A 144,179-nucleotide genomic window follows, 5' to 3' on the forward strand; every position below is an offset into this window, starting at 1 on the left:
CCAGTGTTAAAATAAAGAAAACATATTTTGCGTTTATATTTTCTCCTCTTTTTTTTCTGTCACAGTCAGTTCTGTCTTTTACAACTACAGCTATTTTCCTTTTGAGTTTATGTGACCCAGCTGCAACACATTTGAGCACTCAGCAAAAACAAAATACACTTTTGGAACAAATAATAAACATTATTTATTTGTTCAATTTTCAAAAACTTGAACAAATAAAGATTCAATTTTCAAAAACTTACAACAAATCTTTTCATTCTATTTATTTTTTTATTATTATTCTACATCTGTCCCTTCATCATCAAAACCACAGTAAGTCTAAAAAACAAGTCTTGCGGCCTTTCCTATGCTCCACAGGAGTTCATAACCTTTAAGCTCATGAGATTTGATCTCTGCTGAGAACCAACCTCCACCACCCTGCTGCTGAAATGCAAGCAAACTTATTCAGAAGGCTACATGTTGCTGCCATGGCAGTGGACATGGTGCCATTTTATTGTATAATCAAGTAACTATGTTAGCTTCAGTTGTTATCAAAATGCTATATATCAAATCCGACTAAAATAAATTGTACTTCCTCATTTAACGCCTTGAAATCTCTTTAAAAACTTCTGCTCGTCCTGAAACTCCGCCTTCAGGAAGTCGACACAACATCGCTCCTCTTTTAACCATTTCACAACATTTTTACCAACGTTGGCTAAGACGTAGCTTATATATGAAGAGCTAAGCAGGTGCGCAGTTCCACCAGGTGTTTGCTAATTGCTGCTGGCTAGTCTGCAGGAACTGAGTGGAGGAGTCATGAAGGAGAGCTGCTCTGTGAGACGGACGCTTGGAAACCGCAGCTCAGAGGAGGCACTGCATGTAGTTGGCAGCGCTAGGTCCACTTAGGTGTCTTACGCAGCTGAATGGTTGCCATGGAAATTTAAGGATTTCTCAAACATGGATGAAAGAATCAAGGCAACACTCCAGGTATGTTTTTGATGAGGGAACAGCATAATAACATGATGTAAAGCTAAAAAAGAGCCCATTTTACATGATACTGCCATTGTTTACCTACCAGGCTGTATAGTTTAAAAGGCAGACTAGATATTATGCTTAGATATAAAACCTCTAAGAAAAACCATTGACTTGCTACATATCAAGATCTGCCATCCTGATCTAACTAAAATATATTATGGATTGATTAAAAAGTACATTTAGGTCCTAATTTAGATGTCTATCCTTCCTCACCATGTTGGGAAACTAATACATACATTATCTACTGAATCTAGTACATGCAAGTTTTGGTAGTAGGATTTTCTCATGTAATTTTCACTGTAAAGTGTAACAGTAACAAATGTGTAAAACTTTAAAATTGGTTTGATTTTCTTTATATACATAATAGTTAAAAATGTAATATCACTGGCAAAAAGAAGCGAAAGACTGGCCTTTGTGGTTTTTTTTGTTTTTGTTTTTTATTCTGACACTCCTCAGACATTAACTGTGCTGGCAGAGAGTTTTCTTCAACTGGTGGCATTACTTGCTCTTGTATGTTGGGGGTGGAGAGTTTTCCACATCTGGCTAACATGCGAGAAAAAAAAAAACGAAGCAAAAGTGTTCTTAAAAATGAATAGTTCTCATCCAATCACATCATAATTTTAGCTACGTGACCTTTGTCCTTATTTATACAAATCTATTGTCATTACGGCAAATCATCGCTGGTTTCCGATGAAATCATCAAATAACCAAATCATGAAAGGAACTCAGCTCATCTCTTCACAGAAATAATTCAATACCTGAGCTAAAATTAAACAGCCGTAAGTGAAATAAGCAACAGTGTTGGGAACAGATAAGTACAGTTGACATGCAAGTGACCTCTGTCCTCAGTACCAACAACACCTCCCATGCTTCTCATTGCTTTGACCTTTCAGCTGCCAGGGTTGATCTACCCACAAGTTTTAACATGTTTTTTTTTCCTTTGAGCTGATAAACTGCACACAGTGCAAGGCTAATTCGTTTCATGCTTTGTGCTTTAGCAGTCTGATGTGGTCAGTAGACTTGGTTGGTTTCTCAGTGTCTTCTTGTTTTATGAAAATCTGTTAATATCTAGTTTAAAGGCATAATATCAAGTAACTTGGAGAAACCAACAGTACAGTGTAGCATCTTGTAAAGCTGCATGTTTGTGTTGCAAATTAGAGCCTTTATCTCCATAATTAGATATGTTCAAAAATGAAGAGCTTGGATTTATTCGACGCTGAGAGATTTAAGTCTCTGAGAGACGCCTCTAATGTTTCCTCGACTGCAGCTCGCTGTGTTTCTGTTGCATGTAGCGCTCGGTGTCATCAATCTGGAATGTTTCCCCACACACTTTGCGCTGTCTCAATTGTCACTGACTGCACCTGGCGATGGTAATCTTCATCTCTACAAGCAGCAGCGCGAGGAGTGGCCAATAAGGAGCAGTTATCTGAAGTCTGCAGGCCAAGGCAGCTCCCTGCTCTCTCCTGGGAGGAAAAGACTGTGCTCAGCTCCTCCGCCTCCTGGGGAGACGAGATCCTGATCCGAGCAGAAACACAAAGCTGACAAAAAAAAAAAAGGTAGATTTAGGACCTTATCTTTTATGCTAAAAGGTAAGTTAAAATGTGAAGCCTAATAAAAGTTGATGTGAGGTGTGTATGGGTCTGCTTGTGGGATGTTGTGATATCGAGCCAGTTCAAAACTCCCAAAGTAAACATCTATTGGAAATTATACTTTTCTTATAGCCTCCAGGCCAGAAGAGGGCGCCCAAGAGTATCTGACTTTATAGTATAACTTATGTTTATGTAAAGTCTTTTTGAAGAAAAAATTCAAAGCCTCAAAATGTTTATTTAGCTGATTAATTGTATTTATCCAGAGGAAAATATTAATAATTTGACAATTATGTTAGCATAGCTAAAATCAATAGTCCATTTGTTAGTCATTTCTGATTTTGTCTGCGCTGTAGTCACGCTCACAGTAACTTCACGTAAATGATTAATGACTGTGCTTAAGGTTATTTATTGCCATCATTTTTGAAAAAATGCATGAAACTGAACAAAAAAGCCAGTGATCGAGCGCTTTCTTCATTTAGGCCCATCAGAGCCGGCCAAAGGCTAAACAGACTAAGCTACTGCTCAGAGCTTCCAGTGTTCATCAACATGCAAGACAACAAAATTATTGAAAGAATATTAAGCACACAAAGTTTAAAATATATAAACATTTTTAAAATATGCAAGTTTATAAATAAATATTCTAAACAACAAAATAGAACTAATATCTGTTTTTAAAAAATAGCAAATACTTTTGTCAATGTAGGCTAATGAAATAATCACTCAGATTTGAGAATCTCTATCTGGGAGAAAACAGAATGTGAGCTGTTTTCAATAAATCCAACTTCTTTCTTATCTGGTCTGCATGGAGGTGGGTCAGATGTTTGGGGAGATGTTCCCACAATTTTACTTGCAAAGTTATTTAATCTGATGTCATATTTTGGATTGTAATGATCAAGCCAAGCAGCAGGTATCTGGACTGGCCAGATAAATGAGAACATCGTCTTAATAATTAAACTTTTTTAAGATTTCAGTAAGTGCTCAGCTGCTACACTTCACAATGACTCCTCGGTGTTGACACTTGTCTTCGTAGGTCAAAAATGACATACTATATTCATATGTTGCACACAAATAAATTCACGCATACATTTAGACACTGGTTTCTCTGCTGTCGAGTTTTTCTAACAGGCTCATTTCCACTCATCAAATGAGTGGAAATGAGTGGAAATGCGCATTTTAATTACATTTGTAATTAAAACACATTTAGTGAAGGCATCATTTCCCAGCTCTGACTCCACACAAACAGATTTCTCTTCAGGAGCTGCAGTCAATGCTCCACTAAAGGCCGTTTCTGTTAGCATGGCTTTCTTTTAATCACTTTCCTTCATCTCGTTTCGGCTCCCATTGCTGATGAACTTTAAAATGCATCCATAGACGGCGGCGGCCATCTTTACTGCCGTAAACAGAGCGCTGCTGCATGACGCCTACATTCTTCTTCTGCGCATGCGAGTCGCTTTGAGGTTGGAAACCGTTCACACAGAATCAGATGTATGAGTGAACGGAATCAGACATTCAAAAGTCTGAACGAAATCAGAAGTCTGATTCCGTTCAGACTTCAGAAGGGAATGATTGCGGAATTTCGCAATCATTTTGATTTTGTAAAATGATTTCTCAATCATTTTGTAAAATTATTTCACAATCATTTTCCGGGTTGCGAAAGCGTTGGACTTCAGCAGGACATGATAAACATTCAAACTTGAAAGAAAATGGTAAAAAGAAATAGGAAATAAATCACATTCTTTTGCATTTTGACAGGATGTTGGTGTAGGATGTATTGATCACACACTAACCCGACATGGGCACCAAACTGATACTTAAGGAAACCTGTGGTCTCTTCTGGTCTAACAAGCGTTTGTCAGGGTAATCAAAGCACTTTGGATCATTTTATGTGCACATTTAGGAATTTCTAGAAATGGGGCCACGTTAATAATAAGTAAGATTTAAGAATGTACAAATGCAAACATTGCTTTGGGAATTTTTTTCCAAGCAGGTTCAAAGACCTCAAAGCTGATCTGTGACTGAATGTCTGACATGATTAAGTGTCGACCATTAAACAGGATCCATAGTTAGTCTGATCTGTAAAACAAACATTCATCATCTAAAAAGAGTTCATGGCGATTAGGGACTTTTGTAATAGACGGTATGTAAAAAAAAATATATATACAGTATACTTTACTCATACTTGTAATTTCTCCTTGAAAAATGAGAAGTGCATGGGGCGTGTTCTTCAATTTGCGTTCATTTACAAAAGGTGTTAAACAGAGTTGTTGGCACAGTGTAGTCAACATGGCATTTCCGCTCATTATCACTTCAACTGATAATTCTCAGCATCTGTGGACACAAACAGAGCAGAAGCAAGAGGAAGCAGCACACTCACAACAGAAGAGCCGATGTTTCCCACCTATATTTTTGAAGCTTTGTCAACATAGCTAGGTAACTATTTCAACACAAACAGTCACTTCTGAGTCACCTCTCTGACTGGATGATTCTCAGTTTCTCTAAAGCGCAGAGTTCACTGAACTGAACCATTACGTGAAGTGAAAAAAAGTTGGAGATTCTTTGAGGAAAAAGTGAACCGTGGTCCTTTCAGGGACACGAACGCAACACGGCGGAGTTTGGAACTTCCTCAGTTTGAGATGATTTCTCACTGCCAGGGTTAGCTTTTGCTGGAGTTCAAAACAAGAGGAGCACATCGCACTTTATAGGGACCAAAATACCGCTCCGTTGCTCACACCCTGACTCACTGCAGCCTCTTTCACACACCCTCCTTCCTGTTCAGTTTCTTCCCTCTCTTTCAGGCTCCCATGCTCTGCTGTAACAGCGACGCGCTGGCAGGCTGCGTGCCTCCTTCGCTTTGTGTTAACTGCACAAACAAAGAGCTGAGCTGCTCGTGTTTTTCCCGTCCTCCTGCAATGCGCTGCTCAGGCTGATTGCCATCTTGCATGAGAAATGATTCCTTCTAGAGAAAAGCAGATTGCAACAACAACAGCAATGAGTTTTCTCTCTCTTCTGGTTTTTTTTTCTCTCTTTTTTACATCTGGGAAAAGTAGACGGCCCGCACTGAATGGTAATAACACACATGAAGCTTATAAGTTAAAGGAAACCATTTATTTTATTTTGATTAAATATTGGTGGAAAATGATTGCAAAAGGCATTAAATACAAAAATAAAGTGCAAAGTCTGACATGAGCATACAGACGGACTGACAAAAGGAACACTTACATGTTGGGTCGTGTAAACGCTGAACTGCACAGGTCCTCTTATTGGGTCTCGGAGTTGTGCAGCTTTACATTCAAACGTCAGGACATAAATAAGCTAGTTTTCAATAGAGTTACTAGAAAGGTTAGTCTAAAAGGGCCAAACACATGTTATGATTTGAGTGACATGAAGTCATCTGAAGGCCACAAGAGATATTTACATTTCCTAGCTTGTTAGCTAAAAGCTGACTTGGACAGATTTGTCTCCTATAACAAAGAAAGCTACTTTTATTTGATGTCGAGATCATTTATTTTAAAAGTACAGTCAGATTTAGTCACCCGTCTACAAACTATTTGTTTTTGGTCACAAACTATTGGTCAAACTTAGCAGACCAGACCTGTTTTTATTGCTATTGAGGTCGAAAATGAAGCATCTGCCGTCCTCTTTATCAAGCTTTTGCAGTGAATGTCACCTCTGGTGAAAATAAATGAAAGCCTATAAAAACTAAACTCTGCTTTTGAAGCAAAATTACACTGAGAAAATTCAAAAAATGTAACTTTTATTTTGATTACATATAAAGGCAAAATCCCCCACATAGAAAATTGTCCAATGTTTTTAGTACTTTCAACAATCTCCAATAAATACATGTCACTGAAGCTTTTCTTTTTTTAAATTGTATTTTAAACTTTTGATCAGAATTTCAATGAGCTTTTAATTAGGGAACCATGACAGCCTGCTTGTTTGGGTTATAAATGTCTCATTGCCCTCAGTCACTTTATTTTATCCCATGTACAATAGAAGGCAATCTCTACATCAGACGGTTTTGATCTGCAGCCAGGAGTAACTTATTGGGTTCACCAAGGTGCTCTCATGCCAGCTGGTTGTTTTGGATCCTTGCCAGAAAATAAAAGCCTTTTTATATCCTACCGTCACAAAGGTAAACATGCAGAGTTTGTGAAACTTTAGAAAGACTCACTGCAATTATGTGTTCAGGTGAGACAAAGACAGACTTTTTGGCCACCAACAGGTCGTTCTGGTGTCAAACAAGGGATGAACATGTGAAAAAAAAAGAAGAAAAAAAGCACCTCTTAAATAGGGCATAGATGGTGTGAAGCTGTTTCTCAGCTAAAGGGGCAGGAAAATTTGTTGTAGTATATTGCATCACAATGTAAAAACACAAAATTTTACCAAGTAGTTTTTGTTCAGTTCCTAGTGCAAATATCACAGTAAATATAAGAGAAAACTAACTTACAAGTAATTTTTCAGCAATAAATGTGAACTTGTTTTAAGTAAATAATTCCTCAATATTGATGAAACAGTACTAGTTCCATTGGCAGATTATTTCACTTGTAACATGGATCTAGTGATTATTTTTTTAAATCAATAAATCACTGACTTAAAACAAGCTAGTACATCATGCTGAAAAGTTGCTGTATGTCAGTTATGCATTATTTCTAGTGTACTAAGGTGTTTGTACTAGAAGCTAGACCAAAATTACTTGGCAAGATTTTGTGTTTTTGCAGTGCACGACGTCTCTGATATACCAGATTTGAAATAAAAATCAGTTGGAAACCGATTAGTGTCATAATTTTTTTTTTTTAATTTGCCTACAAAACACAGAGACAAAAACAAAAATCAACCTTCCCAAAACTAAAACTTATACAAAATGTGTCAGTGGCTTTAAAAGAAGAGGGCAAAGCCGAGAACAGCACACTGAACAATCTAGAGAAGTAGAACAGAGTCAAAAATCTATTTTTTATTTTTTTTTAAATCCTGCAACGTTGTGAAGTAGTGCAGGAGAAGACTAATCGCTGTCTTTTAACAGCAAAGGGGTCAATAGATGCGTCAAAGCAATTATTTTGTATTGCCGGATCCACACTACACCCTCTTGCTCCAGTGAAAGGTATGCAAATAACAGAAATGGGCGGTAGATGTTTGTTTTGTCTTTGTCGGTGACGGACCGAGTTCAACGAGTGGACAACCTCCTGGATGCGTTTTGCTAGTCGTGTTTCTACACCAGATGGGACTTTAACGGAGTCAGCATGACTTGGTGTAAAGATTGTTGTAAAAGACAAAAAAAAAGCAACCCAAAAACAAAAACAAAAACAAAAACAAAAAAAAACAGCCGCAGAGCTCAAAAACCCGTTAACAAGCCAAACAAGCTCAGGCTCCGGGAGAAGTTAACAGAATTAATTACCAGCTGGTGTTTTTATGGTCATCTGATGCAATGCATCGATTAAAGTCTTGCCTACTGCCGCTCAAACCTCTCCGCTTTGTTCTTCCTTTGAACACTTCATCCGATTATTCCCAGAGGCAATTCCGCAGCACAGTTTAGGTCACTGAGGACCGGCAGCTGCTAACCACGACACCCAGCGCCACAGCCTGCGGTCGCCAGCCTCCTCATCTTATGACCATGTTCTCACCGACTCAGCAGCTGGAAGACAACCAGATAAAACACTGTTAGTGGGGGGGAGAAAAAAAAAGGGTACCAAAAGACTCTAAACTGAACAAAGGATTAAAAACTGCATAAGAATATATATATATAAAAATACCATACTTTGGCTCTGCTTACATTTCTTGCTAACATGTGCCCTGCGTAATTGGTTCAGCTGATAGTGCCGAGTATGAGTGTTAACATCTGCTGTTACATGTTTCCAAAAGCGACCATAAAATGAAAGTGCTGCGATGTCGCAGAGGTTAACGTCTGTACACTTCTGCAGATTAAAGTCAAAAACTGAAGATTTTCAAACCTCACAGTGTTCTTTACGGCCCAGCCGTCGGGCCAAAGCCTTAAAAATCTGTGCGGCTCAAACGCCGACGTTAACACCAGCAAAACACCCGTGGGTTGTGTGCGCCGCCACATAATAACAGCAACATACGACCTGCTCGCTCAGACACCGTTTAGTGCTTATTTGCTACATTAAAGCCAGTCAAAAAAGATCCTGTTTTTAGTCTTTGCAGAAGGAAAATTCACTTGTCACAGCGGGGTGGTGCACTAAGTACACAAAATAAGAAAATGCACCTGGTGTGTAATTAAGTGAGCATTTAAATGCCAGAAGGAAATCTGCCCAGCAAGTTAAAGCATGAGTTACTGCCCACAGATAATTATATAAAGCACAGCATATGTGCACCTGGCAAAAAAGAGGAAAAAAAAAAAAACCCATACAGTAATTGGACAGTAATTGCATGTGGTGATTACGCAGAAAATTGGATTTATATGACATATTAAAAGCTAAAATGGAGGGTTATTGGATAATAAACAGTAGTTGCAGAAAAAACGGGCAAGAAAAACAGTGTGGATACATCAGTGTGTTAAAAGAAAAATCTAAAATAGGGAGTTATGCAGATTGAAAGACTGAAAACCATTTGAGTTTTAGGCAGAGACATTAATAAGCAAATTTCCCCCCGTTCAAAATCAAGTCTCAGGTTTTTGAAGCTCAATTCACGTTACTTCCCATCCACTCATCCAACTTAAGCTTCATTTCTAAAGTCATTGACTGGAAAATCTAAAGTCTTTGATGGGGGAAATCTCAGAAAAGTCTACGTTTATTTTTTCCCCCCTAAATCCAAGTGAAATTTCAAGTTATTTGCCATAACACCAGACGGAGTCTCAAGTCTTGGAAGGGAAAGTTCAAGTCAGTTCAAGGCAAGTCTCAAATTATTTGCATCAAATCCAAGTCTATAAACAAAGGTTTATTTTAATCTCATGTAATTGAAAAATTTGTCAAATAAACATCACGCCTTTCAGTCAGCCAATAAACGCTGCAGTGCTTTAGGTTATTCTTTTTCAAATTCTATATTTACCTCATTAGAAACAGGAATTTGATGTTGTTACAGAGTCTAAGTCAGTCATTGTTTGTGTGACTGAAGTGTGGCTCCAGTCTAAATCTGATAAAAACTCCTGTCCCATATTTGATCTCAGGACCTGCTGGTCTTAAGACATCAGAAAGGTTTTCCTATAGATGGGTTGCTGTACCTTACTGCTCAAAGAGCGATGAGCTCCCTTCAACGGGGTCATGCAGAGTTCGGTTACATCCCCAATTTATCGCACTTGCTCAGAGAAAACTAGCTAGTGTGAACTCACTAAACTGACCATCAGCCTCAGACTTTCTACTTCCCCTACGCAAAACCCAACATGAATCAACATGAATCGTAAAGGGTCTGTAAAATCGTTCTCTATGGATAGATGGGACTTTCACCCTTTTTAGTGCATCACATCTGTTGCGACTGATGAAAGCAACCATGTGTGTAAATACAACACCGCGTGTTCATTTGTACATGAATTGTAATTTGAATTATGGATGAAACAGTGAAGGATGTTAAAATGTCTTGTGGTTCGTGTTGCTGTTATAAGGTGAAATTATAATTAGAGCTGAACTCGAATGAACAGAAACTGTATTGATACATCATGAGATGCAACTTCTTCTTAACCTTCACAATAAGAGCATAAGGCACAAAGACGCTTATTAAACGGTTTGTAAATAAGATGCCCTACAGTAAGTGTTTTTATACTTATACAGTAGATATTAAGACTTTCAACAATAAAAACTCCTGCTTAGCTTTTGCTATACAGAGCTGTGGCAAATTAACTTGAGTGTCTTAAAGTGATCTAATCTAAGTCCATCATGAGTTGCACTTGAAGCTTACTCTTCAATAAATGTGGTTTCAAATAAAAGATTCCTTTTAAAAATAAGCAACAATTAGGGTCACTTTGTTTTGAACAAGCCCTTTTTAGTCATGATGGGTCCCATCTGTCCAGAGAAAACAGATCAGGCATCGAATAACTTTTGAGACTTTGTTTCGCCGCTAGGAGAGAAGAACTGCCTTAAAGTTTTGGCAACACAACAGACAATAAGACCTCCTCCCTGGAGGAGAGCTTTGTGCATCTGTGGAAAAAAAAAAAAGGCAGACATTTACAGTTAAAGCTTATAGCAGGCGATGTTTTGGAAATCTTATGATCCAGCGTAGAGTCAACAAGGGTGAGACATTTGGGCTATAAATAGAAATTGGTTCTGTTTGTGCTTGTTTTGCGATAAATCTCAACGGATCTTAAATTGTCAACATTTAGGATTATTTGACCAATTATTAACAATCTTAAAATAGATGAGATTTTAGCAATGCTACCGGGGAATTTTCTAGCCCTGGCAATGACCGTCAATAATGTCCCTGGATGTTTTCCGTAAGAAGAGGAGGAAGAGTGTTATATGAGGATACAAATTCACATATTTTGGGCACTGAAGAGTCCCTGTAGAAAGATACTGATTTGCTCTCTAGCTGCCATTTCAGACTGAAATGAAAGCCTTCGCTTTATACCATGTGCTGCCTTCATTATCAAGACAAAGGGCTCCGCTTGTGGAATAACTGATAGGCTTTCCTGCACAGGATAAATGTGTTTAGTCGTTTTACGAGTCGTTACACTTTGCCTGAAAAGCTAAAAACAAGTGCAGAAAGATAAATTACAGTCTTCAATTATTAACCCTGCCTTGCTCCTTTCTGTATCCTCTGCGCTGATCGCGGGCCAGGCAGAATGATATTCCTGGTCTCAGACATGGTGTTAATCATTCTGCTGAGAGCTGGGGAGATGAATTAGCTTGTTGCCCTTTTGGTAAGAAGCGTTTCACAGTCTTTCACTCTTATTTAATTTCAATGTGTAAAATGTTTTTTGGGGGGTTTTTTTTATTCTCCTCCCAGCTTTTGTGTTAACATCAAAGAACAGCAGCTCACTTTTACGTTCGGCCGTTTGTGACATAAATCATCGGCGCATATTGCTGAAAAGGCCCCGAAGTGCAAAATGCTTCAACTCGCGGCAACAAAAGCACAATCATTTTCTCCTCAAGAGTAAACAGCGACGTTAAGAAAGGAGAAAAAACAGGGACGTCAATTCAATCCACTGACTTTTTTTTTTTTCCCCCTCAGGACAAGTAGGTGTAACAATGATTATTCTACTGAGCAGACAGGACCAGATTAACCAGTCTGACAGATGACTCTGTGCTCTGTCATCCCGGTTTGATAAAGTGGATCTGCATTTAGCCCCCTGACAGCTGCTTTAAACACTCCACAGTTCATTTATTAGAAAGGAAGCCAACAAGATGCCTTAAAAGCTTGTGACTGATTAAACGTAGGCACCCAACAGAGACAGTGATTCACATTTGTTTTGCTTTACTTATTTTCTTTTTTCCATGCATTTCCTTCCTTGTTGGAGTATTTATTTATTATTATTATTATTATTATTATTATTATGAAAAGAGAAAAGTTTAAAAGCCTTCACCTTTTCACTTCACACTTCATAAAAACATCGTTGCCAACACATTTAGCCTAAAGGCCTTCTTGGCTAAGAGTTTTAATAGCTTAGCAATGAGTGGACAGGGAGAGCGCGGCTGTTCTCAGCTTAAACTCTGGTTGAGTCATTAAATACGTTTTTTTTTTTTTTTTCCCCCACATGTGTTTCCTTAAGGTTGGGTTAGAAAACATTTAGAAAAGAAAGCATTTGCAACGGTCTGGATCCCTGGACACGATTCAAAAGTATTTCATTCAGGAGTACTCAAGTTTTGTTATGTGCAAATTATTCCATATTATGAGTGATTTTACTTGCACAAAAACAATTATGTTGGGACTATGTTGCCGTCAAAGCTACTAGATGCTAGCCTATATCGTCTGAAAGTCAAGTTGGAAAGTTTTTCTTTCAGGAAATCCAGCTAAGTAATATCTGGCTAGAGAGAACTGGCTTTTGCTGGACCCCAGAAAGGCTGTAATGGACTCTCACTTCACAGGCGGGGTGGAACCCAAACACTTGATGCAGCGTCATACTGCTTTTACAAGAAAAACAGACAAAATAGCGTACCGAAATATAACCCACGCTATACCGCTCAGTTGAACCGGGACATTATTGCGCCATCATGCTATTTTTTAAAATATTTGTATTGTCCTTGTACTTCATCTGAACATCTAAGATGCTGTGCTTCAAGCAAATAATGCTTTAAAATTAGCTTTCAAAGCATAATTTGTTCCAACCAAGCTCCTACACATCGTTTGGAGATGTGAAAATCAATTCCGTTGTAACTTAAAGATATTGAATATACTCCACATACGCACCAATGTTACAGAAAATATGCAAGCATTAATCAGATTCAACTAAAATGGTGTGAAAATAACATTAAATAATCTCATTTTGTGCTACGCAGACGCTCTGTCTACGCCGATGAAGATTCACCCACCGCAAACAGCTGCAGTGTTGATACGGAGAGGGATTTCTAGTTTTCCCGTCTGAACATGGTTTCTTCCAAAATTAGATAAGCAGAAGACGATGTGCTTCTGCTTATCTGAAGCACATAGTCTTCAGATAGAAGACTATCTGAAGATTTTCTGAAGACTATAGTCTTGTTTTTTGTTTCTTTTTTTGAAAGAAACAAAAAACAGGACAAAGGTCTTGCTTTACAACTAAACTTCCCCAAAAACAACAAACTTAATTTTAAGAAATCAATCAGACTAGAAAAAGCAAAACTCTTAAGTATATTGTATAGAAACACATGCCAAAAGAGAAATGCTGGTTGAAGTGATTTCAGATGGTGGTGGAAATAAGATAATGAGATCAATTTTGATAACCACTGGAGACGAGCATAAAGCAATGTATGATGCCCTGATATTGAGAGCTTCAATTCAAATAATAAGACAAGCAACACGCTTCATATCTTTTGAAACATACAAGTATTTTTCAAAATGGACGACCACAGCTCTAAAACAAAATTAGACACAAGCTCTCCAATTATCTGCACCATATATGTGTATAAGAACTTCATGCGTTTGTGTGAAACAGCCTTCATGATGAACCTTTACAGGCTTTGCTACTTTAACAATTGACAAAAGTTGAGTGTGTGCATACAAATTACATACTGGTCAAAGAGCAGAGACTGTGAGACTAATTCGGTCTTTGCCATTATTAGTGAAATGAATGAAATCTAATTGATGGATAAGTAGATACTTTATCTTGTTGTCACTTTGGATAAGGCAAAAAAAACCTTCATCAGCATTAAGTAGGTTTCGGTGTACTTAGCACAACTTGTATAAATTGAGTGAGGATCAAAGGTGATGACAAAGAAAAAGTGCAGCAGATACATCACCGTCCCGACAAGCCATTTTCCACACGACGACATTTTTCCACGTATGTTTTCAAAAAATCTTACTTGTGTTTCGAAGCTTCGAGTTATTTGGCCAAATATGTAAATGAGTGCTTTCATTAATCATTTTAATCAATGCTTTATTAACGGGATGTAAAGTTATGCTGGATTAGAAACTAGTATGATTTGAATTTGTTTCAAAAGGCAGCTTGCAAAAGTGTGCTATTGCGCTACTTGAGATTTGTATTAAAGCGCAGATGTTCTCTGGAAGGGAGCAGAAATCACAAATCACTTAAAACCGACTTACTGATCTTCTGTGATCAAATAAAGAAAAATAATCAATACCAGCCGTCCCTCATGTTTTATATTCCGCTTGATAGGAACCAGACTGTCAGATCTTTTTTTTAATATATATATATATATATATATATATATATATATATATATATATATATATATACATACTGTATATATAATTCTACTGAAAAGCTGTGAAATTGTTACATTGACCTATTTTACATTTAGGTTTTCAGCTCGGCCCAGTTGTTGCCGCTTTAAGAGACACAAGGGGATTTAAAGGGATGGATATGTTTATTAGTGTGACACAGATGAACTGTGATTCAAAGATACAGAGTTTTCAAACATACACACGGTATTGACTTTTATTAAACTGGCTGGAATATGAGATTATTATTCTGCATTGGCAAGTTTCTAATCTTAAATGACCCAAACCAGTTGAATCATAATTAGCGACAATAAAAAAGAAAAAACCCGACTGATACGTTCGAAACACACTTCCAACGTAGGAAATCCTTGTTTCAAGATATAAGTCGTCTCTGCCTCTGGCAAGTATTAGGCAGTTTCTTAAATTTACCTCAAAAGCATCAGAGCCATACTTTTTTAAAAATCATTTATGTAGAACCAACCAACCAACGGTGCAAGGTAATTTCTCTCTACCTGTTTGACCACTGATGACCATTTGTCAGACTGAGTTGATTTATTTTCCACTTGATGGAAACATCTGATCCGATCTTTCTTATTTGACAAAAAGAGAAATAGAGGTGGAGATAGCATCGCAGAGCCAAGGACCCGAGCCAGGGAGCTGGGACATTTAACACTAATTGGGATCTTTTCCTGCAAATATATACACACACCCACACACACACACACAGCTGTCAAAACATGGGAAAGAACAGAGGTAGTCCTGCACACAACACTTTAGAGGGGAAAATTAACATCTGCGGCCTTTGTGCCTGGTTTGTGTGTAACTTTTTATTGCTCATCTTGTGGGGATATGAGTATGTTTACAAAGTTAAATTGTGAGGAAACCAGCCTCCTTTGGGGACAAACTGCAAGAACCAAAAACCCCCGAGTCATTTAAATTTGAGGGTTAAAAGTTGACGTGGAGAAAGTGTTTGGTTATGCTTCCAAACGTCTTCCGAGGAGCAAATGTGAATTATTTTTGAAAGTTTTCGGAGAGGACGGAAACTAACGTGTGCGTTCGTATAAGGTTACCCAGAGCCGTCGAGCTACACGTGCTCTCACGCACAGACGCCGAAGGGGACATAATTGAGTTGCATCCTGCGGCTCTGCGTTAAATTTTGTCTAAAATACTTTGGTCTGAAATGGCAGGCCGAGCCACCGGGACTCGTGTCTGCAGTCTGTATTATTTTGGTAAAAAGGACCATCTTGAATATTCCTCGCAGGCCAGAACAGACACGTGTCTCAACAGCTGCCTCTACGTTCTATAATAACCCAGCAGTCCAAGAGCAGTAACAGCTGGACACAGATTGACACTATGCAGTGCAAAGCCCAGCAATCCTCATTTTCAGAAAAAAAAAAGACTTTCCATTTGTCTCCTGCTTTAAAATCGAAGTTCCTCTAACAACTTTCCCTCTAATTTGTTTTCAGCATTTCCCTTCCTTTGACCTATTTTGCAGCTCTGTTTCAAATTGAAGGGCTTTCTAAAACGGGTGGGGAGAGAGTAACAGCTGAAACCCAGAGCTGAAAGTCAAGGAGGATGTTGCCTAAAGATGTAATCCTGAGGACTTTGGTAGCTCAGGTGAAAACAAGGTGCTTTACTAGCGACATGTAGTCTACAAAGAAATACTTTATGAAAAACGTCTAGCTTAGTGAGATTGGGAGTGGCTGTGGTCACCAACTTTCAGGTCTTGCAACAGACTGGATTAAAGCCTGTATTAATCACTGGATTAAAGCCTGGACTTTGACTGGGACACAGAAATCTTTGATGTGAACCACTATGCTGCCGCCATGTTTCACTCTGGGGATTTTCTCCTCAGGGTTAGGTGTCGCGTTATGCCTTTGCTCTCTCTGAGTAAAATTCGAAATTTGTTTAATTTTGGTTTCATCTGACCAGAGCACCAAACACGGAGAAGCAGCATTCGCCTTCTACGAACCAAAAATCTGGAACAAAACTTCCGGAAAATTATAAAAACAGCCGAAACACTGACTTCCATTGAATCTAGACTACAACCACACCTGGTTAGAGTTGCTTTAGAAACATCATAAATAAAAGCTGACCAACATTTTGATGTGAAATGTCGACACTTTGCAAAATGCCCTGCTTCAATTGTTGACTGTGTATTCTACGATTTTGTATTTTTGTGTCTTGAACTGCCTTGCTGCTTTTTGTACAGATTGATTGATTCCATTCAGAGCAACGGGCTTACATGCACACCGACTGACGAAGGGGCAGAGCTTCAAACACTTTTATCAAAGATGGAAGTAGAAATGTCACGCTGGAAATTAATTTGCTGGTTTCTGTGTAGTCAGCAGATTCTCCGGAGTTACCACGGGCCTCTCGGCTGCCTCTCTGACTAATCCTCCCCTCATATGGCCTGCTTAGGTGACTTTGTCACTGCTTCATCTTGCAGTTGTTCCCTTTTCCTCATACAGACGACGGATTTAACAAAGCTGTGTGAGACGTTCAGAGCTTGAGATACATTTTGCAACCTGACTGGTTTTTATTTATCCACAGCTTTCTCCCCGACCTGTCTGCCGTGCTCACTTATCACCGTTTGTTCACCGCTGTTGCGTTCCTCTGGATTTAAGATGAATAAATTACTTAAGCAAATGTCGCAAATCTGATTTAAATATAAATTTTTACTAAAGCTTAGCAGATATTAGTATCCGTGTGGGTCAGGTGTGATGCTGCTGAATGCTCTAAATCAAATATTTACCTTGCTCATAAAACATTCTGAACTACTTGTTCCGTTTTTGTTTTTTTCTCGCTGTAATGAGTTTACATTTGACCTTAGGCACACAGACTTCTTAACTTACCAGCTTCTACAGGTTAGAGGATAAAATGTGCCATATTTTAAATCCTGTCTGACATTCCTTGAAGCATTAAGGAAAAAACAAGTTGCTCTTATCACAAGTTATCAACTACATAATTGCGGTGAATCGATATTAATTAAGCCATAAGCCGGTTGTAACTTCTGGGTTGGCTTGCACGGGTCCAGACAGGTTTATGAGGGTCATGTGAGCTGTAACTCAGACCTTTGCTCCTCTGCGAGACTGGACTGTACATCTTGTTTTATTAGCAGCCTGTCACTGGGTTTCTTGGTTTTGACTCTGTCGCCACTGTGTGAGGACTTCCTTAAATACCAACACCGAGGCAGTAAAGTAAAAGCTCCAGTGGCGACGCAAGCTGTTTTATTTTCTCTGACGCAATGACATATATTGGCATTTTGGACTTTGATGTATGGATGAACTCCACTTCAGCTGATTACTCTCGGTTGCTACGGCACCCATCGCTGCCCGTCAAGGAAACCAGCTGACGTAAACAACAACTACCAGAGGAGAGTGATGGAAGTTTAAAGGTCTGAACGGCTGGAGTTATGGCTTCTTCTAAAGTTTTCAAGGGATTTTGACTTTTAACTAGCTTGATTACTAAATCAGAAATTGATAATGTGTGATCAGTGTCACAGAATAATAACTGTTAAGTAGCATAAAATTAAGAATAAATTCAATCGTATAAATTCAATGTGTTGGAGCAAGGACACATAAACAAGCAGGACATCAGTCGCGGGGAATTGAAGTACGACACAACTGGGATTAAATATCATCAGATTTTTCAAACCAAGATGTTTTACAATTTCTAACAAAATAAGACAAATGTATAACATTTAAAATGTGTTTCTGACTCTAAAAGAGCTTTTAGAGTCAATAATGTCTAAATAACAATGTCTTTTAGTGTCCAATAATGTCTAAAACAGAAATGCAGGATCATATATGGATCATGATGTGTTGTCTAAGACGGTCCGATGGCGTAAAAAGAGAAAAAAGTGGATTTTCTGTACAAAAATCCCCCTTGTAATTGTAAAATATTGAATATATATATTTGGCTATTTGTTGGAAACTCAGGAAAAGGGTGGAGTGTGAACTCTCCTTTCTCAAAGATCTGTCCATGCAGCTGTTTGAGCACAAACGCATCAAGAGGAAAGATTTTTTTGAAACAACAAAAACAGATCTGTGGGAAATTGTTACAATTTTGGCATGAGGGCACAAAAACAACTCATGCTCTAGCTATAATAAATATTGTCAACACCCAGACCACTGATGAGACTTTCTTTCTTTTTTGTTTTTTATTGAGCAAAACACTTCTCAGGTTCTAATGGGGATGTAAATCTTTCTCATAATCATTTCGCCCTGGTTCAGGACACTTTTCTGCAACAACTTTATTGGTGGCCACTGTGTTATGCACCGCTGGCCAAGTTTAGCATGTCACATGTAAAGCAAACCGTCTTCTGTAACTTTCTAAAGTTTTCTCAACTGCTGTGGGCTCAGATTTTTCCTCAGCATTTTACAGAATCAGAAAAGTGAATTTATTCCTGGAGGCACCATCGTGTTTACTGATCCAGACATGAAATAAAACCCAATGACTCAGGAGAAAAATATACAGAACACCCCACCCCCCCCCACACACACACACACACAGGCTTATCATCAGTGAGATTTGTTGACCCTTACTGTAAAGGGTCATCAAAGATCATTCAGTATCCTGATGACTGAAGGGATAAAAGTATTGAAAACTAATTAGTTTGACGTTAGCAGGCATACAGAGAAATTGCTCCTTCAGGTCATGTTTCCATCTATTAATGACACCTTTAGCTTTTTGAACTGCATGTCCCTTCCAGAGAAAGGTCAGATCATTCAAATGGACATCTATGATCTTTGAGCAGATTTTTTACAATCCACGAGAAGACAGTTTTCATCTTTAATTGACAGCCAGACTAAAAAAGTAAAAGGTAAGACACTCTCAATAAAGGAAAGATTAAAAAATATATAGTAATATCAAATGTATATATATATTTTTTAAAAATAAAATTTTAGTCTTGACAGTAGGTAGATTATTTTTGTCCACTTTTGTCCACAGAATTACACGGACGTTCAGTGGACAGTAACCAAAGACCGTGTGACCTCTTGACTGGGGCTGAACTGAAACCGAAAAAAAGCCACAGCAGCCCACCATGATTATTTACATACGATACACAAAGGTACACGAAATACCCCAGGATATATGTGCATGTGTTGCGTTTCAAAAGTTAAAATAAAATGAAGCATAACAGCAAAGAAGAGAGTAGATACATATTAAAAGGAAAATCTGATACACTCTTTCACTACTCAGAGATTTTCATCTTAGGGGAGACAATAATTATCATCATGAAGTAAAAGTGGATGTCAAAGAAACTCTGCTGCAGATTTCTTTCCGGTGTTTGATGAAATATATTGCATACACAAATAAACAGTGACGCCCATAATAAAACCACATAGAATAAGACCATGCAAAATAAACAAGTGGCTCCTAAAAACATAAAAAATGGAGAGAATTTCACTTGTGTTTTTTAATCTGGTTATCATCCATTTCAGCAAAGCAGTGATTCTCTGGTATTACATGACAACTGTAAGCAGCGACATCTGTAAACTGGAACTTTGTGGCAAGCTAAAACAACACGACGTTAGGCACCAACCCACTCAGAGCACTATTTGAAAACAAATAATGCTCTCTCACACACACCGACACACAGCTTGTGCACAAAACTACCCATTAATGCACAGCTTTGTGCACTAAACAGCTCTGGAGGCATGTTTTAAGTGTCTCTGTGAACTTTTTAATCGCTTTTAAGTTGTATTAATGCTAACTGTTTACAACAACTGAATTTTTCATGGCCATGAAATATGTAATGAGCCACTTGAAATGTGAAGGAAGCTACACTATTCATTGTACTGGAAACTGAGTGTGCTGCATGTGGAAAGTAAGGCTCCGTCATTTTTCATATTCGTCTTGCTCCAACTTTTAATTGCACATTATTTGGAAACGTGGCCAACATGAACTGAAGGGCTTCGTTCACCTTCCTCCGCTGCCAAATTACAACCATGGCAGTCTACAATACAGAAACAGTGCAAACCCCCCGCCCCAAAAAACAGCGTCATCCTTCACAACTGCTGCTTCTGTTTGGCCTGGATGAAATGCATCCTGGGAAACTGAGCTGAAGGGAGATGAGAATCCAGCAGAGACGCGCAGGAAGGCAAATGCCAGGCTAGTACGACGTATTACTGTCTAAAAAGTGAACCTGAATGAAATGGCATCAAGAGTATCATGTCATGAAATTTGTTCGAGAAAAAAAAAGCACACAGGTCAACAAACTCAAAAAAAATATTTGTTTTGGAAATATGCCAAGCTTATCACCAAACAAAGTATCAAGACACTGACCGGTCTGGTAGTACAGTAATTCAGAGATATAAACTCCTACCAGATAAGCTCAGACGAGGTGGTTTCCATGGTGCTCGTCATGATGGGCGAAGGCAGTGGAAACATGCCTTGAAGAGCTGCGGTGAAACTGCCTCCTCATCGTGTCTCTGCCCTGCAAAGGAGATGACAAAAGAAAAAATAAAAATCCCCCCTTAGACAATAATCTGAACAAAAACGGGAAACCTGGAAACATCCATTGTTCAAATTAACTTCCTGCTGTAATCTGGAGGCAAATTGATTCCAGAAATATTAAAAACCACTCTCAGACAAGTGAAATAGTCTGGTTTTAGTTTTGTTAATTGAATCAAAATCACTTCTAAACAGTGTCATAACATTTATAGTCAGTTCATTTTAGACTTTTATGAAATTAGATGTGCTGTGTTTAACTTTGCTCTGTTTTTGTTTTTCCCCTTTTATAAATACAGTCTAAATGTGATTGTTGAAATTGAAAGTTGAGAAATCTCAAGATATTTTTCCATCAAAGCATTTCTGAAAAAAATGATTAAATCTCAGCCAAAACATTTCTTACATGTAATCACACTCCTTTCAGCTGACTCACGAACTTATTAATAGCGCAAAGCGTATGAGGAAGAATGCACACAGCAGCACTTTTGAGAAATCCCCATTTCTATTCAGAATGAACTGTAGCTGCTCTCCTTACAATATCTAATAAATGTCTGAGAACGTTGCTCAGGAGTCGCTCGTTGGCGTAAATAATGTAGCATTGGTGTCTCTTTCTTTCTTTTTTTTTCTCAACAAATACCAACATGCCCTCATCTCAGGGATGTAACATGTCTCACATGTTAACCACCGAAAGACTCTGGATGACTGCACCGTGTTTCGTAATGCTTGAAAAGTGATTATTCTAAAGGAACAATAATTTACGCAGTATGTGTCGTGTTTGGACGAAAAAGAAAAAAAAAAACATTTTTTTTCTGCTCTTCAAAAAAAAAGAGGGTGAAATGAAGACAAGCCTGAAGGTCTGAAACAAAAAAAACAAAACAAAACAAACAAATAAAAATCAAAGTCACTTTTAGGATTATATATCAAATTAATGAGAAAATTAGGTTGGAGAAGACATTAGCAAAAAAGTGAAAGTGTTTTATTAACAATGCAAAAACTCACAGAATTTTCACTCACCATTTAGAAAAGCAACACCACACACATGCACACACACGTTTTTTCCTCTTTACCTAACTTTTTTTTTTTCTGTTGTTTGTTTGTTTTCAGGTCTCAGATTATCACTCATGATTTACACGTGTCTGAGTTTTGTTTAACAGATAAGTCAGTGCCTGAAAAGTCGACCCACGCACTTAACGGACGGATGCCTTATTTTGTGGGCTGAGCTCTGACTAGAAACTAAGCCCGTTTCTGTGTGACATAAAAAAAAAGGTAGAGAAAAAAAGGCTTGCACTGGGTGTTCAACCTGACTTCAATTCACACATTTTAATCAACACATCCCAGGCTACTTTTAGAGTGGATTTTAAGCCAAGTTGATTTGTCCACCTTTATTTTTAATCAACATTAATAAGATGATAAATAGAATACAATAGAATACAATACGTAACATTCTTGTACATTTCTAAATACTGAAAAATCACAATGAAGTTTATCTGTTTAAGATATCTCATTTTTCTTTTTCAAAATTAATAACCACGACTCCGTGCATATTTCTTTTCCCCAAAACAGTTCCCAAAAATATGCAATTGCTCAAAAGTATAATTTCTACAACTCTCTTCTGGTTGGTACTTCCTCTCCTCATCTCACATTGACTTGAAAGTCGTCAAACATTAGTTTTGTCTTGAGATTTTTACACATCTAAAGGAGCATCTCACACTTTAACGATCTACACCGTAACAGTGCAAAACCCAAAGTGCTTGTACTGTATCTGCACCAGAAACTTTACAACTTAGACAAGTTTACTGTATTCTCTGGCAGTGGAGGGAAACATTCAATGCTTGTCTTTTTAATCTAAATCTCTAAATGATTGTGAAATGCAAAATAAAAAATGAAACTAATGCTCAGATGACTAATCTGTCAGGAGTTGACACAGACAATGTACCATAAATTCAAACAGATATTAAATGTGGAGCACATTGCATTTTTCCTACAACCAATATTAAGAAATTACAACCTTTAATGACAAAGTTGTAAGTATTTCCTTAACTCCAAATTAAAAATCCACCCCTTTCGATTTCAAATGGACGCTACAAAGTAATGTCGCAGCAGTCTATCGCATGTCCAGAGTGATAAAATAATATAGTTGTATTTACTTTTATTGGGAACCTGTTCTCATTAACAAGTGTGAATTAAGTGTTAATACTGAACATTTTCTGTCCACCTTGGACCGTCTGCCTTACAGGACTCCTAATAAATAATTTATTAAATTGTCTTGAAAACGTTGGGGCTTATAGAAAGCACAACATTTTTTTAACGAATCCAAAACAGAGATTATTATATTCTGACCTAAAAGTACCTGAAGTGACTTGCTTATTAATTTTGCTTTCCTCGTGTCATTCATCAAACATCACGTATCAAATTTGGGTAGTAATGATTGACACGGATTATAAGTTTTTATCAAACAGATCAGATCTGTTTAGCAAAAAAAAAAAAAAAACATTTTTTTTCACTTACGGCAAATACAAAAACTTCAGTCAGTTTTGTTGAGGCATGACTTGGAGAGAACAATACACGCCTTCATCTCAGCCCGTCTCGACTATTGCTATGAACTTCAGCCGGTGTCAGTCATGCATCCCTTTCCTGTCGTCAGCTGGTTCAAATCGCTGCTGTTGTCTCTTAACTGATGCACACAGATGCTTGTAGCTGTCGCAAAAAACCAGGCCGAAACATTTCCTACTGTGGCTCCCGAGCATTTGATTACCGTTTCTAAGTCTCTTTAAAAAAAAAAGAAAAAAAAAAAAAGAAGCATATTTTTTCAATAATATTTGACTCGTGTGAGTTGACATGAGTCTGTTCTGCTGCACGAGTGTTTTGATGTCTGCTTTATTTCCTGCTTTTATCTCTTATTTATCCTATTTTTGTATGACGCTTTGGGAAAATTAGCTGGTTTTTAATTTTGCTTTTCATATAGACCGATTGCCGACCTGTCAGAACTGTTCCGTCGACTCCTCACATCCATGATTCATGGATTTGGACTTTTTTTTTATCAGGAGTAAACAAAAGCAGAGACCCTGTAGTGTAAGAAAAAAAGATGCAACATCTTTGTTTTAAGGATTAGATATTGTCTATCAATGTACATTAAAATGTATTGCTTTGCATTGTTATTCCTCTTATAATAACCAATTATGATCTAAAAAAAAAGCATAATGTAAGACTAATGTAGTAAAAAAAAAAGTCTTAAGCTCAGATATAATTTCTTACAGACAAGAACAGACAAACTTACATATTCTGAATTACTAAATTGTGTAGATTTGTGTGTTTTAACCTGAAAGTCCATAAAACACACATTTAATGTCAAAAGTTGCATCTGATCACCAGACCTCAATGTTGTTTTTACATAGTGTGTGATGCATCAGGCTGATGGTAATCTGCTGATCTTCAGGTTTGATCAATGATCTTTCAACAAGCAAATTATTGGAAGTCTGACAGAAGAGCTTCTGTCTCGCAAAACCTGTTTTTGTACATAATTCTCAGGTGAATCAGTAAAATCTTCCTTAAAGCCATCAGCACAGAACAGCGCGCAGCCTCGTGAGGTAGTTTCTGTTCGGTCGATAGTTTTGTCATTTCTTCTTTTCATTCCACTAAGATAAACAGAAAAACAGCTTAAATATCCAAAGCAAACAAAGGGCCCAGGAGAAAACCTTCATTCATTTACCATAAAGATGAGGTGTAGCGAAAAACATCCACCCTACTTGTGATGCATGATGCAAATTAGGCCTGCGCACAAATTTTCATCAGATGAAAACGTCACGTCCTCATACTTTTTGTTTATGTAACAAAATGTATTATACCACTGTAAAACTGTGACTTAATTTGTTCTAACCTACGACATGGTAAGATGATGCCTGACTGCAGATGGATTTACAGTCTGCCCTGGTGAAACATCTGCTTTAAACGTGGTTCATCAGTCAGGCCATGAGTGCTGTGGTCTTCATCAAAGGAAGTGGGTAGTGGATCTTAAGAAGCAATCATACAAATATCGTTAAACGTATTTTCCTGCAGCGATGCAAATATCGCTTGCATCCGCCGTTTTACTTCAGATGAAGCCACAACTCAAATGAACTTTATACAGTTTAAATCTAATATGCTGCACATTTCTTTTTAAACAGATCATTTAATAACTGTACGGTGTTATTTTTCTTTTGTTGTAAATTTGCCCTTACTGTACAGCCTCGTTTCTATTGTTCTGTGTTTATGTTAGTTTGAACCTGCATGCTTCTAGTTTTCTGCTGCTACCTCTGAATTTCTCCACTGTGGGTCAATAAATTTCTATTCTATTCTGCGCTTCCTCTATCTGTGTTTATATGATTCATAAATAAAAAGGGGGGAAAGCTTAATTTTCCCAGCTATAGCCTCAGCAAAAGACTAATTTATATAACCAGAAAAGACGCCCCCTGTTGGTGACTGAGCAGAATGCAACAATGTGGAGCTAACAGCTCAGAAAAAAAGAAGACTGGGGAACAATAAGTATGCAACACTTCCTTAAACGAAGTTCAGTCAGGTGTTTCACGTTGTAGGGAAAAGCAAATTAAAATATGACGCAAACTATTTTACTTAAGAACAGAGCATTCTGGTTTTGTTAAACACACAAGATTACCTTTTTGAAGTTAATAGCATGTCTATTTTTCCACTGAAGTAGAGGAAAAAAGCATATAGTACTTTTTTCCACCTCCTCTGACTTTTAAAACTGCTTAAATTATTTGACTCCAAAGTTTGTGATTTGCTTCCAAACGCTAAATTGCTATTGATAGTAAATCTCCTCTGGTCCTCTCTCCGAGCTGAAGTCAGGAAAAAGGTTGTGACTCTGTTAACGTCGCTCTGGGCTACTACGCCGTGTCCTTCATCCAACATTTATCTATGTAGCGCAAGTGATATAATCGGTTTTTACTTTAACGGCACATCACTGCAAAAAGCTTGCAATATTTAATGTACATGGGAAGGAAAACTCTGAGATTCGGAGATGTGCTACCTAAATCCAAGTTCAACAACAAACAAACCAAGAGCCCTGAGTATGTGGTCCAAACTGCACTCAAGTTTTATATTTTAAAGTTAATCCCTGCTGTGTTGACCTGGACCAAAATATCAACCATGCTGAAAAAAATAATAAACACCCACCTTTCAGTAACTTTAGGGTCTTTAGGAATCAGAGTAAAAACAAATAGTGAGTTAAACATTAAGTTAAAACTAGCAAAGTTGCCGCGGATCCCATATGAAACAGAGTCTGTTGGAAAAATGAAGCCGAGTTGGAGGCGTTGAGTCATTATGAATCCCATCACTTCTTACAAAAAACATATCTAACATATTATGATGAACACCTCACATCACCTGATAAGAACAGGGTGGAGGTTCAACTCAACCTTGGTATGTTGAGTTCCCATCTGTGTGATCTAGACAGATGGAAAAAAAATAATAATCTGTTTAAAAATACACCAAAATCATTAAACAATGATGTAGGAGGTCAGAAAGACGATTACGTCAATGTATTTCTACCAGTGTTGGTTATACAAACTGCAGGATCCTGTAGTGTTCTTGGTTGTTTGAACAACTCGTCCCAAGTCTTACGGAGTCTTTTTGACAAAAAACAAAAATAAAATGAAAGAAACACAGGAAAACGCATGAGCCACAGAGCTGGACAGAGACATCTGGAAACGTCATTTAAGTTTGAAGGTAATTATGATGCTGCTGGTCTCCTAGTAACCATCATTTTCCAAGATATTTTGCTCTTTCCCAGGACATGCATGTCTGCTCCCTCACCTTGTCACCTATGTCAGCAGGGCCATGACCTTGTATGATTCTCTTGGACCATCATCAGGATGAAGCTACAGCACTAGAGGATCTCAACGCTGTTCCCTTGGTAACATGCCTGTGCTGTGTTGTTTTTGTGACCTTCATACGAAGAGTTTTCTTCCTAAAAAGTCTGAAAGGGTGCCGTTAAAGGGGTTTTCCACATCCTGATTAACCTTTTTTTTTTTCTCCTTTTTTATGCGCGACATTCTACTCAATCAAAAGTAAACATAAAGAGCGGGTTATTCGGGGATATCAACTGAAACTGCAATGCTATAAAATCTGTATGAGTCACTAAGTCTGCTAGCACATCCTCCTCATAAGTCAACATGATCCCGGCGCTTTTGAGCAGCGGCCTGATATGTGCACAGCACAGTCAAACTGGAGCTTAAGAAACTATTTCCTTCAGCCTGCAATCAATCACCACATTCAAGGAGGGGGTGCAATTTGGAGGTGTGCGCCCTTCTTTACATCTGAGAGCTACGGCCACCCAGAATCGCAGATTCTTATCTGGAAACAGCCTCTTGTACGGTAGATAAGTTACTGGCATGTGGATTGGTCATCAGCAGCTGCTGACAAAAACAAAGTAAGAAAATGATGTAATGCCTTAGGCTGAAACCAGGGCAATGACCTAACTAAAGCGTTGCCAAGACAATAAAGGCATGATGAAGTCGTACTGTGTAACCAGATGAGGAGACTGAGAACTATCCTACATCAAATTTTCAAGCATGCCAAGGCGGTGGCTACATCAGCTACTTAATGGAGACGCTGGCTCAGGGCGCAGAAGTTCTTGCTGTAATCGGCAGTTTGCTGATCCAAACCCCCGCCCCGTCTGTGTCCATCGTTGTGTCTTTGGGAAAGACATCTGGTGGTCAGACTCCACCCAAAACAGCTGTGGCTACAGCGTAGCTCACCACCATGTGAGTGTGCGCGAATGGTTGCTTTCGGACGCCGTTATCACATATACATCACCACCGGCTCCGCAGTGCATCCCCATGTCTCGCCATTGACCCCCAACATGCTGCCATTGTGACAACAAACACTGTCACTGTGGACACTTTGCCTAAACTCAAACCAGTCAGGGTGCTGTTGTTATCACTCCATATTGTGCATGATAGGAAACCTACTGTGTCCTTCAGAGTCAGGATTGTGGCTGGTTTGCTAACGCTGTGGAAAAGACCTCGGAATAAGAAGATTGCTTTGTAACGTCCTGATTTGCGGGACCTTCACGCTTTATTTCTAGCACGGCTGTTCAAACTGCACGTTTTCCCGTCAGGTCATGTCGAAGCTACACTCGTGATCATCTCTGCCTGAAAATGTCCCTAAATAAGATCACTATGATACACCTGTGTGTGAGATGCGCAGCAACAGCAGCACGGGTGGAAAGGACACATCCTTTTCGACGGTAAACGAACTCTTGCTGGTGAGAAGAAGCCTCCTGTAAAAATAGCTGGTTGGCTGGTAAACAAACCGGCCTCAAAAAGGAAGTGAGAGGTTTAATATCAGTGAGAGGCTGAGGCAGCAGAGCACAGGGAAAATCCAGAATCGATATGTTTCAGTTCTCAGTGTGGCCGACTGCAGCATATTTACATTTCACTGAGGTTTGTATACAGTTCACCACATATGTCTACAACAGCAGACAATATAAGACTTACAATAACAATGAGTGAAGCTGAAAGTATGGCTAATATTCACTGCAAATAAAGCAATGAATCCAGTCAGTGCAAACAGCTTTGATATGAAGGGGATATTGTTGACATAGCCTGATTCCTTTTTTTTTGTTTGTTTGTTGTTGTTTTTTGTTTGTTTTTGTTTTCTTCTTTGGTTGATTGACTTGAACTCCATCTTTACCAGAATTGGTCATACATTTTAAAGGTTCGAAAGGAATCGAGTCAGAAGCAGAAACCATTTCTCTTACAAAAGTTCTGCTGATTCAACCCCCTTCCATCTCTCTCTCTCTCTGTGTGTGTGCATGCGTGTGTGGGTGTGTGTGTGTTGGCTTTTACAACATCATCCAACTTCTCCTTTTTTTTTTTCTTTTTCCCCCATCATATTGGCATCTGCGCTTTCGCAAGAGAAGGTAAAAAACACGCGGCTCGGAGGCAGAACGGATGTTCTTCTTGGAGTGACTGTTTCGACAGCCCACTCGTGTTGCTCGTGCAAAAATTGGATTCTGCCCTGAGTGATTGTGAGAGTTGCAGAATGTTTCATGTGCACCCTCCGGTTCTTGTGACCCGTTTCAGGGTGTATATGATTCCAGAAAAGTCGCTGTCACCACCTGGGACAAGTGCAACGATGTCACTGCTTGTGCCAGTACGAGTTTTCCATTGCACAATAATCTACAGTAAAATACTACAGATTTGCAAAATCATCGTATTTAAAGAAAAAAAAATATTTAGAAACAAACATTTATTTTACAAAAACAAGATCGATGGTTGTTACTGCAGCTTGAATAACCAAATATTATATTAGCTGCAATATTTAACTATTTAAACCAGGGGTGTCAAACTCCAGTCCTGAAGGGCCGCTGTCCTGCAGTTTTTAGATGTGCCACAGGTACAAAACACCTGAATCAAATGGCTTAATTACCTCCTCAGTTCTCCAGAGCCTTGCTAATGACCTAATTATTCTATTCAGGTGTGGTGCAGCAGAGGCACTTCTAAAAGTTGCAGGACACCGGCCCTCGAGGACTGGAGTTTGACACCCCTGATTTAAACTATTATTCTAAGTTAAGCAAAAATGTCTCCTTTTTAACAATTTTGCTAAATTGGAGGCGGTTTAAGTTTCCAAGTCATGATTGTGTCTTTCATAATTGCAGATTTCTCCAGTTACATCTCTTATGAGAACATGCAACATAATTATTTCACAATAATGTTTATGCCGCTTCAGTGTGACATGAGAAAAAGTAATAAAGGTAGGAATCAGAACTTGCTGGCGTACGTGGTTTGGAAGGTACTTCATATCAGGCAGGATATGGTAAGGCTTTAAGATGTCTTACTTAAACACCTTCACGCCCACTATAAGGGAGAAAAAAAACCCAACAACCTCAGAACGATCCGTGGCTTATTTTCTGATACACAGACTCTTGTGCTGCTGCAACAGATTTAACTGAACCCAAACAAAGTCATGAAGTGATGGTGGTGCCGTGGAGACACGACAAAAAAAATATACATATATTTCCTCCACACGGGAGAGGAGCCTAGCAGAGCAAACGTCAATATCGCAGCGAACGCAAACCCTAAAATGCATCACATGAAACTACACAACTGAGAATGTCAAAATTACAGGGAGGAGGTGAAATCTAGAGATGAAAACATGACCGATATCTGCATGCGTGAGTGTCATTTGAATTTTGGTTTCAGGAGGTTGAGCCCATCAAAAAAAACGGACCAAAAATGGTGCAGGAAGGGATTATTCACGCTGATGACAGATAGTAATGAGATCATCTAAATAATTTCCACTGATACGTTTCAAATCCAATGTGTGTCACACAGATGATGGTGTAATTAAAAACTGTGAGGGAGGAGAAAAAAAAACATGAAATAGAAAATAGTCATCAGAAAGTGTTTGATGTATCAACACAGATATGAGTGGTTGTGTTTCCTGTCAGAAATGAAGTTGTCAGGAACATGAAAAAAGGGGGGGGGGAAATTCACAAATAACAAAAATTAGGTGCACTAAGAAAATCTACTGGGAAACTAAAAAAAAGTTTTATATTTTCTTCAGTCGATGAAAGTCAAAATCAAAACGCTGTTTTTTGTCGCCAAATGGTGTGGAAGCAGTTACTGAAGAGAGAAGATTGAAGTTCAGCCTGCCTAGATTCAGTATCAGCGAGTTGTTCAAGGTGAAGCCGGTGGAAGCACAGAGAAGTAGGAAGCTGTTTCAAAGGAAATTATCATTTCTGTAACACCTCAGACCATGCCTGTGGCTCATTCAGGCTGAAAGAGAAAACCAGATTTTGAGCAGATAACAGGAAGGCTGAAGAGCGTATGACAAACTTGCATTGTTTCCTCCTTTTGAGCTTTCCGTCTCTTTTGGCTATGGAACATGTTGCATCTAGAAACGTTTCCAGACTTTAGGAAATCTCAGAGCTAAGATAAAGAAGGCACTTCTCTGGAGAATACACAGAGTGTCATTTATAAGAACTAGCCATGCTAACTGCTAATAAACGATGCTGAAGGCAGGTTGAAATGTTAACCCCATACTCAACTTTCTATTTGTGAAATATTAAGCATAGACATGTAATTTCACAAATGTAATAAATGGAGACCTTGTGTCTAATTATGTCACAGTTGGTGAAGAAATACAAACATTTTCAGGAGACAGTCGTACACAAACTGAAGATGTCAAATCGGTCACAAACATCTGATTGGTGCTCTCTACGATGACAAAAGCAGGTAAATTAAATTAGTACTTCTGCAACTCATTTATATTATTTTCACCAATCCAAAATAAGTGGGACGCTACAACTGAGGAAGTAAAATTATTTTTAAAAATAACTGAATGTCTTCAAATGCTTTCTTAGGACACTAATCTTTTTTTCCAGTTATTGGCCTTCAGCAGTTGCCTTCATCAGTCAGTAAAGGGAAATGCTATTGTTCCAGCTGAGATTATTAAGTAAGTCAAAGTCAATATGCCTTATGAGTCATGTGTTCATTTAAAACATAAAAAGGTATAAAGAAAGACAAAAAGGTTTGGGGAGAAAAAATAATAGCATCAACGCGTAATAAAGCTGAGAGGTAATTATTCGCTTTATGAGTGATATGACTGAATATGAAACGTATTTTTCTTTTTGTATTTTTTTTTTGTATCTAAACAGTTGTGTAACTCTCTTTATTTGGGGTCCCGCAGACCTCGCTCTTGTTTACATGCAAGTCTGACCTTATCAAAACCCAATTTGTGCCGAGTTGTCAACTCCTCCCTTTGCCACAAACTGCACATTGTACAAAGGTGATAATATGGAAATAAAGAGCAGACTTCTAAAAAAAACAAAAACAAAAAAAAACACTGACATTTGATAACGTGTCAAGCATCACAGAATCAAAACAGGTGTAGAAGCAGGAGAAGACTCCAAGAGCAAGACCAACTAAAGTCAATTACAAAAAAAAAATCAAGAGGAGAAAAATTTATGAGAAAAAAAAAAGGGAGAAAGAGTAAAAAAAAACAAAACATGAACGGCACAGTGATGAGGCTAAACCTTGTTATGGTTCCTGAAAAGTTGACGTCTTACAGATGAGAGGTTTCAGCTCGATTTCAAAACATCTGTGCTGAGTGAGCCTTTGCATGCATGTCTTCGCATGCAGTGACGCCGGTGATTAGCTTAAACAAAGCAAGAAATCTTGTCATGTGTCTCAAAACAGCGGATAAACAGTCTCTGATTTGAATGTGTAAATGTCAGGCGGGACAGATGATGAGCGGAGCGGAGAGGGAACAAACTCCTTCACACACCCATGTGCATGCAAATACATACTTACGCTGCTCAGCACGCGCACACACACGCGCACTTTTTGAAATTTTACTAAGTCCACAAACTAACATTGAGACTTCATCTGCTATGATGTTTACACTAAAGGCCATCTGACACATACAAAGAAAACCTCTCTGCACACACTGCTCGGAAGAGCTACTCTGAACATAATCCTCAAATGTAAAATATACATAAAAATAAAAAAACAGCAAAACCCACCCAAAACTTCAATATTTCAGGTTTGTATTTCTGCAAAGACCAAGTAACAGGTTTGTGAAGGCCCACTTCACACATAAATTGCATGAACACACTAACAAAAGCATGCATGCACAGTCGTACACTTCCAATACACCCACACAGCTACAGCTGCGCATGCTATTTGAGCCCTGCAGATAGAAATAAAAGATCCCACACATGAGCAAACATGAATTTTCACAACACGAATGTGAACAAATTCAGAGCAAAAAGGAACACATGCATAAATACCAGCCATATTTAGAAAATGCTACTTTAACAAGTCGCATTGTTCTTGTTATTTTTTTGTAGTCATTCGGTGCATTAAGCATAGGAAACAGCGACTAAACACACCTACTCTACAGAAAATGATTCACTCCTAAAGTCATACAAAAAAAAATCAAGAAAATACTGAAATGATATAGTTAAATATACAAAAACAATAGAACAAAACCGCACGTTGCGAATGCTCTTAAAGCAGACAGTAGCCCAGACCACACAGCAATTAGTAGCACATAAAAATATATATATAGAGAGAGAAATACACATGAAAGACTGTAGACAAGTGAATACTAATATTGAAATACACATATTACACATATTAGTAATTTGATCTTTGCAACACATATGTGAAACACACATACACACACACGCACACGCATACACACACACACAAAAAAACACATCCAAAAAGCTCTGCGTACTCAGCGGAGAAAAGTGTAAAAAAAAAATGCTGTGTGCGCAGGATGGAACGCACACACCTAAAATGTCAGAAATAAAAGCAAATGTTTACTAATCTCAAAAACAAGCCAGCAGTTGCATTATTAATGCAGATATTAATTACATATATGTAGACAGGCGTATACACACGCAGGCAGAAACACACACTGCTGTGGCTGGAATATTGTGAGATGCAAAAGCCACAACAAGCCGAGATGCTCAAGTACAAACAAACAAAACAGTTTTCTTTTTCGTTTATGCTCTTGTACATACATTTTAGAAGTTTGAAAAAAAAGACAGATTCTAGTTACATGTGAAAGCACTGAGCTGTGCAAAGATGCAAGGAGATGGTTTAACAGCCGCCGATAGCAGCAAGCTGATGCCACCCACGGCCCCAACGATGCCTTTCTGAAACTGAGTGAACATGTTTATATTTACTTATTGTCTTATTTTAGGTCAGGGGGACCAAATGAACAGTGCGTGACATTTAATGCCTTTTCAGAAAAACCTTTCTGAGAGCCAAAAAAAAAAAAAAAAACACAGCAAGAAATAGGAGAAGGGGCTACAGACAGCAACAGGGAGCAGCAGATGCCTCAAAGGTTTCCAAATGTCACCAAACGTCTTTCAGTTCACCACAGCTTGATACTTACTCATCTAGGGATAAAATTTGGATCAGTATGAAAGGCAGAATTTGACTCGCAGCAACGAATTAGTCGAAGGTGTGGAGATACAGAAGCAGCAGCCTGTGTTTGACACATAATTACCCAAAGACTTAAACTCCAGATGTGAACTAAATGATCCAGTCAGCAGTGAAGTTGCATTTTATTCCACACTCTTGCAGAAAGAGCAGGGCGAAAACTATCCAATGTGTTATTTTTGAAACTTTTGGTTTGTCATCAAGCTGAAAGGCATTTTCATTCAGGCATGTAAGGCTGGAGACGAGGTGCTGGGAAAAAAAGAAAAAGAAAAGAAAAAAGAAGACAAAAAGCCTGCATTCAGATAAAACGTCAAAAGAAAAGCAGTGACTCAAACTGTGTATTAGGATGACTGTGATCATTCAAAAATTTAACTCTTTGTAGCCAGCAGCAGGATTTTCAATTTGAACCACTTGAGCAGTGAAACGCCACAAGAACATGACAATATTCAAGCCACTTCAGATTTATTTTCTTTTTTACTTTTCCTCTTCTCTGTTTTCTCTCTCTGTGTCTTGTTCTTTTTTTTTTTTTAAAGCCTGCATTTGTTGTTGCTGAAAAGGTTAAACGATTTTTTTTTTTTTTTTTTTTTTCCAGTCGAAACTGAGTGGGTTGTCAGAGAACCGAACATTTCACAAGGCAAATTTCCCCTGGTGCTCTGGTAATATTATCACTCCAAAGCATCACGGTTTCAGAATGACTTATGGATTTATTTATAAGAAGAAAACAAGTCTGACACCAATTAAAACAAAAATACAGCCACATGCCACAGTTTATACATCAGTGTGACCAGCATAAATTAAATATCATGTCAGGTTTTTGGCAGTTTTGCAATTTCAAAGCAGATTCCTTTAACTGTTCTTGTTGTTTCATTGTGTTTTTTTTTTTTTATTCGCAAAGTACAATTTAAATGCCGCCTCCGAAACACTTTAACAATAGTACAAACAGGTTCATGCCTCCCTATATGAGATAAATGTCAATGCACAGCAACACCTCTATAAATGCACCTCAAAATAGAAATAATCGTTTGCAAACATTTAACATCCCTCCTACTACCGCCGAAAAACTTTATATGTCACCTTCAAAAGTTCATCGAACAAAGTAATTCTCGTTCTGATTCAGAGTTTCACTATTACTACAGAGTTTTATTTATCGAAAAACACAAACCCAACGCAAACAAACCGCACTTTTCGCACCGGGTCGGACTTCCATAATTACTTGGCATTATTTTTTTTACTCGACAATCAATTGTTTGGTTTGGTCTGTCACACTCCGGCACCCGGAGAAACCTTCAGGGGCCTCCGACTAACAGGAGCTTTATAACAGAGAGAGAGAAAGAGAAAAAAAAAAACAAACAGAAAAGCTACCGAGTACAATTTTTTAGCGTCAGCCAAAAGCAGAAAGCCAAAAGTCAAATCAGAACCAAGGTGGACAATTTTTCCCGAGACGGCAGAGACTGGGTTTGTCTCTGTGGGACGTAAGCAGCTGCCGCCGGGGAGGGGGGGACGACCGTCGAACCCGAGCCGATCTGCAGGGCGCACCTGAAAAACGTGACACCGTCCGACATGACTGTGTCACCTAAAAATACAAAGGGGGGAGACAGAGCGACTTTACTCTGCGTCTTTTTTACTATCGCAATTAGTCAGAAAGCAAGAGAGAAGACGCAGAGGCTGGGGCTTTGATGCGATCAGGCGCGGCGTGTTTCAAAAAGTGAAAAGGAAGCCGAGAGGATGAGAGGCTGGAGGGTAGAGCAGCAGAAATCTGCCTTTTCCTTTTCCTCTGCCGCGTATGTTTTGACGTTAAAAAAAAGGAGAAGGAAGGTATTAAAAAAAAAAAACCCGGCAGAACAAAAGAGTTGGATGGATTAAAAAATGTGAGCTTCAGAGGAGAGTGAAGACATAAACAAATAGTGGAAGTTTGAAATTTAATAGGATGGTTTAAATGATCAAAAACAATCTAGTCGAAGTTTAAGATGTAAGCACAAATTAGCTTTCATGTGTTTTTGTGTTGGTGATCATTTAAGATGGAAGAGAAAGGGTAAAATAATAGAGAGACTGTAAACAAAGCAAGCAGGAATTAGAAAAAAAAAAAGCGTCTGCACACCGAGCCGAATTGTGACGCTTCTGGACACACGCAGCAAGAAGAAAGAAAAAAAAAAAGTTCCGTCATAAATCAAGCTTTAGACGCAAGAGTCATAGTTTACATTTCAGTTTTAAGCACGGGTTTCTAAACGCCGGGCTCAGTCTGAATCATGTCACCTTTAATGCCTCGTCGATCAAAGCAAGCTTCTCTTTTTGATTCGGTTTCAGAGCAGGCGGAGAAAAAAAGAAAGAAAAGATGTGCTTTTCTTTCCCTCCCTGTCGTGTTCCTCTGTGTACTGTTTTTTATTTTGTCTCACTAGAATTGAGAGAAAAGTGAAAGAAAAAAGTTTTTAAAAAAAACAAACAAAAAAAAGAAGTGTGTGAAAAAAGAAAAAAGGAGAGAAGACTTAACAGAGCAAAGTGACACACAGAGAGACATGTTGGTTAGGCTGTGGTGCGTGTCGACCTGCCTCCGAGCTGACAGAGCAGGGATATGTGGGAGGCTGCACAGACGCACACTAAAAGTCCCTGGGAGAGCTGTGGCCTAAAAAAAAAAAAGTAAAAAAAAAAAAAAAAAAAGAATGGCCGACTCCATTTTGAAGTGAGATGTGAAAATGACACCACCATCTGTTCGAAGTGTTGAAGTGGTGAAGAGAGCAAGGCCTCACACACCTCTGCACAAGAAAAACTCTCTGTTTTTACCTCACATCATCTCTCCTGAGTAGTAATCCCTGATGCTCAAAAACATATTTAACAAATTGTGATTTATTTATTTATTTATTAATTTATTTTTACAGATCTGTGCCGGGTGACCCCGGGTGAGGTCTGGATCATGTGGTATTATGGATTAAATCAAGTGGTTTGAACTTTACTCATCGTGACTAATAACGCAACCTGCCCGTCTGCAGCTGGCGTAAAACAAGGCGTAGATCGAGAGTTGAGCTCGGAAAAACTATGTGGAGAAAGTGAATGAGTAACACTCTCATCCACCTCAAAAAGAAAGAGAAAAAAAACACACACACACTTTACAATCAAGGTGCTCGACACCAAGTCATGTGATCCATGCGATTTCTAACCGAAGGAGGTCCTTGGATAATAAATATCTGTAAAGGGAAACTCATCGGCCCTTCTGCATAACACCACACAGCTCTCAAAAATCAAGGGAAGCAAACTTTCTAAAATTCAAATACGGGCCGTGCTGAACCGAGCATCGGACGGCTTCAACCTTATTATGTTTCCTTATGCTACAACCACAAACCGCAACACTCTTTATTGGAATGCACCGATTTAAAAGCAGTGTATTGTTGCGAAGAAGAAATGCTTTATGATTTTTCAATTAAAAAAAGAAAAGAAAAACAGCGTAGCATTTGGTGCTCCTTGGTACTCTGATGGCACAAAATAAAAACCCAGCTCAAACAAATTGCTTTGAAAAGTCACCAAACTGGTGAGAAAAAACAAACAAACAAACAAAAAAACCAGTCAACATGTGTGCAATTTTAGAAATAAGTATAAACCCAGCTGTACTTTGAAGTCGTCAGAAGTTTGTTAGGGAACAAACGGCGTCAAGGAGAAGAAAGAAAGCAGCAGGAAGGCCAGCGACGAAGCTTAAAACAAGGCTCAACGTTTGAACATCTTAAGGAGCATCCGTCATCTGAAAATAAAGTGAGAACCAGACTCGGAGAAGCAGCCAAGAGAGCCGGGCTAACTGAGGAGGAGCTGCACAGAGCAGCTGCTCAGGTGGGAGAATCTGCTAAGCCAAGCATTTAGAGCATGTCTGCTCCGTTAGTAAAGGTCTGGAAGCAAGTGAACAAAATTGAACCCAAACAAGCATCTTTTGTCTTGTTTTAGAAGAACTAAACAAAAACAGATACAATGTGGGAATAAAATGGCCTCTCTAGGACTGACAATTCAGATAAGATGAGAAATTCATGCTGCCACTTCTTTCCAAAGTCTACTAAATTTTAAATCTTCAGCTGTGACATTCAAAGTCATGTAGAATATCCTCCTATTGCTCTGAATACGTTGGTCTTTGGGTTGATCAGCCGTGCAGATCAGCAACATGCTTCAAGTCATTTCGACTAAGGACTTATTGTGTGGAACCTGAAGAGAGTGAAAAGGGCAGGTCATAATGGAGCTGGGATGTGATGTGCTGCTTTTGTTGCTGATGAGTCAGTATCACGTGAAATTCTTAAATGTCATGTCGTAGGTATCCAGTTCAGTGTTACGTGACATTAATTAAAATGTGCACTTGCACAAGCGCGGTGGAGGAGAGGGAGAACAAGAGGAGGTCAATTCATCACATCCGATGGGCGCTTCGGTTTTCTGGGGATTTTCAAAGGACATTAAACTTCCCGGCGAGCCGCGGCGAGCGCTCGCCCCAGCTTACAGGAAACGGCCGACAACCTGTGCAGCCAACAGATCCACCTGCTGAAATCACAAGAGATTTCACACATGACTGAGCAGCAGGCCGGCCGGCGTTCCCCAGCAACAGGTAACAATGGGGAGACAACAAACAGAGGTGAGCTCGGCCATGTGACCGGCTCCATTAGTAATGGCTCCGTGTTACTTTCGGTTTGGGACACAGAGACAACAACAGGTATTCGTGACGCTCGCGCTGCTTCCTGGTTTGCTACAGCCGGAGCATTCAAGGAGTTTGCAGTCGATCATATATTTGAGACACGGAGTTCGGAGGAAGTGTTTCCCTCCTTACCAATCGACAGATTTTCATATCAGACAAAGATAAGGTAAGTAAATACAGAAAGGAGTTTTCAAATGATTATTTTTTTAAGTAAAAAAAAAAAAGAAGCTATCAACACAACCAGGCCCTGTGTGTAAAAGTAATTTGATAAATTATGAATTCCCTAATAAACTAAATGTTTTGGCCAATCATAGGTCTGACATGGTATAAAACTGACCAGTTTATTTAGTTATTTTTTATTTCATTTTTCATTTTTTATTTTGTTTACAGTTTAAAATGAACATGTCCAATGTTGATAATAATAAAAGTTAAAAAGAGTAGAAAAACCAATCATATAGTCTATACTTGATTTTTCTCTCAAGTCAATTCAGTCCAACTTTAAGCATCGATCAACCCCACTGACTTCCCCTGCACCTTTAAAAACGCAAAACAAGCAATACACAAAAAAACATACATTATCTTTATAACAATACAACACTCTATACAGTCAATATACTTCATTATACCTTGACAGCATGTTATACTTTGTTTTTTTTAAGAATAAAAATTGATCTTTGGTTTCTTCATGAACAGAAATAAAGTTCCATTATTTTAGTACTGACTTTTTAATTATTATTATTATTATTAATGATCCACAAATTATAAATGCAATCTCTTTTATCATATATATATATATATATATATTAGTTTTTGTTTTTGTTTTTTTTTTCTGGACCTGGATGACTTAACGGAACTTCTGTTCTCCAAAAGAACATTTTAAAAGTGACTGTCCGCCCATCGGTTCATGACCTTCAGCTCAGGTGAACTCGGGTAATGCAGCAGGACAGTGATTCAGCAAAACCATAAACATTGCTCTGAGTGGCCTAGTAAAAGTCTGGACTTGAATCTGCTGAAACAGGCCAGTAATGCCACCTGGTAGTTATTGGAAATGCTTGACGGCAGCTGCTATTGCCAACGGTGTTAGGGTTAAGGGTCAATTACTTTTTCAATCAGTTTCAGGTTGAACTGGCTGATTTTTTTTTTTTTTACCTTCTCAAATTGAAACATGACTTGAAATCTGCTTTTTATATTTATTTAAATAATTGTTGCCTGATATGAACATTAGCTCGATGAATTTAAGTGACAAAAGAAAAATCAGAAGGAAGCTGTACGGGGGACCAACTTTTACGTCACTCTAAATCACAGTTTGTCTTTATGAAATTATATGACACAGCCACCTCTTAATTCATTATGATTCTCAAATCTGTTATCTTATCAGAAGAACATGTCATCCTTGACGTAAGGTAGTCAAACAAAAAATTGATGTGAGCATCTGTTAATATTGAAAATACAGAGAAGAAAACGTTATGAATCATTTCAGCTCAGATCAGAATACGGTCAGGCCTCTCAGACATTAAATGACTGGAAAGGGAACCGCAACCCAAGGCCCAATGTGTGGTTTCCATCAGTGTTCATGTAGTGAACAGCTTTGTCTTCCAATGAAAGGACAGGAAGTCATTTTGAAAGACAGGAAGGCTGCGCTCACGTGTCATTCAGTGAAATCACGAAAGCAACCACAGGCCGAGAGGATATCTTGGAGAAATAATCATAAAATAACAAGCCTGCTGTAAGTGTGAGTCGTGAAAACACTGTCATCTTTGTGGAAAAGCTTTTTGTGTGTGTGTGTGTGTGTGTGTGTGTGTGTTTAATCAGAGATCTATATCGGATGTAGAGCCGGTTGCAAAAGAAGCTACCTGCGTTGTAGCGACTGAAATCTATTCCTGGGTTTGAAATGCGGCAAATTAAAATGATCCGAAAGAAAACAAAACTGCCAACTGTTTCCAAGCTCTGAGTTTACGGAGGAGCGTCCCACACAGTCCCACTCTCTTCACTGTATGCAAAGTCTAAAGGATCCCGACATGATTGAGCCTGCAGCCTAGAAAAGCCCTGTTTGCACCATGCTGTGAGGAACTCATTTACAAAAGGAGCCGATTCAAACAAATGTTGAGATAATGAAATTTTTCTTTCCATATTCATTTCAAACAAGCAGGTGTCAACTTTCTGCCAACTCCAGCAATTGTTAATTACATATACAAATACTTACTTAATCACATAAAGCACAGAATTTCCGAATCAAATTGAATTCTTGATTTTTATTTTTTTTGTCGGGGGAACAAAATATCAATATCTACGGTAAAAAAACAATAATGAAAAATCCTCAAAGTTCTTTGTGTCATAAAGGTTTCAATCTTAGCATCTTAGCTGAGTCACACTGATATCCTTAAATGATGCCAAGGCGGGTAAATTACACCACTTTACCTCACTCTCTTAAAACCTCTGCAGTAGAAAACATCATAAAGTTGTGGAAGCCGAGACATCAGGAGGAAGAAAGTCCAACCTCCCAACAAATGTCATCATGCCCATCTTAAACTCATAACATTTTATGCCAAAACCTATCTCGAAAAAATTAGGCCCTGAGTAGAAACAAATGTAAGAAGAAATATATATATTTAAAAAAAGTCAATTTAAAGAGCTGTGCTTGAACAACCTTGAGAAACTCGAAACTACAAAGTGGGAAACATTAATATTATTCATGTGTGAGCTGCTGAATCACATAAAACTGACTTGAATAATGGCGCGAACCGACAAAGTACATTCATCACATCGAGTAATCTTACAATATTCACCTGTCTTAAATTTTCCGTTGTTTAACAGCGACTTTGCGTTATGAACATTTTCCACATGACATTCGATTCCTGTCGTGTTCCTCGCAGAACGATAATTTCTTTCGAGCAAAACAAATCGCATCCGCATTAGCATGTGTGTATTAATGTTGTGTCCAAATGCTTAAATGTTTGCAGGCTAAAAAGCGGCTCAGTGTGTGGAATTGCAGTCATGGCAAAAAATAAACTCCTGCTGCAATCGACAATAATTGTCAGCTTGTTCCGTCTGGAGTTTCACGCAGTCATGCTCTGCATGCAGCAGCGTAATGAACCATTTGTATGGAGTCGCTTCTCACACCTGAGACAGACCTCGGTCACATCCATCCCTCCACTCACAGACAGCAACGACAAAGGAGGAGAAGAAGAAGAAGAAGAAGAAGAAGGAGGAGGACGAGAAGAAGAAGAAAGAGAAGAGTGGTCAGAACGTGGGTTAGCTGCAACAGATTTTGTGGTTGCAAAACTCAATAAAAACACAATAGGATGTTTTTTCTAATAGTGCAGCTTCAGCTGACGTCAGAACTGTGGCAAACGCATCAGCAAAAACACCAGCTACAAATTTCAAAGTTCCTTTGATCTGAAGTCAGGCTACTGGTTTTGCACCTTAAGCTTCAATATGAAGAATAAAAACACATTTATTAGGCTTTTTTCCCCACTCAAGGATAGAAACTTCTACTTTTTGATAGACTGGTGAGAGCTTTTATTCACAAACATGTTTTCTTTAAAAAAAAAAAAAAAAAAAAAAAGGCATTACTACCTGGTAGGAACATTTTGGAAAACATTTAAACAATTGTGTGAATGAAATATCATCGCTGGAAAACAAAACCTTATATACTTTTGGTCCAGTGGACTTGAAATAGGACAAAACTAACAATAACTTTTCAGCAAGATATAGGAGCTTGTTTTAAGTTAATAATTCCTTAATGTTGATAAAAAAAATTTAAAAAGTACTGGTTCCACTGGTGGATTATTTCACTTATAACATGGGAATAATGTGTTGTTGGAAAAAATCTACACCACTTGTCCTTAATGTTTATAATCAACATTAAGGACATATTTACCTAAAATGCTGAAAAGTCAGCTTGCACATTAGTTGTCTTATTTCAAGTGAACCAAGATCTTTGCTCTAGAAACCAGACCAAAAATACACGGTAAGACTTTGTCTTTTCTGCAGTAATGAAACTGCTGCGTTTCTTTCATTGATGTCGTTAGAAAGTCACGACTAATTGATGCACAGACAGAAATGATCCTCCATCAACATCATCACATAAACATGAAGAATTTGCACAAAAGTTGAAAAGCCTCAAAGGTCCCTCTTCGCACGGACACATCAGACGGGCTGCAGCGTCTGTCGGCATGGAGACCGCGCTATCTGGTTAGGTGGGAGGTAAGGCTTGAGCCTTGCCCTTAAGAGATTTCTGCTTTTTTTTTTTCCCCTCCCCTCCCTTTTCATAACACATGTGTGTGTGTGTGTGTGTGTGTACTTGGCCTCTGCATCGCAGCGCAGCACAGTGTGTGCACATCTGCGCGTCTGTGTGTTGGTGGCAAGCAGACGTCTAGCTGTCCTGATGTGAAACACTGCTGGCCTCCCACGGTCTAGGAGAAGAGACAACCACGAGTGGGACATGTCTCGACAACAAACACACACCACACAGTTTATGCAGTTGATAAGAAAGTGGTGGTGAGTTCTTTAATCTTTTTTTCTCTCTCTCTCTCAGTGTCCAATCACCCATGACATGTTGTCTACATGAGATAATCTCACTGCTCTCTGACAAAACAATGAGATAATTTCATCTTATTTTAAACTTAATCAAACTAGACTCGCGTTTAGCAAAGGTAAAATTGATTATTTACTGTGGATTTTTTGTTTTGTTTTTAGTTATAAGTCTACACCATAGTTTGAAACCTTTTGGTGTTTTTGTCTTGTTTTGTTTTTCCTGGCAGTGAGGTGAAAGGATGCAGATGATCTTAGTGGATCAACAGAAAAAGGAAACGAAAAACATTTTCCTGACCTGTATTTGCCTCGACAAATTTTAAATAGATTACTTTAAACACAACCTCGCTGCTACAGTATTCATCCTGTTACATATCGTTTCTTTTGCTGCTTTTCCAGATTAAGCTAATCTTATCAAAACAAATCATTTCTAGGCTTTTTAGAGTCAAGTCAACAGCAACGAGGGTCTATATCCACGCAGATAAAACCTTTTCCGAAGTGGCTGGACAACCAAAATTAATCAGTTTGCAACTGTGACTAAAGCTGTCCAGAGAAGCTGAATTAGAATAATTCTGCATTAAAAAAGAGGCAGCCGAAATTCCTCCCATGAGAATCTGTAAAAGACTAATTATCAGTATGAAGAACAAAATGTAGACCCAAAAGGCTTTTTCCAAATGGCCGTTTGGCCAAATCAACACTTTGTTCTGCAACCCATGAATAACGAGAAGTGCAAAAACACAACAACATAAGTTTGTGACGTGAGGGACTGATTAGAAATTTGCATTTGACAAATTTCACATGCTTCACACCGGGAAAGCTACAAGTGCATAAATCTAGCAGATTTTCAGCAAAAGCTCAGTTTTCCCACACGATGCACTCGGTGATTAAGCAATTTCAGGCTTAAAATAAAAAGTTTTGAAATAATAATCACTCACTGATAGCCAGGGTGGAGTTCTCAGGCATCAAAGGAGGAGATGTACACTTCAGTTTGTGATGAGCGGGACTGATTAGAAATTTCCATTTGACAAATTTCACATGCTTCACATCAGGAAGTTGCAGTTGCTACAAGAGCAACTGCATAAATTTAGCAGATTTGTAGCAAAGGTTCAGTTTTCCCACACGATGCACTCAGTGATTAGACAATTTCTGGCTTAAAATAAAAAGTTTTGAAATAATAATGACTCACTGAGAGCCAGGGTTGAGTTCTCAGCTGACAGAGAAGGAGACGTACACTTCACTAAATGTTTGCTTTCTTTTGGTTTGATGAATACATTTTATGTTGACATGATGTACAAAATTGTTTCTGTTTTGCCAATGTGTTCGTTTTTGGGTTTTTTTAATATATTGTCACTTTACAACGCCAAATTTTTGTGTATCGTCTTGACATTTTATGTAACAGATCCACGTCAATGTAGCACAAGAAACACACCAGCAATTTATATCCAATCACATTCATTTGTTAAAATGGCCCAGTCAAAGTTCAGACCTAAATCTAATTGAAAATCTACAGCTGGACTTGAAGATTGATGAATGTAGTAGAAACAAAATGTGCCATCTCCCATCCATATTTGAACGATTGCATCGTTAGCGTTGGTCTGTCAAATAATATCCTAAAATGTCACACTGGAGTTTATGAAAATGCTCAGAGAATATGAGCAAAACAAGAAATGTTCTGAGTGCCCCTGAATGAGTTTATGTCCCTAAAACATCCGTATCCAAAAGGCTTTAAAATGGTCGACTTGTGTCCTGCGCAGGAATATTTAACGGCTCTTTTCCACCAGTGTTCGAATTTGAGAGACAATTTAATCATCCAACTAGCAACGGTAGGAAAGAAATACTGTTTTTGATAAATAAACTTCAAAAAAAACAACAACAACAACAACTTAAGCAGGGTGGATGAATTCAAAGCGCCAAGCCAGCATGAAAGCTTTACTGTTAAAAAAAATATTTCAAGAGAAAATCAACAGGGAAAATGGAAGAAATAAAATGTTTTATTAATCCACTTCAACAGTAAATGGATAAAACATTATGCTTTTTTTATTCCTACCAACCACAGTGTTTTGTTTTTGGGTTGTTTTTTTACTAGAGCCACATTCACACGGCTGCACTCACAGATGCACGGTTTGATGCGTTCGGCCCGCCTCCAGCGCGTACCGTCTGGTTCTTTTAGCGGCTCAGACCAAAAAAGGTTTTCGCAGTGGATTGCCAGAGGTTTCTTCCGCCCAGTTCGCTGCATGTTTTTTCCCTTTGTCAACGCTTCAGTTAACGCTAAAACAATAAACCTATACAGTGGTGGCTTTGTGGCGACTCTTTAGACATGAAGACCAGACCAACAAACCGGGCAAACAATCCTGGAACAAGTGAGCACAGCTGGAGAAAATAAATAGACACGCAGATTCCCTATTTTATACGGCTTATGCCGAGTAGAAATGCACAAAAATGAATAATAATTTGATCTGATACTTTCTTTTTTATTATTATTTACAAGGCTCTTTTGGTCGACTACTTGCTTTTACTTTATTTGGTTTTTCATGTAGCTTAAATTGGGATTAAGTTAAAACACCTGTGATTAAGCCTGTCGCAATAAGCGATTAATCAATTAATCGTACGATAAGTTAAAATGAGCTTGATAACTTCCAGTCATTTTTAAAGTATGTTTCTCTTTGAGAAGGCGAACTTGCATTGCTCTGCCATTATCATTATATTATCTTTATATTACATGCGACAATATTACATACGGCTTATCACAACAATTTAAGGGACAATTTATCGTCCAGCAATAGTTGCTATCGTTATTGTTGTTATTGTAAATCTAAAAAATACAATTACATTGGCATAATATGTGCAGCTCAGTGATATAAACTACACTTCTTTAAGTAAGCGCCGTCATTGAGAAACTTATGGCAAAGAACAACATTTGTGTTTGTGGTGCTGTGAATGCTGTCCTAAAAAAATATATATATTTTTTTAAAACATGATTTTTATTGTTTTCACAATAAAACTCAAAGTCCATGACACCCACCTCTAGCTGCGTGTGATTCAGTAAAACCTGATTTGTGATGAGTTTAGAGTGAGTCGAGTTATCTTTCCCCCCCCCCTCCAGCCTTACTTGTGCCTGTGCTCTCGGATAGCCCTGAACATTCACCACGCCTGAAAAGTCACCGCAAAGCCACCGCTGTTTAGGTTGTCATGTTTGAATTTCACGTGAAGCAGAGATTGAGGGAATAATATGTTGCTCTTAAGGCGGGAGAAATCTCCTCTGGAAACCCAGCACTTAAGCCTGGGACTGACTCAGTCGCTGCTGCGGTCAAAAGCTGTAACTGATTCAGACGTCGTCTTTCCTCTCACATTGCACCTAAAACCCACGGAGAGTTCCCCACAAGCTCGGGTGGATGTGCAACAGCAGGAACTGCTTTATTTTTACATTTCCTTTTATTTTTTAGTAGAGTTTTGATCAGAGGTTCGCATCCAGTCACCAAGGAACATGAATATAATCAATGTTGGGTCTCTACTGATAGATTTGGACCATTCCAGCTGCAGGATGGACTAAATAGACAACAGGCATCTTAAGTTAATTTGTAAAATAAGTAGCTGGGTGCACAAGTTTGAATTTATTATGCATTTTATGATGCATACAAGTGCCAATATAAATACCTGCACTTGCAATTTGATCTCTCTCCTTGGTTGGATAAAGCGTCTGCTTTCTGGCACAGACTCAGATTTCAGGCATAGTCCGTAACTTTTCAACAGATTCGGGTTCAGTTTTTTTACGGAGGACTTTCCAGCAGCTTGTTATCCCCTGACTCAACATTTTCTAAACCAGTTTAGATGTTTTGTTTGGATTCAGATTGAATCATCTGACCCACCCTGTGGCCCGGTTAGTGTTCAACAGACGAAAAAGTGGGATTCCGTTTTTGTTGGATCATTGTCGTGTAAATGCCCCCTAAGTAAGACGTTTTCTTCACAGTGGAGGCTCTTAATTCAAAATTAAACATAATCATCTGCAAAAAGGAAAATAAGAAAAAAAGGTGCACCCGTGTAGAAATTCAGAATTGCGACTGAGATTCAGTTAACTTTATGTGACGCAAAGATGGGTGGAGGGCTGGCACTCCAAATGTCTCTTCATTAAAGCCAAACAATGAAGCCTGAGGGCTCTAAAAGTTCAGTTTTCATCTAAAGTGGCAGATGTGGTTGTTTTAGTGGTTACAGTTTGCAGAGCTGCGAGTCCGTCCGTCTGACAGTCTGTTGTCACTTAAGGGACAGAAACACATTTTTTACTCATCAGCTGACAACTTACTGAGCACGCTGCAGAAAACGCACGCTTCAGGTTAAGCCGGGAGCAGCCGAGGACGAACTGATCACGGTAAATGTCAAATGTCGTCTTTGTTTTTCTCCGGTGCGCAACGTCAAGGATTTGGTTGGCCGTCGCTCCACTAGCAGCTCAGGTTTGTTTGCACTGCGTCACGACGGCCCGCCATGATGGATGGAAATTAAGCCCCTCATGCTGCCCCACTTCCTGCCTCACCTGCTAAGCTGTTCAAAGAAATAAAAAATAAAAATTATGCTGTTCTCCATCAGGCTCTCAACGGGGAGCAGAAAAAAAAAGAGAAATACACAATATGGATTGATGCTGTTGAATTGCACACAATTTTAAACTGAGGACTGCTGCTATTGCAAACATCTCCCACGCAATTTCCTGTCTCACCTGCTCATAGCAACACAAAATGAGTTGAGATTTCAGTCTGAAAGTCTATTAAACGAGCCGCTGACAACTATTTTAAGGTTTCAAAACATCTACCGTGTGTCTAAATTCTCAATTTCTCCAGTAACTGGTGCAGTTAATGTTCCTGGATGACTAAACTTGTCAGCAAACTTTTAAAGACAAAAAAAAAAAAGAAACAGACTGGAATCACACTTTAGGCTTATCTGAGGAGAGTTTCACTGACAATCTCTGTTTTCATTCCTTTCTCTGTGAGTGGTCAGGGTGGTCCTGGCCAGGATTCCCAGTCGGCTAGAGAGATTTTGATCGGAGCCGATGAATAACGGGGCGGCGCGGTTCTCAGTTGAGTCGAGGCTCCGCTTTACTGTTGGCTCAGCTTGAGATCTGCAAAAGATCAGAGCGATGAGTGGCAAGGCAATGAGCCGGCGGCCAGTAACGGCTCGACACACAACCTCTCCCCGCCCCCAGAAATTCGCAGGTTGTTTACTTGCGCGGCGTCGTGCGACTCGCGGCCAGGAGGGGGCGCCGTCTGAAATGGGAATCCGTCACACAAGATCGGGCGTTTCTGATAAATCAGCAGGCGGGAGGGGCAGACGCTCAGAGCGTTCCGCGAACACCAACATTTTATCAGCTTTTAAGGTGAACCAACACTTTTTTTTTTCTTTTTTTTTTTTTACACTATCTTCTGAAAAACAAAACTGAAAAAAGGTTTGTGGGTTTCAGGCAAGGCTTTACTATTTAAGGAGAGGTGTTTGGCAGGAGGCAGAGATGCTACCAGCAGATGTTTCACATTTTCTCTCCGGGTGCCCACACACTCTTCTCACCTGAACTCTAAGCACCTTCTGCTTCGCTTTCTGTCCTTTTCATCTCTCTTGCATGCCTCCCCTGCACCTTTTCAAGTTGGAGCCGCCATTTAAAGGTTTCTTATCTGGTGGCAACAACACCTAGCTCTTCTGATAGTATTTTAAGTGTAGCCTCTGGTTTCAAATGCCAATAAAGGTTGATTTTTTTTTTTAAAGAGTAAAGAATTAAACAAACCAGGACTGACTGACATTTAGATCATAATCACGTTCATAATCACAAGTGTACACTGCAGTGTACAATTTTTCACATTGTGTCGAGCTAAAGCCACAAACTTTAAGTTTTTAATGTGACATATCAATGCAAAGGTGTGCATGCTGGTGAAGAGGGAAAAACAAGATTCATGGTTTCATTTTTTTTTTTTTGACAAAAATGTTTTACTAAAATTGTAAAGGATTGTACGAAATTTAAATAAGTGCGCTTCAGTCCGACACCCTGAAATAAAATGCAAGACTAGAAAGCAATTGTCTCCAGAATTAACATATTTAGTGTATAGATTTTTCCATCTATTTCAAGTGACAGGAAAACGTGAATCAGAGAAGCCGCCGAGAACAAGAGAATGTATCTGCAAATCAAATGCTTGTCACAAACTCCACATGTCTGTCCTTGAGTGGCAAGAAAAAGAAAAACATGGTTGAAAGAAACCCAGATTAATAAAGTTAAATTCAGGTTAAATTCCATGTGGCAAACATCTGTAAAAAAGTTGGGGGGTTTTTTCCCCCCACAGCCTCGGCACAGATCCTTAATCTGATCTGGTTGCACTCGGGGTATTTTTGGGGAGAATATCGGACAAACAAAATTCTGAAATCCAAATGAGACATATCCCAAAAGATTTGCTAATTTTATCGCGGCAAAAGGTGATCCTGGAACGGACTGAGCCACAACTTTCTTGCGGAAAACAAACAAAAAATAAATTAATTAAAGCACCTCTATCATTTTCCTTCCACATCACAATTTTGCACTACTTTGAGTCGATCTGTCAATTAGATGAGACACGTTTGAGTTAAACATGACAACATCTGGAAGGTGTAAAGGGTGCTGTGGATGACAACAATCGCCCCGAGGTTTTCACAGAGTACCTGTGCTTTGCTATATTGTGTGTACAAGTAAATGTCGAAAGACTAAATCGACTGCAACTGCGAAACAAAGCAGCTTATGAACCGAATTCAACACACACACACAATTATTCTCTTAGGTAAAGCCACATTTCTGCATATTTTTAAACTCTGGCAAGTACAGAAAAAAATAATCCCTGTGTACTGTTCACACTATTTACACACTATTTACAGCTGCGTGCAATATTCAAATGAGTTTTTTTTTGTTTTTTTTTATAAACTGATGTTCAAAGGTCACACTCCTCTTCTGTAAATGCCAAGCTCACAACATGTGGAACATCAGGAAACGCAACTAAACTGCAAAAAGGAAAGTGACATTTCTGTCACAAGAGTCGGGCCAGGTGGTTATTATTTCACTCACTTCAATGCATGACTGGTGAAGAGGTCTGCTTTAAAAAAAAAAAAAATATATATATATATATATATATATATATAAAATAATCCTCCTTCATTAATGGATCTCGGATGGACAAACATTCAATCAATCAATCAAATTTTATTTGTATAGCACATTTCAGCAGCAAGGCATTTCAAAGTGCTTTACATAATTAAGATAAAAACAGCATGTGACATTAAAAAAAAGAAACATTGTGTAAGTGGTACATTTGTGGGTCAAACTGTTCCTCTAGTGATTCAAAAAAAAAATCATCTAACTTGAAAAAGAAAGTCAAAGACATTTAGTTCAATTTCAGACTTTTGAAATCGGGGTCGCTCTGAAAGCCTGCGTGCATTTTCAAAGGTCTCTGCAGCTGGAAGCGGCAATCCGGAGAATAAAATGCAGCTGTTGTCCATTGAGTTTAATGTGTGCTACTTAATTATTGGTTGTAAATTGTTTACTTCACTTGAATAAAACAAAGAGTTTCTCACACACAAAAGAAATAGTTCTCACCAATCAACCCCGATCTGCTGTTCGAAAAGGTCGACTCATGTGCTCGCAGATTTGCTCTCCGGCGGTCAGACGGTGATTCAGATTAAATTATAAATGTAAGCTCTGCATTTTTTATTTTTTTTTGCATATTTTTTTTTAGATAAATGAAAATGACACGACATAAACCCAGCACCAATCTACTGACTTTAGATCAAGATTTTTTTTCAGAGTGGCTGTTAGCATAAATTTAATCCAGCCATCATCAAAACCCATGGTGAGTCGTCTAGATTAGCCTGAGCCGCACACACACGGACGGCTGCAGCACTTTTCAAAAAACTATGACTGACTACACAAACAGTATCTGCTGCAATATTCAACCATGTTGTTGTGGAAAGACTTTAGATTTTTTTTTTTTGTAACAGGAAGCCAGTAGCCTATAGAGTGTTGAATAAAGAGACGCAGCCGAAACAATGAATGCATGCTTTTAGGCAACGGCGGCGCAAACGCAGCATCTGTCATGCTTGTTTCGTCCGTTGTTTACAACTTCCTGTCTCCGCCGGCGCAAAAACAAAAAGGTTAAAACGTGACATGCAGTTATGTAAAAATCACAAGTGAGGCGACGTGACCCATAAGACTGAGACCACTTGAAAAATATAGATATGTGGGGATGATGAGGACGTGGCATGAAAAACAAATCTGAAGTGTTAGGAAAAAGAAAAAGTATCAGACAAGAGTTACATATGGGGAAAATAAATTGGATTAGAAGGATTATTTTTTCCTACAGTGAGATTAAAGGTTGATTCTGATTTAGCTGAAACAGAGAAAGAAGTTGGGAGAGAATATAATGTAGCAAAGCTGCTCCGTTTGTCACAGAACCTGAAGAATGAGGAGCTGCTGGCTGCCTTCAGCAAACTTCAGAGTGTGGTGAGGGTCTCCTTATCATACAGGGACACACACACGCACACACACACACACACACACACACACACACACACTGGTGTTTGAATCACAAGCTCTGCAAATTGCTAATAAAAAGTCATTAAAGCTGACCACTTTAAACTGCCATCGCCAACATGGTGGGACGCAGATTGTGAACAAAGTAACAATAATCACAGAGGAACTCAGTGTTCAGAGTGAAAATAAATGAAAGATTCACAAGTTTGACATTAACTGAACGCAAATCAGCCAAGAAACGTCGAATTACACGACTGAACTGGTGAGGGGAGACGTCATCCTGTCACCCCAAAGCCGTGGGTTCGATTACAGCTGTCAATAGAGTCCCACAAACTCTATTCAATCCGGTAGATAGTTTGAATAATTCACTTTAAATCACACGCTTCTGCAGCAGTTTTTAAAGAGGAACTAACACATTTTATATTTACTTATTATGAAATTTAAAAGCTTAAATATGAATCAATAGAGGCGAGGGGTAAAACATGACAACAGATTTATCACGTCAGTCAAGGTGACCCATTTAGTTCCTCCGAGCCAAAGGCCTCCATCCAGTCGGTAAACATTATTATATGAGACGTCCAAATGAAAGAGCGTGCTGATGGATACACGGCTGAATGTGTGTGTTAGAAAAAAAACAAAGAGAGAGAGAGAGGTGAATAGGTGTGGGAGTGTTTACCTGCGTGAGACTGGATGAGGGTGGCAGCAGCTCTGGGTGGAGAGCCGTGTGTGCTCTAACCGGGACGGGATGAGTCAGAGCCGCAACAATATCTCATTTCCCTAAAGCTGGTCCTGCTTCGCAGCAGGAACCCTCCCCCGGTGGCCTAATGATCTCCAAGACGACACAAACATCAGGTTGAAATTTTTACAACCACTCAGTAACATTAAAAAAAAAAAAAAAAAAAGGTTGCGTTCATGCTTTTTATGAAATAAACCCGAACATTACCGAGGTAACGCGACCTCTGGGAAATGCCCTGGTTATTTTAGGACAATTCCTTTTTTTTCTTTTTTTTCCAGACAGACGTAAACAATGAGACAGAGATGTGTGTGTTTGGAATACAGCTATTGATCCAACAACACCTCACATGGAGGCCTTACATAACCCTCATAAAAATAAAAAATAAATCACGCATTGCTGACAGGAGCATTATTTCACTGCATTATTTAAACTTTAGCTCCAATAAACGAGAGAAGAAACATTTTGTGTCAAGCTTGAATTTGAATTACACTTTATATATCCCAGTGGTCAGCAACCTTTAAAATCACTTGAGCCATTTTTCCAGTGCTCTTGTTAAATAAAATCTATAAACAGCCATATTGATGACTGATGAGCATTGGGTGTTTTATTGTTTTTTACCATATGCGATTCTGCACATCTTTTACTACCCGACTCATTTCATTGTATATATAATTTTTGCAATTTAACCATCACGTAGAGATGTGCCTGCAGCACTTTCTCTTATTCTCGGCCAGGAGGATGGCAATAAATCCTCGTGAATTTATTTCCATGAGGACCATGGCGATAAACCTTCTCTCAATACCTTAAAAAAAAAAAAAGAAAGAAAGAAAAGTGAACCTTTGAAATGTTCTGAAAAAACAAGTATTAGTCAAAGGTTTCTAACCTGTCAGCACGCGCTCTGCGCAGCACTCGAGTGCTTTGCTCTCTTCTCCTCGCAATTCTCCACGCTTCTTATTTATAGTCGCTGGTAATAAGCCCCACTAATGGATCTCAGATGTCACAGCAGGAGTGGACGCGCCGATGCGTTCATCAGCAATTATATCCAGACACACCAACGGAGAAATTACGACCGAATGTGTTCAAGTTTCAGGAAAAACACCAAGCCATATGGAAACTTTTATAATATGTTTGACAAGGAAGGAAAAAGAAAAAAGAAAGAGGGTAAATAAATATGCACTGTACACAGAAGAAGCTCAACTATTTTCCAGTAAATTGTCGTTGCATTCCCAGGCCTCTTCTGTTCAAACAAGACTTTGTTGTGTTGATGCGCTCGGTGTTTCGGAGGATGTTTTCCTTTTTTTTTTTTTTTTTTTATTATGCAGACAATTTTACACATATTACGCGTAGGGTGTTTTTTTGTTTTCATGCATATACAAATAGAGTGTTTGTTCCGTTTGTGATTGTCTCTAAAAATAGAGCAGTTATCCAGTGTTGTTAGTTTCCTTCTTCCCTTCATAGAAGCTTCCTAAAACGCAAAACATTTTAAATTAAAAAGAATAACAGAGGATGATATAATGTCAAATTCCCAAATTATTCATGTGTCATGTTTTTTATATCACTGAGAAATGTTTTTCTCTTATTTAAATGTGAAGTTTAATTTGGATTTTTGCCCTGTAAAGACAAACTTGTAGTATTTTTGATCATTTCAAGTGTACTAATATTGTTGTGCACTTGAAATGAGACAAAACTAACTTACAAGTAAATTTTGAGGAAGATACAGAAGCTCGTTTTATGCCAATAATGGCTTAATATATGTATATATTTTTTTTAAAGTACTAGTTCCACTGGCAGATTACTTCAATTATAAAAAGACATTTTTCCCATGTTGTAGGTGAAATAATCTGCCAGTGGAACTAGCGCTTCTTCATTAATATTAGGAAATGATTGATCAGCTCCAATTTTTTGCTGAAAAGTTACTTGTAAAGTCAGTTTTGTCTCATTCCAAGTCGACTAAGTCGACAAAAACACCGGGTAAGATTTGGTGTTTTTGCAGCGTGTAGTCACCCTCAATTACTCCGATACATTCACATTTGTAGAGGGCAAGGATTAAACGCAACAAGCAAATATTGAGGAACACAAAAGAAAACAAAACAAAAAAACCCCACTGAATATCAAAGACAGAAGAAAAAAACACACACACGAATAAATCAATCTCTGGATCAGATTCTGACAATCTGCAGCTTTCCGAGAGTGTGACAGTGAAAACAGAACCATACAGAGAGACGACTTTGACAAAAACGCACAATTAACACAGAGCAACTCATAACCACAACAACAACACAGCTCTGGCTTTGATGCCCACGGCTTGCTTCGCGAGGGGAGCCGTCGTTTTCCCCTGATAAGAGAAATTATGTTTGCAATGAAAGTATCAGGCTTATTGTGCAGTTTCATTTGACGCAGCCACCAATTTCAGCAGGGGGAAGGCCAGAGGGATTTCTCTTTGAGGAACGAGAGAACGTGAGGAACGGCTGAGTGCAGGCAGAGCCGAGTTCATCCAGGAGAATACTGTGCAGCTCAATAAAGTGTTGCATGATTACATCACACAGGCTAATGACTAATTAATTCAGACTGTTTTCTTTTTCTTTTTAGGATTAAACTGCGTCTGATTGTTCCTTTGAGAGGTTATGACGCGTCGGCGCAAGCCTGCTTTATGTCGATAGTAAAACCGGCCGAGCTCATCAGCAGCGTACAGTTACAGTGACGTGCAAAGGCATGAAACGTAAACGGTGAAATACAAAACAGTCCAAAAGCAGGGGGAGGAACGTCTTATCTAACGCCAGGAATTGCAGAGTTTTTACATTTCCTTTTTTCGACAGAGTAGAGAGGAGAATTTCAAAATGAGATCCCCTTTTTAAAAGAAAAAAAAAATCTGCTAAATTATTCAATAGGTTCGATTTTTTTTTCCTCCCCCGTTTGTATTGAAACATTTGTAGTCTAGTTTGAACAAAATGCCACATGTAATGAAAAAAAAAAAAAAAAAAAAGTCAACTGCATCTTAATGGCTGGAAGCTTGGAAATAAATATATTTGATTATAATTCAGCAGATATTAATAAAAGCTTTAAAATATTCATTTAAGCTGTCAAAATCAAAATATCATTCAACTTGTATGAAGGTTTGAAAACAACAGGAGTTTGGAAAAGGCAAATACAATCAGACACTAAAAGGTGCAAAGAGAAACAACATAAAAGACGTCATAACTATGTTTGTTCAGCTAAAACGCTACGGATATGATTTAAGTGGCACAAATTTAAGAAACCCAAAGTACATGCACTTCTGTTTAAATATTGCTTATGCTCCATTATAAACAGGCCTGCATTTGTCTGAAAGAAATTTTAAATTACACATCAAATTTGTTTCTGTGTGTGAAAGCTCATATTACACAGTTGGAATGGAATATTTTTTTTTACATTATTAAATTAAAAGATTATGACAATGGCATTTCTATTCTTGACATCTGTTTTAACATCTTCATCCTGCCTTTATTGTGAAAAAAATAAACTACAATAAAAAAAATTTAAAAAAAGAAAGAGCCTGAGAACAAAGGATGATCGGGCAGAATTAAGCATTCTGAAAGAGATTTAATTATTTTGTTCATGTTTTGTTTAGTTTTTGTTTTGTTTTTTCCCACTACAATGTCTGGTGCTCAGATGAAGCAGAGTGGGAGACCTGAAGAGACCCCAGAGTGGGGGAACTGGGATTCTCTGAAGAGATCCCAGTGTGGGAGCAACAACATGAAAAACAACACACACACACACACACACACACACGCACACACACACACACACACACACACACAAATAAAAAGAAAAAAGAAAAAAAAACAGTGCGACACCTACACACTTTTTAGCTGCTCCAATTCAACCTTTAGCATTTCTAATATCCAGTTTATGCTGAGTTAAAACGAGACAAAGCAGTGGGGTGAATATCAACGTCCTGGAGACCGCAAGTGACTCAGAAGCATAAACACACACACACACACACACACACACACACACGCATGCAGTCACAAGAAGCAAAAGAAGAAGAAGAAAAGATGTGAAACTTTATATATTCTAAGTTCAAAGAAAATGAAATTCGAAGACTGCAGTAGATTGCACAGATGAACGCTTGTTTAGGCTTGTTTACGTCTGTTTTGGGATTTTCCTGCCCCAATTCTTACTGTCAGCGGCATGACTCAGGTAAACCAGATCGATTTCTTCCAGGCTTTTGCTTCCATCCGATTACTGTTTACATTTTAGCGCTTAAATAGAAGAGGATAACACAATAATCTAAGAACAAAAGCACGTGGGATTAAATCTTTTGAAATGCATTTCATTTTTAATTCACAGCTTTTCTTCTTCATCATCTCAAGTAATATTACACAAATAAACAAAATAAGGAAATGTCTTCAATTTAGTCAAATCATTCACTTTTGCAACAGGATAAATGTAAATGTAAGTGTATTGAATTTGTAGGGAATTCCTGCTTGTGTGAAACTGAATTCCCCTGCGTGTGCAGGTGTGTGTGTATGCGTGTGTGTGAGAGGGAGTGAGTGTGTGAAGATGAGAGAAGGAAAAACAACCCCAAAATGTCAAATGTCTGCCTTCTCATCGCACAGGAAGCTTATCAAGCTGTGACATTTTGATTATCTGCTCTTGTTGTTTATGTTGTTTACTCGGTGCCTACACAGGATACAGACCAACGGCGTCGTGGATGTTCGCGGCTCCTTCTGTCCCACAATTATCATTTGATCTGTTATTAAAATCACCACATGTTTTGTCATTAAAAAAAGTAACAACAACAACAAAAAAACAAACAAAGCGAGCAACAAAAAAAAAATGCGGCTGCGGGTAAATTTAGAGCTCATCTGGATCCGTATGAAAGTGAGTCGAATTTCAAAATGCATTTTTTTTGTTTTGTTTTTTGTTTTTAAGTAACCTGAAGGCGATGTTTTTTTTTTTGTTTTTTTTTTTTGTTTTTTTTTTTGGTTTTACAATTCTCGTTTGAAGACGTCCTTCCTCTGAGAACGAAACAACACAAAAAGCAGCGCAACTTTAGGATAAGAAGAGCGCACTTTGGTTGTGTTGATGTCCTAGAAAAGAATAAACGCAAAGGAATCGAGCCGATATTCGACGCGATAATTAATAAGACATTTAATAAGATTTCTCTTCACGGCAGCGACGTGCAGGCAGGTGGCGTCCGTCTCTGGTGCGTTCACGGACAGCCTCTCCTTCCCGACGGGATTGGAGTTTGAAAGGCCGTCGGATCTCCGCAGAATTTTGCGTCCGATTTCCTGCCTGGATAACATAAATACTGCACTCATTTCTCCACTTAATGTGCAGGAATTATAAAAGAAGGGCTTCGTTTTTTCTTCGTGTGTTCTTTTTTTTTTCTCACTTATCCGAGTCGTTTTTCTGCATTTTAGTGACGCAGAGACTTTCACAAAGCAATTTGGGGGAAGGAGGTGAAATTAGGTTCGAGGAGAAATCTCATTTGAGAAAACGGAATTTTTTTTTTTGCTTGTTTGAAAATATCCAGACCTACAGAATTACAATCCTTCTGGTGAAATATATCTCCATGTGTGAATACTATAAAAACATAATTTTAAAATAGATTCTCACTCAAGCCAAGAGAGTTAAATAAATAAATAAAAAGCATACGAAAACTATTCGTATGGACATGTACAATTCTTCTTATACACTTTTTTTATTTTTAGAGCAAATATTTGTTATATAATGGTTATTTTTGTGGTTTATATAGTCTCTTTAACCCACTTTGCATTCGTTTCGAAATTCCTGCTCCGATTAGGGAAAAATATTCCCGATTTTACATTTATAAAACAAACTATTATTTACAGAACACAAGGCGTGCGTTATTAGTAATTATATTAAATATTTCAATTTATAAAAGCCAAAAAAACAACATCTACGGGTATGAAATACTTATTTTTTTCTCTCCCTGTTGACTAAAACCCGTTGATTAAAGGTTGCAAAAAACTGCAAGTACTCATAATGAAAATAATCAAAGAATTAACACTTAGAAATATAGAAAATACGACCAAGTATTTTAATAAATAGTAGCATGCATCAGCTGCGTGAATTTACACAACTACATGGAAGTTTTTAGTAAGCTTACATCGATTTGGAGCGAATGTGCCCCATTTTCCCGACAATAACAATCATTTAAAATCAACCTAATCCAATTGCCAAACTAATTTTAGTGATTCGGATCAATACATAAATAGACAAGTGGTTAAATTTTACAATTGATGTACGGTTTGGATCGGAACTAGAAAAGAAAAGCGTTCAAGAAAGAGACGGTGCAGTTTGGTGGGGGAGCATATTGTGGTATTAGGTGGGAAAGAGTCGCCCTCTAGTGGTGGGAAATATTTTCACCGCATTATTTCTGGCTCATCTACCTGGTTTATTCTTTCTATTAGTCAGCTCCTCTTTGAGTTTCTCAGTCTTTGTGAAGCATTTTGATTAACAAAGAGCTACCATGCCAAAGTGTTACTGTAAGTCACCCCAACGTGTTATCAATTACTTCAGCGGCCCCCCCACTGAGAGAGCTGCTCCCTCCACCACAGGTCAGCGCTCCTGATGACACATGATGACTGCCATGGAGTGGAAACAGTCAGACTGTGCCAGTGTTTCCTGGAAAGCCCGAAGACTTCTGCGCGATCAAAGTAACAAAAACAGAGGAAGGCTTTCTTTTCTGTTAAAGCAACAATAGCATCACAACACGAACATGAACTCTTTGCTCCGGCAACAGATGGTAAAGAAGCCCACATTCAACAAATTGGACTATTTTCTACACGATTTGCTGCTGGAGGAGAACATGCAAAATGCCCTTCGTTAAGACTTGATTTTTTTTAAGAGACCTGCGATGGTACAGATTTTTCCAGCTAAATCCAAATGAAATATGACATCAGGGGCACCGCGAAAACATTTTGGGCCGGATGCGGCCCGTGGATTATCCGGGCGGGTTTGGTGCACCAACTCTAAATCCTGTTTTATTTAAGTTTCTCTAATTTTCAAATATATACCCTATAAAACCCATAAAATCTTGATATTTATGGGATTTTCTTTAAAAAAAAAAAAAACCTACTGACCTGTAAAGTTATGTTTTCAATTATCCATTTACCAAAAATTACGATATAACGTCCAACATTTACACCTAACAAAAATCAGTGCTTTTGATTTTCTATTTAAAAACATTTAAATTGTGACACAAGAGGACAAAGAGAAAAAAAGGATGTCTTAAAATAAATACATCAACTAATTAATACTCATCCAAGCTGTACATTTTTATGAAAATATGAATGCTTAAGTGGAAAATCTACTGATGTTAGTGAATGCACTCCTTAGGTTTGTAAATGCAAACCTAACCTGTCAACATTTGTTATGAAATTATTTTTTTTGTATGTCTCTGAATGACTTGATCATGTAGGAATAAATACAAAAAATTATAGTTTCTCTCAACATAATTACCCCAATCCATCCAGTTTCCTGCTGCAACTATACCCTTAAGCGACCAAGTCCTAACTTTTATAACCTGCAATTAATGCATCATTTTTACTGCATAAACACAAGCGGGAGGGAGGACCGGATTCAGCGGTTCCCATGACAATAATTCCCAGAATGAAGTCCAGAGTTTCCCAAAACCCTCCCCTCTCCACGGCTTTGTTCTGCAGATCGGGGACATCTGAGGAAGGAGCCGGCAGCATGTCATGGAGAACGCACAGCAGGTGGCAAGACATAGAGCCGAAACCGTGTGGTTAGAACGAGGAGAGCAGAGGAGGATTTCAGAAAGCTCTAAAGTTTTTATTTCTTGTGCCTCGTACCAAGAAACGTGTAAGATATTTACAAAAGAGATTTACAGGAAACAGAGAAACAAAACTGAGACTTTTTTTTTTTGCAGAGCTGTAGGGTTTTTGCTCCATGACCTTCAAGAAAGCGATTTCCCCCACCATCTTTCCAACAAAATCCTTTCTAATGGCTTTGTCGGTATGTTGTGCATTGCTAGCTATTCACTGTGGCCTGTCTTTTATTTAGATGAAATAACTACTCAAAGTTAGCTCACGCAGAACTGCTTGTCTTGGCAATAAATGACCTAAAACGCCTGAAACAAAAAAGAAAAAAACTGCACCCAAGTGTTTTGGAGAGCTTTTGAGACAATTTTATCTGATCCCGATTGCATCTGTGAGGATATAATAAGTACGGTGCTGCATATATTTACTAACATCCTCAGTAGATATGTGTAAAAAATACCTTAAAATTTATTAATCTTCTATCATATTAGCAGAAGACTTAAAAATTTATTACGAATTCATTCTTTAATTTAGGCACACTTATTCAATGGGGGTAAAATAAATTCTACAAAATTGCTGTTGCCATGATCGCCTAACAATCCCTTTAAAGTAAATATACAGCCAACATTTTAACAGGAGGATTATCCACATTACATGGCCAAATCAACAGTAGCTGATAATCTTAGTCCCAGATCTAAATCCTATAGAAAATCTGAGCTGAGGAGAAGATGGCATCAAGAGAGGAAGTCAGAAACTGGATGATCCTCCAAAACAGTCAAAGATCCCAAACTTTGCCCGCTCCAGCCTTGTGAAATGGTACTGAAGACAAAATGCTGTCCTAACTGTAAAAATATTTTGTAGCACGAAGCACTGATAGAAATTACAGAGTATTTTTATGCAAATTCAACTAAAGATAAACACATTTTGAAGCTTTTTAAACATCATCAGGCGTTCCTTCAAATTCACCTGTGGCTTAATGTCAATCAAAACTAAACAGCTGCTTAGCAATGCCCTCAAACCAGAAAGTACTTTTACTTATTATAAATGCCGTAACAAATGTGGACAAACCACTAATCTAAGAATCTGAACTAAAAACATTCAGAATATAATGTGTTACAATGTAGACAGATTAGTTATCTATAAAGAAAATGAATGAAGATGGATTACAGCTGCTAGAAGCTGCATGCTGGGTAAATGAAGAAAACGAATGAAGCGCTGAGGCCACTAGAGGCTGACAGCCCTCCCTGTGACCGTTTCTGCTTTTTACACAAGAGCCACATTTCTTAGGCTAAATGTAGCAGCAAGGCGATCAAAAGGCTCGGCCCAGCAATTTTATCCTCGCCGTAAGCATATTTCACAAAGCAGCTTGAACCCTGCAACCTCTACATATCACAAACAGAGTCAGGAAATTAGCTGTGCAGCAGCAGGACATTAGTCATTTCATAAGAGAGTGAGCTAAAAGGGTTCGATAAACAAGAACGCCTCAGTCAGAAAATGAGACAGCGACCCGAAGAATATGAGCTTCTGAAAACACGTTCGTCATTTGAGCCTCCTGTTATAAGCCGGAGCAACACAGGCAGAGCGATGTCTCCAGGCGCTCTTTGTCATTTACTGTATCTGGCAGCGCAACCGGGGATGAGTAAAGGTGCAACAGAGCACACACGCCCACGGACACCCACACGCCGCTGACCTACTACTGTTTTCACCTTGACAACTTCTGACATTTGCCGATTTCAAACCTGACTCATGGGAACGCACGCGCTACAATCCAGAAGTGATCTGAATGGCTTACAGTCATCTGAGGAAATGACTCTCCTCTCGCCGTCAGGCTCGCATCACACAGGCACATGTGTTGATACTGAGCTGAGATCCAATATTATGAGAAAATAGGTGTAATAGTATTGGTAAATGTTACATATATATGTAGTATATATCTATATATACATATATATTGATGAATAAATTTCACCAAAGTCCATGTAAGTGTGACAGCCCGACCCCGTGTCTAGTTGACATTACCGACTCATGAATTTCTAAAATGAAAAGGCTTTTTAAGGACACTGTCATGGTTTCGTGTTCTTACGAAGCAAAACCAGCTTGATTCAAACCAGTACTAAAACTTACACATACCGACACTGGGAGATACACACATTTACAACATGCACATATTGTTGTGGCCGGAGCTGAAGAGGAGGACGGGTCACACTTAGATATGGTTTAATCCTCAGTGTCTGCTAGTCTGAAGTCCAGTTTGCCCAGTTTGACCAATTTATCGCCATGTATAAATAAGATAAAGCTCTGTCAGATGCAAAAAAAAAAAAAAAGTGTTCAGCGCAGACCCACTTTTGTGCATCCACTTTGCATTTTTAATGAAATAGAAGTATAAACTTTAAAGCAAATACTCCCTATTTACTGCTTTCTGACATTTCAGCAAATGCATTCAGATCAGTATCTCAGTCTCTCACAGACTGTTTTGGGCAATTAGAGAAATTCAAAGTGTTGCAACACTGATGTGTCATTTACGCATATATGCCACTGCAACAAAATTCTGTGTGCAGCACATTTGTCGAAGCAAAGACCCAATTCCACACTTTGCTACACCATGCAGACTTTTTGTCTGCGCCGATGAAAACTTGCTCGTATTCCGTTAAATTACCGTCACTCATTTGCAAGACTGGCTGACTCAGCTTAAAGAAGGCACTCAAATGTTTCTTTGTGGTGTTTGAAATTGAAAACATTTGAAAATGTTGTGTGTTAAGCTAATATCAAAAATAATTACTCAGTTTCACTTCCAGTCTTGGAGTATGTGACGTTATTCAGCTAAATAAAATCAAAGCGAGTTTGAGTTGTGTAGCTTCAAGAACATGGATGTCCAATGCCCTGCAACTGTTTTAGATGTGTGTGTCTGAACAGATGAGTCAAATGTTCATCGACATGTCATCAAATTATACAGTTAGGGAGCCATTATTTCATTCATTCAGGTGTGTTGAGCCAGGAAAAGAACTAAAACACACAGGATAGAGGCCCCTAAAGGGACTGAACTTGGACATCAGCATTACAGACTCTTTCTGGTGCTGTGAAGGTTTTTATTCATACCTCAAAAACAGCATCATGTGCAACTATTCTTGCAGAGTAAGCGTAATTATTCCCTTAAATGTGGACATAGATGTCATCATTGACTGCTTCTGTTCAACTGAGCCTTTTTAAGCTTTTTCTCTCATTTTTTGGAGTTCAATGTGGTCACGGTAAAAACTTCAACAACAAGAAACAGCTTTGGGATACTGCTTTAACACAAACACAGCACACAGGCTGTTGGACGAGGAGATGATTAACTTTAACCAGGCACCGTTAGTTTACAGTTTACAGACGGCCAAACTGAACTACAAGAACCTGATTATGCTGAACATCTTCCACTGGATAAAATAGGAAATTACAAGATGATGTTCCCAACAATATTAATGTCAGTAGGGAATAAATTACTAAAGATAGCAGTAGGATTTTACCTGAATATCAACCAGAACAAGTTAGTGTCATAAGTTTAAAACTCACACTTGGATGCAAAATCACTAAAGCTAAGAAGCATTGTGTGAATCTACTTGCAATTCTATTTTATTTAACGTTGTTATTATTAACTTTTGACATTTTAATCAAAAAATGTTATGAGGGGAACAAAAACCTGATTAATTACATGCAGTGTTAAGTTCATGTATCAAGTTCAAGTTTTGTTTACTGTACTCATATTTTGGTTCTTAGAGGTTTTATTATATATTAATAGGTTGTTGTCTTTGTTTCTTCCAAATATGTTTTATGCAGGGTTAAACTAAGGACCAAAATATTTTACAGAGGTTAGTGTTTTTATTTCACTCTTTGGTAGGGATTTGAACAGTAGACAAAAACTAATCAATCGTCCAAACAGCCATTAATTTTCTCATTGGATCTCAAAGAAAAAACAGAAATTAGAATCTTTTTTTTTTTTTTTTAATCTGATTGGTGCCTGTTTTGGCACAATTTGCTTCATGTCAAAAATACTAATCCTGTGCATCAAATCAAACAGTAAAGTGTTAAATTAAACCATGATGGGATTGCTGCATGGTTACTGCAGGACTGTGAGAGGAAAATAACCCAAACTGGGCGATTCTGAACCCAGCACATGTTAGGGTGCAAATCCCTGCCTCAATTAAAAAAAAAACAAAGTTTTACAGTCCAACCAAGAGATTGCCTAGATGTTGTGTCAATAATTAGACACCTTAGGATATTTAGGTTTTATCAATGGCTAAAGTTGATGTCATCACTACATAACATTTAATTTATCAATCAATATGCAACAACAATAAAGCTGATATGACAACATCAACTTCCAGTCCTATTCGATTACGATTTTGTAGTAAAACAATCACTTTTAGTGTCTCCACAATGAAGGGTGACAGATGAACCAAGTAACTTTTTTTTATTTCTTGTATTGCATGGGGGTGGGAGAGCATTTCTCTGCCCGGCAACAGAGAGAGCTGAGTCATCTCTGTCACAGCCCTCCCACGCCTCGCCACGCTGCACTACTCTCGGTATCTCTCGGTGTGGAGATGCACAGCCATGGACTTGATACCAAAACTAGCATCATCACTTCATCCAGGCCCACAGATGACAAAAACATGCAGTTACCGTAAAGGTTGGCGGGAGGAGGGGGGCCTTGGTGGAACAAGGCTGGCATGGGTGGGTGTGGGTGTGTTTTGTAGCTGTAATGTGTGTAGGTGTGTGCGCGTGTGTAGGTGTGTGTTAGCCTTTCAAAGATAATTTACAGAAACTAAAAATGATCAGTTTCTGCAAATGGATGACAGTCATCCATTACGAAGGGAGTGTCTGAAGGAGTAAAGAGAAAGAGATTAGAGATGGGGTTTTTCTTTGTGTTCTTCTGACCAATCTGTAGGCTGAAATACGCTGATTTGAGACAAATGTGATATAAAATGCCTTCAAAATAAGACTTCATTGATGCGCTGTTGTCATATTACATTTCTAGAAAGGCATTTACAACTAGAAAGGAAATATTCAATAATAACAAAAATCAAAGCTACATACACCTAATTTTAAATATTAGGGGTATTTAGGCCGGTTTGCTTGCAGCATCTATGGTGCACCCATTACCCCCATTTTTAACCCTCCCTTACACTGTGCAAAAAATTTGCTGCTCGTCTATTGCAAACTTTCTGGCATATTGACATCTGTGCAGTTTGTTTAGCTTACTCAGCAATATGTTCTGTAAAGTGTTAGCTGGCGGTTTTGGTTACTTCACTGTGATCTAGGTTTCGATATTTATAACCCAGGTCAAAACTTGAATAAATGAATTCCTATATGTTTGTAACTACAGCTGTGTTACTTAAAAGATTTCCATCCTGATTTTTTTTTTTTTTTTAAGAAAAGGTTCCATACACAGATAAGAAACTGAAAGGTTAAATAAATGTTTCTCTGTCAAAAGAAACCAAACTGTTTTCCTTTTTTCAGCTTGTGCTCTTTCCAGAAGAAAGGCTATAAATCTCTCAGAGTACTAATGAAACCATTGTGGTTAAAGGCTCTCAAATTAATTTAAAAGAAGGACAATAAAATAAATCTAATTTACCTGCATAATGCTTCTACAGACACTATCACTAAAAAAACTGAACTTATAATGTGCTTAAGACTAGACAAAACAGAATAAATATCATAAAATTAATATTAATGTTAACATCTTGGACTTTCTTTGTGAAATAATTATTAAATCAAATGCATGTTGTCCAAACGTTTTCCACAATATAACACCTGAGAAGGCACTGAATTGCCAGCAATTTACTAACAAAACTGACCAATTGCCAATACATATACAAAGGATTCTATTACAAAAGTAGTATTCGTGAACAAATGTTCTGTAACGATGCAGTTACTTTTTAATTATCATCTTATCTAAAACTAGTGACCTGACCAGTAGTACCCTGCCTGTCACTCAATGACCACAGGAGACGGACACCAGCACCTCATGACTCAGCAAGGAAAAACAGGTAGAGACTGACGGGATTTAATAAAAATCTAATTTTACACAATAATGTTGATATACAGTGTAAACTGAGGTGTCTGCATATGTCTACTCATAAACTCTGAATCAACAACATGTAGCCTGAGTACATTATTTAAGGTAGCTAGCCAAGTAGTTTCTGATATTAGCTAAGCAAGCTAATGTTGCAGGAGGCAGCAATTTGAGAGCACAGCAATTTTCTGACTAATGTTCTGGACTCAAAATGAACATGGTTGGGAGAAAAAAAAAACTTTAACATCTTTACCATAGTTCAGATTTAAAGTACTCTGACTGTTATTGTTTTAGTTGTATTCAGCCAGCTCCCTCTTGTACTTTAGAACAGAAAGATGGTGAACAAACATTGATCTAACTTTCGAGGAAAGGCTGAACCATTTTTGAATACATCAACCAGGGACCCCCAAATGGCTGGAACATACTTTACCAACTTAAAGTACATAAATTGCTAAGTTAACAGGTCAGCATATTATTGTCACTTTTTGGATTAGAGAGTTAAATTGTATACCAGAGTCAAATGTTGGAGTGAACATTTGAGATAGCATTAGCATTACCCTTAAATGCTTCAACTAGCTAACAGGAACAAGACGTGCTGTACACGGTACAGGTACAAGCAAAGGTACAGTACAGTACAGCTAAGGTAGCTAACACCAACATTGCGCCAAGCTTAAGAAGGCATGTAATTTCACAATAGTACTTTAGCTTACCAAGAATAAAATAAAAAGAACACCAGGTAGGAGAAATCCTTACAGGTCTTAGCAATTTTTAGTTTTGTCAGTTATGCTCGTTAAGAGGTTTGTATGATTACATAAACCGTACAGCAGTTAAAGCTAATAGACGCTCGAGATAAGCTCCAATAGGGCTGCAAGAGGGTCTGGTCAGATATGGTGATTTTGAAAAAACAAAGACATACTGTTCTTGACATACGTTCATTTTTTTTTTTTTTCCATCAGACAGAATCACTAACGCAAATTCAGATTTGATGGTGCTGTAATTTCCAGGAGCTAATGGACCAAGATTTTCATATTGACCCATCACTGTGTGCCTGACACATTCTTACAAAACTACATGAGAGCAAAGAATCTAAAGTCAACTCCAGGCAACTAGTTCACCATCTAAACCTGGAGCTTGTGTTTTTTTATTATTATGCTACAGCTTGCGGATAAGATGCGCGTCAATACAGACTGTGAAACTCTCACCAACACCACTAAAAGATTCATTTCTGTACATAAATCGCTCCCGAGTTGTACTTCTTTGATCATGTTTTTTTTTTTGCGAGGACAGCTGCTGCCATATCGCCAAGAGATCTAACACAAACGCTTTCACTTTAGCCCTTCGAGGTGCGGACAGCGCATCACCATATGATTGAGCGACTAAATTTAGAGTAGCCGGTCACAGGACAAGTGGAAAACGTAGCCAGTGTTCGCCACAGCCAGCCCTGCCACCAACACACTAAAAACAGTTCCTGTCCCCATCTGTGATTATCCGCAGTCCGATTTTACCTCATTTGTGCTATTTTCAGTACTTTGCTACAAGACATTGAATTGTGCTTTTTATTTTACGCCACATCGGCTGAATGAAAACCAATCAGGGTGATTTATTTAATGAGTGTTTTAAGACTAAAGAGAAAAGAATAAGTCTCTAGAAGCGAGAGTTGAAATCATCAAAGATGAGAAAACGCTTTATATTTTCCGTCCAGAGTTTTATTTCTTCCTGCTTTAAGCCTTATGCTGTCACTCAGGTTATAACTTTCTTTCAAGCCTTTTTCATTTGACCACCTGAAGTAGGAAAACAGCAACAAAACACTGGAGCCACAGCTGAGAGTGCAAAGCAGTCATTAAAGTTAAAATATGAGGGGTTCCCTAGAGTCTGCCCACCTCCTCTGATTTTCAAACAGAAAACGTCAGTAATGGCCGAAGTAAAGCTCAGCTTGCTTTCACTTACCAGTTTGCCTCCCTTCATCCTCCTCTTCATCAGAAAGTCACCAGTGAACACTGAGAAGAGAGGAGAAAGACGGGAAAAAGAAGAGAGAAGGAATGTTTTAATCACTCTGAAGGAAGCCAACCACCTTCCCACTCACATTGCTGAGTATTCACCTCACACAGACACACAGCTCAGCTCAAAGCACAAACTAAGAGATGCCTCCAACAGACCCAGAAGAATCACAGCAAGATGGGGGAAAAAACATCGTCAGGGGGGGGTTACAGAGTGAAAGAGTGACAGTAAGACAGAAAATGTAGATCCAGAATAGAAAAGAGGAATGAATAGAATGTAGAGAGGAGAGCATGATGAAAGGGGGAGGAGAAAAAGAGCGAGAGTGGGGAAAGAAAAACTGAAATGCATGGCTTGGCTGAGTCATCTGTAACCACCACTTCCTTCACTGCTCTTAGAGCTCTACTGATGACTGGCCAACTTCTAAAACAGGCACACACACACACCAATCATCTCCTGCTTTCAGCTTCACACCACTCAACATCTTTTGTTTTCAAAAAAAAAAAATCTCCTATGTGGCTCTACTTCTACATATACCATCACATTAGAGCATTAGAATAGCACAAATCTAATGGGAGGTACAAGGTTTTAATGTTACTGCTTGATGATTGTGTTTAATTACATATTTAGGAATTAAGACACTTCAAATAACTGTAGTGTACACAGGACTGCGAAGTCTGTTGCATCCTTGAGATTATGGGATGATTATGTGAAAGCCTGGGAAAGCGAGTCATGAGCTGACCCCGCTCCAAGCAGTCAAATCAAGACTGTTTCCTTTCCCAGAGTCCCCCATGGGATTGTTTCTAAGTTAGGCGTGTTCAGAAGCTTGCTTGATATGCTGTTAGATGATGGGGAATCACAGAAAAATAAAAAAGAAATGTAACTTCTTTTCTGAAAAGTGTTTATTATTTAATCTACCCGGCAGCTAAATGGCCCTTTTTTACTGGACTATACAGTCAATGGCTTCTTCATTAGGTACACTATGTAATACCAGGCTGAACCCCTTTTTATCTTCAGAACCTTAGGCTTTGGCTGCTGCTTGGAGATTTACAATATTTTTGGACTCGAGTCAGTTGTAGTTGCCATGCCAGGCCACTACATGGCGCTGTGATTTTTGAATGTCACTAATCCTTAGCTTCCACCTCACTAACTTTCACCACATAGTAAACAGTAACTCATCTCCATCTGCCATGGACAAAGTGCGTATGTAATGTGTTCCTTATCAGAAACGGTGCCAAACTGAACAGGTTAAGTAGCACAATGCTAGCCGCCTTTGTTTTTGTCGTTTTATTTCCATGCAAAGGTAGAACAAACCCTACAGGCTTTCACACATTCACGCGGGGTTGTTACGGAAAAGTTTCACTCTGAGACCTGGTTTCAGATAATGCCGTTGTGAGACATTCTGGTGTCGCGTTAACAAGTGTCTGGACTGAAACAAAAATGCTACGGTTTAGCCGTGTAAACGGGGAATCTTAATTTTCATGGCATAGATTCCAGAAAAGGTCCTCAGACATTTTGTTTCCTCTTGACATTTATTCGCAGCATCAGTTCTCACCCCAAATGTCCCCTGTTGGATTGTGAACGGGTGACTGTGGAGGCCAGGTAAGTGTAGCCAACTCACTCAAGAAGCCATTTTTTTAGATAATTTTGGATCATGGTGGAGCATTCAGGTTTAGGAAGCCATAAGAACATAGACATACTGTAGGGATGGACATGAACGTTCCTCTGAAAAGTATCAGATCTTGGGCTATAAAATGACTGAAAATGCAGCCAAATTCAAGGAAAAGCAAAAACACTTAAAAAGTCTGACAACTACTGCTTCAGCCCAGTATAAAGTGGGACAAGATGCCGTGGCTCCTCGTAGGTCATTTTTGGTTACAGTGCTGTGGAAACGAAAATTCCTAACATTGCTGAGATAAAGAAATACTTTTACATCTCCTCCATGCAGACAACATTTAACTTTTTCAAATGTCATTTAGTCACACAGGCTTAGGCTTATCAGAAAAAAGCAAGCTTCATGTAAACAACAGAAATCAAGCAAGCGCATTTTTGGCATAGCTGTGGAGAAAGATTTGACTCAAAAGAGGCCAGCCAGACTAGACTGTCTGCGTTTGGGGAAATAAAACAGCAGTAAAAGCACTTCTTTAAAAATGAAAAATTGTCTTGTTGAAGGAGAATTATGCAATGTTTCCTGACAAAGATCTGATTATGCTTTGAGCACTGAGGCAAGTGGCCCGATTTCTGTTTTAGATCTCAGAGAGAGAAAAAATGTAACTGCGCCATGACAAAAAACAAGAAAGATTGCAGTTTTTCAGAATGTTGTTTTAATACCCAATAACTCATTTATAGTTCATTTATTCTTGTCAGAAGTTACACTTGGCTATGTTTGTAGATGAAATGAATAAATTTTTTATTTGTATTTGGGGGTTTTTGTTATTCAGATTTGTGTGTCACTGGTACACACAAACACACACAGTTCTTGTGTCAATATGAAATATCAACTCCCTCATCTGAGAAACAGAAACAAACCTAATGAGCCGAACATGACAGCATCACACCCCAGGACTGTTCCTTCTGCGCACAAACAAACATGTACCCACTGAACCGATGAAGCCCATGTGGTCAGAAACAAATTACAGATTATTTTAAAGTTCGGTTTGTGACCCTTAAATGTTTCAAATCAAACTAAATTTGCCATCAGAGAAAGACAATTAACTAGATAAAGTTACTAAAAGAAAATGGTGATTTTTATCACGTGAAGAAGGCATCCAAACCAACCTGAAAACAAGCTGCAGCCTTTTTAAATCACAACATTGTTTCGGTTTTGTGACCCCCCACACGGGCCTCGTTACCGGACGAACTGCTGGCTGAAGCAATCACTTAAAAAGAATGGTTTTGGAAAAGCAACACATCAAAAGAAATTCGAGAACAAATCGGAAACAAAGTCACTGCCAACTTTGCAAAGGGTTACAAAGCCGTTTCTACGGTTTTGAGACTCCAGTGAACCACAGCGAGAGCCGTTATCTACAGGAGGAGAAGAACTGGAAACAAAAATGAGCCTTCCTAAGAGTCTTGAAACGCTACTGCAAGAGCACAGCGGCTGCTCATCCAGGAGGTCACAAACAATCCGAAATGACAAAGCTCTACAGGCCTCATGGTTACCGCAAGCATTCATGAGTCAGGAAATTAGAGTCTGGGGTAAAATGGTGATTGTTGTTCTGAAAAAAACAACTATTTATCGAAAAGAAAATAAAGGACAATTTCAGAATCTGTCCAAAATCCTGATGATCTCCAAGTCTTTGGGTAAACAATTACTGTCAAGACAAGAGTGGAACTTGGAGGGTGGGAGTCCTTTACAAACAATGTTTAATTAACTCATCAACAGGGAAAAAACATTAAAACATGACGATCTGGGGTTGATTTACCATGTCAGGATCTACACAAGTCGCCACAATTGATGGAAACGTCAACTCTCTTGAAAGTGGAAAAGAAATGTTGGGAATCATTTCACAATCCTAAATGTGTTTTGTAAAGCACTTTGTGGTTTCTGACCTGTAAAAGAAATAAAGTTTACATACTTAAGTGGCTCCCACTTTCAAATGGGTCCAAAAAAACAAAATGAATCTGCATCAGTTTAAAAGTGATAATCCTCCACGTTGCCATTCCTGCCAAGGGTGAGACAATAGGGCCAGTGTGGTTGGATACTTTAAGCTCCTTTAATTACATGAAACCATGATTTGTAAACTCCTTTTCATGTTTATTCAGATTATCCGTATCTGGTGTTATTCTTTTTTGATGATCCCAAACATTTAAGTCATACAGAAGAAAAAAAAACAAATCTGTAACAGGCAAATACTTTTTTAAACAAATCGATAAACTGACAAATCGGCTGATATTTGGATCTTTATGGGCCCTAATGCCAAAAACGTATTGCAAATCCCTCTGAGATCTGAACACTAAATGTCTAAAAGCACAACTAATGTCAAAATAAGATCACAAGTTAAGATCAAAACAGCTTTTATAAGATGGTAGGTTTGAACAACGTCACATTTTATTTCTCATAAGCACCAAATCAGAAGGACATTACCACTTACCCCTCTGCACTTGACAGAGGATCTGACACCTGGCATTGTGATTTCTCGTAAATAACTTGGCATGAGTAGAAATGGTTTCGCTTAAAATAATTCTGGTTGTTTTTTTTGTGGGTTTTTTCTTCCTTTTGAGGAGTAAATCATAACCCGTGAAACTATCTGCAGCCTGTGCTCGACCAGCGCTTTCGTTGACATTCAGAAACACGTCACAGTGAACCCACCGTTCTGCAGAATGACACATCAAGAGCATTAGTTAAAACGAAAACAAAATTACTGCCTCATCATGAGAAGATCGTCATCAGCAGCATGCAGCTTTGGCCTCCAATGCGATCGGTTTCTGTTTGCAATTGTGGAAGCGATCGGCGTGCAACTGGGAGATGAACTCCTACTCTGTCCAGCTGAGGAAACAATGGGAACTTATTAAATGCACAGCTTCCTCTGCAGTTCCCACGCTTATCACAGCACACTTGAACGATCGGGTACAAATGCCTGCTCACAAGGCCAGACGTGGCCCATGTGGAGTCATAACCACGATGGGTAAAATCGAGAGCACATCCTGATCGTGAGGTTCATTCTGCTGCTCAACATATGAATGGTCTACTTCCTGCTAATGAATAATAATGACACCGATGCAGACATCACTGTAGCCTTGGAGTACAGTGAACACAAACATGACAAGTATTAAGGATTTTGATCAAAGATAAACTTTTTTGAAGTGGATGTAAAGAGAACTCCCAGCAAACGAATTCGACACAAAGAGTTAAAACGCCAGGATGTTTCTCATCGTCTCACTGAATCTGATTCGTCAAGAACCATCCGGATGTTCTTAGGATCATAACACACTCGCATACTTTATAAGACGATATAAAGTGTGCAACTTTATGTTATTTTGTAAAGTAAGTGTAGGATAATATGTCCAACAAATAAAGATGAACAGCTGAACAAGATACGAAATATCAAACTGTATGTCAACATAATTTTCAATACTTTGGCCACCTTTTTCAAAGACACACTTCTGTCTAATAAAAATTTAGTCTTATTTAGGGCATAAACATTAACTATTGGGCAGCTCAGCACCTTTTTAGAAAAAAATTTGAGTGTTGTTTTCCTTTTTAGCAAAACAGCAAATACTATAACACTTACTAGATGTGTTAATATACTTTATGGAAGTGTGTACCTTAGATCTAGTTCTGTATTATTCCAAGTCCATACATAAAACTCATTTGTACATTGTAATTGATGAGCTTATAGCTGCAGTCTTTCTTGATTTTTGCATCATATTTTATTTGATGATAAATATGAGTAAGCAAGGTGTGTTAGCACAGGTCCTGACTTGTTTGGGCTATTTTCCTTTTATTATTCGCCACATTAGTCACTAGTTTCCATCCATCCATTCATTTTCTGTCCCTAGTGGGGTGCCTGGTGCCTATCTCCAGCTAACGTTCCGGGCGAGAGGTGGGGTCACCCTGGACAGGTCGCCAGTCTGTCGCAGGGCAACACAGAGACAGACAAACTCCAGAGAACATTCAAACTCCATTCAGAAAGACCCCGGGCCGGGAATCGAACCCAAGACCTTCTTGCTGCAAGGCAACAGCTCTTCCAACTGTGCAGCGTCACTAGTTTCCCTTACTATGAAACAGAGTCATGAAGTGAAGCATGTCAGTCATTTTTACTGCTTTAGCATTTCAAATTAATGCCATGCAGAGTTTGTGTAAAAACACACATTGACTGCTGAACATAAACCTGCATAACACTGTGATGGATGTAACATTACAGCGTTTCGTCCATTAATATTTAAACAGATACCATTAGCTGTGGCTGTCTGGCATCTTTACAACTTCGCTGTTGCAAAGTCCTGAATGTCTTTGACGTTTTTAAAAGTCTTTTCAGACATCAGAGTGTTTGTAATTAAGATGCATAGCTAGCATCTGAGGGTTATCGGTATCTTCTGCTGTGGCATAAAGCGGATCCAAATGCACGGAGGAGGCAGGAAGCAGGCGGATTAAAGTCTATTGTTTACTTAAAAATAAGAAGACACTCAAGCTAAAGTCAAAAGGTGAGTCCAAAACATGCAGCCGGAGGGAAACACAGGGATACACAACAGGAGGATCTGACTAAGAGCTGTTCTGACAGAGATATTTACGCAGCAGAGATCGTTGCTGAACAAGGAGCAGGAAGCGGATTAGAAACTTGGTGCAGCTGTGAGAGGAGGTGAGAGAGAAGTTGAACTGAGGAAATGGGAGAAGCGGCTGCTAGCATACACAGGGAACATGGAAAACATGGAGACAATCTAAATACACACAGAGAGATTCAACCCAAAACCCAAACACCTCAGAACTGGGACAGTACATCAGTCTCATATGTAAAAAAAAACTCCAGAACGTCTTTCGTTTTTGTCTTGTTAGCTAAAGATAATGCCGATGAATACGCTTCTCGTTTTTTGCATGTCCGTGTCATTTTAGTGAAGTTCAGGCAGCAGCTTATTGTTATGATTCTCCTCCATGATTCCTGTGAGCCAATGAAATGAGGGGAAGGTCTGTGTGTGTGTGTGATTCGATTTAGTCAAACAATTATTACATCTCAATCTCAATAATGGTAAATAAAACTGGGGGGAAAAACATGACAGAGTAGCAATCACCACACATAAATATGCAAAAAAAAAAAAAAAAGGATCGAACTGAAACTGAAACCTTATCTGCTTTTATCAGTAAGAGCAGACAGCCTTGAATACAAAGTCTGACAAGCCATCGTAGATAAACAATAACAAATATAACAAAGACGAGGCAGGTCTAGATTAAAAACCTAACATGGAGGTTCTGGGTGGCTCAGTTGGTGGAGTGTTTGTGACATGTGCAGAAGCTCGCGGCTGTCCTGGGTTCAATTCCCGCTCTCAGGCTGCACGTCTCCCCGTGTTCTCTCCTCACTAATTCCTGGCTTTGTACTATTCAATAAAGGCCACAACAACCTAACAAAAAAGACTAAAACTTAAATCAAATTATTAGTAGCAGCATTCCAATAAACTTCAGTGCTCTGAAATCGAGGAGCAAATTCATTCTCCAAAACAGCACAGAGCTGTCAGAACAACCAGAACCTCTGGTTCAAATTTCCTTCATGAAAAAAAAAACAAAAAAAAAAAACTCTACAGCTATCTTTGAGTTTATCGCAGCTCATTTATCTTTCTGACATGGAGCCACGCACGACCGGTGCACAAACAGAAAGTAAGACTTTGACGAATGCTGGCTCAGCAGAGCGCTCATTGTGGGAGGATTGTGGGAGATTGAGTTTGCAGATGAGTCAAGGAGACCCATTATACTCGATATCAGTATGAATGGCCTGGCTGTCTATCTTTAGGTTTCGTGTGGGAATCGAACCAACATCTGCTCGGTCGTTGCCTAGGAAGACCTCTCTGCACCGTGAAAAACATCTGACACAATGCGTTTGTTTTTCAGATTTGGGTGAGATCTTAACTGGCTGGTTTAAAATAAAAAAAGAAAACATTATTGCATCTAATGTAGAGGTTGTATAAGTGGTATCACAGGATTTGAGCATCCTGTGACACAAAAAGGAGGCAGGTTCTTAAAAAGATCAAGATACAGCTCTTCTTTGAAGCAGCCCAATTATTTTTCCAGCTAACTGGTTATCACCTGCTTCTATCAGCAGGCAGGCAGCATGATCACTACTTGTAGTACTGTTTTTAATATTTCTGACAGATGACCTCTTATCTGTCTTTTGGCAGTGGTTCAGCCTGCTTTGCAGATTTTATCATGTGAAGATTCTTTGAAGCAGTGGATTCAAGTTGTCGTTGGCAGCAAACAAAACAAAAAAAAAACCACAAACAAATAAAAAATAAGTTCGCGTTTCAGCATTTCATTTGCCTTAAAGGTCAAATCTGGACAAATTTCAAAAATACCAGCCGCAAGGCCTTTGAGAGTTTGACTCTGACACTGAGCAGTTGCGAGGTTAGTAATTTGGCAGCTGCACGTGTCGATGAACGATAACGTGCAGTTTGGATTGCATCACTCAGTCAAACATCAATGAAGATGACTGTGCTCAGAGCTCACAGTTTCCCTCTGCCGAACTCTAGTCCTGGTCAAAAGGTAGCCTAAACTTTCTAGCGGTATTCATGCCGGGCGCCGGTCCAGAAACCTGTCATGCGCTTTACCTTTTGCCCCAACTCTCCTAATCCCACCCTTCATCTCGCCAGTCACGCAAACAAAAGGCAAAGGCGACTTTTAAAGGCTCGCTCGATTCCTGTGCGATAACGTCTGGCTCCGAGAATACCAGCCGATGACGGATGGCTGCACATCTGTTCTCTGAGTGTCAGAGGGAAGTCAGTAACACAGACCTGGAAACGCAAGTCAGCAGTTCCTCGTTTCATTGTCCTCCTTCCAGTTCTTGCTGTTACGGTGCACGGCGAAACGAATGAGATGATTTACTGTAAATAGAGAGACAGATAGAGAAACAGACAGGTTTAGAAACAAAATGCTATGGAGAAAAAAAATGCTTCACAATAAAGTAAAAATTTAAGGAGGCAGCTCTTACGAAATCTAACCCTCAGAAATAAAACGCAGAAATACTAACAGTAAGATTAAATTACCAAACCTCTGAATCTTTGGACATATGTTATACATGATAGTAAGTTTTGGACTACAGTGAGTCCATGCATTATAGGACATATACATATAACCTTTAAATGATTATAAAATCTAGTTTGACTTGTTTAGGACACGCCCCACAAACGACCTAGAAAAGTTGATTGGGGTTCATTTGATACCAGTCATGAAGATTTACTTTGAATTTCTAAAAAAAAAAAAAAAAGAAAACAGAAAAGCAGACAACAACATGGTGAGGTAACAGTTTAGGGTGTAAAAAACATCAATTTATATTATTAACCTACGTCTTCAACACACATTATTCTCTCTTTTTTATCATGAGCTAGCACTATTCTGAGTGTTAGCATCTCAGCTCAGGAACAGGCATCAAGGACGATGAAGTTCATCCAAATTGGGAACATGTATTGTTGGTGAGCAAAATTTGGATCCATAGCAACTAAAATAGAAAAGTGTCAACCACATAAGCAGCCTTTTTGTGACTGTAACATTGCACACGTTGAAACTGCAGGATGACCCGCAGCCCAACATCGCGCAGCTCTGATGCCGACTGGAAAAGAAACATTTCAGAGAGCCTGCATGCCAGTCAACAACCAGACAGACAGAAGAAAAATAAAATCAAAAGCTAGTCATTTTTTACAAATAATTGCATTCATTTAGCATAAATGCTGCCTCGCATCTTCTGATTCTGAGTTGTAAACATTTTATTAGGAAGTACATTATGACTCTTAATCTGATGTTTATGTCGTAATATTTCACCTGAAAAGATTCTCTTTAATTAATCAAATTAAATTTTATTTCATCTCCACAGCTCAGGTTTTTTTGCAGGGTTGTCCATTTTACTCGTTATGTTAGCTTGAGTAGCAAAGAACCTGATTTTGATTGGCAGCCAATCAGAAAGATGAACACAGCAAGTAACATTTTTCTGAATTTCCTCTCTTACAGTAAAGGCTATTTCTATCTTGTACGCTCAATTTTAACTTATATTTTATAACAATGATGATGAACTTAAACTGTGTGTTTATGCTTAAACTTGTAAAATGCAGTTAGCTGCTGCCTTAGTTTGATGAAGTGAATTAATTCAGAAATGAAAGAATAAGCGCTCAGATATGCTCTGGTATTTGTGGGGACTGAACAAGGTGTTAGAAAATTCAATCACAACTAATGTAGAAATTGAAGTTTGGTCTGGATTTTGCCCTGATGAACTCAGATATTGCCCTCAACATTCTTATGGTTGAAACATAAAATTATGAGTGAACTTTTCTTCTTCTAAAAAAAAAAAAAAATCTCTCTTTTTTGGGAAAGTTGCAGCCGGATGCAAAAATGGATAGAAATAGCTCAGACCAGCTGGATTTAATTTGGATCTGTATCTAATTTGTGTGCTTTGTTTATGCATATTCTCTAATTGAGAAATTGTGTCAACAGGATTAACATCGCACCACTTTTTCAGAATATATATATTGAGACAAACTCAACCTAGAAAAAAAGCTTAATCAGGCCCTCTTTTTGGGTGGGGGGCTGAAAATCAAATGTTGAAGTATGTAACGTTTTCTACTAGAGACCATTTTTCATGTTAACATCCCCTTCTTATCATGCCATCTCCCCACCAGAGTCTTTCCGTACTGAGATCAACCCTCATCTACCTCAGAATTTGTTGCTTTTGCGTTGACATAAGTGGAAAAAATTGCCTGCCGTTGTTCAACAATGGAAACACTTTCCAGCAGAACAATTCTGAGATTTTACAAGTGGGAATAGACACCCACACATCCGCTTACTGAATTTGGTTGTTTTAGTTCATGTCACAAGGAGTGTGTCTACATGTCTGAGCACATCTAGAGGGACAACGGACGCCATTCAGTGGCTAGTAGAAGACTGTCAACAACTTTACCAGAGCAGACTAAATTGCAGTTAGTAACTTATGTCTGTTAGTCAAAACGAGGCTTATGAAGTTACTTTTGTGATTTATTTCACAACCTGAAACAAGTCAAAGTACTTTGTGCAAAAGTTTTGAAAATAGGTTAAATAAATAATGGGAAGCTGTTTAATTAAAGGGGGATTGTGTCCAGATCACGTCTCTGATTGGGGCAGATTTCAGCACCATTTTTAGTTCGAAAAAAAAAAGTAAGGTGGGGGGCTTGTCTGTCTTTCGCCGTCCTTTTTCCTCCCTCCCTGCAGCTGCCTCGCCTGCTCTGTTCCTGGGAGACTCCGGACACGGAGCCGTCGTGACTCAGTCAGGAGAGGATCTGACTCACCTCCTGTGGAGTCTCGGCACTCAATTCCCACGAAGGTGTTTCACAGAGATGCTATTGTGCATCTGATTAAGCCAGACATATGGACTGATGGGGCGGGAGCGGGGTGAGAGAGGGCAGCGAGACGCTCCTCCTTTGGGAACACTGGCTTATTTGTCTCTGAGAAAGTTTACAGTACTGGTCCTAATTCTGGCATCTTTTAAGAGCTCATTCAGGAAGCCAGACTGTATATTGATACGTTTCTGTCTCCTTGTGTGTGTGTGTGCGTGTGTGTGGTCTATGATGAATAATGGCTGGGGCAGACCACCGTGATCATGTGTTTTATACGCAGATGGGCTCTTAATGATTCTCCTCCATGGAGTCTAAAGTGACCTTTGCTGCTTTGTCAGACATCAGACACTCAAGTTGTATTAAACTTAACTAGCTGCAGTTTGATGATTTAATCATTTATTATGTCAGAGAAAAGGTGAATAAAGAAAGCTGGTGAAACTGCAGACCTGGCAGAGTAAAAAAAGTTTCACAGTATTTACACGTAGACTTAAAACAAAATGTTTTTAACAAAATCTATTTCGTTTACCTGAGCGAAGCAGCCATTATTTTTACCATAGCCCAAAAAAAAATTTGTGTTTATATTAGTATACATTGAGCAAACATATTGAAAAACTGTTCAATTTAGGTGCAGTCTTCAAGACTTTCTTGTATGAAAGACAAAAGTGTTTTAATCTTTCAGCCCGCTGACAGGCAGTGTGTGAATTATTTGGAGCATCTCATCATAAAAGATTTTAAACGGCACATCTGAAATTTTTAGCTGAAAGCTGCAATTTGATAAACCCGACAATAGAGCATCGGTTTAAATGAGTTGTTTTAATTTTTCTAAAAGAAAGAAGCTAAAAAGGCGATACCTTAAATATTTCGCACTGGAGAAACTAAATGAGCGGCAAAAAAAACTTTCATGTTATCCAATATGTAGATCATACAAAGAGTTCAGATCAAAATTTTTCATACACCTGGAAGATTTAGGTTTACTGAAATGCTTCTTTTGACTGGAAGTCATGTCAGCAGCAGTCCCAACTTGAAGATAAATCACTGAAGATAAATGGTCAAACACATTAGATGAAAAACATAACTGCTGTAATGCCACTGAGGGCTTTGTTAATAATTACTTTGAATTCTGTTTAAACATAAACATAATTTTTATATAATTTCGGTCTCCTCAAATCAAATTTGAAATTATTTGAAATCTAAATTTGTCAGGAATAAGTTTAGGCTCAACTGCAACTACATTAATGCACATGGACGTCTCCGTAGATCTGCACATTTCAAACGCTTTGATCAAATTAAAAAAAAGAGAAACTATGTTTAGTCAACTGTAGGTGCATAAAAATTGACTGCTAATAATAGCCTCACTCAGAGGCTATTTCAGCGACGTTGGCACAAGCGTCCGGACGCCAACGCGACAGGAGGGAGGCCTCGAAGTTCCACTGCGAGACTGGAAACTAATAAAAGCTCGAAGTTTCCAGGTCACTGTGTCTGACTGACTTTCACATTTGTCTCGACAATAAAACTTTCACTCAGACACCATCTAACAGTCACCATCCAGTCAGACCAAGAGACGCAGTGTGGGAGGCAAAAGTGGAAAGCGCAGTTGTTTTGCTTGCACAATCTCTCTCTCTGATGTGGACCGCTACAGACGGAATTCATTTAAAATCAGTCATCTGGAAAGACAGCTGAACAGAAGAAAGAGTTTGTGTCCTTTGTGTCAAGCGGATGACTGTTTAAGGTAATTCAAGAAATACCTGAATTTATTGCGGCATCCTAATTTGCAACAACCCCCCTGGATCCAAGTTTGAACTCATAGCTGGCTACAGATCTTACCGACTTCCTTTGATAAGCGAACGACTGTACGTGACCTAACGAGGAACTTCACGTAGTGCAGCTTTTAGAAAGAAACGTGATAATCTGTAGGGATTTTTTTTTTCTTTTGTATTTCTGCATTTGTTTTCTCAGCGAAAGCGCAGAGGCAGCTTGTCTCTCTCCAGGAATCAGAGGGGTAGACCCGACGCTGAAACACATGATGCAAACAGCCGGCAAACAGTCACACCAAATGAAAGCTTTACACTTCTGCTTAACCTGACCTACATACTTTAGGGCTTTAAAGGGAAACTAAAGATCCAACAGAAATCCCGTGCACACAAGACCTTCAGCCTTCTTACTTTTTCTCCCCCCGCCCTTGACAGAACCACAAATCAATGCAGTTTATTGGAGTTTTATGTGATCGACTAACACATCGCTGCTCATATTAAGGGGGAAATAAAGAAAGCGGGACATGAATTTCAAAAACCACAAAGAAAAATATAATATAAAGTGATGTGCATACAGGCCTTTAGAGAATTAAAGTTGCAAGTCTGACTAAACTCCCCTGTCCAGAGATACAATGGGCCTCTCTGCTGCTTCTGATAAATGTTCTCCTGGCCCATCACGCCAGCGTAGGGCCAGGAGAGGGTGGACGGTCATGCCTTGTGCTTTATGAGTGTAATTCCTACTAAAAACAGACAAGAGTCGATACACAACAGAACAAAAATGACTAAAAACTAAATTTTAATTGTTGAACTTTGATTTCACAGGTAAAATACCAACTGCTTACAATAGTTCATAGAAACAATTTTGTAAATACATTAAACTGAAACCCTCCTTTATTTGTCCAGTCATCTTATAAATATGTCTATTCAAATTAAAAGCTTACTTTTGTGGACTTCAAGGGTATGATTGTTGCAGAAATAAAATCACAGTGCAAGGTTTAGCTCAAGAAGCTAGATTACAAGAACAATTGGTCTATTTTTGCCAAGTCTTTAAATTTAGCTTACTTTATTAATTTGCTTATTTTTCTGGTTGATCTCTTTCTTTTCTGCAGGTTAGTTATTTTTAACTTATGAATTAATTTTGTTTAGGACATGGAGTATTTCACATACAAATACAGAGGTGTCAGGCAAATTTGTATGCGTGTGGATGGCCGTATGTATTTTTACCAGTTAGTCAGTCAGTGGGCGAGCATGTGAGGCAGTCAGTCAATCAATAGGTCATGCAGGAACCAGAGCAGCAAAGACAAAAAGGGATCCTGTGAACACATCCTCCATTGTTTTCTTGCAAACTTTGAATCATTTCACCACGGAACTATATTTTGGGACTTTTTCCATACCACATAAGCCACAGACCCGCGGTGCATTGAGTTACATTCACCTTCAGTTTGATCGCTCTAAAGTTTTCTCGTTTCATGGCCACTATCCAGATGAATAAAAAACTAGAAGAAAAAAAAAAGACAGGAACATATTGGAACACCTGCAGTCACCTCTTTGTCATGTCAGAAGTGGAACAATACTACGCAACTCAATCAGTAATCACTGTGATAGGTGTTTAACACACACACACACACACACACACACACACACACACACACACACACACACACACACACACACACTAGACTAATTATTGCCACAGCTGCCCCCACTGGGCTGATCTAGTGTGTGAACCAAAACCTGGCTCTTTCTCACTGCTCCTCCTTTATTGTGTTTATAAAGTGTTCTAATCAATGACAGCCAATCAATATCTGAAATTCCCAGGGGGCGGAGTTTCAAGTGATCATCCATGGAAATAATAGCGACGCTATAGACTCGATTAAAGCCACTATTTCTGAGCTAGACGGCACAAATCCTCCGCTAATTTGAGGATTTGCAAAATGCTGCCCTCTTCTGGCTTCAAAGAGGAGTTACATGCGGTCAAGCAATGGGAGCTTAGTATGACATTGCAGTGGTAGACAGATCAGATGTCTGATCTGTCAAGACATGGATTTGATCAGATCACTCGAGGCTGTGATGTGGCGTCTGCCAGCTAGATGTTAGCATCTTAGCCCTCCCCTTAGATTGGTCTGATTTGGTCATCACATCCCACAGACGTTCGACTGGACAGAGATCAACATCTAGCATTCAGTGATGCGCTTTCCTGAACTATTTTTGCTGTGTGTTAGGACACATGCTGCCATCAGGGCATACAGTTTCCATGAAAGAGTGTACACATTTCTTATGTTGATGCAATGAGTCATGGGGACACCGATAAGAACAGAAAGACCCAAGGTCATTCAATGGAACACGACCTCCTTGACCCTCTTCCCTTTTTCCCCATGTCCATTCTGTTGCAGTGTGTTTCCCAGGTGAGCCATGCGCACACATCCAATCACCCAAAATAATGCAAAAATAATTCTACTCATGGTTGGTTCTTTTGGCATTGAACAGGGGTCAGTATGGGCATCCTGACAAGCTTATGGTTAAATATACTCCCATAAGCAAAAAGTGGCAATGCTGCAAAAAATTTCCAGTCAAAATCTTTCACATGACCAGTGAGACTTTCAGTTGTCTTTGTACACTAAGTCTAGGTTTCTGGCAAAATCATAAACATAAACGGTGATTGTAAACAGTGATCTCAAAGCTTTTCTTAAGCTGTTTCTTCTAACATCTTTCACTTGACCAACAAGACTAAAAGGTTCCCTTACACGGTGAGATGATGGAATTAAGAAGCACATTTTTCTTCCTGCCATACCAATTCTAAGAACTAAATGCTCACACCAACAAATAGGTACCCTGACCATTTCATCGGTCAGTCGTCCAAACGTTATGCCTGATCGGCTCAAGTCTCACTGGAATGGATAATAGAAAGGCAGGTTAAATAACCAAAAAAAATCTCTAAAGAAGCAACACAAGTGAAGCTGTGATTACAGTCCACATAAGATCACCAAACCTGGATAGCAACAGATAAAAAATAGGTCTGATGAATTTAGATTTCCGCATTCAGATGTCAGGGTCACCACAGAGCCACCCGGCCAGCAGCTGGTGGTGTAATGCTTTGGGAGATATTTTCTTGGCACACTTTGTGACCCGTAGTACCAAAGCCATATCAGCCTACCTGTGGATCCTAGATGACCATGTCCATCCCTTTATAACCTCCGTGTAGCCAACCCATCCTCTGGTGGAGCAACATAGCCCATAATGGCATCAGACTCAAATCAGCACTGTTCTCCAATGGCAACCATAGCCTCCACATCTTAATTCAACAGAAAATCTTTGAGGAAATTAGTCCAAATCAAAGGTTTAGTTTCTGAAACCTTTGTCCAAACCGGAAGAGCTGGTCAAAACTAAATATTTCTTAGAACCTGGATGTAGATGTGTAAAAAGCTTTTAAGAATCATCCAAGCTGTTTTCTACATGCAGTCACATTTCTAGAAGGCAAAGATTTAGTCCATTAAACTGTGTACCGTTTTTAAATCTTGGGAGTACGTCTTCAAAAGCCCCACACTTTTGCCAGTGAAGGATGTCTGTGAGATTGGCGCCCTTTTAACTCAGACAGCAGATGGAGACAGAGAGTAGTGAAAGGCCTGGTCCTCAGAGTCTGGCTCCAACCTTGATGGTAAATTGTTTGTTTAGACGATTTTTATAATTACATATCTGTTGTAATCTCTCAAAAATTAATAAAAAGCAGCAGAACAGACGTCACTGTCTAATGTGAAAGGAAAAGAAAAGTTCATCAATCTTCCAGACTAACAGCTTTACAAGTATAGTTTCAGTATGGCACATCCACTCTGACATTCATTTGCATGCTCCCTTCAAGCACTTGGCTACAAATCAACTCAATGCTTTTCTCTCCAGTTTTGCTTTCATCAAAAGATTGAAACTTCTTTTGCTGCAGCAAACGCTGTGCAGAAACATTCTCTTTCGGTTCCATTTTATGTAACAAATGAGCTCTTCCGCTAGAGGGCAATGTAATTCAACGTATGAAAAGCTTAGAGAATCTAAAACTTAAAACTACAGTGCATCAAGAGATTTTGTTGTCTCTTTTTTTCTCAGATCCTAAATCCAAGGAGTTCTGACAGATAGTTGTGTCTTCATTTGCTAACAAGCACATATCGTAACCTTCCTAAAATAATGACCAGAGGTTTTTTTTTGTTGTTTTTTTTGTTTTTGTTTTTTTTTTTTTTGCCAATAGATGATTTAGGCAAATACAAAAACACAAATCAATTTTGGCAAAACAAAAAAAAGACTTAGGCTATTATTTTCGGAAGGTGACGATATGCAAGTCCTGCTTTTAAAATGCTCTGTGAAGACTGCGTGAGAAAAGTAAGCAGCACCTGAAGCTGCAGAAAGCAATTTCTGTTTAATGCACCGTGTTATTCCCATGACCTTTGATCCTTTCTTTGATGGCGCACTGACAGGAAATCCTCCCAACATCGTTGCATGAAATACAAAGGAGAGGACGCATGAAAGAAGAGGCAGAAGCCTTTTGCCTGAAAAGGGAAGCAATTGACAGATGAAACCTCTCTTCTTTTTATGAACAGAGTTTCGCACTCCACCACCACCACTTCCTCTGTTGTGAAGCTGACGGGTGCAGTTCTTTACTGGAAACCAGTAGCTCTGACTAAGAACACCACAGTAGTATTGTATGGTGAGCTTGTGGCAGCCGTTAGTTGCCTAATTCAGATTGTGAGACAGTTAACCCCTTAAATGGCATCTACATGAGTGCTGGCGCATAGCCCCCATGTTTCCCAGGCATACGCTGTGGCAACGTCTTACTGGAAACCAGTGGCTTCAACTGTAAACTGGTATGGTGCTGTGACCATATGGTATTCGCGCGCTGCAGGCCTGGGTGTGGGTATAGGTGTGACTGAGCTACGTTGGCTTTGCAGGATTTGTTCGAGAGTTCAACTACTGAAATCAAACAGAGAGCCGTTGAAGGCATGAGAATTTGTCCTCTTGATCTTGCTTGGCCGCTGAGCATCGTCTAACCGGCTCCAGCGCAAGACTCAGTTGTCGCCAGCAGATTAAAGCAATTCACATGTTAAGTCATTTGACAAAGACCTTATAAGAAAGTCAAGAACTTCAAGATGATGACAGCGAAACAGATGTCAACCCAACTCATGCCTCCATTAGATAAAGTCTGAATACTATCAGAGGCACCTTATGCGTCATAGATGGAGTGTCTAAAAATATACAGCCATCACGCGTCCAAAAAAGTGATGTCAGCCAGTCACAGAAAGAGACACCGACGCCACAACCAATGTGCACACATGCTGATGTCCACCATAATAAGCTACTTTTTGCCCAAAGTTACCTTTTTAAACAGAAGATCATGTAAGTCAGTTCACCAACACACCATGTGCACATCAATTTCAAACAGCTAGAATGAAAGGCGCGATGCACGCTTACAGTACCTTTTTACTTCTGCAATTTGCACCTTCACCCTCAAGCCTGCGTAAAAACGCTCCACACTAGTCAGTAAATACTGATAATAGCTCTTCTGCAATCTATTATGCAAAATACTCACTGAGGCAACTGTCTTGTCTTGTGAAACGCTTTTTGTGGTTTTCTTGTTCTGCGTTATGAGAAAAGATTTAGATTCTCATAAGCCCTCAGGCTCCAAAGCTAATCAGTTGCCTGTCAAACTACAAACAAAGCTGCCATTCTGAGTTCCTGAAAAGCTGAGATATTCAAGACAGTTTTTTTCTTTTTAATTTACTAAAATAGGCTGTATCACATTGTCACTCGGTGTTGAGTGCAAGAGGAAGTGCTACTGTCCCCTTTGCCTCAAGCTAGACCTATTTGCATTTACGACCACTGAATTGATGCTTAGCTTCTTGGCTAAATGTTCTGCTGCATACTTTTTTTTAAACAGTGATTTCTAAGAAAACACCCAAGAGTTGCTGAGTGTTTTCTTGCTGGAAAAGTTTAAACACTTGAAGATCTCATCATTTTCAAGTTCAAAAAGATTCACAATATTTCTCCAATCAGTAAACAGTCTGAGATGTGAAAGAAAGAAATGCAATAAGCAAAAGCAGGTATTACAAGAAATAGCTTGCTCAAGAGCTGATTAAAAATTCCTCAGTGATAATCGGTCTTGTTCGTTGCCAGGAAGAGATGGTAGTTTAGGTCTTTCTGGAGGTATGGCAATCAAAACCTCTAGCTGTCACTAATTGGTATAAAAACGTATTTTTAATTGTTCTCTGTAGTTCTTCCCATAGAACACGCATGCTAATGGTTGTACAAAGAGTATTGACAACTATTTGTTTGTTCCAAACACAACTGGTGCAATAGCTAATTTGGGAACGCTCATTTGTTAGCGACAAGATGGGACTAGCTAGCATTAGTTAGCATAGCCAGTTCACATTTTCAATAAACGTTCTTACAAAAAAATCTCTTATAGTGGCCAGGTGATTTTATTTTATTTTTTTGTAGTTCTTGTATAGTAAAGAACAGACTGAGGAGGAATGCTAGGACACATTACATGCTATAAAGGAAGTTAGACTTTTTTCAAATAAAAATGTCAACACAACCAAAGAGAAACAAAATAGAGCCAAGTAGATGTAAAAAAGTGGAAAAACACTGCCAACTAACTACACCCTGTAGTTTCATTAAGGTTTAAGGAAGTTACTAGCAGCTATGAGATGCTAACTGTTACTATTCAAATGTAGTTAGTAAGCTAGCCCTCAGTTTAAAGCTAGAGGAGCAGGGTAAGCACCTTTTCTGTCATAAACTCGGAATTTCAAGATCAACTCTTGGATCATTTAAACTTTTTCTTAGTCTGAGTATTTTTCATAGAATCTAAGAAGGATATTGGCTATTTTAATTCAAACTTGACTGTAGTGATGCTAGGCTAATTTTCTCCCCCTGTGAGCCAAGGGTTTGCTACAAACTAGAACAAAGTCATCCTAGATCGAAGTGAATACAGACGAAATATGCTGTTTTAGCCATAGCAAGTAATCATACTTTACAGAGTGTTAAACTATTTATGTAAAGGGAACAGCACAACAGCTCTGACAGAAATGGGGAACATGAAAATGGAGTCACAGCTGCAAGGTTTCAACATTGGTTATTTGGAGAAAGTGCAAGTACAGTTCCTCATTCACAAATTTGTTTAAAGACAAATCTGTTTGAAGGATCTGTGTTGCAACCCAGAGGCAATTTTTTATTATTATTATTATTATTATTATTATTATTATTTATTTCTAATCTGGAAAATGAGACTGCATGACTAGAGACAAAGTTGTCAAAATTTGAGCCAACAATGAGAAAGGAGCGAGCGAGCTGACTTGAGAAAAGCTTTAGTTTCTGCACAGTAGTTGACGCAACGGCTGACTTTGTCAATGCGACCTTAGACAAGAGGCTCGCTTTCATTTGAATGAACCACTTGGGATTTGCATTTTTGCAAATCATAAATACTCCATGTTTGCCTCCGAGCAGAATTAGCTGCTGGAGGACGTGTTGACAGCGAGCTCAGAAAAGTGAAGCGATCCATCTATGGCGGAGAAGTCAGATGAGGTAAAAGTCGACAGTGTCAGGACTGCGCTACGGCTAATCTTCATCGCTGCGTCTTTTCAAATAATACGCATAATCAAGTTATTATATAGAGGGGTTTTTTTTTGTTGTTTTTAGCACAAGTATTGCACTAAGATTAGCAGTACCCCTGCAAGAATCATCTTACAGCTTTTCTGGTCCGTCATGAAGATTACTACAAGAAGGAAGCCTGGTACTCACACCAATTTGACCATTTTAATGCATTTTCTCCAGAACTAGTTGCTTTGCTTGGGGTTTTGAATCTATAAAATGTTCATTTTAGCATTCTAGGCCATGCACAAGGTTTCATGTTTCAATCTGGTTTTGAAGCCCCGTAAACCAATCATGCAGCTGTGTCATCAGCTGCACAATTTGCATTTGCTGCATGTGGCGCTGTTGGCTGTCTGAGCAGATCAAAGTGTGTCATATTATCTATCTTCCTTTCATTTACAGGCCCTTACGCGGAAAAAATGGTTTCTCAGTTTCAGTTGCTAATAAAAAAAAAAAACCTTGATACGTACTAGAGAACATTTCCCACAAATTCAAGCCTCCATTCAGTGACTGGCCTGTTCAATTCTACACCGTCTGAGTCACATCCAGGTGGAACAATGTGGAAAGCGTTTAGGTGTGACATGTTTCTAAAGCTCAATGCCTGCATGACCCGTCAGCCACCAAAGAGAAGGTTTACCGTGGCTCATCCACAGTCAAAGAGCCGATAACTTCAGCCGCGCCTCACCTGTCTGAGACAGTTTGAAGCTGAACTTTAGGCGACCTTCGCAACTTTGACAATCACTTTTGCTCAACTTTGGCCTGAGTTTCCGGAGCAACATCTTGCATGCACATTTCCCTCTTATTTGCCAACGAGGAGGTGCAGCACACACAAAGCAACCTGCAATCAGTTGGTTCCGGCTTTGACTTCATTTCCATGCTTACCGACTAGCAACACAAAGGACGAGCGACACAGTAACAAGAGAAAGGGAGCTTTTTTTTTTTTTTACCCCTGCTGCGACCAAGGAGATGACTTTACAAACATAAATTTATTCCTAAAGAGCTCAAACTGCGGGAAAATTCCAGATGTAAACTGAGTGGAATTTTAAACATAGAGCATAATGTATGCTCTATGTTTGTATGTAGAGCATGTAAATTGTATGTAATGTATGTAAAGGAATGTAAAGGATGTGACATTGTTTATTCAATGTCACATGCTGTTTTTATTTATTTATTTTATTATGTAAAGCACCTTGAAATGCCTTGCTGCTGAAATGTGCTATACAAATAAAATTTGATTGATTGATTGATTGATTGATTGATTGATTGATTGATTGATGGAGCGGGGTAGAGGGGGACATAAGTTGAGGATCCTTAGCCAATCAGCTTCTATATGCATAAATGGTTTGCATAGTAAGCAAACCTTTCATGCTAACCATTGTTTACAAAACCAAAATCTAAAACAGGATATTAGAAACACTAACAGGAGAGGAACGCATTTTTATCCTCCTGAGAGACAGAAATTGACCAAAGCAGCAGGTTGTGTCTGCATCCATCAGATATTATTGAGAAAACACATTAGTACTGGTAAGACTAAAGTCTGCATACCATCACAAGAGCTTTCACTTGTGTTTTGTTTAGTAAAATTAGTTCACCTAAATGGCACTGCAACTCGTTTAATAGTTATTGGTCTTCCAGCATTTTATATCAACACTCCAGAGCCATTTTATTGTCCAAGACTGATTGAGACCTTTCTGCTATCAAGCTCAGACTAAGACGTTGCTTCAAGAAAAAAAAAATTGTGCTACACTAAGAAACCACTGGGTGGCACACTACAGCAAGGTAATATCAGTTCTGATTAAACTATGTCAAAAACTAACCCAGACTTTGGGGGGGAACATACGTCCACTGGACTGATGCAGAGAGGATTTATCAGAAGAGTTCCTTTAAAACTCAAGAATGTACTCAAACCTCGTCTGAAAATGGAGAATACTTTTGCTGATGCCCCATAGAGACGTACTGCTGCATGTGAAATGTGTGCAGAAACTGGCGTTGCTTCGCTTTGACAGTGGCTGCTGTGTGTCTGCTGTTGCACCCTAATAGGGGTTAACTGAGGTTAGGATTTGCTAAAAGGTTCTAAGCAGTTATAATTTTACCTGCAGTAAGAAGCTGCCTGTAGTTTTATGCATACCTCTACATATGAATTACTTCAACGAAAATGCTTTACACATTGTGTTCACTTATTTTACACGGAAGCCTCATCCGTTTCCCGTCTAAATACTTTTTTGGCTTATGTGAAACATGACAATATAGCGTTTGGATATCCCTTTAACGGCGCCATATAAATAAACGAGGTGCTGCTTGTGCACCTTCTCAACCTTACCATAATCTAGATTAAAAATACTTCTTACATAATCTAAGATCTTGTCACCGAGGTATTTATAATTCGGCATCAGTTAACATCTCGCAAGACTTTACAAGCCTCACTTCCTTTTGCATCCACAGCATCGCTGCTGTGGATGCAAAAGAGCCTCAAAGTGACAAGAGGAAGTTTGTGCTGCGAAGGTTGCCGAGGAGCGCATCAGGCAGAGAATAACGCGATAAAAGCACAGAACAAATTATCTCAAAGTACAACCCTCTCTGAATAAAAGTGAGACCAATAAAATATGCAAACACACTCCCTCGCTTTGTGCACACGCACACAAACACACGCATGCATGCTCACTCTCACATAGTTTCTCTTCCTCTCTCTTTTAAAACACACTCAATATTCAGCTCATATCCGGGTTGACAGTTCTGCACCACCTCAGACTCCAGCCACATGAATGAAGGAAACAGGGACAGGGAATCCCCATGTCACTCATTATGAAACTCTCACACACACTTCACACCGCCAGGCAGGGTTAATGTACATGTTCGGTGGGGGGTGAGCAGAGAAGTCGGTTGGCGGCAACAGGGAAAAGAAAATGTGAAGGAGGAAGGTAAAACAGAGTTGAGCACAAAAAAAAAAAACCAGTTGCTTTGAGTTTTGCATGAAAGAAAAGCTACATCTTTTCTTAGAAAGTGAAAATAAGAAGAAAAAAAGAAACAGTTCAAGTGTGACGAATAAAGATAAAACACTTTTTAAAGTCAAAAGGTAACTTCAAATATTATTGAAAACAGGAAATTGATGTGAAAGGAAAGTGGTGTAGATCAGAGGAAGGGCTATTTTTCAGCTAAAAACCACGTTCGCAAGTCGTTTTAATCTGATATAACTGCAGTATTTCCCAATAAATGTTGTAAGAAGCTGTAAGCTTTCAATAACATGTAGCTTGAAGACTTTCGGGAGGTTCCTTCAGAGTTCAGTTGGAGGCTACGTTCGGTCTGGGAGGAGAGAAACGAGAACTAAAACCTAAAGTTACATCCAGAGCAGACAGGACGACTTACAATAGTGGGTTTAAGAGGACGAGACAAGATTTGAGCTCAACTGTGCTTTAAAGAAACTCTTTTCTGTTCAAGGTCAGGCAAGACATTTCTATATGTTTAGAAAATGTGCTAAAGTGCACGACTGCAGTCCAGATTCTGTGAAACAGTCAACAGATAGTTGCTAACTATTCTAAAGCTAGTAACAGTCAGCCAGTCGAGGTATTCTTAGAGAGAGCACTGCTTTTTTTGTCAGCATTTTCTTCTAGATATAAAAATACTGCACTTCCTGTCTCATTTCAAAATAAGAGTCTCAAATGCAGTAACAAGAATTCAGGCTTTAGGCCATCTCCTTCACATCTGTGGCTCACAATAATGGTTTATTACGAAGAACAGCCCACAGATGGAGACTGCACAAGACTAAGATATACTCTGAGTTCGAATATGGCATGCCAAAGCATCCTGTGACACTGCTAATAAAAGCCATGACACAAGTTTTCTTTCTTTTTTTTTCTAAACCAATAGGAGTATGTTGCAAAAAGAAAACAATGACATTGTGTTTCTTAAAGTGTAGTTTCAACAATGCAACTTATTTTCTCAGGACATCTTATGCCAGTTGGTGGTGTCTTGTGTACTTTGAATTGGTGTAAATATGCACAATAATTGTGTTGAACCCAGTAGAACAGGCTGGGAGTCATCAATTCAAACGTAACTGGAGAGCAGCAATGTGTCTTCAATTAAAATCACTTAAGAAGCCATGGAGGTTGTGTTTTTTTTACTCTGCACTCCAACGTATTCGGTTTGAAACCCAAAAATCTTCCATTGAACCAATGACTTATTTGTCTCCAGGTGGCTCTGAGTTGACGCCGGTGATTTCAAATCTAACACAAATAACTTTAACAGGAAATATAACCCTGAAAAAAAAAAAAATTTAATCAGTCCAAAAAAGTTCAACACTTTTCCTTCACAAAAGCAGCCCCAGAGTACTAGTGGAAGGAGCATCCCCACAGCATTACGCTGCCACCATCACATCTAAACATAGGGGCTGACGTTGATGTGCGGCGTCAGTTTCCTCCACCCACTATTTTTGCATTTAGCCCAAAACGTTCTCGTGTGTGTGCCGTGTGTGTCCGCTGCATGACTTGTGTCAAACATTACACAGAACTTCTGTAGGATTTTTTTTTTTTTTTTTTTGTGCCATTAAAGGTTTTCTCATTGCTATGCTCTCATTAAGGGCAGTTTCTGAAGACTTGACAATAAAGAGTAGCTAAGTCGCGGCTTTGAAAGTTCTAATTCTGGCTCATAAAGGAACTTCAAGCGCCCGTGAACGCACCACCCAACTTCCCGAGAAGCCGGAGAATGGATTAATAATTTAGGCGACGCCCATTGCATTCCGGCTCGAGGCTCCCATAGGAGCTGACGCTGGTTTCAAAAATAGACCGTGAGATTTTATATAGATATATGGTGTTTTTGTTGATGATTTTTAAGTTTGTGGATGAAGATGCAGTTACTGGCGGGTGCTATGATGCATCACGCAGAGCTAAATAACCTTGCGTCAGGTCAAGCCATTCAATAACTTTTAAAAAAAATAAAATAAAAAAGGAAGAGGAGGACCTGCATACTATCTCTGTCTGACACCGCATACTTCCTTTTATCTCTGCACAAACCGCCCATTATGCATGAGTGAACGCTGCACGGCCTCCAGAACCTTTCAGCTTTTCTAAACTCCATCAAAGAAAAAATATAGTCGTAGCTACAGTCAAGTTGCAAAAAAGAAAAAAAAAAATCAGTCTAGGTAAATGCACCTTCATCAAAGTCACAGGCACAAGCTGCTTCCTCATTTGGGCTTTGAAGGGACCGCACAGCTGTGAAGTGGAGAACTTAACTTTTTTTATGCGTTTAATTCATAGAACAAAAAAAAAATGAACTCACAGACTTACCCCGAGTCACTGGCGGCCAGGCGCAACTTTTGCATGTCTTTGCTCTTTTTTTTCTTTTTCGTTTTCTTTCTTTTTTTTTTTTTTTTCTTTTTAAATCAGCCAAGCACTCACGAGGCGCGCACTGAGCACCAACATGACCCTGACACATTTTCTTTCACTTTCAAACTTCTGCAGGTCGGAATAAATTTTTAAAAAGTCCCCCTACCTCCCTCCCTCCCCCCACCCCACCTGAACATGAGCTCCAGGAACCCATGTGCGCGCTTTCTGTCCCCTCTGCCCCCCCTAACCTTCCTAACTGCTGCACCAGCCTCCCCGCTCCGCTGCGGCTCCACCATTCATACTGAGCCCGTCTGACAGACTTGCAGAGTAATAGATTTTCGCATTTTAGGGCACACCCACCAGTTCAAGACCTCCCATTTGTGCCGCAGCAGAGAAGGCTTGGTCATGAATGGAATTCTCTGGTTCCCGGATGAGCCGTGATCCCACGCTCAGAAGCATGCAGACATTCCGGAGCTTTTAACAAACAATGCAATAAGTGATGGCACTGATTATGGTGAGGAATGGGAGAGAAATGAAACCTTCTCTTCCGCAAAAAAAACAGAAGTTAAAACAGCTTAAAGCTGCACTTTGTAATAAAAAAAATATATATATATATATATATATATATTTGTTAAAACTGTCAGGATGTCATTATGGTGTGGTATGAGAATCTGTGAAACAAGTGAGCTCATCTGCCTTCTGTCCGTGCTCATTTGAAACAGCCAATCAGAGCCAGGAGGAATGATTAATGCTGTCAATCATTCCTGTATGCGCTGTTCACACCACGTCTTCACTTATTATCTGCTGCGCTACAACTTCCTCCCGATAAGAGTCTGCCACAAATGCTAAGGCTAGTTAGCATGGTCACAAATGATACACAGTTTCCCTGTACCAGTATGTTGTTTCCCTACCATTGGTACATCGAGTAGCATGTAGCGGAGGATGATTGACAGCACTAAGACCCTCTTCCTGGCTCTGATTGGTGAGGTGGTGGAGCTCGATCTTTTCATATGCTATCTCAACAATCATGACATAGTGACAGTTTTACAAAATATGAAAAAAAAAAAGTTTAGCTTTAACTGTCAAAATCTAGCAAAAGAAAACAAACCCCTTAAACACATTTTTCTCCCCCCCATTGCCACACTAGCAAAACACATTTTAATGTTTGTTGGATTTTATCATAGCCCAAATTAGCGCACACATGAAAAGCAGAAGAAAATTTGTACTCCAGTTTCATTGAGATTCATCAGAGGAGTAGACAAGAGAGCCATGGAAACTCTAGATGGGAAAAAGAATCCAACAGTTTCAGCCATGCACTCCACAAAATGGCAAACAGAACGGCCACCGTTGAAAGGAAGCCCTGTGGGCTTCATGTCCTACACATGTTCCATGTGTAGGACAGTCAACATGTGGAATATGGTGGCTCTGTCCATGCATGTGCGTGTGTCTAAATTTGCACACCATCTTTAGGGTGAGACATGGCGGCAGTGGCATCATACAGAGGGGATGTTTTTCTTTAACAGAATACATGAGACTGGTTCACCTTAAGTCAGACGATGAGCCTGTGTATAGGACTGGATTGCAGCATAATCATGAGTTGGAAAGAACCAGTTCAGACCTAAATCTTGTGAACCGTCATATCTTTAGTACGTCATCGATTGTCTTTCTTGGTGTACAATTTTCTACAAACTTTAAAGCCAGTTGAACAGGAGTAGCACTGCCAAAAAACACAAAGATGTATTCATGAATGTCTTTACCTTTCCAAAAATAAAACTCTTACCATGGCGCCACTTTGAATTCTACCACTACAGTTCATTTCAGTTTTGGACATTATCCCACTTCTATATATTACATTATTGAACATGTTGTACTTGTAATAGCATATATCCATCTTCTGTGCGCATTCAGTTCATGCAGGTTCATGGGGGATGTGCTGGTGCCTACGTATACAGCACCAGAGTTGTGGGGTCCACCCTCGACGGGACTCTGGTGCCTCGCAGGGCAACACGGCTCCTTGGTGAAGGGAAAATACCTGTCTCCAGGGGTCAGGTTTCATAAAACACTATGAAGGATTCGTCTCACAACTTTTGTGTTTGCACATCAGGAACTGCAGACAATTACAGTCATCAAAGTTTTGTTTGCAGAGTCTTTTCATGTCCTGTGCCGGGAAGATTGGTACTTTCCCAGCGTAAAGAGAACCATCTGTGACTTAAATCTTACGGCGAATCATCCAGCTGTTGTGAAAACAGATCAGCTCAATATATCACTGCAGGCCAACAGTTAAAAAAAGAAAAAAAAACTTTATAGAAGTGTTAAATTTTACATGAACAGTAGATACACTTAAACCTTTTCATTGTACACTGCCCCTATAGATTTTGTCACTGACACAAAGTCTACTGGATGCCTGTAAGATCCAAGCCAATCAGAAGACAAAGATGTAGTTTCATCTTCTGATTGGCTTTTATTATCATACCACTTTTTAATGCTGCAAACAGTTTGATAAAAAAAAATCACAGTATAGTGAGCTGTTTGAAGAATAAGGGTTTCTCTAAGCTGATGGGAGGTCCTGTAGAGTTCAATTTAAACCAATGCTAAATCTACTAGGACACTATATTTTGCCATTTTCATATCATTTGCTTATGTTGGAGGAAGCTGGTATATTAAAAACAAGTCATGCATATCCAAAAGGGAAATTTAGAGCCTTTTTGTGAACATGGAGGAAGTAAAAGCAGAAGCTGATATAAAAACGGGAGTGACTTCCTTGCAGCTTGTTTCGTTTAGCTTCGTAGACACATGCTACAAGCAGGAGAAAGAGGTTGTCCCTGTAGTCCCCCCTACATGCTCAACTGTGTCACCCTCTGTCATTAAATGTTGCTTCTCAAAAGGAGTCAACAAGAGGATTCTCCCAAGGAAGCGCACTTTGTTTTGTAAGACACAAACCGGAGTGCAATCTAGCCAGTTTCTACATAAACACAGTTACATAACGTGACATGGTCTGCAATCGTCAACTACTGCACCAGATGTGACGCAACCGCTGGTTTTATAGTTCGCTTGACCTTTTAGAAGAAAAGTGGACGTTGGAGAAGAGGGAAACGCAGATGTGGTGACATGTCAGGAAGTCCTCCCACACCAGATGTTTCAGTCGTGTTTCTTAAAAATTGTTCTAAGTCCCATTGAAGCAGTTCCCTCTGTGCTTTGAGCAGCATGCAGAGGAAAACCTAATCCAAGTAAATAAGGGTGTGAAAGCAGCCCAACATGCAGATCACCTGTTTGCATACAGGTGGGAAAAACTGCACTTAGTTGGATGTTTTAAAAGTTACTTATTATACTTCCTTGAACAGGTCAGAATAGGTCTATGGGCTATACAAAACCTGTTCATTCATAGATTATGAGTTTTCAGTCTGGTTAGTTCTGCCTGTGTTACTTTCAGAAGGAGCCGTTTGTTTCAGGGCCTCTTGTAACTTTAAATCCAAATAAGCTGGTGCTGGCCACGCCTCCCAACTTACTGTTTACACTCAAATGTGAAAATGACTGCAACTAAAGAATCGTACATCTTTGACAAGCAGAAGTGGAGCCTCCTGCGCAGCCAACAAGAATGCAGCAAGTGGTTTCTGAATAGTTGGTCTTTTCCAGCAGCCATTGTACAGCGCATACTCCTGTAAAACCAACGGACCAAACGTGCAGGAGCACTGCTTGGGTTGCTAGGTAACGGGGCTGGGTTCAGCTGGGTTTGCTAGGTAACGGGGCTGGGTTCAGCTACTGTAAGGACAAGACTCATTTGAGTTTCTTATCCATTTCTTTGGTCCTGCTCCAGGCCTCATCACCGTGGTTGAGAGTCAAAACATATAACACTAAATTCTACCGCTTCATTTTTGGGCTGAACTCTTTCTTCACCAGACCAGATTGAAGTGGCACAAGTATTACTGAAGAAAATTTAACACAATTAGGTCTCCAGTCAATCTACTCCAACTCTTCCTGTCATCACTCAAAACACCTCATCAAGATACCCAAATTCGTCCACTTGAGGCAGAAATTTGACTTTAAGAAAGCAATCCATCTTATCCTCAAGCCCAGCCTGAGATGTAAGAGAGATGAAGTAAACTCTGGGGGGAAAAAAGCGAAGATGAAATCAGTTTTTATTAAACAACACACCCTCTACTTCGCCATGAGAACTTGTTCACAAACAGCTGACGACCAGCAGCCATGTGCCCAACACACAATGTGAACAAAAAACAATACCAGCATATTCCATGGCGTTACAGTCTATTAAACAAAGATGATGCCAAAAGACAACCACTGTAGTACACCATGATTCAGTAACTTGTAATCTAACCTTTAGCAGACAGAAAAAAAAGAAGTAGTCACTTTCTGTTTGACATGATCGGTCTCTCACATCATTGTGAGAGATTCCACTTTAGTTTACTCTTCCTTGCAACAATGCTTCGTCTTACTGAGGTTTATAAGCATCCATTTATGTACAGCCCTTTTGTTTCCAATGCAGCTTTTAAATCGAGTTGAGATCTGGACTTTCTCTGGACCATTGCAAAAACACTTAAAGTCTTTTACTTTTCAGCCATAACACGTCGAGTTTGAATTAAATGGGTCTAACTTTAGATGTACTCAAAATTTGACAACAGAATACTTTGCTGTGTAAAAGAAGTAATGTTTGATCCCAAGGCAGAGATGGAGGTTTTAGTCAACGACTTGGACTGGAGGGCCTTGGGATTAAAGTCTCATGAATAATCTTTACACTAATTAGGCTGGTAAATCGGTCGTTTTTGTTTTTTATCTAAAAAATGAAAAAGAACTTTATGAGTTCTTGTCCTGTGGTGAAAGAATCATTAGAAAAATCACACAAGGTCATGACAAGATGGAAATAGAGGAGTGAGCAGGCTTTTTAACATCTCTGTTCCATCAATGTCCCTGATTGTCTCCATTACTTGTCATTAATGGTGGGATTTCAGTCATTTTCTCCACTTTTCATAGTCAGCAGAGAAAATGCATCTTTGGAGGTAAAAATCTGACTTTTCCAGAGGTTTGTCCTCGATTCTTGTCTACTTTCCTTGCGTTTCATCTCCTTGGTGGTCTTCGGTCGGCCCGTTGTTTACCAGAGAAGATCACAGCCTTGGAGGGAACTGTTTACACAAGTGTTAAAACTGAATGCACAAAACTCCCGTTTAAAGTTAAGACGTGAGAAAAGACAAAAGGTAGAGGGCGTGTTCTCTCTGACACACTTACATCGATTATTGTGGAAACAAACACAATGGCGTTTTTTTTTTTTTTTTCCCCCAGAGAGGCAACACTCCTTTTCCCACAGGCTTCACAGATGAGCTGCTTAAAAAAAAAAAAGGGGAAAAAAAGGCAACATTCACTCAAGGTTGTCCGTTTCCCAACACACGCTGCAGTGTAATCTGCCACGCTATTACACAATGAAACATTTTTGCTACACTTAGACCTGATCGGGCATGACTGAGAAGAATCCACCCAAAGTGACATCTGACTTTTGTTTAATATCTGAATCTTACACATATTAAAATCCTTGCAGCGTGATGACGGTTCAACACCTTCACCTCTCTTTCTAAATTGCGTGTGTTGGCCTACGTAGTCAATGCCGACTCAATTATCTCTATTGGAAAGTAGCCTGTTCAAACATAAAACCCCAAGCCCATTACTCAGTAGAGAGACTAAAAGCAATTAAAAATGATTTTTCTCTGTTAAACCCAATGAAATTGTGGCCCAACAACCTCAACTTGCATACCAAGAATATTGGACCAGCCAGAGGTTTTCAGAGAAGGTCTTGCCGATTTCAGCAAGATACTGCATCATCCTTTAGTCCCCAATGGGGAACTGGTTTTCTAACTGTGAAGGTCCACTGGAGAAAATTAATGAGTCTAAATGAGAACCTGGCTAATTGCATCAAGTCTGGCTTTGAAACTATGTAGCCACCCAATCAAGCTCGAGTCCACAGTGGGAAGGAAAGACTAACCGGAACGTTGCCTCCATAATCTCTAACGGGGAAAAAAACGTAAATCCCAAAGTGCGCAAACGTCAGGAACTGTGCTGAAAATGTAAACTAATGTAAATGTTAGCCTCGCTAGAACATTTGTTTGAATTTTACTTGGTTTTAAAGAAAATAAAAAATAAAAGAAACATCCGAGTTCTGTCTTTTTAAAGATCTTGAAACACTTCAAGAAATTTAGAAACATTACCATTTGTCTTTTGCTGCACAAAATAATGCAAAATGTCGCTTTGATAAGTTAAGCGTAGGATTAAGATCAGTATGCTTTAGACGGGAGTGTTCATATAGCTTTATAGAGCAGAGTCATAAAGAAGTCTAATATTTAAAATTTTGCTCATCTCTCAGCTCTTGAGTGCTGCTTCGCTTCCACAGCTAAAGCATGGGCACATGGAAACAATCTAAAGCTGCCTGATAGTCTTTTCTTTAATTGCATAAAGCTTTCCGTGGTTTAAAATGGCATAATGCTGCTTTTAAGCAAATTTTTTCCCCTTAGCATCACAGCAACAGGGACGTTAAGACCGTTTTAAGGGATGATCAGCAGAGGCTCCCGACTCCTCCGGCTGTTAAAACACCCACACTTTGATCATCTGGGAGACACCCATGAGCTGTACTGGTATCCTGTTGACTCTGCTTGCTGGTCAATGTCATGTGATATTTCCCTGGCATATTTGCCAAGACGCAATGACTGGAATGGGATGCGTTTCTAGGAAACCGCAGGCATATTAAACAGCCGAGTGCAACGCGCTGGAAGCGTGACCATCTTACAAGTCTCACTGCATGATGCTATGCGCCCAAGTCAGATGTAACGGTGGAAAGGTCATATGTTGGCATGCAAAGTATTTATCAACTTTACATAAAACCTGGATGGATACAAGTAAAAAGGGGGGCAAATTGACTTATGTTTTTATCAGGTCTTTGTTACTTCCACATATGGTATTGACCACTGCCAACCAGGAAATCGTCACAAGTTTCAGCCATCTTGACTTTGATCTTTCCATTTTTCACCCAAAGTCAAGTGTTAATCACTTCATCTGGCAGTAATACTGATGTCGAAAGCTAATTTCAGGCAGTTCGTCTATTTAGAGTTTGGTTTCGTCACAAACGCTGCATGAAAATGTATCAACTCTATAGCAGATCAAGTGTGTGGAGTGATTTTTTAAAATATTTTTTTAATTACCAGAACTACTAATGTGATTTCTCTTAAGCCTCGTGACAAATCTACCTGACAATTTTTTCTTTTATTAGCATTGTTAGCAGTGTTGGAGGGAGTCAGTTTTATCTGCGTCTGACGTGTCTGTAGCGACTGACTTCAAAATTAACAAAACCTCGAGAAGGTAAACCAGATTTCTGCTGCTCATAAAGAACCTCCTAACTCGGAACACGAAAGATGTGAAATTTGATTTCTGTGCGTCTAACGTCGTTGCAGGAAACAAACGGTACTGGCAATGATGAAAAGAACGTGAAGCATTGTTGTTTAGGTGGAGTCAACTACCATGTCAAGCCTTTGCCCAAACAATCCTGAGTGATGAAAAAAGCCAGGAAGTAAGACACAACAGAAATACCCACAAACGTTTCCTTGTGTCAAAGATTCCTCCACTCTCCTCGAGCTCTGACAGTCTCTTCCTTTTAAAGCCTCTGGAATCACGTGGATCCGGTCTGGATGCCTTTTCTGGCGTTATTAACCACTTCTTCATACTTTGTGCAGCCACGGAGACAACGGAGTCTAAATATGGGTGGATCACCCAATTTAAGGTTTAATAGACTCTTAAGATCTCACATGTCTGGCAGAACAGAGAATAAGCTTCAACGTGAAGAGAAGAACACCCAAAACACACAGAAAAGTCCCTAGTTAAACATAGCTTGGTACACAATAAAGTGAGCCCAGCTGCAATATGCATCAAGCCTAACTAGCACCGAGTTAAAGGAAGTCTCTTAGCAAAACAAACACTTTGGACCACTAGTTTCCTACGGGAATGAAGAGCTGCTCGTTGTGTGGCAGTTCTGGGACAAGGGTGTGGACCACTTGTTTGTTCGGATGTTTTCCATTTGCTCTGGAATGTTCTCCAAGCTATTGGTTAAGAGAGATCCAGAACTGCAAGCACACACACAGCACATCTTCCCACACACACAAACCAACCACATGATATAAGGATTTCTGTGCTCAGTAGAAGCATCAAGATTAAAAAGCTTATAGTATCGAAGTACCGGGACACGTAATAGGACTTGCAAAGAATCGGTTAAGGAAAATTCAACAGGACTCATTAAATAAGAATGTTCAGCAGTCTGATTAGCATTTACATCTTGGAGAAAATGAAACCGCTCATCAAAACTATGTAGCTGAACTACAACTGGCAGCAGCTAGAGAAGCAGCTTCGATCTGCGTGACTGGAATTCTTCTTTCAAAGCCAAGTTTCAAGCATGTACAGTATGCAATAATTCCTGTGCTGCTTGCACAGACCCCGCTGGTCTCGGGATTCAGGTTGTTGCCTAAACAAATCCTTTTCATGTGACTGAAAATGTCTGATAGTATCAGAAAGTGTTGGAATGTGTTCTATGCAGCAGAAAAGACAGAAGAAACTGTTTCCTGAGAAATTTGGGATTTTTTTTTTTAGTTTTCATAGAAAATCATTATTTTAACCAGTCGGATGCTTGTGTTGTGGTCTGCTGACTGTTTTATGGTGTAGTTTAATAAAACTATTTTATGGATTCCAAGAATGATTTCAGTGCTTCCCAATGTTGACTGATGGATTCTCAAGAAGTAAACCAAAAAGCTGCTTTCTGTGTCATACTGAAAAGATTTCAGTCAAGGCACCAAAAAGGTTTTCATTAACACAGCTACCAGGTTAGATCCTAATATCAAAAATGTTATTTTCTTTAACAAGTGTTAAATAAATAGTCCACAAAAAAAAAGAACTGAAAGGAAAAAAAAAAGAATGTGATAACTTCAGGCTCAAAGGCATCATTTTGTTTCGAGGCACAAGACAAAAGCACGGACCTCAAAGTCTGCTTCTTCCCAGAACAACAACAAGTAGTGACTACAGATTTGCATCTCTGCTTTGGAAGTCGAGGGGAATCCTTTCATGTGGGGAACCACCAGAAACAACTCAACAACATGTCTTCATCTCTGAATAACTTCAAAGTGCATTTATCTTGACCACAGGGATGAAATGCTGCCAACACCACTCTGGCATCTGTGCTAAATAAACAAGACGTGACAGAAAACTGAGCATGGTATAGAAAAAATAAAAATAGACACAAAAAGACCACAATGTTTACAGGTATTTTCTCTTTTATTGTCATGCCTTACTTTTGGTGCTCTTTGATGAAAGATGCTGGACTCAGTCCCACAATAGATCAGTTGCACCATAAAATTGGTGCGTATGCAGCATGATTGCTGCAGTTTTACTTGTTACGCCATAAAAAATGCAAAATACATCACTAGCATATAAAAAAAACGTACATTAGTTATTCCATTTAACGGAGGTTTAAAGTCTATATTTTCCAATTTTTTCACTGCAACACTGAAGGTGTCACAATTTGACACTTTTGTTTTCCCCACCTCTTCTTGCAACACAAGGCTGAGCTGCATCCCTGAGATTCAAACTGACTAGCGTGGAGCATCAGGATGAAAATGCTTGCAGGGGGAACAGCAGGGACTGCGATCCAGATGCAGGACTCAGGAGGATGGGCACCAGTCTCAACAGGTCTCTCAGAGGGATGCCCAGCTGGCTGCTACGCAATAATAAATCTGCAAATGAGTTGCAGCCTGCAAGGAAACACAAGACAGAGTCATTTCCAACGGAGCCATCTGCATTTACTCTCATATTGCAACTTGCAAGCCCTGCTAGTGTAGTTATTTCAGATGCTAAATTATTAAAATCTAGGTTTTTCAGTAGATTAGCATGCTAGCATGATGCATCTCAGTGGCTGTGTAAGATAAAAGTCTCAAACAGAAACTAAAGGCGGATTTGCAGGTTGTGACTTGAAAAAAATTCCAATTTTCATTTTTAAAACTGTGCATAGAAAGGTCTCTATACAATCCTATTCATTAAGTAAAAGCAATTCTTGTAGTTTTCAAAAAGCATGTTCGTAAACACAGGATATACACACTACATAAACACTAAGGCAGTTTTCTGCAAACATGTCTATCTGTGTGTGTGTGTGTGTGTGTGTGTGAGAAAATCTTACCCTCCAGGTTTGCTTGCGTATTTCTGAAGCACGGGATGGACCGGTAAACCAGAAAGCAGGCCAACATGACGGACTGAGCGTCCCTGGACAGAACCTCGCCCCTCATGTAGGAACTCACCACTGAGCTGTGGTCTAAAAGAAGGCAGAAAAAATAACAAAACACAGATTTCACCAGACATCACGCTTCATAACCGCCACACAAATCTTGATCTGCTTTTATTTTAGTTATCAATTATAATGTTAATATGGGAGTATTTCAGTCAGGCAGCGGCTGTTTGATGTGCTAAGATGCGTACTGGAAACTACTAATAACTTACAGAGAGACAGATTATGCTGCATGCAGAGTACTTCCTGTCGTCTTCCTCATATGGCGCACAGAGTTTTTTAAATTAACTTAACTAACATTTGCAAGTCAAAGCTGACAGACGCAGCGACAGATGTGGCATACAGAACCCCTTAGAAATCTATAGCACTATTATGTTTCTAATTAGGAAGAAAGACAATTTTAGGGTGACATGCCGTGTTGGAATACAGATCCTAAACTGTTTCTGGAAAAAGGAAATCCTTGTAAATAAAAATCCTACCAAACAGGTGGCTTCCATCAGGCTCAAACAAACATTCGGCAGAGGCAATTGTAATTGCAACACAAACACACATTTTTTACATGTTGAAATGTTACTGTGAAATGGATCTAAAAAAAAAAAAAAATAGATGAACTGAGAAATCAGCTTGTGACTGGAAACCTTCTAACTCGAAATTCAGATTTTCGTCCAATCACAGAACAAATCAGAGCCAAAACCTCGAAGTCAAGCTAGCAGCACTCTTCACTGTTATTCACAGAAAAAGACTGATATATTCATTACAACCATCTCTTTTAAATGTGAAGAAGCACTTTTGGAAAAGTATTTACTACAGAGGCATGTAGGTTTCAGTGTTTTGATACATAAGTTCATCCTTTGCAGCTCTGATTGTTTCTTACTAAACTTCTTTTGGGCACAAAATATCGACAGAGGTCAATTCATACCAACCTTTTGGACGTTTAGCGTAAATGGTGAATCAGTGGAAACCGTGAAGCTTAGACTGAGTAAAGTCAGGATCTGGTATTTTCAGCATCAGTCAGGTGTTTAAAAGGAGTGAGAGGAAACACAGAGATGTAAGAAGCAAACTGGATAAAAAAAAAAAAAAACGTGTGGGAAATGGCTGCGGTTTATCCAGGCTGCAGGATAGTGAGAGAGAGCAAGACTTTCAGCAAAAAAACCCAAAACAAAATAAAAAAAAAAACAGGGCAAAACAAAGATGCTTGATTTTATCATTTTGAGCCTTCAGCTTAGATAAGGATTGCCAGTTGCTTGGTAATATACACAGAGACTAGTGTTTACAGTTTGTAATGCTAACTATGCTAACATAAGATGGCAAAGATTGTTGAAAACTACAGAATGATTGTCTTGTAAATTATTACACTCCTGTTCATTTTTTTAAAAAAAGGTCCATTAAGAAGCTGTTAATTTGAGCTATTAAAACAAAAGATGGCTAGAAAATAAAGATTGGGACATAAAAAAAAAACCAGATCAATTGCAATTATAAAACTCATCAAGACTTTCTGGAAAGGTTTTTTTTGTATATCTTGTTGAAAAGCCATTTCAAACTTTTACATGCAAGTGATTCTAGGGGAAACATTTAGATTGTTTGTATATAAAATTCCCGCAGCACTGGCTTCTGGGAAAACTGTGCAAACAAAAACACTAAAAAATAAAGTTGCTGCACACGTTTCATTTATGGAGAGTTGCAGAGAAGACCAACATTCTTGATCCATGAAGTAAAGTCACTGTACTTCCTTCCAGCAATGACCCACAACTAGCTGGTTAATGAATGTTTAAACTAAGAGCAAATTTCAACTCCTTTTATGACGGAAACATCACCTGTTTCCCACGACTTGGATTGAGTGCTTTCTTTCTTCTTTCCTGAAAGTGTTTGTGTTCGCTGGTTTAGTTATGGAATGTGTGTTTGGGTGTACGTGCCGTCTGTTTGTCCTCTAAACTATGACATTCATGCGCTACACCCTGCACATAAAAAACAAGTGGAAACACATCCACCCTGCGACACCACTGCAAATAAGGGCCGCAGACACGTGTCGAGCGCTGACAGGGTTAAAATTAGCAATAGCGTTTCTCTCGCATGCGCTCAGCAAACAGGAATGCTACGGCCACCTGGTAGTTTATTGGCGAAACAATACCAGCTGTCACATCGAAATAATCTGCAACAGTTGACTTTAGTCAGCTGAGTGCCGTCACATGACATCCTGCTGACTTTGGCTACAGCACAAGTCATCAGAATGCCTTTCAGCAGCAATAGTACCTGCTGTGAAGTGCAAAGGCTTCACTGACATCCTGTTGCAGATGGAGAGGACCAATAAAGAGAGGTGCGAGATGCTGATCGCTGCCTATGCATTACGCAGGAGAATTTGGAGACGTTCCAGATCAGATTTAGCTGGAGAAAATGGAGATTACCATAATTTGCTCAACTTTGTAAAAACAGTCACCGTAAATTAGTTCAGGTAAAAAGAGCGTTTAGCAATGTTCCGCAACTAATGGCTTTACGTACAAAGAAAAATGTAACTAAAAGGAGGAAATCAGTCGGGAACTTGATGCAAAGTGTGCTTTCTGAGACAGAAGATTGGCGGAACTCATTACCTGCAGTGTAATGACATCATACCACCATTAAATGGAGGTTGCTTGTCTGCTTGCCCCCCCTCCCAGCTAACCGACTGAAGACTAGCTCTTCAGATGCCATAGGACTCAGTTACGGAAAACACAACTCAAGTTTTGAAGTCCTTCATTTTCATTGTCGTGGATCATTTTTTAGACTTCCACCTCTGTGTTTTGCATCAGCACATTATCAAAACTCTGTACTGCTAATGTTCAGTCATCTTCATGTTTTTACCTTCTTTAGTCGAACCTGCCCAGTTGAACACACAGCTTTGGGTTATGGACACATATTGGCAGTTCAATATTAAACTTTATTAGTGAGCAGCAGATTATTAAAATGAATGCAGAAGGAGAGTGGGAGTCGGTGAAGGGAAGATTTTTGTGACGGTTACAGTTTTCTGTTCTTTGGGGAGTTAGTAAGACAAAATCAGCAGATTACCATCAGAAAAAAATTTAATTACTGAGAAACCAACACAAAGTTTAAGAGGATTAATAACATTTTAGTACGTGAGTGAATTTGCCAGCAGTATTGGAAGGAACTGGCCATCAAATAACTAAATCCCAAAACATAAATATGTTCCTTATTAAACTTATCTAAAAGACTGTTGCTAGAGGTGTGTCAATCGATCGGCCACCAATCATAATCGGCCGATTTCTGAGAAAAAGTGTATGATCGGTGATCGCCGATCACCGTCTCTTGTTGCAGATCACCAAAGCCGATCACATTCATCTCACTTCGCAGCCTGCGTGTGCGGCTGATTTCCTCTTTCCTTCACACGGCGCAAGCGCGCAGCAACAAATCCTGTCCTGTGGAACTATAACGCTCTGAGAGTGAATGGGGACGTTTGCGTGTTGCGACGGAAAATTACCTCAAGGGTGAAGCACGTCACAATGCATCAACACAACGAATCTAATATGGCATTTAGAAAACAAACACTTGATGGAGTTTGGCTACACCGAGGCTCGATGCAGAAACAAAAGGACATCAGGAGCGGCCGGTAAAGCAGCGCACTTCTACACTCACTCACCTGGATTAATATCACGGTCAGAAAGCTAAACAAATGACCCAAAAATAATTCAAGTTTTCGAGCTGGCGGTGAAAGATGCTGGTTCTGCTCTTACTCTTGGACTGCTGCTACGCGCTGCTAGTAGTAATATTTCACAGACGGAGCGCCGCTCGACCTCCACCAGACAGTGAACTCTCACACTGAACAGCTGCTTTAAGCTGCAGCTTGTAACTTAAAAGATTTTAGATATGTATTAAAATATGTCTAAATTAGGTGAATTTATTGCCAGATAATCTCTCCATTTTGCCAGATAACATAATATAATTTATACGTAAAGCGAAAAATGATTTCCGTAAAGTCATTCCAGGTGATTGGCAGAAATCGGCCTCATGGGTGATCGGTATCGGAATCGAGAGCAAAATACCTGATCGGAGTGTCCCTAATTGTTACAGATCCATTAAAGCATCCATTCACCTTGAAGCCAGTTGTCCAGCACCACGTCAACTGCATTCTTCATGACGGGAAGAAACTCGGAGGTTAGCAGGGTGTCATGTTTGTTTGCAGGACTTCGCAGCATCCGGCCGTCCCACAACTCCACCACCAGACGCAGCTGCCACAAGGGGAAGGTCTGCTGAAGGTCACCCTGACGCAGAGCCCCAACGGCCTGAAAGAAAAAGGTGAAACGGACGACCCTCGAAAACCTTTCAGATAAGAATGTGGTAGTTTTTCGGGTGTGTTGTGATGCAAATAGGAACAGCTGAATTGCCCAGTCGGCTGCTGCCAAGTGAGTGTCTATTGGGATGGCATCTTTGTGTCATGTTGGAGAGGTTTTAATTGGTGTGATTATCAATCTGACAAATTGCCTGTAAGAATTGAGTTTTTTTTATTTCCGTTTCAGTGTCAAAAAAGCGAATTAAGACATCAGAAAATAAGTCAATATTTTTTCAAACTTTTTTCTTTCCATACTTTTTCAGACTGTGTGTCAACACTGCTAAAACCAAGAACTAAAGAATCTATGAAAGTTATTGAACACAATAAAAAGTTTTGAACATTTTTATTATTCATGACAATATATTTGCTCTACGACCAGCTGCTGTCACACAATGTAAAACAGAAATGCGTGTGTGTGTCCTGTGCTGAGTAGGTGTGTTACCTGCTCAATAGCGATATATGTTGGCAGCATCTCCGGACACTCTTGTGTGACGCACTCGTACAGCATTGCCGAGAACAACATGAGGCTATCCTCCCTCTGTCGAAACAACAAAACATCCATGCACGTAGTTACTGTTTACTGTTAGCATTTCTGTACTAACGACTCTGCCGTCATCAACGTCCCCCTACTTCTTCATTTGTTTTCCGCATTTATGAATGATAGTTCCCATTTCCTGTTGTTATTTCTGCCTGCTGAGCATGAAACACATGTTGACATTGTGGAGCCAACGACTGCATTCATATTTGTTCTTGCAGACTAAAAATGACTTTTCAGACATCGCTTAGGGGTCAGCAGCTCACGGCTCTGGAGCCAGATGTGGCCGTTAGGCTAGAAATGCAAAAGAACTGACCAATGCTTTAAAATGTAAAAATAATAATAAAAAAATAAAGTATGCTAGCTTCAGCAGCCTTTCCAAGCTGTTTTCAACATTTCCACAAAAATAGCACAAATGGTGTAAGGAATATTCTTAATGAAGTTTTATTTTTTGCCAATAGTTTGCAAACTATTCTCATTTTTGATATTCAAGAAAAACCTGAGCGTCCCATTTGGGGTTTCTGCAGTTTTCTCCAACTCAAATTTAAAACTTTTTAAGACTATTTAAGACTAATGTGAGTCAAGACCTGTATTGCCAAACAAATGCATAAACATCGTCCAGCCAACTGGCAATAAATGTACACTGACCCACGATGGATGCAAAAAAGCTAACTAGCCAGCAAGCAAGGGAATGTTAGCAGAGAGCCACATAGTGCAATGAATATGTCAACATGTGACTCAAAATTTTGCCTGGCAGAAAAGTTCCATGGTGTAACCCCCTTTCCCCTCCTATAAATGTACAATATTAAATAGTCCTGCCAAGATAAAATTTAAGACCTCTGATTGACTTATTTAAGGTTAATTTAAGACATTTTAATGCCTTCATTTCAGACACAGAAATTTAGGACTTTATGGATGTCTGGGCTCCCTGCCACAGAAGGAAATTAAACCCATAAACAGAAATAGAACAGATTTTAATTTAGAAATCTAAACTTTTCCTACACTAGATATTATACAAATCAAGCTATTTTGCTGCAAAGAATCGTGTTGCTTTTGAGTCTCGAAACAAATATTTAATTGGACCAAAGACCAAAGGAAAAAATTTAAATAAAATAGCTCTTAGGGTCGTAAAAGTGGCTTGTTAGTCAAACTTGAAGTTTCTTTTTATTCAACAGAGAAAGAGCCATAGATGAGAACAGAGTCTAAGTGATTTGCTTGCATGAGCAAGTAAACAGTTTTCACAATTACAATTATATTAGTCAAAGTGATTTATTTATGTTCATACATCTCCCAGAGTGCAAGTTATTTCATGCCAACTTAAAAACAAAAATCTTGCAATTATCTGCAAGGAATCCTCCATTTTGATACAAATGCCGCGTGGGGGTTGGCGGCAGGAGGAAAACATACGTTATCTTCATTTACAAACGGTCACAGTTATGCTTCGATGTGATGCGTTTCCTCCCATTTTAGAGCTGAAGCTGAAACTGCAGGCCTCTAATCCACCCAATTAACCTGATGTCACGATGAAGCAGCCCACCTCTTTCTCAGAAAATAGAGGTCAAGTGATTAATAATCAGACTTCACATCCATCTGTCCACTTTAAAACAATTAAAATGAGTGTGTGCAGGGTGTAGCACATATGAAGACACTTTGCTTAAAACAGAAGAAAAACTGATTTTAAAAACATTAACTGTGCTTATGATGGGGGAAAAACCCAGATGTTGTTACATTAAAGCTTTGCACATGGTCTCGCCATATAGTTTGGGCGATCACAAGATAAACATTGGTGGTCTTGAATGAAAAGCCTTGATAACTATCGCCATCACATCCGTGACACAAATTCAGCAAGAAATCTCATTTCACAACGAATGGATTATTTGAGCATTTACAGGCTGTGGATCTTTGGTAAACAGACAGGAAGTTGTTTAGCTCTACTGAAGGATGACCAAGCAGTCTGTAGCAGCCGCTTTAAGTTTGTCATAAATCCACAATCACATGTTTGCACTTATCCAAGGACCACACGTGTTTTTCAGATAAAACTGGAACATGCCTCCCCACCTCTTTAAAATCAGCATTTATGATCTCAGGCAAGATTCGTTAATCATTAAAGTTGTCAGATTCTCTCTAATTGTGTTTATTTGGAGTTCAGTTTTATTACCAACGGCTTGTTCCTCTACGTATTTATATTTTGTTTAAAAGGCGCCTTAAACTGATGATATGAATGTTGGATAACATGAATCCAGGTTGAGATATGGGTATGAATAGGAAAATACCACATCTGAAAACAACTTCATTTGAAACCCCAGGTAGTTTCTGTCTGGACTAACCCAAGAAGTTTCCAGTGATTCAGTAAAACCCCAGATAAAACTGAAACATGGCTCACAGTTAAATTTGTTTTCTAAAGAAATAGGTTTTTTTTGTTTGTTTTTTTTAGTTAGAGGTCCCTTTGGCTATGCTGCAGAAAAACAAACACAATAAGTCAAGTCCTTTCCACCTGATAACCCAAAGATTTTACAAACCCAGCGTCAAACTGTCTCAAGCTCCAAATATCTCCTTGCTTGGTGTGAAACTTACAGATTTCAGTCCTTCTGAGGTTTTACAGAAGAATTCAGCAAAGGAGATGAGAGCAGGCTCTGAGGTGAAGGTAGAAATGGCTTCAGGCTGCAAACAAAACAAAAAACAGAAACTCATTTTCTACCCAAAAGAAAAAAGAACTTAACAACTAAGATTGGGCTTTAGGTTTTAAAATAATAGTTCTCAATCCTTGTGGTAGTCCAGTTTTGATATATATTTTTTACTTAATGACAGTCTCATTAAGTGGTTGATTCATGAGCACATGAACCAACAACAACAACAAAAAAAAGCAAAATATAAGCCGGCACATGTAGGAAGGAATGACTTTTTGGACAAAATCCTGTTCGAATAAGATTTTAATAAAATAGAACAAAAAGGAAAACACTGAAGGCAGGCAAGGAAGGTCCTCAAGGACAAGTAAGAAAACAAACTGCATATTTTTCCCCTGCAGGTGTATTGACAGAACATACAGACGCCATGAGGTAAGCAGTAATGGTCTGTCAGCTGCAGAGCTGACAGACCATTACTGAACCTGCAGCGGCAACCTGCCAAGCTTGGACAAAATTATTCTCTATAGGGGGGAGGAGACAAAACTTTCCACTCAATACCATTCACCTCTCAGCCTGTTGTCAAAATCTACATACTAGATTGAATGTTTAATGCTAAATATTACATTCAAAGTAACACAAATTGCTCTGTTGGATTAGAAATCCAGCTAGAATGTACCTTTTTTTGTTCCAAGACTGTTTCTTTAAACACTTTACAATGTTTTCAACAAATCATCTTTAACTGTATTCAGCCATTATGCCTTATACAGGCCCCTACACTTATTAAAAATTTTTGTAATTATTATGATTTGCCAGAATCTCTGTGAAAACCTCTGTCGTTTACCTTGAAGGCCGTGACTCCAGAGTTTCGGTGGCTCACGGCCGTGGCCAGCAGGCTCTTCCAGCCCTGGGGGTCATCTTTGTAGGGCAGCTGTCCAGCCCGCAACTTCACATACAACACGCCATCTCTGACCAGGATGGACCTAAAAACAGAAAGAAAATAAAAACCAAACATTTGGTTTTTAGGTTGAGATCATCTCAACCTAAAAACGAGCAATACGACTAGAATGAAAAAAAGGCTAGAAACGTGAAAACTTGAACCTTGTTCCCAAAAAGTTCAGTTCTGCCTATACTTACTTTAGATGCTGAGTTTCTTTGCTGAGGTCGAGAGACAATTCCCAGTATCGTGGCCCCTTTACTTTTACCTTAACAGCAAACAAAGGGGCTAAAAGGCCTTTCAATGATGTGTCTAATGCTAATTTAGTTTTGTTTGCCAGAAAGAAAAGATTCAACTCTGCTTTACCTGTTTGAGAAGGTGAAGCTCAGGAAGGAGGGTGGGAGCCATCAGTTCCACTGTCGTCTCATTATACCACTTGGTTTCCTAACGAGAACAACAATTGATCAAGCAAACTTTATCATATTATGCGAGTCATGAGCTGAGAGAAACCCTGCTCAGGTTTGTTAAAACAACTAAGATGCATCAAAATAGGCAATCAATTTTGACAATTATTTTGTGAAAACCTATGGATGGTGACAACAGAATGGCTCAAACTATGGTGGTGTGCCATAATTAACATTTTGAAAATAATTGTTACATCTATCTTATATTTTATCTTTTATAAATTAAATGGACTACAGTGCTGTAGTCTTCAGATCTCTCTCGTTCGTCTGCAGGTGTGCCTGTACTGGATGTTGCACTGAATCTCGTCTGTAGGTCAAACTGAGATTTCTGCTGAGAATGAAATTAAAGTGACGGGACGCCAACGGCAGTGCTAAATACAAACAGCGACCTCAGCTTTTATCCTTTAATCCTCCTTCAGCTGAGGAGCCGCCACAAAAAAAACTGGAACAATGAAAGAGTATTTCAATTAATTCAGAAAAATCTATGTATATATATATATATATATATATATATATATATATATATATATGCACCTGTGGTCAACAAACACATACTTGTATCTAAAGTATGGGTGCATAAATAAATCGGCTGATACTTGCAGGAGAAACCGATCTCATCTACCGGCGCAAAGGTCTGAAAATCAGCCGTTGTCTTTTGAGAGAAGTCAGACTAATGGACCCGTCCACCTGGTCAAGTCTGTGGTCAACACTAATCACCCCTCTGTTGCCAACTTAGCAACTTTTCAGATGTAAATATAAATACATAAAAATTTGCAGCCAAAAGGTTCGGTGATCGGCCAGAACAAAGCAATCGCTAAACCCATAATCTGAACCTGCACTTTGCATCTCAAGATGTTCAGCAGGTTTTTGATGGTAGAAGAGAAACTTTTCCAGAGCTCTGTTTTTGTTAGCTCCATTCAGAAGCATAAATTTAAATGCTTACAACACATTTATTGAAGTTATTTATACAGTGGCAATTTTATATAGTCCAAAAACATGACTGTCAGGTTTAATTGGCCTCTCCAAATTGTCCCTAGGTGTGAGTGTGTGTGTGTGGATGGTTGTCTGTCTCTGTGTTGCCCTGCAACAGACTGGCGACCTGTCCAGGGTGACCCCGCCTCTTGCCCGGAATGTTAGCTGGAGATGGGCACCAGCAACCCACTAAGGGACAAGGGTGTAAAGAAAATGGATGGATGAATGGAAATTTTATATAGAGAACCTGATTTATTTTTCTCTTTAGGTAATAAATGTTGGGAAAACAAATATCTTCCCATATTCTATTCCCTTTCTATTCTATTCTGCTTTAAATCAACATCCATGCTTTTTTTAGACTTTTTGTTCCAACTGTGATGCCACTTCTGAATTATTTTATTTTAAGCACCAAGCACTTTATTTGAACTTAACTCTGAGATTTTTGAGAAATTGCCCAACACATTTACAGTGACCAAGTTCTGGTTTTCCCACAGGTTTTGTAACAAATTATACGGTGTTTGGATTATTTGTGATACTCAGTACAAGTACTTGTAAACTGAAATATTTTACAATATTTTCTGTATTAATAAAAATACAGGGGAAATGAAAAAAAAAACTGTACTTGATGACGCACATGAAGCCACAGTGACGTGAACTAAGAGACCAGCAACAAAACCGGGCGACAGAGAACACAATGGGCTCTGTGTTTTGACACATTGGCTTTGTGTATCGGTTTTTACTCTGGAAACCTTTTCAAATAATTCCCTTTGAGGCAGAATAAATACATGCCATGCTGTGTATTCAATATAATTTCAGTTCCTCAAAGTTGAAGCAATGATTGCGAGACTAAAATACTGAGGTTTTTCATGAACAGAAGTGAGTTTCATTCATATTTTCTCCAATTTTTAAGAATCAATCTTCACGCACGTTTGAGAAATGTGTGCAAAATGGGAAAAAATGATTTCTCCGTGATGCAAACATTCTGTCTTTTGATCATTTTGTATTATATTTTATTATTTTACGAATAAGAGGACAGAACGAGAACTGATAATAGGGAACACCATACGAGGTAGCCAGAAAACCTCATAAGAAAACATGAAAATTTGACTTCTGTGATTCAATATAATCTTTTATTTAAAATACTAGATTAAAATAATGTACGTGGTCATACGTGATTAAAATAAATATAAATCTTGTCAAAACGTAGGAAAATTAACCAATAGAAACGACTTAAAGCAGAAATTTGGTTTTACAACTGAAACATGAATGGTGACTATATGGCTAAAGATATAGCCATATATCTTTAGCCATATAGTCACGCTGCCTGAACAACACTCATTTTTAAGTGTTGTTCAGGCAGCTTTTTATTAAAGACTTGAGACAAAAAACAAAAAAAAACCAGCTCATATAATCAATTATTGTTTTTGGGAGTGTGACGTTCACTGACCTTGTAAGTGACCTCTAACAGAGCATAACAGGGCTTCAGAGAGTCGACGTCCACAGGAACTATGAGCCGGGGTTCTGCAGCCAACACGGCCAGGTGCCGCAGGGCCTGCAGGTGATAGCTGCACCAACAACATCCACCCAGTTTTCAGTTAAATACACAAAACAAATGAAAATGAGAAAGAACTGTCATTTTTCTGAACTTATTTTGTTTATAACAGACAGTAGAAGTATTTTCATATTGCAAAGATGGCAATGAAATGGTCCTTTTTGAATGTAGTTTTTTTTTTTATTCTAATATTTTAAGTTCTGAGGAAGTGTATCGACTTTTAAAATGCTCAATATTTTTTACTAGAAACTAAAGTTGCGAAGTGAAAAATCTCAATTCGCTGGAAAGTAATTTAAATGAATGTTTTGCCACCTTCAAGCTTATTCTGGCAAATGTAGAAAAGCTAAACATGCGCTTTGTCATTCTGTTCAAGACTGTAGGAACCCTGACAACTGTGTGTCCATTTTCAGGTACATCCAGGAATGCCTGGTATTTAAAAAAGTTTGGTTTTTACATGCAGGGATTTTCTCTGTGTCCAGCAGTGCGTTTAAAAAGGTTTTGGTCTTACCGGTTGTCAGTGCTGTGAGCAGGAAAGTGGGGGTACAAGGCACACAGTAGGGCAGCAATGGCTGAGTTGGAGGTGCTGAGGGTGTATCTACGACAAAGGACAAGATGACAAACCTTAAGATGCACTCAGAAAAAAGATTTGCATCGAAATAATAAGTTTTGTGGTATAAACTCAGAACATAATTCATATAGTAAAGACATTGCAAGTCAAGCAACAGTTTGATGAGTTTTACTCAACATAATGGAACAATTTTATATTTTGCATCTCCATTTTTAATTAAAGAAGGTGCTGCATCATAATCGACAAAATCAAAGGTCACAGCAGTGCCTCTTAAACATAATGACAGAGTGTCCGTTTTAACTAATTGGATCATTATCCTAATGTCAAGCTGCACAGTGGAAAGTTGCAAGGCTAAAACAGGTCACATCTGAGAGTGTTTAGTAACAGAGGTAAGGAATGTCGCTCTTCAGTTAATGACTGTTTGCCAGTTTTAATGTATTCAAGCTTACAATTGAACCTGTGATTCAACAGTGGATCTTCACAGCTGTTTGAGGAAGAGAGTCATGTGGAAGACCGACACCAATTCACAATCGATGCAACACTATCCTTTGTGATGAAAGATTTTGACAAGAACAAGTAAATGCACCTCTTCAGTAGGACTGTAGGACTTAAGGAATTGTTGTAGATTTTATTGAGTAGTTTGCTAAGTTAAAGCACGTCAGTTTAAAAGTGCAGTATTGTAGTTTAAAACGGGAAATTTTCCGTAACCGTTGCTCGACATCTGCGACATTATTCTTTCAAACCTGCAACTAAAAGTATTCGGCACTTTTACTTTTGGCTGAACATACAAACTTTTTATCAAAGCAATAAAAACAGATATGCATAAAAGTTGGTACGTAAGTGGGATCAGATGATTTTAAACTTGATCATCCCTGGCCAGTGACCGACCAATTGGAAAATAAAAAATAAAATAAAATAAAAAATCTGAATATTTTCTGAGCAGTGAACACACCACACCTAATCAGGCTGCATTAACAACACTCTTCAGTGTGGATGTTGCTACTGGGACAGTGAAATGTTTACAAGGTTCTTAAAACTGAAATCGGATGAAGCACAAAAGTGCTTCTAGAACCTGAAATTAAACTTCACTTTCAATGACAAATTGAGGAAATGATCATACAGGCTGCAAAAGAGTGAGAGAGAGCAAGACTTTTAAAAACGGGTAACAAAGGCTCAACAAATTCAAGTCAAATTGCTATGTTTTGTTCTTTCAATCTTAACTTTGTATGGAACATGCTGGGTTTGAAAATGTTTGCAAACATTTTGAAATTTTAGATTTAAGATAGGGGTCTACATTTTCTAGGTAATACATGCTTCAAATATACTCCATAATCAAACCAGATATCAAAAATCAGTAACAAAATTCAAGATGTTATACTTCAATCCTGCAAATGAAGATGCAGTCATGTGTTTTTCTTTACTTGCCCTTGTGACAAAATGTTGCCAAAGTGACTATAAAAACGAATGTTTCCGACCCTATCTTTAAGGTTTATTTTATTAAATAAAACACTTCCAGGGGTGACTGCAAGTCTGGACACCATGCATGTGTTTTTGGTGAAAAAGGAACCAATTTTAACTTTAGTTTCCTCTTAAAACTAAATAACAGGAAGAGAAATTAACTGAGCAAACAGAAACAAAGTGAGCAGAAGAGGAAAAACAGCGCGGAAAACATGCAAGATAAGCAATGAAAAACAGGTGAGAAAAATGAATGAGAGGAGTGCGCGAGGCACATCTGAATAGAAAAGTCTGATGCAAATAAGCGAGTGGCTGAATGGTAGATAAGCAGAGGGAAACTGATGGAGTGTAAGAATGATATCACTCCAGTTTTGACCCTTCCACCTCTGCAAATCCACAATGAACCAGACCTCAGTGCATGGCATTCAAGTCTGCACTCCCTGCAATTCCGTGGCCCAACATCTACAATGAAGTAGGGGCAGAATAAATCAAAAGGTCCATCAGATTATGACTCTTGTGGGGGGGAAACATTTGCAGCATCTAATGACAGAGTGTGAGCTGTTGTTTCTGTTAGAAACACGCAGGGCGAGGTCAGCAGTTTGAGGAACCTCGTTAGGGTGTGTGAGAGTTTTCTGTGTACAGCAGTCATTCAATAAGCTCAAAATAAGGCTTGCAGCAGGTCTGTGTATTTCTGCACCAGTCACGCACAATGAGTGCATGTGGTCTACCTGATGCTTTCCAAAAGCACGAGATGTAAATCTAGTGGCTGTGTGTGCTGACTTTTGATTTGAAAACCTCACGAGGACAGACCTATTGTCTTGATTTTTCCATTCTTTGGCGACTTAATTATACTCTGCATGCCCCTTGTCGCAGGATACATAAGTTAGTGAATGCCAAGAAGAGAAGATGTGATGATCAAAGTCTTTAACTATTATAGCTGGGATTGCTACTCCACGGTTGATCTCATGACAGCATAAATAAAGATCAGTATAGTCAAAAATATTAATAAATGCAATTATTGCATGTTAATCAGATTGGGCACCGAGACAAAATGCCTGCCAGTTTTCCACATCTATTACGGAGCATCTTCACTGCCAGGTGTTTTAGATCAAATATGAGGATTATTATTATCAACGGCTGCAAGTTTCAAATGATTAAAGCGTATGTAACCTTCATGTAAAAGATGCCAAGTTTCTAAAAATTCCAAAGTGGGCGGAGCCAAAATACAGGCTCAAGTGCCTGGATGAGCTGAGGGGGTTAAGTGCACATGTAGTCAGGATGACGGAAAGCACCGTTTCCAATTTAGCAGTTCTATGGCAATATTTAGATACTCCTTTTCGGAAAAAAAGAAAAGTGATTAGCTACAAACTTAACATTTTTTGTGTTCCTGGAGTCTTTGGTGTCAACATGTGAAAGCACCATTCGTTCTGCAGCAACCTCTCTGAGCAAGAATCAAGTGCTGCTGTAAGCCTCTCCCACTTCCTAGGTTCTGTAGTCAGACATTGTCCACTTTTCAAATGAGTCACGCATGTGCAAAGCAGAAAAATACTATTGAATTGACACTCGCCACTTTCACAATTCCAACTGCTGACTCGCAACGGGGTTGTGTGTCTGAGTGGGACAGTTCTATACCCGAACGCAGGTGATGCAGACATCGACAAAACTGTTCAGGTTGTAAGCAACAGGAAAATTCAACTGCGGCAACCACCGCTCAACCCAAAGAGGACACTATTAAATTGTTTTTTAGCCAAATATTACAGAATTAAACATGTTTACATGAAAATGTCTCAAATTGTATATTAGTAAATAGGGGTGCACTGATCGCCGATTACCGTTAAAAAATTTTTTTTTAAATACAAACATTTAAAAAAGCCTTACCTGCCGATTCCCGATACCAATTTTTTTTCGGTATGAAATATTGCTCAATATAGGAAGAAAGCTGCAAAGTTAGCAACAGAGGGGTAATTATTGTTGACTGTAAACGTGGAGACATGCCGTGGTGGGTCATCAGTCCAACCTTTCTCACGGGAGAGTAGAAGAGAACACTGGTTGGGGTTTAGACCTTCCTTTACAGAGGTAGATAAGATCGGCTTCACATGTAAGATTCGGTCGATCATCAATTCCCCAAAATTAAGAAAATCGGCACCGATGAATAGGCACCAATAAATCGGTGCACCCTTTATGGATCAATCTGTTTATCTGCAAAATAAAAGTAGATGTAGGGTTTAAGTACTCTGAACATTTTAGGAACATGTATATTGAAAGGCCATTTACACTCCCACTGATCTTTTCATATCAGCCGAGTCCCCTCTAAGATGGACTGTAAATACAGCAGAAGATAAATCTGAGTAATAAGAAAAACAAATGTAATGTAAGAGGATTCTCTGGTGGCTCCCTCTGCAGACAACGCTTTGCAGGGGTGGCTTAGTGGAGGGCCATGAAATCTGAAACCGAAGTCGCAGAGAAAGCCACAGGGTGGTTGTTGTGTGGGTTCCAACCGGGACACAAGTCAAGGTCTGATCAATCCTGGCTGGAGTTCTCTGGATGATGTTGAGTCCTGAAACATCCATCATCCCCAGGTTGCACGATGATGCAAGAGATATCACCGGATCTAACAAACCTGAGTTCTTTGCAGAATCGCTGCTTTTATTATAAGAATAACGATTTACTGATTAGATTATTGAAGTCAATCGGGCGCAAATTCATGGGTTTCAGATACGAAAATCTGTAGAAAGGAAAATGTCTTTAAATATTCAATTTCTTCAGATTTTCAAGTGTTGTGTGCATTCACATGGGAGATGAGTATATTTGATACTTGTTGACGCAAATCATTAATCATTAATATAGTTTTAAAAAAAACATAGGAGTTTCTGTACTTAATAGTTTTGTTTGTTTGTTTGTTTTTGCAATTTTAACTTGAAAATAAAAGCAATCGTCCATAATTTAAATATAGCTCTAAGCGTTATTTCAGTGTTTCAGTATTTTCATTGCCTCTGTGTTCATCTCACCTGCCACCTCCCAGGAAGAGCAGGCCGAGGGCCATGTGATGAGCCATGTGAAAGCCATAGTTCATCTCGCCGCCAGTTCGCTTGTGGAAGAAGCGACACAGCTGCAGGACCTTCAGGTTCCCGGTGCCCGCCATTACCATAGACATCGACAGCAGGATCATCGACAGGCAGGTTTGTAGATTGTAATACCCCATCTGCTGAGATGGACCAGCATGCAAGTTAAGGCATAACAAAGTAGAGAGAAATGCACAAGTACTTTTCATGGCTGTGGCAAATTACTGAAAGGTGAAGAACATAAATAAACACGCACTGCACCCACAGCCGCAGTGCCAGCAAACGACATCATCTTCATGAAAGTCTTGGCGAACTCGTAGAGGCAGTCAAAGGCGTCGGAATTGGCAGAGCCAGCAAAGCGTAAACCCAATGCCATGCACGCGCCAGCGGTGATGTAGTCTTGGGCTTGACTGAGAAAAACAAAACGTTTTTAGAAATGCTACGCTAAAACACAGAAGATTTTTATTAAACTATTTCAATGGATAAAAAAAAATCAACAAGACGCAAAATAAAAGTGCTAGTACATGTGAAAGAATATTTGCAAAACCCTGGATGTAAAGAAGTAAAATAAAAGCACTATTCAGGCTGATTTAACTGCCAAAATAACAATGACTTAGCAGCAAACACACTTAGACTGATCGTTTCGGGATCTGTACTTACGCCATTGTGTCCATATTGATGTCTTCTGAGGGGTCAAAATTCCCCCTCATGATCTAAAACAAACCAAATAATACAATTAAATTACTTAGTTTTATTGACACGTCAATAAAAAAAAATTAAAAGACATCATGGCATCATAATGAATGAAAAATGTACCTAAAACATGTATGAAGTTCTGCAATAAGAGAATCATGCCTGGTTTCTTTGTTTATTTTAATGGTGGGCTGAGATAGAAACAAAGCTAACTAATTTAAGTCTTTATATCTACTTAATCGTGATTAAAAATAATTTTAGTAAGCAGCAATGTCCAACACAAGAAAATTTAATTTAAAAAAAAATAGTGATCCCTTCATTTAGAGGAAATTTTAATTTTGTGGCTTTGCTTTCATGCTGGGGTTCATCCCACCAAACAAGACTGGGATGTAGTTGCACTAAAAATGTCTTAAAGTTTTAAATCTGAGTGAAAAGTTATCCCATGGTCTCCAGTAAATTTTCCCAAAACACCAAGAAATCCAAAGAGATCCTTTATCTTTAGTCTTTTTTTCTCTTTTGGTGAAAAGATAGTTATTGTAGTTTTTTCCGCATTTAATTAGAGAATAACTGTCAACCATTCAGCTTTTAACTGAATGTAAAATTCATAGCAAAACTTTATTTGGGAGGAAAAAAAAACATACAACTGAATAATCTGCATGACAATGACAGGAGATGTCCTTTAAAAAAAATGACAATACGGGAGATAAGAAGGAGCAGCCTGATCATAAACAATGGCCCCAAAACAAAACCCTGTGGAACGCCAAACTGAACGAGACAGGAACGAGATCTGTAAGTTGATGTAGTCAAGAAGATACATCCATCAGATAAGACAACTTCTGCAAAACAGAACCTGATATACCAGCCCAACACCTGGTAGGCAGAGTCAAATGGTCAAAAGCAAAAAAAGCTGAAGTCAGCTCTCACCGAAGTAGCACAGAAGATTTACTGTTGCACTCTGCATCAAAATATCATTTGAGATTCTAAGAAAAGCCGTTTCAGTTGAGTGGGATTTACAAAACCCAGACTGAAAGCGGTGCAGAATACAGTACCAATAAAAACCAGCGGTTAACTGCTTGATTACAACCCTCTCTAAGATCTTAGGCAGAAAATAAAGCTTTGAGATTAGTCTTAAACTGCTGAAAAGAGAAGGATCCTAACTAAACTTTTTAAAGTAATTAAAGTAAAAACTAGAGGTGTGCCGATCGATCGGTCACCGATCATAATCGGCCGATTTTTGTGAAAAAGTGCATGATCGGTGATCGGTGATCATTGGCTCTGGTTGCCGATACCGATCACCTGCATCTCATTTCGCAGCCTGCCTGTCCAGCTGGTCTCCTCTTTCCTTCACACTGCGCAAACGTGCAGCAACAAATCCTAAGCGATGTGGAACTATAACGCACTGAGTGAATGGGGAAGTTTGCGTGTTGCGGCGGAAAATTGAAGCATGTCAAAATGTATCAACACAACGAAGCTAATACGACATAAAAACAATGCCATTCTTGACGGAGTTTGGCTACATCGAGGCTCACTGCAGTAAAAAAACATATGGAGGATCAGATAGCAGGTAAAGCAGCGCACAGCTACAAACACTCACCCGGATTATTAGCATGACGGTCAGAAAGCTAAACAAACACGCAAAATTATTTAAGTCTTCGAGCTGCGATGTAAGATGCTGGTTCTGCTCTTGCTGTTGAACCGCTGCTACACGCTACAGATAGTAATATTTCACAGACGGAGCGCCGCTTCTGCTCCACCTGGTAGTGACTCTCACACCGAACCTCTGTTTAAAGCTGCAGCATCTAACCTAAAAAATACATTTTACATACATATTAAAACTTTTGCTGTCCTAACATGAGATAATCTCTAAAAAAATAATCGATCTCCTCCCTGCTCTGCATAATTACTCTGCTCAGTCAGAAACAGCCACTCAGAACTAGCAGTAATCAGCTAGCCGCCATGCTATCAGGAAGTTTTCATTCAGCAACTCTGGATTGTTTATTGTAATGGATCCTGTATTTACCTTTAAATGTTAAGTTTTATACTTGAATTTTTTTGGCAATGTTAAGAGGTTTTATTTTGGCTCTTTGCATTATTTAGCCTCTTCAGAGCCTTCATATGTTTTCAGTCTGTTAAAGATAGCAGTACAATTTGCAGAATGCCTGTTTTGTTTAGTTTTCTTCTTGGAAAAAGTGATTAAAAACAAGTTTTTGTCTAAATTAAGGTGAATTCAACAGAAAAATGTTCTGGAAGGAAAACATGCTGACATAGTAGCACTGACACATTCCAGCTGTTTTCTCTACTTTCACCTCATCAGGATGTTTAATTCTACCACAGATACTGCATTCTCTGGCTTTAGACTTTTGAATCTTGACATTCTGTAGAAATAATTATCCTTAATGTTTGCTCTGTAAAAAGCTTCATCACATAAAATTCTCTCTAAGCTAACCAGTATGATTTTAGGGTGCTATAGCAACTTCCTGCAAGATCTACAAGAATACAACACCACATCAACAATCAGTAATGCCGTCATCTGTGCATTTTCTCACCTGGGGTATATTACTCTTAACCCACTCTGTGTTCGGCAGGATTTCATCCCACATGATAATGCACCGTGCAAGAGTCTGTTGGAGAAGAGAAGCGAGTACATCAGATCTAGGAGAGGTGGGAAAAATATCATCCGACTCATGAGCGAAGAGACACATAGCGGGCGTCACACTAACCCTCAGCAGCAGAAACTCTGGCTTAATGAAGTCCAGCAGAAACCAGGTATCTGGAGGTTTCAGCCAATCAGCAATCGACCTAAAGGACAGAACCGGGATGAGAAAAGGGAGTGTTAATACCCTGCCTCAACACCTTCTCCGCTAACAGGCAGACAAAATCGGGTGAGCGTTGACAAAATTAGCAACCCCTTGACCAACTACACAGCTGGGAGGTGGAGGAGTTTTCTTCTGTCGTCAGGTTATGATGCTCTGCGGTTCACATGGATTAGAAGTAGCTCGATTTAGCAGAGATTAAGCACATTTAATAAAGTACTTCTATATTATTTGCACAGATTTAAATAATGTGGTGTGCACAAATCTGCAATCTGTTCACAAATGCCCACTTAGAAAAAAGTTTCAAGTACGCTTCTCTGTAATGCATCAAGCTACACCGCCAATCCCCTCACCTCTTTTTCAAATGGATTTGTTTAAAACTTGCATATATCCTTCAGATGATATCAAAGTCACAGAGCAGTGGAGGAAAAAAAGATAAGGTGGCACAACAAGGAAGTAAGAAAATTTTCAGCAGACCTTCAGCTCTTTAAAACAAGGCAGCAGTAGGAGACAAAGAAGCAGAAAACTGCTATACAAACTATAAACTATCTATAAAGCAGAATAATACACATACTGACAATGTGTCAATTCATTTAACAGGTTAGGTACTTTAAAAATAGAGTACAGAAACTCAGCTTGTCACGTAACAACCACAAACGTAAATATAGCTTGTGGAAGGTTATGTGAAAGCAGGGCTAGATGATAAAATAATGCACCCAAGCTTTGAATATCTAACAGAGAACTGCTGCTCATCAGAAAAACGCTGCAGGACAACTGCAAACCTCTGATCACATGGCCGTCCACCTAGACAGAAAGGCTGGGGGAGGAAAGCATTAACCAGAGAAGGAGCCATGTGGCTCATGGTACCTCTGGAGGAGCTGCAAGGATTCATAGCTAAGGTAGGAGAATGCTGGGTTTGAATACAAAGTAATCTTGGATCAAAACCTCATAAAAACTTGTCCTACCTGTTGTTGGTCTTCAGGTAGATCATGGCGAGGGCCAACGTGGCTCCTGGACACGTCACGTCTACATTTATTGTGTCACCCTCCTGAGAAGACAGTTATTCGAACAAATAATCTAACGACAGCAGCCTCTATTGCAGCACCGCTTCCATGTTCTTTCTGAAACATTTTGGCGCTTGCCATTTTTACAGCACTGCAATCTGCAATTTCCTTTTTGTATTCTGTAACATTTTTCAATTCTGTGTTAGCGTCTACCTTGATCTGATAGCTGGGAGACTTGTGCCTTTCCCTACTGGCCCCGGCCTGAGCTCTTCGATGTCCCCCAACCATGTACTGGTACAACTGTTCGGGAACATTGAGGTCCGTCATTCCGATCAGGTTGCTGCCGTGCTGAAAAATGCAGAGGAAATGGTAACACAGAGAGAGAAGAGGTCAAATGATTAGGGGAATCGCTAATAAATAAAAAGAAAAATTAAAAGAAACTTGCACATTGAAGTGTCTATGTAGAAAAAATAGCTTTATAGCAAACAAAAATTGTCATTGGTGAAGATGGTGAGTGTTTCCTGAAACAACTGCCATCCAAAAACTTGTAAAAGAAACATATTACTAATATAAAATGCATAAACCTGCAGTAAAACAGATTTGGCCTTGAAAAGAAAACAATATTAACAGTCATATAAAGTCAAGGAAATCTAGACCTACAAGTGTTTTCCTGTTGCCATTTGTTTCACAAACTTTGTGCTTTTATTTGGGTCACTCACCCCAAGACAAACCATGCCAAGTGCGAGTCCTGCTGCGAGTGAATAGGACTCCCTGTCAGTGCAGTACTCCATCTCTGGACCTGGAGGACGGCCTTTAAAAACACATGCAAGACTTTATTAGTTTAACTTCGTTGTCGTATAAACAGACAATGTCACGACCACAGAAGCAACAAACAACAAGGATCAAGTAAAAAATCTAAACAAAATAAGTGGTTGAATAAATGAATGAGCGATTTTTGATAAAAACCAATCCGGTTTTTGTAAGATGCATTCAACAGAACTTTATTTTCAGCAATGACAGCTGTTCCAGCTGTTCCAGACTTTTCAGCTGACTTTGACACTGTTAATTATCTTAATCAAAATAAAGCAAAGTTTAGAGCAGTACTTTGAAGGCTACAAAATTTACGACAATAGCGCAAATTTCGCACAGAAATATAAAAAAAATGTATCTAACCTTTTTAAGATGAAAAAGTTGATAAAGCTGACAGGTTTTGAGTGTTAATGTGTTTCATCTAAAAAATGCAAGGACCAGTGAATCATTTGAATTTTTTTCTTTTTTTGAGTATCATACAGACTAAATGTTACAAAATGAGTTCATAAACTGAACTTGGAAGTTGTTTTAGGACTTAATAAAAAGAGCTGCAATAACTTAATACTGAAGTTGCATGACAGGAAACAAGGGTTAGGGTTGGAGATTATCTCTTGGATGTTTTTAGATCAGTTGACTTTTGAAAAAAAAAAAGTCTCTGTGTCTGTATAAACCATATCATGTCACACTCTGCTGTTCTAATCTGTGGGATGCCCCAAGACTCGGTTTAGAGTCCACTTCGTTTTGCTTTATACTAAGCCCCTTGGACATCCATTTTGTGCAGGAACAAGCTTGGGAGTTTCCCCAACAACTTCCCAGAAAAAACTGCATTTTCTAATTCCATTTTACACAAAATATAAAAAGGCTTTATTTTCAGCTTCCTCAACTTTTCCACATGACTGTATTTGCTGCAGGCTGTGCATGTTTTGCATTCAAAACCAAAACGTATAAATTCTGGAACAATTATATGTTTTATATCTCCACAGAGGCAGTAAAGGTTTAAAATCATTTATTTGTTAACCCTTCATCTTTTATGGAAGAAAACAACACAGACCGATCTCAGACAGCAGGACTTCAGCATTGTGTCTGTGTCCTGTTCCCTGGTACACCAGACCAATACCAATGACAGCTGCAACCTGCAGGACAGACACATTTAAAAATGATTTTAGTGCAGCTATTGTGCTGGGTGGTAAATGGAGAGAGAGGAAAAAAAACCTTGTGGTATTTTTAGGTTTTGATTCACCCAAAAAATAACATTCATGTCTACAATGCACGCACCTGAACATTGTGTGGCACGTCCAGCTCAGTGGAGGTGGGAGGGAGCAAAGCAGGAATGTGAATACTGAGCAGTCGGGTGATTGACATGTCCATGGTGCCCAGTTTGGCAGAAGAAACGCCCAGCAGGAGTCCAATGCTGGTCATCTCATGTCCCTGTCAGAAACAGGGACAGACACAGAATGAAAAATGTTCAGTCTCACTGGGGCACTTGACAGGTAAACACATAAAATAACTACTTTATTTTCCTTTACATTCTCACATGCAATGCAGAAAACGTGTCATAAATCAGTTTTTTTTTTTCAATTAATAATCAATTTTATATAAATGTAAGTACTCTTTCCATTCGAGACTTTACGGTTGAAAATAAAAAAAATAATATTGTTTGCTATTAATTTGCGGCATTGCTACAGTCAGGCTGGTTTACATAATGGCACCAGCAAAAACCAAAATGGAAAGCAGGAAGCACTGGAGGCAGACAGTCGGAAGGGAGACAGGACACAAAAAAGAAAATTTAGAATAAAGAAGGGACAGGAAGGAAGAATGGAAGTATGCAACGAAGGAAAGAAAGACATGATGTAGGACACTAAGGAAGCACAACAACGGAAGGAAGAACAGAAGAAAATGGACTCAAGGAATGAAAAGAGATAAGTACAGACAAAAGCCAAGGAAGAGAGGGAGTGGTAGGGTAAGAATTCCTGTGGTTATTAACTCTTTACAGAATCCTGCTGAATGGTGCCGCGTGTAACACAACAGCAAAAATGTTTGAACAACTATGGATTTGGATAATTTTCCACAGTTGATGTCCAGATAATGACGACAGTATGCATCAAGTTTATATTAAATGGTTTTGAATATGGTTGATTTTTGCTCTATGCCACAAATAAAAATATACAGAATTAAAATTCTTACTTTTGTCCTTGCCTTATGTACTTCACTTCTGTTTCGTTTTTTACTGATGAACCACTTCAGGTTTATCTTTTTAAGTGTATTTTGTAAGCTAAGGTGCTTCCCCTAAATTCTATTATGGTTCATGTGGACATTTTATCAAAATACTTTAAAAATGAGATAATTTAATCGCTTAGTATTTCTGAAATCTTTAAAGCATCTCATTACTACCATTAAAGTTTGAGTGTGTAAAAGCTACACCTATTTATTTGGCTGCATTGTTGACTCCATGTTTGTAAAAAAGCAGCTGAAGCTTGGGGATTAACGATCTGCTTGGCTGTGAGCACGACTCGAAATTCTCTTTAAAACCACAGCCATGCACAATTCTGACAAACTGTTCGTTTGCATAGCGGTATAATTGCTCTTCTACAGCGAAAGTTGAAACCAGAAGAAAACCACCACTGACGAAAACGCTTCGCTGTCAACCATGTTCACAACTTTCATTCACACTGCTGGGCTGAGCTGTTAATACCCGCCTTTGTGAATAAATAAAAGGACACTGTGAGCACTTCCTGACTGGGTTTACACACTTTTCAATTTCGAATTTATTAGAAAATAGGATTACTTTATTCCCCCTAATCAAAACTTTAGGTACTGGCAAATGATATTATATGGACACGCGGCCAGTACAATAACCTTTACGAAAAAGAAAAAAAAAATAGATTGCTTCCAATTTAAATTTCACTTTAAGTCCAGAATGAACACTGCAGCTTGCAATTAGAGCTAGCTGTAAGTAGCATGTGCATTCTTAGTGTAGTCAAATCTTTGAGTGGACCTTCTTACACTGCATATTTACATAAATGAGTCACAGGGGATGCACATTAACAACTACAACTTAATTTCACAATCTGAATCAACATGAAAACGAATCTTAACTGCTGAATGGTCGCAGTGGTTCCTGTTTGTCTTTATTCATTTTTCTCTGTGGTGACTTTTTATTATTTAGGTAAAAGAACGAACAAAAAATAAAGTTTTGACGTGCAGCATCCTGTTTTTCTCCACTGAAAGTGGGAAAGCATCGTCTTATTTCTAAATTTCTCAGAAGCCAGAGTTTCGCTTTGACTAGCGGTCGGGCTTTGATGCAAGGTTACAGTTCTCGTTTACGCTCATCTCAAGAGAGGTGAGCATGTTGTGTGTGAGAGCAAGTAAATCAAAGCAAAGTGGAGCATCGTGCCTGTGTACTAAATTCCACATAAGTCGGCGCATTTACTGTGTTCTGCAAATTACTGGCGGCAGCGGTTGTTTAGAGCAACCACCAAGTTAAATCAAGGATATTCATTAGCATCAATCTGCATGTTTCAATTGGGGAATGTTGGTGGGATTTATGTTACAAAATGAACAAAAAAAAAAAACTGCTGAACTCCGTTTGTGCAAACCTTGGTGAGGTAGTCATGTATGTTGAGCGTAGCGAGCTTGGTGAGGTGTCCGTTGAGGCCGAGGGCCATTAGAAAGCCTGCGTACTCGTTAGCCAGCTCAGGGCTCTTCGGCTTGTTGTATGCGATCCATGCCGAGTCCACCTTAAGACAAGAAACACACATAATCAGACCTTTTTGTAGAAGAAAAATGTTTTTCTTTATTGATGAGTAGAAAAGAATCAGCATTTTTAAGCAAAAGACCAAATCTAAACCAGATTCCCTAGCGATACCCACACGCGCCTGCTGGATACTTAATAGAGCTGTTAGTTCTATTAATTAAAGTCTATTAGTTAAAATATTCAGCTGAGAACTAGGAGGCTCTTTCAAGAAGGTGATAAGTACCACCACTTCTCAAAGATTTCCCATCAGTAAACTCATACGACCTAAAAATGCCCATATTTGATCATTTAAACAACTATCAGTTTAGTAACAGACGTCTGCTGATATTCTGATTATGCTTGTAAAGAACACAAACACACAACAGTAAATAAATATCACAGTATATACCGTATTTTCCGCACTATAAGGCGCACATAAAAACCTTCAATTTCCTCAAAAGCCGACAGTGCGCCTTATAATCCGGTGCGCCTTATATATGAACCAATATTGAGAAACAACAGGTCTAGCAACTACGGTAAGCAGCCGCTGACTTTATTTTCCCCCGTAGAAGAAGAAGCGCGCGGTGCATGCTGGGATAGTTGTCAGAACGCTGGTTTGCTAATAAAGTTTGATAATACATTTAAAGCCAGGGGGGCGGGGGAAGAGAGACAGAGACTGCAGCGGCAGCATGTCGGTTGGTCTGTGTTACCCAGAAAGCAGTTGGGCACAATATCACAACACCAACACCGTGAGTGAAACAATGACTGGGGCAGACTACTATATAAAGTACTGGGGTACCATTTCTTTACAAATGTGGATGTGTAATAATAGAGTACGGAACAAATTGGCAACCCAAACTGCAGCGTCTATTCTATGCTCCTTATAGTGCGGAAAATACGGTATGTGATTTTGTTCTTGCAACAAATGTATTATCTTTAAAAAAAAAAGAGAAAATATTTTTGAGTTACATTTAGAAGTTAGCATTTTATTCAACAAAATAATGGGTGCTCACTATATTGGTCCATATATATACACATTAGAAGTTGTAACATAATCTGACTGAATTATTGCTGTAGCCGTTATTCAATTCAGCTAATTAAGGCTTTATTTGTCTCATGTAGGAGATCAAATCTTGAAATAATGTTACTAGTAATGCAAGTTGATGCATTTCTACATTTAAACACTAAAAAGGAAAATGTTTGAAAAGAAAGGAACATGCAAAAGAAGCAAGAAAAACAAATAAATGGTTTAGATCTGCAACTTCTACTAGGGTTTATGTGCAGCCATATTGCGGTTGCCTAAAGATGGCTTTTAAAATATGGTAGTAAAGCAAAATAATTGTAAGCAGTTCTTATTAAACTTTTAAAAAACACATGTTCACATGAAAGCAGGCATGAGTCTTGGAGCTTTACGCTAACCTGTGAAGCGGGGGCTATTTTAAGTCCCGCTGCAACTCCATTATGGAAACTGGGCCAGTTGGTCATGTTGGGAGGAACATCAATGTTCCCACTGTTGAGATCTACCATAGTGTTCCTGGGAGGAGCACGGCCTGGAGCAGAGAAACAGAAAGCAGACAGCATCGCAAAATAAAAGTTAATAATGTTGTACTCAAATCAACATGTTTTTTTTTGTCTTCTTCCTATCTGTGCATTTTCTTAAGAAAATTCCAGATATCAAAAAATAATAAAAATAATAAAATCTTGAAAGCAGTAAACACCGAGGTAAAAACATTAATGCAATCGTAGCAACAACCTGTAAGGTTGAGTTTTGGTACAGGCAACGGTTCAGTTGGTACAGGATGGTAGGAAAAGAGCGTGAAGAGGCCTCTGCCAACCGGAAGAGCCATCGTCCTCTGGCACAACTGCAGAAGTCTAAAGCAGACAAAATAGTAAGGCAAAAAGATTTCCAAGAAATTAAAAATGTCACACACAAAAAAAAATAAAACAGATTAAACGGCAAACATCTTTAGGCGTGTAAAGCAGGAACCAAAACATACCAGATGTTTCGCTTCCCTTTAAAAGCTGCTGCATGCTCGATATTTTCTTCCAATTAAGCGTCTGTTTTAGATCGTATGTGATTATATTAACACATGCAAATTGTGCTTACTTGTTTTCTTTCTCCTCTATGTACTCATGGTCTGAAACTTCAGGTTGCTGCACAACACTGACCCGGACCGGCCTTGAGCTCTGGAGGAGCCTTCTGACTTCCTGGATCCTCAAATCTTGACTCCAGATCAGTCCTGTAACCTGAGGGAGAGAAAGAAAAAGACAAAAGATTTCACCTTATCCCAACAGTCCAAGATAATCTTTAGACAAACCAGAAGAAGCACAAATATTCCAGTCAGGTAACAATCCAGTTACCTCATGAATTATGTCCAACATGCCATCTTCCTCCTCATCTGCTTCTGAGGATGCAGGAGGGACCAAGGAGAATCCTGATCCTACAGACTGAAAACACTTAGCAGTGAAAATCTTTCTGCAGAGACGGATGAAGCTGAGAGCACTGGCCTTTCAGGAGATAAAGGCGGCCACTGCCTCTGATATTACTATATCTGCTTCCAACTATACCAAATGTTTTCATAGATCGGGGTAATAGGAAGGTTTTACACTTCACGGCCAGCTGTGTGTATAGATTTTTCGTCTCTAACATTATTAACTGTTGAGTTTGCAACAAAGTGACAAGTTGTGGTTTACAATCTTTCTTTAAAATAACTTAAAATCAAAGCAATATCCTGATTGGCATGCTTTTGGTAGTTGCAAGGGCTTTAAATATGTAGATTTAAAGAAAATGCAGTCATCTATAATAAAGTAAGCCAATGACAGAATAAAAGTAAAATTGGATTCTACTACAGATGGCTGCATCCTGATTTCAGGAATCTCCACTTACAGCTTTGCTTTTTGCCAGGGTCATCTTGTGAGCTTGCTTGGTCAGGTCCTGTCGGCCAATCAGCAGACAGACTTCCTCTGGCCAATCAGAGGACGGCTGCTCGCGACATCGGTAAATTGCCTCTCTGATGGGCAAAGCCACCCCAAACGGGACCGACTCCAAATCCTTCAGGGTGAAGCCTGCAGCATTGGGAAGGCAGGGGTGAATAATTTTGGTTATTTAGAGTTTAAAAGCAACCATAAAGACAGATTATGCATTTTAAAACATGGACCAAGTGCTGTTAAAATGATGTTAATGAGAAGAAAACAGAACTTTTAGTAACTGGTCCAGACCCACAGGGGGAGAGAAACCTACACCCAACTTTTAACACGGACAACCAGTCCTCCAGAGGCAGTAAAAAAAACCCGTTTGATTTAAGAATATATTTTACAAACTATAACCTCAGTAACCACCTTAGAGGGAACTGAACTGGAGGAGTTTAACTTCTATAAATATCTGGGAACCTTAAATGATTCCCTTTTTTAAAACACATGTCTAGAGCCTTGTGAAACGGCTATGACAGAAACTCGGTTTTTAAGTTTGAAAATAAAGATTTGCAGCCACCTTTTCACTGGTGCTGGAGAGCAGGAATGTTTTCAAGCGAATGCGTCTTCGCAACGTCTCCATATGGTGGAGAAGCTTACAACGCTTCACTGAGGTTCATGACAGAGCGCACTCTTTTGTCCAAAAAGGCCATTTTCCTCCTCTGCCTGCTTGTATTTGTTATCTGACAGCCATAGAAAGTAGAGGAAGTTGATGTTTTCGATCTCAGGATTAGTTGTTGCTTTGGGTTCAGGATAACAGCAAGGAAACTGAGGCTGTTTTCCCATTTCCCTTCTCTAAAAAGGAATGAGTAGCAGAGCGACTGGAACAGAACTGAATGCGTTCAAATCCAAATTACGAGAACTTGAGGTCAACTCCCTTTAATGTTTTTAGTATATTTTTTAAATTAATTCTCAATTAAATAAAACCTGGTATCATAAATGTCAGATTAAGCTAAATATGTATGTTTTCTTCTGCGTTACTAGCTAATTTTTATTAAATTTTTATTTTATCAAAAATATTTTACTATTTATCGGATAGTTGTTTTTTTTCATATAATTATTATATCATCATAAGTTTATATTTGTACTTCCCCACAATTCCTCCTCTATAGTTCTTATTTTAGCGTTTTATGTACGTTCACCTGTATTTAACCTTTGTATTACACGCTTGTAAGAAAAGGTCTCTACCAATATAGTTTGATTGGCTACATACGCCACATTTGTTCACCTATCTAAATAACATATCTGATTTGGCTGTGAAAGTCAACTTGTTGACTTTAGCTACATTGCAAGTGTCAAAACATCCATTGTTGTGAGGCAGTGTTGTGAAAATGATACGCTGCTCGTACCCTGTGAGGTGAGCCACACCACCAGCTGCTCAGCTAGACTCTCACTGGAAACCCTGACCTTCACACCGCTCTGCCTGGAAAAACAAAACACAGAAGTACTTTGTGAGAAAAATCACCAATCATTTCAATCATGATTTTATGCCAGAGTTTTTAAACGCACAAAAAAAATGTCTGTAAATAGTTGTACAAAATCTTTGAATTTATTTTACCTTCTGGAGTTTGGCTCACTAGCACGGGATCTCTGGCCTAGAATGATAAAGACATGGACATTGAACACAGCAAACGGCACTAAAATGCAAGCAATATCTCAACTTCCATAAATGAAACTTTATTTATGAGTTAGGAAAATAATAACATAAGATATTCTAAAGTTTTCCTGAAATTATTTAAATCTGCTACTAAAATCTGGCATAAAACACACTTGGATTAAGAGTGAAAGTACCAGTATTATGTATTGTCCATGCACATAGTAACTTTCAACTTCAGTTATTATGACAATGTCATGTATATCAAATATGATTTAAAAGAAATGTTATTTTCTAATTTAACACCTTGAAATTGGGCCTCTGTCTCTTTAAAAACTCCTGCTCTTTCTGAAACTCGGCCTTCAGGATGTCATCACAACATCACTCCCCCATCAACCACTTAACATTTTTACCAGCGTTGAACTGAGAAGTAGTTTATATAAAGAGCTCAGCAAGTGTTTGCTAATTGCTACTGGCTAGTCTGAAGAAGCTGAGTGGGGGAGTCACTGGGAGGCAGATGCTCAGAGGAGGAGCTGCATCTCAAAGGTCCACCCAGGCATTTCCACAAGTGAACAGTTGACATGGGAGATTATGGGATTTCTCAAACATTCATGAAAGAATCAAGGCAACACTCCAGGTGTGTTTTTGATGAGAGAATAACATCATAACATAATGTAAGGCTTAAAAAAGTATATTTTACATAATACTGTCCCTTTAAATACAGGATGAGTAAATCATGTTTTTCTTTTTTGTGACAAGGAATCTGTTCCACTTGAAAATGAAGTCTTAACGCTAAAAGGAGAAAAACAAAAGTTTTCTCATCACTCACAGGCTCAAGGCTAAATTCGGTGACAGAAGAAAAATGGCGGATCAAATAACTGCCACCAAGGAGCTCTAGTGGGCTTTAACATGAGGGGACAACAAAGGAGGAGGAAAAGCAGGAGACTGTGTAATAATCTGACTCTGAAGCAGAGCACAGTGGGGCTGACAGTTAATATGGGTGGCTTATCAATAAATGATTATACCGAGGAAAACAAGCTGTAAAAGTGTTGTTTCAGGCCATTTAAAAAGTACACAGAACTTTAAGTTTCAGGGATATTTTTTCAGAAAATTCATCATGACCAAAAGATTTGTGCATTTTTGTTGGCGCCTAATGTGGTTTCTGTGCTAGTGAACACAGAATATTGCAGCAGAAGAGGACAGAGTCTATGGTAACTAAACCTTTGACGCAGTTACAGATTTAAACATACAAATCATTTTATTAAATGTTTTATAAAAGGTCTAGTGAGGGATTTCCTTTGTCAGGAAAACAACTAAGAGCTTCTCCCATTGAAGTGGTCCCTGTGCTGCAACATCCTGTACTAAACTGGTTCTATATAAAGAAATACAAACAGCCAGAAGTCACTGTGGTCCCTTAAAACTTCCACTCTGCTGCTTCCTGAGTTTATATCCTGGATCAAAGCCCATTTTTTATTTTATCCTTATGAATAGTCGTCTTAAAATTACCCATTTAATTAATGCATAACGCTTTAAAAAAAGCAGATCTGGATTTATAAACACCACTGCACACAGGTGTTACACTTACAATTTCAAGCAGGATTCAAAAACACAGGCTTGCAACAACAGTAGAGCAAGTAGACTATATACTAGACAAAACAGAAATAATGAAAATGAAAATGATCATAGATCCAGTTTAAAATCTTGCTGCAAGAATCTGGACCTTTATATGTTTCTGAATTACTTTGCGTTTGTCTTTAGGTTCTCTGTCAGCAAGTTAAAAATCTAAATTATCAATAATTTGGTAAAAAACTCAAGTTGCGTTATGATAAAACTAACCAATGTCATAATGAACTTAAGAATTTTAATGGAAAAAAGGCCTGTCTGTTCTTTTATCCACATCAATCCTGACATGAGAAATTATAAAACCGAACAGCAGCACATTGAAACTCATTTGCGTAAATTTTGTTTCATTCATGCATCAAAACTTCTGTTCCTTTGTCTAAGCTCAAAACAAAAGTAATGAGAAAAAGCAACCCACTCTGGCCCCTTTTACTTTCCTTTCTTTTTTCTTCCCTTTTTGGGCCAGACCTTCTTGGTCGTTTTAATTACTGGCTGGCTGATTGGTGCACTGCTGCTTTGGTCCAAAACCCCCAACATCTGGTATAAGAATGAAACATACCTGCTGAGAGCTTCAGGAGGTACTTCCATACATTTGTCGACGTAGCATTATCATCTCCAATGATGTACAGAGCATAACTCTGTCAAAAAAAGAAAAGGAGACCCAAAAAAAAGTTATTTTTACGTAAAAGGCAATAACTTAAGTGAAAAACCTTCAAGGACATTGTTGATATCACAACACAAAAAGCATTTAGCTGGTTTTGTCAGTTCTTTTCAACATGACTGAACATGTTTACAAAATGTCAATATTCAATATTCAGGGTTGAGAGGTGTTATTTTAGAAATTTTTGGAATAAATGAAACGAATTTAGGATATTCTGACAGAATGTTTCCACTTTGCGTATGTGCCGGAGCTACATTATTTAGCAATATTTTTCAAGCTGAAGCACCAGAAAAATTTAAAATTTGCACTATTTATTCAACTTTTAAAATAAATAATGAAAGGCCCCATTACTGAACTCAAACAAAAAAAAATGGACAGGCCATCATCCTAACCAGTTATAATAAGAATAAGCATCAAAACTGCATGGTTAGTAAACATGCAGCATTTATTTTTGTTTTTAATAAGAACATCTGTAAGGGATCAATATGGCTACCACAGCATCATAATGTTAAGCATTAATCAAAAACATTTGACTTTAAAAACATTATATGTTTATATTAAGAATAAAACAAGGTAAATAACTGAAATCTAAATATTTGGGTAAAGTTCTTCAGGTTGCTTTGAAACTTTATTTCCAATATATATATATATATATATATATATATAAATACATACACACATTAATAACAATGGCTTAAAAAACATTCAAATACAGGAAGTGTGGTTATACCAGGACCAGCAGCTTGGTCCTCTGACAGATGCCAGGCAGGTACGGAAATGGGGGGCTCGCCTCCCCTCTCAAGCAGCTACTGAGCCATTTGAACACACATGGCGGATTAGAGCTGAGGAAGGATGGCCGGTGCATCTGACCAATCACAGCTGAGAGCAAAGAGTGGGTCAGTCAAAGGTCAAGACAATGGGGAAGATGAAAAAAGTTCAGTCATTGCTGGTAAACAACAATTACCAGAGAAGCAAGGAAATTTAAACTCTAGTTGGATACACACGCTATGGAAATAATATGTTTATACTGGAATTACCTGGACAAATACAAAGAGCTCGCTAGGCTTTTATGAGCATCAAAACTTTTTTTTTTTGACTTTACAATTACATGTCTTGTGCATTTCCTGCCTGAATATCACATTAACCCATTTAGTCTCTTACCCTGGTCTATGATGCAGCTCTCCATAAAGCAGCTAATTAGCGAAGGGTAGTCTCTCCAGTACAGATCAACATATTCCTCCAGCTGCAGGTCTCTGCAAACAAACGATGAATCACATAAATAGAGTGCAGAGAAAAAGTATTTTCCCCCCTGATATCTGCCATTCAGTCTCCTTTAAATTTTTTTGCTCAGTGTTAGTATCTTAGATAATGTTCTGGATTTCTTTTTTACAAACCATTACATGCATTGTTGACCACTGTTTGCAGTTTGGTCCATTTTTAGATAATTGTGCTTACAATGTCAGCCTGGTGAAAACTCTCGGCTAAAGAAAACCAAATATTTACTTCTTCCGCTGCCATTACTAAAAACTACAGGCAGAATATTATAACAGCGCAGAAAATCGACATGGTCGTTCACAACTTTTCCTTCTGTTCACTGATTGGCCTGGTCAAAATTCAACTTGAGAAATCAAAGTCAATGGGATATAGCCTAGATAGAGCAGTGAAGAGAGATGAGAATCAAATGGGATTTGTGTAGGAAAGCAGTGGTTGACTGGAAAAACAAAGCCTTAAAAATGTCTTTGTAACCTTTTGCAGACCAAAACTATGACTTTGTTTCTCAGCTGATCTTAACTTTCTTTAGGCTCGATGTGTCGCTTTCAGACATTTTAGCCTACTTCATGTTGTCAGACAGATTTTAGGTCAGGTGTGGGTAGAAAAACTGAACCACATTTATGTAGTGCTAGTTTGGTTTGGGTAGCTTGTTTCCCCTAAAATTACATTTTTGTATTTACTCAAATTACCTTTGTTTAATGATCTGAAACATTAAATGAGCAAAAACAGAGTAAAAGCCGGGCAGCTTGGATTCTGTCATTTCCCTTTGATTAAAGCAAAGGACTATTTCCATTATTAACAATTCATAGCTTAGAAGATCATGTCTACCTTGCGGTAGTTTTTTTTTTGCTAGTCTCTGTGCTGCACAGCGAGGCAATAAACTGAAAAGTTATTAGAGCTATTCTAGAAATATCCCGACATTCTCAAATAGCTTCTGTGACATTTAACTTGTTTAGGGCTCCAATTGCCGCAAGATGGAGCAAAAGTAATTAAGAACCATGAACCACTGCTGCCATTGACCTGCAAACCAAGAGCTCAATGGCAGTCAACAATCTGTTGTTTTTTTTTTTAAGGAACATTTAAAAATGTCTTCTTTACTGTATGTCACACCCTATATTTAGATAGGTAAAGCCCTAATTAGACAAAATAAATAAATAAAATTGCCCTCCTTATTCCTCGATCCCAGATTCAACATAACACTTCAATCTAAAGTGAAAACCTACTCTATCCTTCAACTTCAATATTATGACCATAAGAACTTGAAAAGTGTAACTAAATTTTGCAGGCGTATAGAATTTTTAATTGGTCTGCATTTAAAATAAAAACATTATAGATAGTTGTATTACACCCATAAAAAAATTATGTTAGATTATTTTATTAACAGTAATAATAATTGCTACTTTTGTGTTTTAAACAAAATCAATCATGTGACATAGTTCTTGCATTTTTTTGAGTTACCACCATGAAACTGGGGGTATTTCCACTCAAAGTTTATTATAGCAGAACAATCTGCCCCCCTCCCAAACTCGCCGCTAATGGATATTTAGACAATTTGGGCCAAACGCATGATTCGCAACATGATTCTGAATATATTAGTTTCAAAATAAAACTAGAAGCCCACTGAGTAAATTTGTCCTGTGGCTGTGAAAAGTTCATTTGAATATTGAAACTTCCTTCCTTGACTGGCAGAATTTGTGTCGTGAAAACAATCTTTATGGCAGAATCTATCTTTGGACTCAAAGTGTTTACAAACCAATAAAAACATTTCTGTTTTACAATAGCCTGTCTCCTCGTTAATTTATCAAGCTGCCTTAATGAAACGTTACATTTCCAGAGGAAAGCTAGGCTGAGGATAGGATACAAACTGATGAAATTACTGTGAACACGATGATATAAAAAAAAAAAAACTACAGATGGCAAAACAATTCAACTCAAAGAGGATAAACTATTTTTAAAATTATGATACAAAGCAATCAGTTATTTGCTTAGCCTGTTAAAGTACAGAAAGCATAAAAAATGTCAGCATACTTAAATACAACCCACATACTAACAATGTAGAACAATTACTCTAAAGAGCTCTTCACTCTCCCACTCCTCTTATTCTCTTATTGTCATGGTCACCAATAACAGCAGTCACTTGACAATCTGTTAAAGTTTATTTCCCAACACACAAACCACTGAAGGGCCTTGGATTACACACAAAGTTTCACTGAAAACAATGAGTTGCATTCCCCATTTCCTTCTGTGTGCGAAAGTTCAATGTAGTTTATGAGAATGTTCAACAGGCTGTTTGTAGTGATAATTGTACGCGCCTCGTGTCAGTCTGCCAACATTGTTTTATTATAGAAAGACAGCTTGATGACTAGCAGAACTTAAAAATGGAAAATAAATAAAATAGCGGCTACCTGGCCAACTGCTGCAGCAGACACACCAGTGATGAAGCTCTTGCCCTGTGGAGCTCGTCCAGCTGCAGCTCCTGGTAGAGAAGATGGAGGACACCGAAAAGGGCGGGAATGTGAGGGAACAGAGAAGCCGAACTCTCAAGTTTCAAAGATGAGCTGGAGGGAGAATCCGCCTGGTGTTGGAAAGGGGGAAAAAAAAAAGGTTGAAAACGGCCATTTTAAAAAAAAATCTCAACTGAATCTGGAATTGAAATGATTTGAAGCACATTTGGGGAACATATTGTTCTATATAACTGAATATGAATTAGACCTGTGTTGTATACAACACAAGATACATTAGTTGTGAGTTGGCACCACATACAAAAACTTTAAAGAAATGAGAAAGCATTGCGTTTAAACTTTTTCCAGCAACTCAAAACATTTACATCCTTCTGCCATTTAAAACTTACACTCCAGTTCCCTCCTTTTAGAAGTAGTTTCTGCAAAATTAATATTAGTAACTAATAAAGCACCTCAAGTCAGACACACATGATGTCTACAAAGATGCAGAACAAACAAGAAAGGCGACAAAAATGGATGTGGAGAATAACGAGCACTACCTCTGTGAAGACGCAGAAAAATCTTTTACTTTCATTGATCTTTACGTGTTGTAAAAATCTAAAAAGCATGGGTTCAATATGGAATAAAGAAGATTGGGTTACGTACAGAAAACGGGTCCTCTTTTTCTGCGGCGGGAACATTGTTGGGGTCCACTGATCCACAGACGGGCTGAGAATTTATCTGACGGTGATAATGAGATGCCAACAGGTAGTCCCAGTCCTACAAAACCAGGATTATAGATCAATGCCAGTCTGAAGTTTGGATTATTGCCACCATAACCACAACTAGATTCAAATGCTAAAAATGATAACATTATAATGACACTTGGTGAGTTCCTTCAATTCTAGAAGGGAAAAAAAGTACTAAAGTCAGATTTAGAACATAATCCAGAAATAATGTCAATGAGCCAGATGTTTTAACCAGCAGCACCTCTTAGTGAACTACATAGCTTCACTAACAAACTATGCCTGTATGGGTCGATGCACCTTCTGTTATAAAATGTCTTAAATACACTCAAGCACTTTTTCCAACTACAGACATATCCTAAAACAATCAGAGCAGAGCTTAATAATGGAAAGGAAACCTGTCTTCACTCAACTTGAACATGTTCAGTGAAGTTCAATGGACAACATTAACAGATATGATCTCAGGTCTTTTCAGAGATACTAAAGTTGTCTCTGAGCTGGCACTGGCCATATTTCTACCAATGTTTCTTTAAGTACATTTTGAAGTATTTCATTAGAAAAGGTTGATGGAAACTGAAAAATTCCAAATGTTTTTTTTTGTTTTCTTTGCTCGCTTGAAGTGGTTTTTGGCTCTTCTGAAAAAGAGTTGATGCAGTAAAGGGGTAGATGGAAACACATTAGCCGATCAAGTTCTGACGTAGCAATATTACCCATCCATCAGTGGGTCAGTGCCTTACCAGAGGCACAAAAATGTTTTTTGCAACATATTAAAGGTTTGCTCAAAACCTGTATGACCATCCATGCTGGAGGGAAACGTGGATTCTTACATCACACCCAAATTGAGGGCCTTCTAGTTGGAAATCGAAAATCACTGACATTTACAACTTGTTTGGCTCTAGCATCAGCAAAACAAACAAAAAATAGTATATTTCTCTCCATTACCTGGGGTCAAAAAAAAAAAAAAAGAAGATCTCAGGTAAATAAATATTTAACAGAAATGTTTGTTTTGATCTTGTGCTGTGGGATTCAGCTTGATTAGGCTTTGAGATCCAGGTTTAATTTCTAAACAATAGAGACATCAGTGCTTTTTAAGACAGTGATGTCAAAATTTACGAATCTTCTTCCGCAGATTTGTACTTTCCTACAAAATGACCTCCAAATAAAGGAAAAAATCTGAACAACGTGGTATGAAAACATGTCCTCATATTGCTGTTGTGGGCCAATTACTATTAGTTTTGTTTTTCAAAGACAACAATTTTCAAAACGGCTTTACACCAAGTAACCCAAGTCTGTTGAAAGGGTGTGAATACTTTATGTGCAGGTTACAGCAGGGGTTATCCTCAACTAAAATTAACCACACAGTAGCTTAAGTAAAATCTGACACATCTTTCCTCGGGTCAAAAATAAAGCAGCGCACTGAGCCTGCAGCTGACTGACATTTTCCAGACGCGTTTGCTTTAATGAGAAAAACACACAAACACAGATTAGCTAAGAAATCTCCTTTAATGAGACACATTTTAAGAAAACCCTCGAAGGCTAGCTCGCAGAGGAGCGATTTGATTCATCTTTTCTTTATATAATTACAGTGCAGGTCAGGCTTATAGAAGGACAGAGCGAACGTCCACGCTGAGGGTCTTTATTCACACGCCAGCAAAATCATGTGTGAATATAGAGCAGAGGACCAATTATTATTCTCTGCTACTTCAGATAAACTGCACCAATTCTCTCTGTGAGCAAAAGTTTAAAAACTGGATGAGGCTCTCTTTTGGTTGAAATGATTTAATATATTTGAATGGACTTCTTATTTTAGGTTTAACTTTGTGCATTAAATTACTGCCTTATGTATGTATGTATGTATATATATATATATATATATATATATATATATATATATATATATATATATATATATATACACACACATACATACATATAAATGCTAAAAATACATATGATAATGGCAGCAATGCAAATAGTCCGGCCAGCAAGTCGATCTTCTATGAATGTTCTCAAAAATACATCTTGGTTATATTTCTCAATATAACATACATCTCATAAATAGTTTAGTTTTTTTCCCCCTCCACAGATACATATATTTGTTATCGTTGTTCACATTATGCATCTTGCATACCTCATCAGAGCCTCCGTCAGAAGGACGAGCCTTCTTGGCAGCAATAACTGGAGAGAGCGGGACTTCAAACTGCAGCTTAAGAAAGAAAACAGAAAAACGAAAACAAGAAAATGATCAATTGAAGGAATATTTTTGTTTGATAAAAAAAAAAAAAAAAAAGATTTTTAAGTTGAAGACGTTACATATTTTAGTCAGCCGAGAACTTTCTCAACAGTCGGATCTGAAGGTGTAACTATCAGTGTTTTTTGAAGATACGCCGAACCTCACTGAAAATTGGAAGAGAAGAATCAGAAACGGCTGACTCACGTGTCGAGTCCAGGCCAGGCGCTCTGTGTTGTAGCCCATCAGCGTCATGAAACAGGTGACGAACTGGCTCCACTCTGCATGAGCGCTGGGACCGCCGGGGGCGTTGTAGATGTTGTACCACTTCACCAAAACCTGCATATTTTATGAGAAAAATCTAATTTCTCTCATGACCTAATTATCGTACCAAGATCTGTACTTTCAAAAATGAAGTTGAACAGAGGTAATATTTTTGTTCTGCAGAGAAATGAGGAATCTGTAGCAAGTTTTAATGTAAGCAAATTAAATATATTCACGTCATTATTTACTAAAGTAGAGGTAGTTTCTACATGGTAAAAACAAAATGATATCACTAAAAATCATAATAATAAAGTTTAAGTGGGGATAAAAAGTTTAAGGAAACATTTGGTAAGGTTGTGGTAATAGTTCTATCAGCATAGGAAGAATCTGTCTGTCATGACTTATTTAAAACAATAATAAAAAAGTTTAACGTTTCAGATTTATCTAACTCGATTCAATCTGGGTTTCAACATCCCCACTTTCACAAACCTTCATGGCAACGTCTTTGGGCAGGATGAACCGAATCGCTTGAAGGCACTTCCTCACTGCAACAAAACAAAATGAAAAAACATTTTTTCTAGAGTTTCAATTGAATTGCATCCTAAACTCCACAGAACTTCCGGTTGAGTCATGCAAGAGGCCAACCAGGTAACTGGATTTATTAAAACTACAGTTTTTCTATGAGATATTTTCCACAAAAAAAAAAAGAAATTGAATGCGTTTATCCTCTTCTGATCATTACTTTTAACATAAGAATTATAATAATCCTAACTTCATTTATTTAAAGCAAGAGCT

General features: G+C 38.7%; 1 protein-coding gene and 1 long non-coding RNA gene across 7 annotated transcripts in view; both read right to left on the minus strand.

The window, feature by feature from the left end:
* Window positions 1–5,693: 5,693 nt before the first annotated feature.
* Window positions 5,694–93,912, minus strand: LOC103476440 (uncharacterized). 3 transcript variants are annotated; one of them, XR_014091275.1, is made up of 6 exons: window positions 93,699–93,912; window positions 93,564–93,623; window positions 76,481–76,570; window positions 67,997–68,046; window positions 20,689–20,799; window positions 5,694–8,232 (listed from the first exon to the last, which is right to left on the minus strand). It is a non-coding gene; the product is annotated as an uncharacterized LOC103476440 (long non-coding RNA). The 3 variants fall into 3 exon arrangements; XR_014091274.1 differs by lacking the exon at window positions 93,564–93,623 and having other exon boundaries at window positions 93,691–93,910; XR_014091273.1 differs by lacking the exon at window positions 93,564–93,623 and having other exon boundaries at window positions 93,699–93,908.
* A 9,115-nt stretch (window positions 93,913–103,027) lies between these two features.
* anapc1 (anaphase promoting complex subunit 1) overlaps window positions 103,028–144,179 on the minus strand; it is a 55,007-nt gene continuing 13,855 nt past the window's right edge. The window contains exons 18-53 of one of the 4 annotated variants that reach the window (XM_008428801.3): window positions 143,874–143,929; window positions 143,328–143,459; window positions 143,022–143,096; window positions 140,811–140,924; window positions 140,109–140,278; window positions 137,593–137,684; window positions 137,162–137,310; window positions 136,330–136,408; window positions 134,115–134,151; window positions 133,906–133,979; window positions 132,474–132,652; window positions 131,948–132,034; window positions 131,694–131,833; window positions 131,340–131,458; window positions 131,006–131,136; window positions 129,450–129,590; window positions 127,129–127,281; window positions 126,905–126,986; window positions 125,763–125,854; window positions 125,257–125,391; window positions 125,005–125,087; window positions 123,947–124,025; window positions 123,773–123,847; window positions 121,194–121,246; window positions 120,799–120,943; window positions 120,480–120,673; window positions 115,957–116,043; window positions 115,344–115,461; window positions 112,827–112,904; window positions 112,661–112,728; window positions 112,368–112,506; window positions 111,477–111,563; window positions 108,810–108,905; window positions 108,131–108,320; window positions 103,945–104,076; window positions 103,028–103,522 (exon numbers count right to left, since the gene is read on the minus strand). In XM_008428801.3, the coding sequence (XP_008427023.1) occupies window positions 103,377–103,522; window positions 103,945–104,076; window positions 108,131–108,320; window positions 108,810–108,905; window positions 111,477–111,563; window positions 112,368–112,506; window positions 112,661–112,728; window positions 112,827–112,904; window positions 115,344–115,461; window positions 115,957–116,043; window positions 120,480–120,673; window positions 120,799–120,943; window positions 121,194–121,246; window positions 123,773–123,847; window positions 123,947–124,025; window positions 125,005–125,087; window positions 125,257–125,391; window positions 125,763–125,854; window positions 126,905–126,986; window positions 127,129–127,281; window positions 129,450–129,590; window positions 131,006–131,136; window positions 131,340–131,458; window positions 131,694–131,833; window positions 131,948–132,034; window positions 132,474–132,652; window positions 133,906–133,979; window positions 134,115–134,151; window positions 136,330–136,408; window positions 137,162–137,310; window positions 137,593–137,684; window positions 140,109–140,278; window positions 140,811–140,924; window positions 143,022–143,096; window positions 143,328–143,459; window positions 143,874–143,929 (4,007 nt within the window). In that variant the 3' untranslated portion in view covers window positions 103,028–103,376. Of the gene's footprint in view, window positions 103,523–103,944; window positions 104,077–108,130; window positions 108,321–108,809; window positions 108,906–111,476; window positions 111,564–112,367; window positions 112,507–112,660; window positions 112,729–112,826; window positions 112,905–115,343; window positions 115,462–115,956; window positions 116,044–120,479; window positions 120,677–120,789; window positions 120,944–121,193; window positions 121,247–123,772; window positions 123,848–123,946; window positions 124,026–125,004; window positions 125,088–125,256; window positions 125,392–125,762; window positions 125,855–126,904; window positions 126,987–127,128; window positions 127,282–129,449; window positions 129,591–131,005; window positions 131,137–131,339; window positions 131,459–131,693; window positions 131,834–131,947; window positions 132,035–132,473; window positions 132,653–133,905; window positions 133,980–134,114; window positions 134,152–136,329; window positions 136,409–137,161; window positions 137,311–137,592; window positions 137,685–140,108; window positions 140,279–140,810; window positions 140,925–143,021; window positions 143,097–143,327; window positions 143,460–143,873; window positions 143,930–144,179 lie in introns of all 4 variants that reach the window. The other 3 variants (XM_081616187.1, XM_017309138.2, XM_008428799.3) reach the window with 3 other exon arrangements.

Source organism: Poecilia reticulata, chromosome 15 (genome assembly GCF_904066995.2).
Source record: "Poecilia reticulata chromosome 15, P_reticulata-male-v2, whole genome shotgun sequence".
NCBI classification, from domain to species: Eukaryota; Metazoa; Chordata; class Actinopteri; order Cyprinodontiformes; family Poeciliidae; genus Poecilia; species Poecilia reticulata.